The sequence below is a fragment of the Sinohyriopsis cumingii genome, chromosome 18 (genome assembly GCF_028554795.1).
Source record: "Sinohyriopsis cumingii isolate HCF-2022 chromosome 18, ASM2855479v2, whole genome shotgun sequence".
Classification (NCBI taxonomy): domain Eukaryota; kingdom Metazoa; phylum Mollusca; class Bivalvia; order Unionida; family Unionidae; genus Sinohyriopsis; species Sinohyriopsis cumingii.
The window spans coordinates 28,071,081-28,215,259 of NC_142978.1; the positions used below are offsets into that span (position 1 = coordinate 28,071,081).

General features: G+C 37.6%; 1 protein-coding gene across 6 annotated transcripts; it reads right to left on the reverse strand.

Annotated features, from left to right (window-relative positions):
- Nucleotides 1-16,606: 16,606 nt before the first annotated feature.
- LOC149776285 (uncharacterized) lies at nt 16,607-118,164 on the reverse strand. Of its 6 annotated transcripts, none has more exons than XM_089942735.1 (27): nt 117,976-118,164; nt 117,405-117,544; nt 115,369-115,399; nt 90,804-90,914; nt 84,207-84,311; nt 83,696-83,791; nt 78,371-78,436; nt 67,477-67,569; nt 60,876-60,974; nt 59,103-59,186; nt 58,391-58,489; nt 56,826-56,909; nt 56,082-56,180; nt 54,517-54,600; nt 53,761-53,859; nt 52,204-52,287; nt 43,435-43,488; nt 42,093-42,179; nt 41,636-41,713; nt 40,672-40,752; nt 39,962-40,027; nt 39,191-39,289; nt 34,772-35,073; nt 32,430-32,611; nt 31,651-31,811; nt 26,174-26,445; nt 16,607-17,681 (listed from the first exon to the last, which is right to left on the reverse strand). In XM_089942735.1, the coding sequence occupies exons 2-27, from the start codon at nt 117,430-117,432 to the stop codon at nt 17,443-17,445; spliced, it is 2,883 nt and encodes a 960-aa protein (XP_089798861.1). In that variant the 5' UTR covers nt 117,433-117,544; nt 117,976-118,164; the 3' UTR covers nt 16,607-17,442. The 6 variants fall into 6 exon arrangements, with proteins under 6 accessions (XP_089798861.1, XP_089798860.1, XP_089798862.1 ...); XM_089942734.1 differs by having other exon boundaries at nt 115,369-115,408; XM_089942736.1 differs by lacking the exon at nt 83,696-83,791 and having other exon boundaries at nt 115,369-115,408.
- Nucleotides 118,165-144,179: the final 26,015 nt, after the last annotated feature.

Sequence of the window (144,179 nt, forward strand, 5' to 3'; positions counted from 1 at the left end):
GACTCTACGTACGCCGTGTGGAAGTGTTACATAAAGTGGGAAACGACATCAGTCAGACGTTGAGCAGAACGACCGCTAAGTATCCGATCCGACGCGTGAAAGTGAAAACCTTCACCATTCCCAAGGGACAGCGATCCATGATCGAAGATCATCTGTTCCAAGGACAGCTACCCAAACGTTTGATCGTTGGTATCGTCGAAAATGAAGCCTTCAACGGAGCTATCGCTAAAAATCCTTTCTACTTTCGACACTTTGGTGTGTCGAAGATCGAAGTCAGTCGCGATGGCAAAACCTTGTGTACCCGACCCTTTGAGCCTGACTTTGAGAAGAAGAATTACTTGAGATCGTACTTGTCCCTGTACGAAGCCACCGGACAGTTAGGAACCAACACCAGTCATGGTATTACGTACGAGGATTATGCAGGAGGCTATGCTTTGTGGGCTTTTGATTTCACTCCAGACCAAGGCAGCGACGAGGGACATTTTCACCCTATAAAATCCGGCCAAATTCGTGTGGAAATTCAGTTTGCAAACCGAGACCCTGATGTAACGGTGAACGTCATCCTGTATGCAGAATTCGATAATACGATAGAAATCAACAGTTTGAGAGAAGTCATCCTAGATTACTAGAAACCATGGAAGACTGTTATCTCTCTTTACCTAGTGGAAAAACTTTAGACATGGAATGTGAGGAGACCGTGGAAAAAGAATCTCAAGACAAAGACCACGAAGTTGTCATGATGAAGTCGAGATGGCCAGAACAAGAAGCCCATTTAGTCTCCTGTTTTGCCAAACACTTGGTGGAACAAATGATGGAACTGATCAAAAAAGAGTGCTATGGATGTCAAAACGATCATCCCAGTCAAATTCAACACGATAAATGCCTGATGCTGAGTAAAGAAGAAAAATTGGACGAGTATCTGGACGAAGCTTGGAGTCTCATCTCGGACGAAGTCGTGTTGCACCAGTGGTATAAAGACTTGCGTGAACATTCTTGTCCACCATTAACCACTCAAGAGATCCATCGTATCAGAGTGAGGAGACGAAACGAAGAAACGGTTATTTGTCAGACATTTTCAAGCAAAAAGTCAGGATCGAATTGATGACTTATTATTACCTGTGAAGAAGAAGAAAAAAACCACACAAAAAATGGATACCTGGGAACTTTATTACCTTCTGAACCACAGTTCGTACACGGCTTCTTGGAATCCTGTCGTCTATGCTAAAGATGAACTCCCTCATCGCAAACCTCAAGACCATCTAGCTTACGTGATCAACACGGACGACAGTCATCTTCCAGGAACCCACTAGGTAGCCGTTTACTTTCCTCAAGAAGGATGTGTGGAATATTTCGATTCGTACGGATTGCCCCCTTTGGAAGACGATATCATTGACTTTATGAGAAGAAATGCTCAGACCACCCGATTCAATAATGTGAAATTACAAGGCACAGATTCCTTGGTGTGTGGACAGTACTGTGTGTATTTTCTGCATCATCGCAGCCTGGGCTATTCCTTAGAACATTTAGTGACTCATTTTGATCCTCGTTCTTCTTCTAGAAACGATGTAAAAGTAGATCGATGGTTCTGTGACCATTATGCTTATCTTTTGTCTCAAGCTAGGAAACGTAGTGTCCATCAATGGCCTAATGACTTCCAACAGTGGAAATCACAATTTCATTCACAACGTTGTCAGCCCTGTTTAAAGTAGAGTGTGAATTGAGAAAAATGTTTGTCATTTTTTTAAAAAATGTTTGATGTTATATGGTTGATTATTGTTAAAAAAATGTTAGAGTTGTTGTTTAGTGTTAAGTGATTTTTTGAATAAAAAATGTTGTGTTTTGAAAAAAATGCCTTTGTCTTTTGTTTGGCTATAAGAATGTTTGATTGATGCTCTTTGACTTCTCTATATCCCTCTCATGACACTCATTGAACGTTGCGACTCGAAAACCGTGTAGGGGATGTTTTCCTTCACGTCCGCGCTTTGACATTAAGAACCGGGTTGTTTCCAGTCTAACCATCCATTGTCGACTCATCCTCCTACGAAGATGTGCTCCAAACTAGCTAAGCTCAACGAAGCCTACGTGAATTTGCATAGGGTCAGACACAGTCTGATACCGAAGCCAGAAGAAATAGAGAATGTGAGAATGTTAAAAGTCACTGAAGACCTGATAGAAGAGCTCTTCAGAGAAGAAGTGAACAGGGAGAAAGAAGAATGGACAGAGAAGTACAGACTTCAGAGACAGCAGCAACAGCAGCAGCAGCAACAACAACAACAGCAGCAGCAGCAACCTGAACCTGACAGAGGCTTTGTCGATTGTCGTATCGACACCAAAGAGTTCTTCTTCTCTTTCCGAAGAAGCAGACCTATCGCCAGAAAGTCTATCCTCAGAGGACATCGCATTCTTAGAAACTAAAAAATATTGCCGTAGCAAACAAAAAAAACAACAAAAAACAGCCCTTTTCAGGGCTACCCCAGTACTCTAGAAAAGAAATAACTATTAATTTGCCAATGTGTGTAGGTAGAGTAGTGTGAATATAAACATTAACTCTTCTTTTCATAGTGTGAGTGTATGTGTTTGTGTTTGTAACCGCTCACGTACGTTTATGTGGATAGTAGATTAAGATGATTTTTTTGGTGTTTGAGGTGTGGGAGAGTAGATTTGGGGTTGGATTGGATTAATTTGCGTATGTGGATAGTATATTGAAGTGGTTAATGAAAAAAAATTTTTAGAATAGTGATGGGTAGTATAAAAAAAGTGGGTGAGTGTTTCTTTTAGGTCCGCGCGTTGTTTTTTTTTTAGGTCATGATCTAGGTAAGATCAATTTTATGTTTTTAGGGGGATGTTTTCCTTCACGTCCGCTCTTTCACTATAAATTGAAACTCGCTGGACAGTCTAGCTACCCTGTTCATTCGTTGACAAAACAATGAATACCAGAATTGTGAAACTGCTAGAACTCCAGATGCACCTGGAATATGCCAGGCGCATACTAAATGAACTGGCCGCGGAGGCCATTGTAGAAGAAGCAAGAATGAAAGAGGAGGAGGAGGAAAGAAGAAGAAAAGAAGAGGAGGAGAGAAGAAACAAAGAAGAGGAGAGAGGAAATTTCAGAATCCCTTAGACAGAAAATTGGGATTCTGAAGCCACATATCCCGCCTCTGCACTCCCAAGAAGAAAGGTGAAAGGAGACTGGGGAAGAAGATGCGTGTGTGGCGCCAGGCCAGGAAGGTGCCATCATTAGATAGGTGCATCTGGAGTTTAAAAAAAACCAACAGCCCTTTTCAGGGCTACCCAATACTCTAGAAAAGAAATAACTATCAATTTGCCAATGTGTGTGTAGGTAGAGTAGTGTGAATATAAACACTAACTCTTTTTTCATAGTGCGAGTGTATGTGTTTGTGTGTTTGTGTTTGTGTTTGTAACTGCTCACGTACGTTGGTGTGAATAGTAGATTATGGGTTTCTTGATTGTTTCTTAGCGTATGTGGAGAGTATAGTTTGGGTTTTGTAACGGCTCACGTACGATTGTGTGGATAGTAGATTATGGATTTAGTTTTAATGATTTGCGTGTGTAAATAGTAGATTTGGGGTTTGTTAAATGTTGCTTCACTTATGTAGATAGTATATTACATGAAATGAGAGAAGTAGGGGATGTTTTCTTTCACGTCCGCGCGTTGTTTGGTCATGATCTAGGTAAGATCAATTTTATGTTTTTAGGGGGATGTTTTCCTTCACGTCCGCTTTTTCACTATAAGAACTCACAAGGTTCGATGTTGGAACCATTCTACGGAATAAAGACAAGGAAGATGGTAGCTGTAACAGAATTGTTTAACCAGTTGAAGGACATTTGGTATTGGATGGTGGATGGAGCTTATGCAGTGGAAAGGATTGAACGAGAATGGAAGCATGAAGTTACCCGAGATTTTGTCAGAAGACAAGTGACCAACCTGAAATTAGCTATGGATCTGGTGAAAGAGATGATAGAAGAAGAAGTTAAAAGACTAAGAGGCTTTATAGATCCAGAGTATGTAAAGATTGGTCACTTAAAGGAAGCCATGGATAATGTGATAGAAGTAAGGTGCTTTTTGGAAGACGTAATGGAATGGACAGAGTGGTCCTTTGTCAAAAAAGGCCTAGACCAGCTTAAGAAATCGGAACAACTTATGAGAAAAGTAATGGAGGAAGAAGTAATGAAGATCAAAGACAAGTGGAATAAAGAACGAAAGGATAAGGAAAACTTAAAGAAAAAAGAGGCCTTTGACAAACTCAACGACAATTGGATCAAGATACAAGAGAAGTTCAGGGCTATGGGTCACCCAGACTGGTTACCTGAAAAGAAAAGAGGAAGAACAAAGGAATTTGGGGAAAGATTAGGGGCTGGATGAGGAAATGGAGGAAATAGAAGAAGAAGCAGAAGAAAGCCAAAGGCCCTTTTCAGGGCCACCCATATTTCTCGAAAAGAGAATGACTTTTCAATTGCCTACCCCTTTTTTAAAAAAAAATTTTTTAAAAAAAAATCCCATGTTCAATTCCCCTTGTCCCCAGACAAGCTCAAACTCTATTCCTCATGTTAATTTCCCTTGTCGCTAGACAGACCCACACTATAGTTCCATGTTAAATTCCCCTTGTCGCTAGAGTGACCCACGATTTATTCCCATGTTCAATTCCCCTTGTCGCTAAAGTGACCCACGATTTTTCTCCATGTTAAATTTCTCTTGTCGCTAAAGTGACCGGGGGGGGGGGGTCTGTAATGCTAATTCCCATTATCGCTAAAGTGACCCCATTCACTACTGACGTTGTAAAGTTTACGAGATCTTCAGAGATACATATTAAACATATGCCAATGCAAAATTGTCTATTTACTCATATCAAATTGGAAATTTATTCCTTCCTCCTACCGTACCTATCATGTATTTAGGGTTGATGATGCCTCTCTCGTTATTATCATTATTAAATGTAAAATGCAATCAATACATTGTCCAAAATGTTTCTTTTTGAAAAAACTATCAGCATGATTATCGTTGTGAGTGTTATTTATCTATATTGAAAATGTGATTCAGATCATAAGATTTCTAGAATACCATAGTTTTAATAGAGATTTTACATATATTTTCTGTCTGTTGCAATAGACACAGACAGGAAATATATGTAAAATTTCTCTGCACTGATGTAATTAGGTAATATATTATCTAGGTACAATTCAACCAAATCTGCAAGTTATGGTACAAGTCTAACACAGATTTAATTTGATAGATGATAATTTTTATTATATACCACTTATATCACACTTGTTTTAAATTTATAGAATTTCTAACTAAATCACCCATATATATATATATATATATATATATATATATATATATATATATATATATATATATATATATATATATATATATGCAGAGAGAGAGAGACTTATAAATATATAATTATATACTAGACAGAACGGAAAGTGCTATCGCTGGATTCTATAGAAGAATGCTTGATAACAGTAGGCAGAATTACTATTTTAATACAAATAATACTGTCATACAGGTTAGATAATTTTTAATTCGTACTCTACGGAGATTCGAGCCCAGGTATCAGACAGTATAAGTATCCAACAGTCGAGCATTTTTGGCGACAGAAAGCGAGACCTGTACCTGCATATAGTAATCATACTGGCTAAAATGAGAATTTAAACAATACATAATGTGATGCATGAAAGGAAGCTTGTGGTACAGATGAAATAGTAAAGATGGCTTCCAACACAGTATTCTCACATTTTTTCAGACATCGTCACTCCCGTACCTTAGCCATCCCCATCCCCACCCCTTCCCTACTCGCGGCTGCATTTAAATGTTTTAAACACGTGCTGTCTTCTACTCACTATAAAACATCATTCCAAACATGACAATCCTGTTTCAGTCGGTGTAGATGTAAAATGTGACCTTTTGTTTCAAGTCCCCGTCTCCTCTGGTGGCTGCATCCAGTATCCGAAACCTTCGTTATCACGTAAGTACCCCACATGCTATAGATGGATTTGAGGTTTTGATGGAAGAGCGTATATTACCATATGTTTAACAATCAAATATGTATGCAGCAGATTTTCAATGGTTATTCTTCTGAACAAATTATAACAATCGTTACGATAACTAAACAATCAAAAGTTGAGTTATTTTATAAGTTAACTGGCTGAACAGGTGGTCTTAAATAATAATATACTTAACAACATTTGTATTACAGTATATGTGTGTACGTGCGTGTATATGTGTGTGTTTGTGTGTAAATAATGAAATATGAATAGATGAGGTTATATACAGATGGTAAAACATGAAAAAGAAATAACACGGGTATGTTTAATATGAACTTAAAACACTTACAAATGTTCAGAATAGATAGTATCAGTAGACTAATTGGCTACAATGATGAAAACATAAATCAGTAACAAATTATCCTGACAAAAGTGCATGCTTGATTCACTCATGCTTGAGTAAACTTGGAATTATATGGCTATGGAAATGTTTGTCATGCAATCATGATATTTAGATATTTTGAGTACATTCAAAATAAATCAAGTATCATTTAAGTAATAGTCTATCATTATCTAATAAAATCCAAATTCAAGAAAATCACAAGCCATTAAATCACTGTAATCTTGCAAATTTAATTTATTCTATGTTCATTTTAGATAGATTGGAACCTGCATTTAGAACAAAATATTTACGACTGTAACTTTGTGATGTATCAGAAAAAGATCTATGTCATTTGTGACAATGTCACATTTAAACTGAGCTACGAAGCTTAAATTGATATAATGAATAATCAGCATTGATACTGAGCTGTTTTCTCGGATCTAGATTTGTAATTGGAGTTCAAATTGCTGGGCAAGTTATCATTCTGATTCGGATTAAATGTAGCAAATGCTGGCAAAAGTCTGTCAATCACATTTTAATCTATATAAGGCGCAATTCATGCTGAAGATTTGGAATATTCGTTGTCAAGAACCATTATGTATGTTCCAATTTCCGTTTTGAATTTTGTCAAGAGTCCAAAGCAACCGTTTTTTGAAAAACTGTATTACTGGTCTTGTGAGGACATTTATTTTTTCTGATAACTGGAGCAACACCAAATTTTTTCTTGATCGGCAGCCAGATCGGTTTCGACTGCCGTGACACCTGGCTTTTCCAATTCCAGTTTTATTTCCATTTTTCCTGCTTCACTAATTTCACATCTGTCTTTAGAAGGAGCTTCGTTCCTCAAAGCGTGTGACCCTTGTTAGCGTTTTTTGTTGGCGCGTATCCAATTTAGTGATAACTGGGTGTTTTCAGGAATTGCCTGTAATTGTTCACGTACAAATCCACACTGAGGAGCTGGTGAATCTAAACAGTATATTGGTGGCTGCACAGTCGATCTTACCACTCTGGAAATTGTATGTTGTGTACACTCCACACGGGATCAGTTGCTTTTGCTGCAACACTCTCAAGTTCACCAGGTTGATATAAATACCTCAGTGTTACTTTACTTCCCAACATCGGTTGTTGTAGCTGATCTGATGATTTTCGTCGTGGTATGTGTTTTTTTAGCAATTGCATTGGCAGGTTTCATGTTAATTCCACTCGTACCCTCATTGTTTAACGCGACCATCGCTTGAGGTAGTCTCTCAACCCATTCACGAGATCTATCCTGCAGAGTTCTGCTTAGTGATTCTTTGGCATATTAATGTCCAAAGAGTCGCCGTGGAAGTGTTTGATTAAATCGTTCCACATTTTCCTGATCGCGATGTATCGCTGTGTGTCCACGCCTGATTTTCCCTTTATGTTGTTGCATCAGAGTTGTTACTTTACCGAGAAATATTTTACCAGGAACAACCTGCAGCAATTATGGCCATCGCAGGCCACCATGTAGCCCGGGTCCTCACGAATAAATTCGTTCAAACGCTGCTGAGATTTCAGTTGTTGCCTTAGGCGATAATGGTTCAGTCTCTTTGTATTTATTTGCAATGTCTACGACAGTCAACGCGTATTTGTATGTGTTTGTTTATGTACGTCATGTGGTAAAAACAAGATATCTTCCTGGTGAACTTCGTTGGACGTGCTGACATCAAAACATCTATGGAGAATGGTTTTGGGACATGGAGTATAAATTTGCCATATAGCCTGTCCTGAAAACTAATCTGCAGCTGGAGCGCGTGTGAATCTTGCTGAATCGGTGTTTTTTAATTGATGATATACCTGTCCAATACCCTCTTGGACTATTATAAATTGAGTTCATTATGTAAATGTCGGCGTTTAATTACCCTGTCCCAAAACTATTTTACCTTTAATCGCCGATCTTATCAACCAATTTGCGAGTGATTCTCGTATGTTTTATTCTTTATCGAATTGAGCGTGTAAATCAACTTGACATCCGCGATATGTCGTATTTGCAGATCTGGATTTTTACGCGACTTCATGAACTTGGCACGCTTGAATCTATTGCACTTACTGGAAATTTAGCGGGTTTTTGTTGATTTTTCGTCAAGTCTAATATCAAGGCGAGTTCCATGACCACACTAATTATATCCTGGAAGATGCTTCTCACCAGGATACTTATCCGATGGCGTTCCAGGTGTTTTCCCGAGTGCCCTAGCAATATCGCCACCTTTTTATGGTAATACTCACAAACTTATATTTTTGTATGAGGCATTTTACGCATTTACCTGTAAGTGCCGGCGTGTTATTTTTCAATGTGACTGCTCTCAGAAATGTTGTACCAGTAATTTTTTTGCATCGAACACAATATAAACTCATGATTATAAATAATATTATATTTGTATAATATGAGTGTAATTGATTTTTCAGCAATACGTGAGCAAGCACCGGTCAAGCAACATCAGTGTTACCAAATTCCATTCGAGATATTATAATTGATCCTTCTGGGACGGGTAAAACTCAATTGTTGCTCAACCTGATAATGAGGTAGCTCAAATGAGGCACACTTTATTTAGTAGCACCATCCTAGGATGACCAACCTTGCTATAACGTACTTAAGGAATTTAATAAATCTACAGCGGCTGAAGCCGATGTTAATGACTTTATCACAGACAACGATAATGCACCGTCTGTCGAGGATCTTATTGGGGATATAAACAATCTAGTGGTTTACGATGGTATCGTGCTTGACAAACAAGTAACTTCAGCCATAATATTTTCACGGGTCAGACAGAAAAGCACAGATGTCATTTACGTCACTCAGCGGTATATTCAGATTCCCAAGGTAATTAGCGATAACTGTAATTTTTGAGTTGTTTTTAACGGTGTTGATACACATACTCTTCGAAGTATTCATCAGAAATGGTGTCCCGGTGACATGGATATAAATAAGTTTAAAGATTTCTTCGCACATGCTCAAAAAACAAACCCGCATGGATTCATCACGATAAGTTTACACGATGCTGCAACACGTTATCGAATCGGTCTAGATAAAATCTTTTATCAAAGAAATACATTTATTGTTATAATAAATCAGGAAAACATTAACGAGATTATCTATACGATCGTACAATTGCAGCAAGATGGTCTTCCGGCTCAACTCAATGTTGAAAAAATCAACGATGATTTTGAGATGATACAGCATCGACGTAAAGAGGGGAGATATACACTAGCGGCAGAGTACAGATGTATCAAATTACTCAATCGAAATGGAATTGTCGTTGGCGGATTTACATGAACAATATGATATAGATAAATTTGTTCCACTGAAAGGCGACATTGAGAAAATACGATTAGATTTGTCTCAATAATATGAAACTTGAGAGGCTTTAAGTGCTCGTGCGAGACAGCTAACTTGTATTGGAATCTATTTAGATTCACACATAATTAGAAGCATTCCCGAAGGAGGAATAGACCAAACAACAGCAAAAATTAACGACAAAAAAACGTTTTTTTGTGTGTCATTGACCACAAAAAGCCGTTGGGGATCTATCGCGCACATACAAACTAACAGTCAATGCTCCATCACGTATGTCCAATAAATTACTGTCTTGGTCGGTTAGGCAAAAACGTATTCGTGACAGCAGTTGATTATGACGTAAATAAACAGGAATAACGGGCACCGACACAATCAAAAGACCTGGCGGGACATCTGGAGAAAAGCTGTAAAGAACATATCCCTGCTGGGCCTGCCCTTGTAATGCTTGCCCAGACGCGGTATAGGTACAGTCGACTGTCACAGATTAGATTTACAGAAATCTGTTGGATCGCTGTCATGTCTGAGATATCTGGAAAGTATTTTATTTTCTCCCAGACTGCAACAATCTTTGGAAGATATTCGTCCGCTATATCATTGATAGTCTGCTTCATCTTATCAGAAGCAAGCCCGGGTAGTTTAAACGTACCCAATCGGTTTTTGTCACTGTTCTTAAAACGATCAAAAAATAATGTTTGTTGATCGGGATCCTTCTCATGTCTGGCTACCGCATAAATATGTAATGCTAAACGTGAAGCATCGCGACTCAGACATAATAGATGTCCCATTATATTATTGATATTTGATCTATTAAATTCATTATGATATTCAAGTATGAACTTTTCAAATCTCTCTCTTAGTTCTCTCTGTTCTTTTTAGTACAAGCTCGTGACGGCGCTGGCTATTTAGTCTACTTGAAGAAGTTTATTATCCAGATGTTGAAAATTATTGAGATGATCATCATACTCTGTAACTAACCGGCTACAAGGACGGTCTTTCGTTAAATAAAAATCAGGCTGCGTTGGACGCAGGGGTTTAACATGAGCTGATGCTGCCAAAGGCCATCCTTGCACGGTTCGGATCTACGTTTTGTATATGTCAAGTGTGTAATATGTCACCGATATTTCAATGATGGCACTCGGCGTTAGCTCGTGTACCTTGATAGCAATCTATGATTCTTTTCCTGTTATTGATTTAATGCTACGCTGAAGTTCATTTGTTCGATTTGATATGATCCTATTGGTACGCTGACGACTTCCAATATTGGGACTTGCTTGCCATTTGCATCAGCAGCGTTTATATATGAAAATAACAGCGAATTATTAGCGTCTAATCAAGCAAATAATTTTTCTCTGACATTTGGCCATCTATGGTGAAGTTGTGATTGTGAAAGTGCGATCTCAAGTGACCGACCATTAAGAGCTTTTATCAGAGTTGGAAAACCAATATCGAATTCTGGCAGTGCTGACGTCGCTGATATCATTGTGGTCGTCTGCGGCGTTGTCTTAATTCTGCGGTCATTATTATCTATACAGCGGATTCTAAATGTAGCTTTGGCAACGTTGGCAACGGTGTGCTCGTGTTCATATGATATTGATAATAACTATCCCTAATTGCAGCAAATTCATTGTCTGATATAGCACCGTCGGTTAACCTCGCTGACAGTATTGCTGATATATTTATGCATGCATATGTCGGAGCGTACGTTATTTTTGTGTGCTCTTGCAATTTTTTACCGGTAATGTAGATATTGTTTCGCGATAACATTGAGTATATCAGCAACACCGACGACAAGAGAGACACCGATTCCAACCACGGGCGGTATCACGCGTGTCGCTGATAATGTGCTGATTAACGTCGTTGTTTAAGCGACCATCGAGGAAACAGCGTATACATCAATGTCGATGACGATGATTCGTCTGCGATATTTTTTTTGTTTTGTCTTATGTTCGTCGATGATTTCTTCCAGCGATGCCTTCCACGCACATGCTTGATTTGTTGTATGCACCTCAAATTCGTGGGGCCAAACACGGAAAGCCAGTACAATCCTGTAACGTCAGCGGTATATATGATATAGTTCTTTTGTTTTGTCCATGTTGCCGATTTAGACGCTACAGTGTATACCATATTGATGATCGGAGTCGTGTGAATTACAACATCGGCAATCTTTTTCATTTTTTCGATTTCAGTGTTTATCGAATTGATTCTTGAGTTGACGCACGTGAGCTCATTGTTAATAATTTCGATTGTTGTTTTAACTTTGACTAGATCAACAAGATCTGTGTGAATTTCAGTGAGCTTAATCTTGATGACTGTTGAATTCCCAAAGAAAGTATACATACTCCTATTTATGTTTCTACGAAAATTTACATCCACGGCTACATGGTTAGTATATTCAGATCTAAACGTAGTCATTCCGTCATTGATTGTCATTAACTAGGTCATCATCGGGATGTTTCTGTTGTCCACGTATTTCGTCTCCGCAGCGTCGTCGTTTGATTCTGGTTATCTCAAATTAGCAATGCTATTTCCGCTCATGTTAAGATCGCCAGTTATTGCATCACCGGCTTTAGCAACATATTTACTGATCTCAGTTCTGATCGTGGCGCTGTTGTTGTCAACGCATTTTTTGTTGCCACGCCATCGTCTGATTTTGGTTCTCTCACATTGACAATTGTATTTCGGCTCAAGTTGAGATCGCCATACATTAAATCTCCAATTCTTCTAATATTTCCACTAATCTCTCTAAATATTGCTATAATTGAATATCTCGATTCTTTAATTGTACCGATTTTAGTAAACATCACTAAGTTATCTTCATTCGCGCCTGGAACTCGCAGAATAATATATGTCAACGGGATATTGCTATTCTTTAGCCGTCCTTGCTGAACCTGAAAAACAACAACTTCATTTGTGCCAACATCGGTGAGACGCAAAAGATGAGCAAGTTCATCTCGTGTTGTATATTTGGATAAATCAATGTCAGCCTGGGCCTTGCCGCTAGCAGACATTCTGTAAATGTCTACCATTATAAACTATTAACCTGTTAAAACGACATTTTACGGCTTTGGTGTCTTGTGGTATCCTCATGCACAACTTTATGAGGCGGTGCCGATGACCTGGATACATCATTAAGTACAGCAAGTGCTTCTGGACCGCATATTGGTGGATCCGTTGTTGTCTATTTTGGTACTTATTTGGTCATGTTGGATACCAAATTGATATGTAACAGGTTAATCCACCATACCGTAAACATTCTTGTGGTGGCGCCAATCCGTACGAATCAAAATAAACAACTCCACGTGGATCAACCGCGTATTAAAGCCAATGATTACCTGGACCAGAACATCCATCGAGACTAACGATACCAGTTTCATCACGAGTTTTTCCTGTAATTGATCACGCATGTAAGCACATCTAAAGTTTTGTATGTTTAATCGCCGAGCAGCATCAAGTAAATTAAAATTGAACACGGGAAACGGAAAGATACTGCCGGTTGTTGTTGTGTTACTTTTTGCATTCGCAGAAAGATCAAGTCGAACGCCAGTTCTTGATTTCTTGGCGTCATTGTAGTGTTTGAGCTGATGTTCATTCAACGATAATTTATTTGGGCCCTGCAACGCAGCTGATTCAGAGTTTTTTTTTCTTCCCCAGAATTCTTCTTCGATGCAGATTGACCAGGTGTCAGTTGTTGTTGTTGTAGTGGGTTTTAACGCCATATTTCAGCACACGATATGCTATGCATGGAGGACAGTATTAATGGTGGAGGAAGAACCCGGGAAAACCCCGGGAAGAACCACCGACCCACGAGAAGCTACTGGCGAGCTTTCTCAGATACCCACGTTAGCCGAATCCTAGACTCGAACCCAAGCAGACAGAGGTGCGATGGCAGTGATCCGTAACGGAGAGCGCTTTAGACCACTCGGCCACTCGGGGCCCCGACCAGCTGTCAGAGTAACATCGACGTGATGATATGACATTATAACATCATGAATGATCTAATTACAGATCGCATGCGATCCAACTGCATGTTCGGAAAACACTCACATGTTTTCTACGGGCACACCAATCACTCATTCGTCCGCAAAACAACTTCAAGGAATATTGTTTTGTCTAACAGTATAACAGCGATTGCTCTGTAACCACCAGCTGTTAATCGTGTTGCACGAGATCGGAAGTGTATGTCGACAGATTGTCTAAACAAATCAAAGTGTTCCAGTGAGAAATACTATATAGGATACAGCGTTGAGAAGCCACGCTGATATATCTGCAAACCAGAATCAACATTCTGATCACGTCCCATATATGACATCAACCGATGAATGGCACGTGCAACTTGATTATTATCAAAGTCCAATAACACTTCTTCGGATGGTTCTTGATGTCCATTTATTCTCAGAGAAACTTCACTAAACCCGAGATTATCAAACACCATCGGGTTTCGCTCTTATGAATCTACTCTGGCGTTTTCCTGAAGCATTGTAAATATATGTCTTGGCGCTGGCATTCCCTGCTGTGATGCTATCTGCCATATGAATAATCCAGCAACATTACTCTGGACACTGTCTGTGGTCATAGTCAACCATGAATTGCGTTCAGTTGCCTCCGGTTCCATGAAAGAGAGCAGCCGTTGTTCTTCTACGAGTGATTGCGTCATCGTTGGCATCCATGATGAAATTTTTGTCAGTCTCACTTTATCAGCATCAACTGCACTGAGTCGCCAGAGTGTGTCATTGTCAGTGGCTGTTCTGACAAGTACCACTGTGTGTTTGTGACCAAAGATAAATTTTCTAACGCGTCTGCAGATTCCAAAGATATATGAAAGCGGAATTACACAAGATAATTCTTCATCGCCTTTTAACATTGATCTACGTGCTGGGAATCCTAAGTTTTAATTTTCATTAATCGATGCAACTTCAGTTCAAGCGGCATTCGGTGTTGCGTTATTGTTCTCGGATTTATCAGTGGTATCTTTGGCAACGGACAAGAGAATCTCGAATAATGATCAGAATATCTTGCGAGGCAGATTAACGTGGTCGCAACGTCAAAGTTTTTGAGACATGATTCAACGTTTTTTCTCAATGATGTAGTTGACACTGTTAAACAACGCCATAGCACCAACATTGTTAACAAACCATCTCGATCTAAAATTCCGTATGCCGTTTCATCTGCTTTAAAAATTTGACCTTCGATCTCAATGAATGCCTCGGAAATAGTTACATGTACATTGCACTTGTAGCTCCATTCGTCCACGTGCATCAGGTACACGTGCATAATTAGAATAATACTGATAATCCCGCACTGATTCATCAGATGTTGGATCAGATACACGCTTGAACAATTTTATTTATATTCGTTGTTTTCTAAAACGACCGTCGAGCCAGGCCACTACCTATTATTATACTTGCTGCTATATGTGTTTTCTCTCTCTCCGGCTTATTTTTGTTTTGTCGGTGATGGAACACCAGCTAATTCTTTCAACCGCTCATTTGCAGCTTCATTTGTTATTTTGCTGACACTTGCTGGCATCACATCGGTGCTGAGCAGTTTTACTTGAATGCTTACTTCGGTGCTGGGCAGTTTTGCTTGAATGCTTATTTCGGTGATGGACAGTTTTACCTGAATGCTTATTTCGGTGCTGAGCAGTTTTACTTGAATGCTTTTTTCGGTGCTGGGCAGTTTTACTTGCTGTGGTTCTCGTCGTATTAATCGTGCGTATCTGTCTTTGACCACCGAGAATGCTTCACCGCAAGATTACTAACAGTGCCAATAGCCTTATCGTGAACAACTTTGATGGCTTACACCTCATTACTTTGCAATTGGAAGGGCTTTGTGGGCTATCCTTCCAAACAAACCTTGAACAACATCGCCTAGTCCATCTCCCTAGATCATTTTGTAAACTGGTAATCGTGAATTTATCACCCTGACGCTTTCATGTACATGCTGAGCATTATGTATAATCATGTTATTTTGTTATCGCCGATCTAATTGATCACTCACTGTAGTAAATGTCATTAATTTTATCGATCAGCGGCCGATAGACGCAACTAACCATAACGCCACCGGTAAATAAATGCCAACTAATAGCAACTGCTTCATTTTTTATTTCGTGGGAATGGTTGCAGGCTCCTCTTACACCAATCAGAATTTCTAGTCTATCAACATAACATCAGCGCGGACGTCATTTGGACAAAGTTTATCCTGAATCACCGTGGATTACCACTTTGTTTTTACGACGTCGATTCCTAGTGGCAATGCCACTTGTGATTGCTCCTTCAGGTGGTTCTACTTCTGGTTCAGGAGAGCGCTGCTGGAGTGCGTCTGATGCAGTTTTTCTCTATTTCTTCGTTGTTTTAGGCCCAGGTTTTATTTCTTCCTTATTTATTTCAAGTTTACTCATCAATTCTTTTTGTTTTCTTAACAGTTTCCAATTTTGATCTTGCAGAACATTCATCTACTGCTTTAGTTTTAGAGATTTCAAAATTGTTGTTGTCCTTGTAGACTTGCTGAGTATTAGTAGCAATCTGATCTACATTTTTGACCAAATTGGAAATTTTAGACAGTAAATATGTTCAGGTTTTATCTATCCATCTGTACCAACATATCCAAATGCAGCAATTTCAAATACGTGGTCAGGATCACTGATATAAATAATGCCTTCCTCAGTAAATTTATATGGTATGTTGGTTCTAACTCTTGGTGGTGGTTGAACTTCAGGTTATTGGCAGAACTGTTTGTGGTGTGGTTTGAAGACGGCCAGCAATATCAACAGGTAATGTTTCCTGCGTTTCTTGTGTTGCCTCAGTTGCAGCAACAATTTTTAAGGGTTGATTCGACAATGGGTTTGTCACGTGTCTATGCTCTTGAATAAGTAACAGAAAAGAGTGAAGACAACAAGCTTTGTAAATTTAACAAATAATTTATTTCCTTAGAATGCAAAGTGAAAAATGAGAAGAAAGAACTTACGGTATTGCAAATTAAATCCAAAAATAATCAAAAGAATTAAAGACACAAGTCCTAGCACAAAAAAGTCCTGAATAGAACTCAGTTCAAGTCCCGAAGAAATCCAAAATTGAAAGCTGTGTCTGTTATAGCCTACGGAGTACTGATGTGTCAACAATCTCTTGTTCAATTACATAAATATTATTCCAGGTATAAATTCCAATGAATGTCTTTATCCAAGAATTTTATCAGAAACTTTTGTATTTCCAGAGAAAATAGTCACTTGAATTCAACAATTTGAAGAAAACAAATTCAGCCCGAATTGGATACAATATAACACAGCCACAGCTTAAAGTGCTAGTTGAGCTTTGTTTACTTACAATTCAATAGCCTATAAAATTCACAAATATGACGATTTGAATGAAAAACAACAGTAAAAGAATGACATTTCTGCACGATATTACTATTGAAACAGAGCATTAATCTGCGTACTCGTATTCAAAAAGTAATTTTCTTCCACCAAAAATATCTGCTATAGATTTTACATTGACGTAATTATTTGAATATTCTTCATTTATTGATCCAGCCCATCTAGCAGGCGTAACATGAAGATCATTGCTGCATGCCTATAATTCCCCTTCTGTAATGAGGGCAATATTTTTGTAAATATTGGTGGTATAATTAACAAGTTACCATACTAAGAAACAACATACATCACATAATTCATTTGTATTTGTTTAAGAAAGACATTTCTACGAATGTAACACAATATTCATAAGCACTGTCACAAGAACTAGATATGACCAAATTGACTGCCATGTAGAATACCAAAGTCCATAGCTTCTTTGAATTTCTCGAAAGTTTCGTGCAACGGTAGATAAAGGTGGCAAGAGCACGTGCTGCTCGTTGGATATCTTGATTCAGGTCCACCCTCGTGATTAAAGGATATCGTAGGAGATTGCCCATATGGCTTTTCCTTCATTCCTGTGGCAAACATAAGGATATCCTCTAAAGTTATATCCGAGTCGCCGGCTGAAACAAAGAAGAGGAGAATGAATTGACAATTATCTCTATCCACTGGTAGGAATAAATGATCACTCGTGTAATTGACAAATTACCGACTCTGCCCAGCGTATCGAAAATATTTACTGGCCGCTGACTAATATTGCCGCTGGTTCAAAATCGCACCAAAATAATCTTATCAGATATATATAGCAAGATTAATTGACACCTGACTGAGTGTCGTTATATACCGGCCAACAGCTCAAATAGAACTTAACATTTCATTTTCATTAATTAATTTTCATTCTACATTTTAAATTTGCACCAATGAATTTAGCCTTGAGTGCCCAGTGGACAATTCAGTTTTTACATACATTTGTCTCATCGATCAAAATGTTCAATGCTTCTCTGACAAATGTGCATATCCACATCTTCAAATACGTTCCCCGATCACATTAACGTTAGGGATATAAGCCTGCTACCTCTCGAATCCAGCCCTACTAAAAGACGAAAATTCGTCTTTTCTGTCTATCTCATATAGACCAAAGGGCAATAACTCTTGCCCCTTACCTCCCCTTGCCACCGCCAGGTGTCACTAGTCTTTAAGCTTCGCTTGTACTGATAACACGTACATTATACCTCCAAACAATCCAAGCCATCTGAGCGTTAAAATGGGACCATCCGAAGTTAAATTTGGACTTATTGCGTTGGACAATCATTCTTCTACAGGTTGTATACATTATGTTAACAATTTTTTTTCAAAATTGAGTGACTTTGTCACCCTTACGGATTTCGTCTACTGAAGACTATGTTACATACGCTATCGCTGAACTCGTGTTGTCAATTAAGAGTTAACGCGACACTGACTAATTTCGCTTACTCCGTTAGTAACGGTTGTGATATTAGCGAATTAATAACATGCTGAATTGCTAATTTGTGCTTTGTTTTCTTTTCTTGTGTCGTTTCAGTAGAAATGTCAACCAAATGCATGAAATGCAAAAAGTTCAAAGCAAAAGAAGACAACCATGACTCTTGTATTGTTTGTACCAAGTGTACAAGGTCTATACCATTCAGCGTGTGTAATACTTGGACAGAGCAAATGTGGGCTGATGTAGTCCAGAAGGCGGGGGGGGGCCTTGGGGTCCCCCCTCCACCTAAAGTTCGTCGTTTGCAACCGTCAGCCACAGTAACATCAGCGGCAATGGAGGAAAATAATGTTGACAGGGTACAAAAGTACACCTTTGAACAGATGCGTCGTTTGGTCCAGGAAACGACGACGCAGCTATTGACATCAGGCCAGATATTACCCTTATTTCCCTCGTTCGCTTCCACAGCTTTTCTGACTCTTTGGGGGAATGTTCCCCCAATTTTAGGCTGCCTTGTGGGCGTAAGTCCCCCCGCACGTCCGAGCATGGTCTTCGGGCCTGTAAGTCAGGACGCATGGGGTTTTTACCTGATCCATCGGATCCATTTCATTATACAACCTCTACGGCACCGGCCATCCAGCTGTCGCAGCATGGGGACCCTATTGCTAAAACGGTACGACCAAATATGATTTACTGGGATCTAAGTGATAAATCCGTCCGTCAAGGTGTACCGCCGGCAACATACCAATACTACGACGAAGATTTTAGTGAGAAATCTGTCCGTCCAGCCAGGCCATTGGAGCAGCCGGTACCGGTGATAGCAGGACCGTCGCCAACATTCAGGCCGACCACAAGCCAGACAAACCAGCCGGCAGGGCCGGCAGTGCATATGTTCACGGCTTATCCACAAGGGAGAGTTAGTGACAGTGTCAAGGATGACGGAATCGCGTCATCTGTGCCACCTGGTATGCTCTATCCAGAGATGCAAGCTATTACAGAACACGACTCGGCACACAGTGAGGGTGACGAAACTCCCACAAATCAGCGGTACACAGATCCAACCATGGAACTGACTGAGTTTGGCTTCAAGGCGGAAGAAATTTATAGGGTGTTGGCAACTTCAGAATGCCCTTCACCTCCTACTGCCACTCAAGACTACAAAGTTAAGGCGTCTGTAGATCTTGACGGGGAGGAAGAGACGCCGTCCTTCCGGCTCCTTCCCCAGTCAGCAAAAATTAGGAGATCAGCGATCGTCTATCAGGACGAATAGGTGATCCGGGGAATGCTAAGGCGTTCTTTTCAGAAAGCCAAGTACCAGCGACGTTCTCGGGTCGCAGCTACAAAATTCATTCAGACGCCTTCAGTACGGATCTTCCGGCCCTGGACAAAAATAGGGCAGCAGTTCACATGTCCGCTCCACTGTTTTTCAAAGTGGACAAAAATGTGTTCCATGCCACGTCAAAGTTAGTCCGGAACGTAGTCGCTACGTCTTCAATGTTAGACTTGGCTTTATTAGCCATTTTCCGACTCGCAGAAAAATCCGACAATGACCACGCTTGGGAAGCGACAGCCCGGATTGCTAGAGTTATTAACAGGGCAGCTCACCATTCATTGGCTAATGCGTTGACTGCTTCTGCAAACTTAGACCTGATACGACGTGACGCATGTCTGCGGTCCACGTCGCTCAAGCCCCATCATAATCTGGCTTTACGGATGACTCCGTTTGGGTCGCCTTTACTCTTTGGAGGAAAAACTGAAGAAGTTCGGAAGCAGGCAGCACAGGAACTGCCCCTCCAACTCGCCGCCCAACCCTCGCAGGCGTTTAGAAAAAGAAATCAGCCCTTGCCACAGCGGAGGGATGATTGGCGGACCAGGGACAAGGGATCCTTACAATCAAATGTGCAGTATAGATCCCAACCCAATGCCAGGAGACAACAGTCTAATCAAGCTAGGAGGCAACCATACAGCAGCGGTAAGAAACAAAGTTTCTCCGTCTTCAAGCCTCCTTACTCTAAAAGTTGACATACCATCCCCACCACCCGCGAACAGCCTACCTGTGGGCGGCCACCTCCTGCAATTTCATGACCACTGGACCACCTTTTTCCTCAGAACGATTGGGTGATCCAGGTCATTTCGGAGGGGCTTCGGATTTCATTTATCCAACCCTCTCCCCTGTCCTCCTCTCCCCTCTTCACGGACGTACAGTTCGATCGGGAGAAGGATACCTTTCTACAACAGGAGATACGGTCGCTCATAGAAAAACGGGCGGTGGAGATTGTGAAAAAAAAAAAACGCAATCGGCGGGGTTTTATTCCAGGCTGTTTCTTATCCAGAAGGCAAACGGCAAGTTGAGGCCGATCATCGACCTGAGTCCCCTCAACCAATATATTTTACCACCGAAATTCAAGATGGAAACGGCGAGATCAATCCGTCTTTCCATCCGGCGGGACGAGTATGCCGTCAGTCTAGATATGACCGACGCATATTTTCACGTCCCTATCCACCCCGCGTCACGGAAATTTCTCCGATTCGCTTACCGCGACGCGGTTTATCAGTTCCAGGTGATACCCTTTGGCCTCAACATCAGCCCTTGGGTTTTTACCAAGGTTATGGATTGTGTCGTCACCCTGTTCCGCTCGACTTCATCAACAGGGACGGCAGTGTACTTGGACGACATCCTCCAGAAACATATGGTAAGTTCAATTCTGCTCAAAGGCAGAAACGATCTTTTAGCACTTTTAGATCATCTAGGCTTTCTCGTGAACTGGAAAAGGTTCGTTCTCCGTCCATCTCAGCGTTTTGTCCATCTGGGTATGGAGTTTCTCACCGATCTGAATCTGGTACGGCTTCCTTGCGCTCGCGTAATCCGGATCGTCGAACTCTTCGAGTCCGTTTCCAATCGGACGTGGATTACAGCGAGAGAATTCTTGCAACTCCTCGGATTATTCAATGCGGCGGCGGACTTGATCCCGCTTGGCCGTCTTTTTATGCGTCCCTTACAAATGACGTTACTGGCAGAAGTCCCCTTAATCAAACAATAATGATCACGCCCGAGATACGATCATTCCTGCGTCAGTGGCACAACCCCGGTTGCCTGTCCACGGGGATTCCTCTAGAGATGCCCCAAGCGGAGATAACGGTATGTACCGACGCCAGTACCTACGGTTGGGGTGCCCACCTGTTGCCGAACTTCGCTATAGTCAGCGGCACGTGGGAGCCAGGGGAGAGGCCTCTCCACAGAAATGAGGGCTGTCATCAATGCCTTTCATTTCTGGAAGGATCAACTCTCAGGAAAAACTGTCCTCATTATGTCAGACAACTCTGTGGTGGTGACTTACCTCCTCAAACAAGGGGGCACCAAATCACCAGACCTGTGCATTCTGATCTGACAGTTTCTACGTTGGTGCGACAACCTCCACATCAACGTACAAATCAGACACATTCCCGGCAGACTCAGTGTCTTGGCCGACACTCTATCCAGGAAAGGTCAAGGCATTCACACGGAATGATCACTCCATCAATCAGTCTTTCTTCGGATTTGCACACTTTGGGGGCGTCCGATGATCGATCTTTTTGCGACAAGGTGGAATCGCAAGTTGCCCACCTTCATCTCTCCGGTTCCAGGCCCAGAGGCTTGGGTCGTGGACGCTGTATCAATCAGCTGGGAGGGGTTGTGGGCATTCGCCTACCCTCCCACGGTTTTGGTACCGAAAATAATCCAGAGGTTAAGGGGTCAGAACTGTCGGATGATTCTGATTGCCCCTCTCGGATGGAACAAGTCCTGTGTCACCGATCTACTCGATCTAGCGATAGATCTACCCAGGAAGATTCCAACCAGCCCAAATCTTCTCAAACAACCGCGGTCACGGGTGTTCCACCCCTGTCCGGACCGTCTTCTTCTTCACCCTTGGCTCTTGTCCGGACAGCCTTGCGAGACAAACAATTTAAGCCTTCGATTGTGGAGAGAATCTCAAGAGCAAGAAGGCTCTCTACTCTGAAGGCTTACGAGGGAAAGTGGCGTGTTTTCAGGGACTGGTGCCATATCAATAACATCGTCCCTTTGAGTGTCTCAATCCCTCAACTGGCCGACTTTTTTTCTCTGGCTTTTCGAGGAGAAACAGTTGGCCCCAATTACTATCAAAGGCTACCGCTCCATGATATCAGACACATTCCGCCATCATGGTAGATGTGATATTGGGCATAACAAAGATCTATCAGATCTTTTAGCCAATTTTGATTTCAATCGACCAAAATTTCTTACCCTGTTTCCAAAATGGAATCTGTCCTGGGTTTTAACATGGCTCAATTCAGACAAATTTATCTGTCCTGGGTTTTAACATGGCTCAATTCAGACAAATTTGAACCTTTAGCCCACACTTCGTTAAAGCTACTATCATACAAAACATGTTTCTTGATAACCTTAGCTTAAGCATGCAGGGTGAGCCAGTTACATGCCCTTTCCAGTGACCCAAACTTTCTTCAGTCCAGATCAGATGGTTCGGTGGTCCTCCTGTCGCAACCAGGCTTTGTAGCCAAAAATAGGTTACCATCCATTGGCAATCAAAGAATCGTCATTTGCTCGCTCTCTTCCATAGATAAGTCAAGAGCAACAGCCATGCAAGATCCTGTTCGTGCACTCAAGTACTATTTAAAACGCACAGAGTCGTGTCGGGACACACGTAAGCGCCTCTTTCTTCCGCTCAAAGCTGGTAAACGGGATATCACCCTTCTAGCCCTTGCTTGATGGCTGAAGTGGGTTATACGCTCAGCGTAGTCTGAGGTCTCACAAGATCAGAGTCGCCTCATGAAGATTACAGCTCATGAGATTAGAGCAATCGCGGCGAGCCTTGCATTCGAACACAATGTTTCGATCCGAGATATAATAGAAGCTGTTGGCTGGCATGCAGAGTCAACCTTCTCCAGTTTTTATCTCAGAGATTTGGCTTCGCAAAGGCAAACCTTGAATCTGGTAGGTCCGGTGTCGGCAGCCCAGATGACCACCAGACCCATTTAAAACAATCAGCACAGCCTATCAGCTTCGCTGGATTCGCCAGTGAAATTTCGTTGGTAAGAAGATTTCAATAACTATCTTCTTAACCGTATATAGGGGTTACATATCACGTGACCCTAGGCTGTGTTGCTGATGAAATTAAGAGAACGGGTTATCGTTCAAATGGGGAATCCAGCCATCATTCCCTAGAACGTACCCAGGGTGGAGGTAGGATGCTCAGCATTCCCTCCTCCTATTACCTATACTCCTAACGTTAATGTGATCGGGGAACGTATTTGAAGGAGAAAGCAAATTTTTAGTAAATTATGTTTCTCCGAGAATACTTACCTGATCACATTACTTAAAAATCCTCCCAACCACCCCGCTATGCGAGCATCCTCAGCTTAAAAAACTAGAGACACCTGGCGGTGGCAAGGGGAGGTAAGGGGCAAGAGTTATTGCCCTTTGGTCTATGTGAGATAGACAGAAAAGACGAATTTTCGTCTTTTAGTAGGACTGGATTCGAGAGGTAGAAGGCTTATATCCTAACGTTAATGTGATCGGGTAAGTATTCTCGGAGAAACATAATTTACTAAAAAATTTACTTTCTTTTCGTTTTTCCGGTGATAGACAATGACTCTGATGCTTATGATAACGTCCAAGTTATAAAAAGTTCAATTGGTAATTTACATGGTAAATGCTTTATATTTGCCCTGTCAAATTTCATGTTTTATGGGGGGGGGGGGGGGGTTCCCCTCTGCCACACGATTATGCGAGGATACACAGCTAGCTGATACTGGAGTCTCAACTGTACAATAGTTGATTGTCAGATGTCACCTGGAATTTTTGGTAAGTCACTCAATAAGTCAGTTGCTCACTTAATCATTAACTCTGGACAGTTGTATTTATATATTGATTTTATTATAAATTGATTAACTCATTTAGCAATTAGGCAAGGATAAGTTCGTCGGACGGAGTTCATGTCAATTGCTAATAAAAATGTGAGTGGTATTTCAAACGTTCTGAATATTAGTGCGCTGTACGACAATTTTTTTATTAGCGGGAAGTACGTTGATGCATCCCATCAAAGTACTCTCCATTCACCTTTATACACCTTCCAAGTCTCATCCAATTAATTAAATGTCATTTTTCATTCACTTTCTATCCTGTTGTTTACAAACCGCACTTCCATCCGCATGGCGGCCTTCAAATCGTTTTCTTCTCAAAGAAACGTTGATCAAGAGGTTAGGCTAAGCCTGACATGGCGTTAAATCTAGCCCATACAGAGGATATGACAAAGCTTCGATGATAGGTCCTTTCAGAATGTCTGTCAGGGCGGCTGATTTTTGCGCGAGTGCGTTGGCAGGGAGTAGATCGATACCTCGGGTACCTGTACGTGGACTGGTGATTTCAGAGTGTTCCACATCTTTTTTCAACATTTTGGAGTATGAATTTTTTAATCATACTAGCAGACTCATGCACATATACCTGGACGACTTAAATATTGCATCGAATAATAATGCGTATAACATTGTATTGTCGAGGGAATTGCGGTTTTGGATAGTTTTCTCCCAATCCATCTTTTTGTAAAAAAAAATTCTGAGTCTGATTGATGAAAGCAATATTATGTTATATCACCTGTGGCAACCTCATTCAAATATATCTGTTCATTCTGTTCATATTTGGTGATTTCAACCCGAGTCTGTTTCTTTGTTTTGTTTGTTTTTATTTCAGCCGTCATCATTATTATCTATGATTGTATCATTTTTATAACGATATTTTAAAAGCTGAGGGAATTATAATAAGCCTGTTGTAATTGATCATTAGTATCCAACGAAAATAGTCTGTCAGTTTATTCAGTTTTTCTAAAACTAATCTGATTCTTACTGTATGTTTAACTTTTGTCTTTGATTGGGAATTGCATTGATCATTAATGAACAACATATTAAATAGCTATATTTTTTCCACGATTGTGGATTATATTTTAAGATAATTAAAACTATAAAAAGGTATAAATAGGTTATTTCTTGGATGTTAGTTCTAAACCCAACCTAGATAATTAACCTGTTTAAATTTGGAGTAATTTTCCACCGGTACGATTGAGTATTGCAACATAAAACAGGTGGATCTATATTGCGACAGAGATCAAGTGGGAATGTATTTCGACATAGATTCGTAATAGAGTCGTTGGATTTATATAAGAAAGAACAATTGTTCATTTTCTGTTCATATTACCGTTCTTATTCTATTTTTAGTCTGCAGAAGTATTTAATGTTGTGTTTATATTTATTTTGAGAGAAATCGTGTATTTAAATTATTTATTGGAATTACAAGGTACTCGTATATCTGTTTGGACTAGGCACTATTTTGGGATATTGTTAATTCATTCAAAGACATTCTGTACAATACCATTGGGATACATCAAGACTGTTAGCATTTTAGCATATTAAAGACTATTGGTAAATTCAATACATATAATTCATTCGGAACACTGTCCTTTAAACTTGTGATAGAACTTTTAGAATTATTTTGGATTTAATTCAGAATACTTCAATTTTATTTTGTTACTTAGTTTAAGACCATAGAATCGTAAGAGGACCAATAAACATATGCTAGACAAAATTTAATAATTATGGGGTTCAGTGGACAGAAAATACTACATATACCCTCGACAGTGCGTAAATAGGCTTCCCAGAATTCAGTTGTCTTCCGTTCCTCGTCAGCTACCATGTTGCGGTCATTGTTCCCTCTGTTATCTCCTTCTTCATCGTCATTATCATCCTCTTCTTGAGAATATATGTAGGACCTATTTCTGGTAAACATAGAGGATAATTTCTCCGCAGTCAAAGGTTCTTGCTTGGAAAACAGCTCTTGAAACTGATCTGGATATTTCCATATGTACTGGTAAACTCCAACAGAGTCCAGTCCTTGCTTAAATCTGTAACGATATGTATTCATCCGAATATTATGCACTGCACCTACATTAATCTCTCTCTCTCTTTCTCTCTCTCTCCCTCTCTCTCTCTCTCTCTCTCTCTCTCTCTCTCTCTCTCTCAGAGATTTGCAAAGAACAAGTCTTTAGCCCTTACAATGCTTGCGAAAGCACGGCTATAATATTTGCATATTTAAATCTGAATACATTGCCTAAATAATGCTATTTAAAAAAACAAAATTAAAATATTTTCACTTAAATTAATTAAGAGTATAATAGATAACACTTATCCGCATGAGCTTCTAACTGGGCAGATGTTTCAATGGCTATATTTACGCTCACTAATTTTCAACGACTGTAGTGCCCATTCCAGACCTAAAACAGGAGTTTCTTGCTTTATGTTGTATCAGCTATAACATATACAGAACAGGATGATTAATTATCAATGATCTTGACAACTTGTGAAGTCATATTAATATGAAGAAATCATAATCACTCTATCTGGAACTGCTGATCGTGAATCAGACTCCCGTGTTACAAGTTACGACTAATTTAATACTAAATTATACAGTGGAAAAAAATATGAAGGGAGATTTTAACATTTGTTCTTTGCAAAATGACACAAATAATGATACAAAATTCTTTGCGAATCTTTTGGATTCACAAACTTGATTAATACATTCGAGTTACATAAGACTCCAAGACATGTATAGACCATATAAAGACTTCACATCGGGATAAGATCATACACCTTAGTGTGCCACTATGTGTTAACTGCTATCATGTATTAATTATCAGAATGCGTGCCTACCAATGTGAAAGTAATTCCACTGCACATTAAGGTAAGTAACAGTAATCTTAAGAATAAATGATTTCTATCGATCCTATTTTATTTCAGTAATTTAATTTTAAACCAACCACTCGTGTGGAGATATTTCAACTAAACGCAAAAATTCGTATTAACAATTAGTAGTAATAATTTAGATCAACCTATTTGTGTAGGGGTACTACAGCACTATCATAAATACACATTTCTTGCGAACACTGAAGTAATTTGAACGTTTAATATCTTAAACCCATAAACTTTGAATATTTTGGTAAAAATCTGCCCTGAATTTAACGCAACATCTTAATTGGTGCGGTAATTATTTATTTTGAGCTGTGTAACAGAAATGTAGGTTAGGTAGTGTACGGAGGATAATCTGATTACATTATGTATTCCACAAATAGTCTAGACAGACATCCGTTTGGAATGTCAGCAGCTAAAGTTCAAATTAAAATGTTGTTATTGCTTTAATCATGGTAAAAGTATCTGAACTTTTGTTTAAAAAGTTATTTATACATAGGATCGTAACAATTTAGATTCGTACTTCGTTACATACACAGCATTATTATTATTATTATTATTATTATTATTGTTGTTGTTGTTGTTGGTAGTGATTTTAACTTTCGACTCGTACTCAAATTATCAATACTTTCTACGTTGTCAGCTTTTGCAAATATTCTTTCTTTGACTTTATTCGTATAAATAAGGGTTTGCAAGAATGCAAAGATTTCTATCCAGCCGGCCAACCTTTCATAACTTGATTAGCAGTGGAAGTTTATAAACGGCCACGTAAGTGACAACAAAACCGCAAAGTGAACGCTCACTCAAAAAGGTTTGAAACCCCTTGTGTGCATCTCAAAGTTGTAAAAACAATCAGGACTAGATGAGTCATTGTACAATTTTTTTGTTGTCTATATGGTAACCGATATTATTAATGAAGTCATCGAAAATACTTTCATACGCAACAAAAAAACTAGCCCCTGTAATAAAATGAATAGTTATGGATTTCTGTTGCCAACATAGTTTCTTTTTCTGGTTGTTTGTCTGACTGCGCTGCCCTGTCTATTTTAAAATGGCGTTCCATTTAACATGCTATGTTTAAAATCAACTCCTCGTGATTGGTTTAATTACTACTATTGGATACGAAATTTTCAATTCCTTTTAGCCTAATATTACGAGAAGTAGATGTCCAATAATATTTTTAATACTTTAGTGCGAATCAACCTTTCCTTCAGTTTTTGCGATGATACCTTCAATTTGCTATGCTAACACCATCGAGACCAAAACAATAATACTCCTTTACTTGTTTCCATCCTTTCCTCCACCCAATTCAAGACTTTGTATACAATTTTCTATTTCTTTTTAGTGACGTATTGTATTCACTATCTATACGCAAATCTTTTTAAATCTGGTTCATTATCTGAAACCTGAAACTGAACCCATTGTCAATTATACCGTATGAGATGCGAAATTTGTATAGTCTCTACCATTACCTGCCAATACCTTCATCTATCAAACTATCTTCCTAGAACGCATATCCAGCTTCTTTTATCACCTGCTGGCTTGTTGTAAAAGTAAAATGTTTTATCAGCTCTATTTCCCAAGTAATTCCACATATTATATTTTATCCTCAGTTCGGTATACCTAATTACTAGCTAACTCTGGCTCTAACTTAATCCTATAAGTACTAGCATCATTTAAACCTTGAGTTATTCTTTATCTGTTCCTTCCTTTGATGTATCACCAGTCACGATTAGAAAGAATGCTAAAACAGATGCAGATTATATGAAATTATTTCATATTTATGATATTGTTATTTGATTTAAATTATATCAGCCGAATTAAGGTATTTTAGATTCAAACAGCTGTTTTGTTATTTCGAAGGTTAACTATGAAACTTCTAAACAGATTTAACAAACTCAGAAACACTTTAAAGTCTTAAACGCGACTCGCTGTTGCAACATTCTGCACAACTCAAGCGATACTGTTCAATATGTTGTACTTAAAATCTGCTTCGGAAACTTATTATGGTCAACCCTAAATGCCAGATTTTACTGGGCAAAAGTGACATGTTCTAAGTAACCACAGCCAGCAGTACAAATATAGTTAATCATCAGTAAGTTGCTTAATTACTTACGACAGCCTAGCCTCGACATAACGATCATTCAGAATGCAATCCAATCATGTATTTCCTATATTTCTCACATGTAGAATAAACCGTTACCATGATGAGGAAAACCTATCATAATATACAGTTTATAGTCGTTAATGTGGAAAGATATCCATTCGATAAATATGTTCATTCCTAATTCAAACTGCACGAGTCAGAAATTGTATCCATAATACGCTAGGCTGTGTACAATATGAATGAATCTATTTGATCATAAACACGAATACTTCATTCAGGTTATCAAAACACTAAACAATCTTTTTTTTTACCGGAACAAAGAGACCAAGCAATTAATGAACTTTTCACAAAAAATTTCAAAACGTCACACAAACATCAATATATGTCACAGAAACCACTTTCTGCCATTAGCACGTAGAATTTATCAAGATGCATCGACTCGCCAAGTTGTATTTTTAAGTAGGTCAAAATACAAAAAAGATGAGAAAAACTCATCAAGTCTTTGGCTTATTTCAAACACTTAACCAAGCCAGTACAAGATGTAATACATGCCACGAGGACTCTGAATCCTTGAAAGATAATGCGTTCTTGTGAAAGATGCAAACAAAAACCGCATTAAAAAATGACAGAGAAAGCACGTTCGACATAACGAACACAAGGAAAAATAGCGAAAAGATAACAAACACAATATAAATAACTGCTAGCTTGTCGGCAAGAATTTAAACAAGAAAATAAAAGGTAGCGAAAATCAAGTAATTGATCAGTATTCGTGTAAACAATGCCTGTTGCAGCCATGCGTTGCTTTCTTTTTCTTTCATGGTTGTGCTTGTTTTCCTGGATTAACATTGGAGCTGACATTTAAAATCATCAACTAAACATTTTTATTCTTTTCAACACAATTAGTTTTGAGTATACTTTTGTCTGCTCTAAACTTGTATACAACTGGGCCTCATCTCTCTATTTTTATTTTGTAAGAAAGAAACAAACGAGGATCAAATTACTTTTGTGTTCGCAAGATGGTAGTATTTTTATTTTTCTATTTTTGTGTTTTTGTACCCCTAAACATTGCTACTAGAACTATCAGTCTGATTTTTCTTAATTGTAAACAATTACTCGAGTATTAGAGAATTTAATTTGACAAACGACACTATATCTTCCTATCAGGAAATATATAAAAAGCGTCTTATATGTGTATTACTTCTAGAACTTTGGAAAAGAATTAAGCCTGCTGAATCAGAAAATTGTTCTAATAAAATTGGATATGTATGGATGTTCAGATTTTCACAACCTCCTTTTTTAACTCGTATATAAAAAAAGCGCTCAAACTTGAATTCATATTGCTTAAAGTGATCCACCCCAGCGTGCTATAGCATTTCATCAAAATACAATATTATGGTCACTGTTTTTATTGTTTTTCAAATTACGTGTTTGTGCATGCAGATGACACATCTGCTCAAGGTGTACGGATTTGGATGAAATTTACAGGAAATGAAATTCTCAGCTGTCAAAGATTTCAAGTGGTTGGGCCAATTACAGTAGTTAAACTGGTACTACACAAACAATAAGGGATAATTCAAAGGGATATTGATGTTTGCAACGTGCATGACAGTTTTGAATGGATCACTCGTGATAAACCCAAAATATCAGTTTATTCCTTATAGGAACATACCCGAGTATTATTACCTCCAGATCAAACGCGTCTATGTGGCTCATGCATTTAATTACAAATAACGTGAAGACTTCACTGTAAAATTTAATAATTCACCATGTGTGAGATAAGACTTTATTATTATTATTATTATTAGCTAATTTAGTATACGTCATGATGTGTTTTCCAAGATCATAATTGTTTGAATTCACATACACGTATACAATCCGTGGGCATTCTGGACGCATTCCTCATCTATTCAGGATGACTAACTCAAAAGCTTCATGGATATTACGTAATCATCCCTAACGTCATAATTGCGTATAGTAGTAGTAGTAGCAGTAGTATTAATAGTTTGATAAAACAATAGCAACTAATATTCATTTTAACATTTTCAACGCAATAAAACGGAAAACTTATCAGTGTCACTTTACAGCGTAAATAAACTTTCGAGGTTTTGTTTTCTTCTTCAAATTTATAGGACAATGCTGATTGCATTTAGGGAATCAAACCGGTTCATTTGAGCGTAATACTAAAGTTATGACTTTTTCTGATGATCAAGTGCGAACTCAAACTTGGAAGTTGTACGATCTCTGGCCAGAATCTCACTTCTCAAAGGCAGGTCTTGTTCTCTCCACTAAGTAGTAATTGATCAGGTCCTGTATCAACTGGTCTCTGTTTTCCATCTTTTCGTTTCTAAGGCAACCAGCAATGTGCAAAGTCTTGTTATGATTCAAGACAAAATCACGAACGCAGTCTGTTGTCTGAACCTACAAGTATGAAGATCAAAACGTAGATTCTTACAAATGATCTTAGAAAGCATACATATTTTTTGAGTCTAAAAAGAAAAATTTGTCAGAGTATAACGGATGGCAATACTTTAATATTTACAACAAATATTGGAAATATTAACAAAGAAGATTCATAGTCGTGTGATGTTTGTGCATATAATTTTCCAGAGATAATATTTCACTACAATTTAAATTCTACACCTTTAATTCCTCTGATTCAAGATAGATACTTACGGAGACTAATATTTTCTTTTTAAATGTACGGTCACGGTATTTCAATAAATCACCTTTGAAATGCAGTGATAATTTTGCAGTACAAAAACCGAGATTGACCCCAATCGAAAATATCCCGGTCTACAGATTATCCGTTTCAAAGCTAATACAGCTGCCTAGGAAAAATATGGGGATATATAAATAACAAAGATTTTCGTAACTACCAGTGTGTTCTATTTATATTGATCTAACAAATGATACTGATTTGAAAATGTACCATACAGAAAACCACTTAATTCCATGTAAATTGTTACAGTAATTGATTGGGATTTGTACATGTACAATACATATAAATCTAAAAAGTCTAATGAAATCGGTGGTTGCCTCATCCAACAGCTGTAGCCAATCAGGATCATATATATCTCCGCGACTTCCAGTCACGTTTTCCGGTTCCAAAATCAGACATTCCAGCAATAGGGGCGACAAAAAGTGAGGGACTGGTCCTCCGTAAAGCAGGGATTGTCCTATCACCATACCGGCATAGAAGTATTCATTTCGTCTATTGGCTAAAAAAAAAGTTGTGAAAAAAAAATGCATTATATTGAGGCACGAAAAAAATGCCAGAACACCATACAAATATCGAAGACAGAGGCATGCTAAACATATATATTGTTTTAGTAAACATGTTTGGAGAACTAAAGTGGGCTACTTTTGTATAGTCTCTGTATCATTAATCTGAATTAGTAAAAAATGATGATAATCCACTACCTGCAATTTGATGTTACTATATTTTTGTTAAAGAGATTTGATACGTTGGTAAAATGACTTTTCGCTCGTTAAAGTCATCATCATCCCCTTGAACTATTCTCTTTAAAGATTTTCAAAATCTCAGAATTACTTACAGCGCTTAATAACTCATTAGTCTATTAAAATCATGCCAATTTTCTTTCTGAAAGGACATTCAATTTCACAACGCTACATGATATATTTCCAATACTGGAAGAAAAATGATACGTACAAGATGCATCTGTAGAACTAACAAGTTATAAAACGTCAAATAGTGGGGTTTCTTCTTGAACTGAACATTGAACCTTTTATATCTGAAAACCCAATATTCCTTGTTATTATAAAATTCAATTGTGTAATTTACGCACATCTGCGCTTAAAGCTGGAACAGGCATTACACCACCTTCAGCGCCAATAAATGTGAAATGACGCATCAAGGGAATAAAGAATTAGATAATTAGAGATTACAGTGACAGGGAAAAGCAAAACGCTCTGAACTTAGCAATGACTTTATGCAAATTTCAGAAATTGAAACGACTTCAGCTACACTTACGGTCAAATGAGTTATCACTACCTATTAGAAGTACAAGTACAAATAAAAATGTTGAATGTGTTTAATAGTCAGGAAGAATATGACAAAAAATGGAAATTCGAATACCAAGCTTTAGTAGATCACTACAACACTTTGTTTATAAAAAACTGCATTTGTTTTAAGATGTTACTACCTGATAGTTCCTGCTTCCACTTCTCTTTTGTTAATCGAAAAACAAAAGTAAAAATATCATGAAAAAAGAAGAATAAATTATATTTTATGCACCCTATGACTTAAAAATTGAGACATCTCTCTCCCCCCTCTCTCTCTCATGACATCTAAATCAACTTATAACTCGTTTCTCGACGTTTAGATGGATTTGTGACCAAGTTCAATGTTATATTTTATTCAAATTTTAGGAAGTAAAGTTTGTGATACAATCGCATTGAAAGTTTCTTAATAAACATATCCAACTGGTTATTTAGTGTATTAAATGTAAACAGTCGTTTCAATACGATCTTAGATGGTCATTGCATATTGAGGAAACAGTCAAAAATAAATGAGCTTCAGTAAATCTCATCGTGTCGTCATCCATACCTATCTTAATTCAGAAATGAACACTGCTTATCCCAGCTGAAAATAATGTCTTTTAATGTTAACTTACATGTAGGACATCAGATGTCAATAGCATTCTACATTTTTACATACATTCAACTATGGGCACTCTTTTCACCTTGTAGTTTGCTCACGTTTTCTTTTTTCTTTTTTTGTAGTGCATTCAGATATAATATCATATATTATCCGAATTTACTCATCTTAAATTAAATATAAATTGTTGTTTTAAATTATAATACTAATTTGTTAAACCAATATCTATTCAATCTTGATTCATTGAATACTCTGCACCTTAATTGTCATCAAGAAACTTCCAAATCAAAATTATCGATTGCTATGGACTTTTACAATGGTGTCATATACTAAACGTGGTTTATAGTGTGGTACGAATTTGTTTATCAATATGTGTAACTTTCCTTGTGATATCACAGCGCGATATTAAATCTGCGTTGTATTGGATCACACCTTAATTTGATCTCATAAAAAGTCTATCACATATTTTAACATTGATTTTACAGTATGTAGTTTTAGGGGCGTGAATATAATGATCTTCCAAAGGAATATGGATATACGAGGATCCAAATAAAGTAAATAATAGCCACTTAAAGGTGTGATGAATCAAAATCTAAACAATGACACCCATTGATGAAATAATCGGCGATAAACGCGTACAAGACTAGTATGACTTTTACTATAATAGGAAACTCGTTCGCGCAAGCACACGAAGGTAGTTGTATGCAATTTCCTGTAGAATGGCCATACATAGTAGCCGTGTACATCTAATTGTAAATACCTTGAACATCATATGAGAGTAGTTTTCGTCCAGACGGTCCCTCGAACAGAGAACAGTTTGCCAAGTGGTCCATCATAAGCTGGAAATATTCCCTCCTTGGACCTCCAGCATCTATTGCACCTTCCGCATTACCCTCGTCATCCACGAAGTTCACGTTAAATTCACGCATTGGGCTGAAGTATTCCTGGCTAAATTGCTCAAGAGCAGACTCCCATACACAGGATCGTTTGATGTTCAACGTAGTGTATTCGGAGTAGCAAACGTTGTTACGCATGTCGGACAGGATTTCGTCTATTGAACAGCTTGTAGAACATGAAGTACGTTAATTAGACAATGGAGTGCTGGTCAAGAAACATTAGGTTCACCATCTGGATGTTGTCGTTCCAGAAGGTTTAAATTCAAAGATTATATAAAAGTCTTCGTTAATTTAGACACTAATAATATATGGTCATTTCTACTACCCTACTGGTTTATATATTATGAACATTGTCTAACGCAACACGGGGAACTGAACTTGTGTAGCTTTATTTATTGTCTCCAGAAAAATGACAAAGATATCAATACAAACGTATTGTGAGACCATAAAATATATTTCCTTTTGTATGATCTTTCATTTGAACTATTTGTTCTTAAAGTTAATTTTAAAAAAGTTTCAATGATACTATTCCTTATTTTAAAATTTGATATTATACAGTATTACAATCTTAAACCTTTGTATACAATAATTGTACGTAGGCCGTAATTCAACATTTGTTCTGAAATGGAACGGTTGTTAACAGAAATATATTGGATTCACCGTTTGGATAGTCAGACATATCTCAAAGATTCTAGTTCTAACTTATAAGTTCCATTAATTTATAGATTCATAATAGTTAAGCAATTATACATATTCAAAGGAAATTAGTTATACTAATAGGACATTGTGTGGCAAGAGACAGTAAAAACCAAATCGCAATCTGATTCTCGTGCACCAAACCACCAGGCTCCATTTGTCTGTTATTTACAGTCACCGGCAACTGAACAAATGTTTCCTTTCTATTAGATGGGTAATTGTTATAAATTAGATGGGTGATTGTTATAGATGGGTGATTGTTATAAATTAGATGGGTGACTAGTTGGGTGATTGTTATAAATTAGATGGGTGATTGTTATAAATTATATGGGTGCTTGTTATAAATTAAATGGGTGATTGTTATAAATAAGATGGGTGATTAGATGGGTGATTGTTATAAATTAGATTGGTGATTGTTATAAATTAGATGGGTGATTGTTATAAATTAGGCTGCGTTACTTTGCTTAAACCTTCTCATTTTGCTGTTATTCCTTTTCCTCGAGAAAATGGGGATTAATTTTTTTTAAGTCTAACATTAATGTTGCACAGCATTGGTCAGAAAATGAAACGAAGATAATTAATTATTCTCACATAGAATATACTTGTAGTTTCCTCCTTGCTGAACGCAACAGAAATTTCATTGCCTATTACAATGAAACCTTTAAAATTGCGCCTCGATACAGTTTTGTTGCAGTTGACAAAAACTAATCATTACCTTTAAGTATTTACACGTTGTAAAGAAGCGGTGCGCTATAATATTAAAAATGCACTCGTAACGTAATCATTTTTCAATGTTGATATTTTTCCTGAAAGGTGTACAAATTCTATTTAGGTTTCTCTAAAAGAATAAGTACTTTTCCTGCTGTAATGACTGAAATGAAATTAACCTTAATTCCCATTCTGGAAACTAGTAATGAAAGAAAAATCAAGTTATTTTAACTGTTCTGTGTTGAATTTTCTACAAATAGAGACGAAGTATGAAACGCATATACACACAAGGACACGGACGGACAGTCATAGATACACAGAGACAGGGACATAGACGGACAGTCACAGACAGGCAGATAGAGAAAGTATCAGAAAGGTAGATAACACTGGACAACAAATTTTTACAAAAGTCATGTTACTGAAATAAAATTAGTCAATTCTTATCAATTTTTATGTGCTGAACACGAATATGACAGTCAAATTGCAAAATTGGCTCTAGTTTTTTTGTAATCTGCAAGAAATTAATGTTTACATAACGAAATGCATTCCAATAGTAAAAGGTCAACTGTAATAGCCTACCTATAAAAAATCAAGTCATTGACTACATCTTAGATTTCTTCGCCTGTCTCTTGTACAGCTGTTCGGGAGCATCTCTGAGGAGTGTCCAGCAGTAGTCAGCCAGCATTGTAGTGGACCATTTTCCCTGGTATCTTTGTTCCATTGTTGCGATATCTTGATGAAAACGTTCGCCGTGTTCATCACTAACAATACCACAGTTGCTAGGAAAGAAATCCAAATGGGAATGAAGGAAGTGAATCTTTAGAGACATATTGCAGCCAAGTTTCTTATACTTCATCAACATGTCTTCTACTAGTTCCTTATAGTTTTCTGCCCTAACATTTCCGAGGAAGTTTGTAGAAACTAGGCGAAAAGCATTCCATGCTTGTTTCGCGTCACCTTCCAGCAAGTTGTTGAACCGGTCATCTTTGAAAAGCTCTCGAATCTGAGGACCCACAAAAACTCCCTCTTTAATCTTTGCTTCGCTGAGTCGAGGGAATTTTTCATGCAGGTATCGGAATGCTGGCAAAGTCCGGTCAATGGCTTTCACGAAGTTCTTCATCAAACCTAGTTTGATGTGAAGGGGTGGTAGCAAGATTTTCTGAGCCTCAACCAGAGCTGGGTGTTGGATATTCTTCTCTCCAATGGCTACATTCTGCCTGTGAGTCCATTCCTTCCTCATGTAGTGCATTTCCCTTGCTCGGCTATCCCACTCGCATAAGAAACACATGTATTTTGTATATCCTTGCTGCAGTCCCATTAAAAGGGCAACTACCTTCAAATCACCACAGAGGTGCCAGCTGTACTTGTTATACTCAATGGAATTCAGTAGCTGCCTTAAGTTATCGTATGTCTCTTTCATGTGGACAGCATACGCTACTGGAATAGATGGAAGAATGTTTCCATTGTGCAAAAGCACAGCCTTGAGACTCAGTTTCGAAGAGTCCACAAATAGTCTCCATTCTTGTGGGTCATGAGTGATTTTTAAAGCATTCATGAGGCCCTCAATATCGGAACAGAATATCAGATTACTTTCCTTTCTGAAGAAAGGCTCCAATTGCTGGTGGCGCTTTCGATATGCAGTAATTGTGACATCTTCTTCTAGAAGATTCCATTGTTGGAGTCTTGATCCTAGCAATTCTGCCTTGTTCTTTGATAAGTCCAAATCACGAATCAGGTCATTTAGTTCTTCCTGTGTTATTCTGTGTGGGGTTGATGATGCACCACAGTGAAAATCTGGATCACTGCATGCTGATGGACCAGGAGAAGAACAGGTCGACTCACCTTTGTCTTCGTCAGATGAATCAAGAGAATATTCTGCTGGAGGTTCTGGAATAGGAAGTCCCTCACCATGTGGAACTGGTCTCAATGCAGACGGAATGTTTGGGTAGACTATTCTCGACTTCTTTCGCTTCGTTATTCCGCCGGAAAGAGGAGGAACCAAGCAGAAGTAACAGTCATTTAGGTGGTTGCTTGGCTCTCTCCACACCATTGGGACTGCAAACGGCATTGATGACCTTTTGCAATTCAACCACTGTGAAAGCTGTGTTGTACATGTAGCACAGCATATATGCGGAGCCCAAGGCTTGTCTTGGTCACCAACCTTGCATCCGAAGTAAAGATGATATGCCTTCTTCACTTGAGAATTGATACTTTTCTTCTGGTTGGCAAATGTCACTTCCCCACAAATATAGCAAAAAATTGTCCGCGGTATTAACACACTTTCGAGGCATTACTGTTCTTTATTGTACGTAAATGGATAAAATAATAAGTTTTATGTAACAGTAGCTTGAACTGTCTCGCACAACGTCTAAAATATTTTAAATGCTGAACCTATCTGATTGGGCTTTATATAGTACACTGCTTACGTGAGCTTCAGCAGCCGCCTGGCATTAGTATAATAGGCCTACACATGTATAGTACACTGCTGACGTCAACTTACTTCAGCAGCCGCATGGCATTAGTATTGCATTGCATCAGAAAATGATGCAATCAACTGTGGATGATGTGAGCATGATGGTATTATGCAATGTTACATCATTATTCCGGATGTTGCTGCAGTCCTACTGGAGAAATTTACACAGTGAAACATAGAAAATGAGGTATATGAATATCTTCAAAACGAGAGCCAATACAAATTTTTCACGGTTATATTCGTGTTCGGCACACCAAAATACTACAGATTAGGGCCTTTTCAAGTCAGTAATGATTTCACTGTTGACCAGTGTAATACAGCGAAGGAAATCGTATTAGCCTAATGCACATCTGACCAAATGGTTCATCGTGGATGATATGCAATATGCCAATTTGATGAGACCTGCCTAATATATGGATCACAATTCTCCATTCCTTCCTCCTCATTCTCATCGTCTGATTTCTCCTGTTCCTCCTCATCCTCGTTAGCTAACAGTTCCTCATCCCTATATATATATATATATATATATATATATATATATATATATATATATATATATATATATATATATATATATATATATATATATATATAATGATTCAGTTGCCAAATACGGTGTAGCATATATCATATATTCCTTTTTATTATTAATCATTTTACGTCATTTTCTTTAGGTCGTATAACATCAGAGATAAGCTTGAAGGTTTATTTTTGTGTAGAAATAACGTACACTTGTTGAAATGTGTCTCCTAGTGTTTATATAAAAGCTAGGTGTGTAATAAACGTAGGTGTGAAATATATGATTTTCAATCTATTATATAGAAGCATTTAATATGAAGATGCTGTTAATTTTCACGCATATTTCCTTTAAAGTCGTTAATATTCTGCATACTTTAGTGCGTTCTGTAGTGATCCTCTCACCTCACCAATCTCTACCGTATACTTGAAAAAAATAAACTATAAATATTTCTCATTTTTTGTTTGTGTTGGGCTTTGTTTTTAAAGCTCAATGATGTCTGGGAAGATGTTTTTAAAATTGATCGGCACAAATTTAGAATATATGTCTGCTTTCCATCCATCCGTCCGCCCATGCATGTATACATACATACATACAGACAGACAGACACACACACACATACAGATATTTCCCCCTAGTTTAGAGGTGCTTTATACTAACAGAAAATCTGAAGGATCCCTCTCCTGCTCCTCATTATTGATACTTCTTTCTTCCTCTTCCTTATCACTGAAATTTCATGAAAATAAAGCAAAAGGTAGAGCGTAATAAAAAAGTTAAATGTTGCTTGGTGTTTGTATTACAATAATTTCAAACCCATATATAAAAATGCAGTTTTTATTAATACAGAAAAATTGTGCAATCAATGGAGTGTTCATTTGTTTTCTATTACATATGTGGAAACATACTTATGGAAACATGATTGTGTGCATAGCAGGAACTGCCCAATCTGTATTAAAACTAAAATAATAATTTATATTTGCGAAACTTTGTTTTATTCTAAGCTCACCTCCTAACATGAAAATTAATAACATAAAAATGTTTAAAATGTATTTGATTTTATATCCATCAATGTCATTAAAATATCCGACGGAGGATAAATTACAGTTTTTATACTATAAAACATCATAATTAAGACCACATTTTAGACTGTGGTAATGCAGTCTTGATTGGTCTTTTTACTACACAATAAATAGAACCTACAAATAAGGTTACTATGAGAGATTTGTCTCTTTCTAAGGCTTGTCGCAGAGAGAGAGAGAGAGAGAGAGAGAGAGAGAGAGAGAGAGAGTATATATTTGTATAAGCTGCTGAAAGAATGTTTTGTGCCCAGTAAAACCTAAGTAGAATTGTACAAAACTTCCAATTCCAACCTCTTGCTTGACTCTCCACTTCCGTTTTCCTCGTCCAAACGGTTTTTATCTGCTGGGTCATCGTTACTTTGGTTGACTCCTCTGTTAATGCCATAAAATGATATCATAATTTACTCATACTCCTTTTAAAATGTGTCAGTTGATGTTATCCACGGTTGTTAAGAGCGAAATGAGGAAACAGTTTTAGTGGATCAGGTGTATGGCAAATAATGTGCAATTATACCTGTTTAATAATTTATCAAAGCTGGCCTACAGAAACTGACCTTTGTGATTAAGTTAAAATGATATAAATTGCAGTACAATGGGCCATTTTAAACTGGGGTGTATACACCGGTGTTTGTTTCATAGAGATACTGTTATAACAAGCTCATTAGAATATAATATTTTGTTGCATATAAATAATGTCAATATGCCAACTTTAGTACGGCTTGATTATAAGAATCCTGCACCACGTCGACAACTATTACGATGCGCAGTTAAAAGTTGTGATTTGATCGTACGATTTAGTATTATCTGTCACTTGAGCAAACATGTCAATGTAACTAAAATTACTAGCCCCGGTAATACTATCTTTGATCCCATAAGTCATCTCCTAGATACCGTTAGTAAACAGGCTTCGTAAGCAGAAAATGGCTCCAACATGTAAAGAAATTACATCTGCGTCAAGAAATGACATCTGACGTAAAGAACATTTTACTGTGCTGTAACAAGTAAGCCAATTATACTGGAAGTATTACAAACTTATGGCAAAACATTACAATAAAGTATTTAGATTTATGAAACAAAATAGTCAACAAATTCAGCAGAAAACTTCAGTTGAAGTGACTGGTCAAGAGGGTTTGGATTAACGGTGGCACCTTCGCCATATTGTTTGAAGTAGTATGTGAGCTTTGTGTCATTCTACAGTGTCAAATAAGAAATCACGGTTTTAAACGTGAAGAATTTAAACGTTTCTAAGACGCACATATCTGTTTCTATGGAGATGTATTCTGTCTTCATTGGATCATATCCAGATCTAATCCAGTTTCTTCCCTTCCCTTCCCTAAAAAATAAACTTAAGTTCAATGTGAAGAGAAAAATAAATCGCTTTCGAGAAATTAAACCAAAAGTTCAAAGATAAGGAAAGGCCATCAAACTAAGTTACATTAAACAAAATTTGTTATTCATGATAAGTCTTTTTAAAAAGTAACATATAAAATATGGTTGACTCATCGGTGTTCAGGAATGGCTAATTATGATGATGATCTGCTGAAAGATGTCGAAATTGCAAATTACTGAAGCAAAAATATCGGTTGTGTAGAGTCGAAAGCTGTTTAGTACAAGTTCGTTCTTTTATTATCATTGTGAAAAAACGTGAGCCTGCATCTCATTAAGATATGTGAGTTCCCTGAGAGGGTTGGTAGTATCTGCTTTATACTTACGAAGATGCTGCTAAACTTGTTTCAATTGCTCTTTTTAGCTCCTCTTCATCGTAACCGGATTTTGTAAACTTACATTTATCATCGTATCTTTGGAAAAGAGATCGGTAAAAATGCGTTACGTTCATATGCACAAAGAACTTATAATCAACATTAACAAACTAACATCAAAAAAAGAGAATATATCGAAAGACTTTAACAATTAGGAGCATAAAAATGAGGATTATCCTAAGCACGTATCTCTGAAATGGTTTAATGGTACATTAGCACAGTCTTGGTTATTTTTGTACAGAGTAAGTGTAGCTATAAAATAAACATAGAAAACATGGGTAAGGACACAAAAGTGTTCAAAAGTAAAAATGCATCACCTAAAATATTCAAGACCTACTAAGCACGAACATCGTCTTGGGGCGCCTACCAGCCAAAAAGGTTGCTTCCATTAGTTGTGTCATATTCACGAGCCACACGGGATAGGGGAAAAAGTCGTGATGACGACAATGATGACTTCTCAAACAAATGTACAAATGTAATATTTGCTCAGCTAATAACTATGATGAATGATGTTATTAGCTCTTTCCTCGCAGGTAACAGTTGCTTTGGTAGCAATTGAACTTGTTGAATATAGCCAGCTGGATGTAATATACCTCTCCTCATTTGAGGGAGTGAAAGTAACATAAAATTCTCGATTTGCTTTACTGAAACAATTTTTGTAAATCTTAGACCAAAACAAGCATATAAACCTGACTTATTTCTATGTTGAACGCTCTAAATTTAACGTCATCGATTCACTGGGGGTGGGTCCGGAGATGGCTGATCAGTCCGATCCGGGCCCGGAAGAGTCTGTTGCAGTGGGGACATGGATGTGTAGGTTGCTGACCGGGAGTTGCGGAACTGTTGTTCCTGGATTTGCGCAGATCACGTTTTACAGCTACGTCCACCAGTCTTTTCTGCTCAAAAGCTTCCGCACCAGCGTTGACTTGACTGCGCCAAGCAGATCGGTTAGCAGCGACACTCTCCCAGATCTCAGGATCAATGCCTAGGTTCTTCAGCGAAGCCTTGAGGGTGTCCTTGTACCTCTTTTTTTGACCACCGTGAGATCTTTTGCCTTGGTATAGCTCTCCATGGAAGACCTTCTTAGGTAGGCGTTCTAGCGGCATGCGGACAACATGGCCAGCCCATCGGTATTTTAGGTAAATGTTCACAAACTGTGCATATTATTTGAAAGATCTTGGAAAGATACCTGTCTAAAAACAACTAAAAACCTCCTTTAGGACTATTGAAAACGTATATAAGAAATTCTTTCCATAATCAACATCCATGGAAAAAATTAGGTCTAAAAACCAACCTCTCGCCTGAGTCTTCTTCTTCTACACCTTCGTCCCCTTGCTGCTGCCATTGTCTGGGGGAACAAAACACATCTGATAAATGCAAATGTTATTTTTCAAATGAAATTATAGTCTCATCATTATCAGTATGGAAAGAGATCCACGCTTTAAAATTTTAACCTGTTAAAGCACAAACAGTTGTTAATATTTCATTAATATTGTCAATGTAAATTTTACCTTTATTTGTTAAATCATTAAGGAAAAAAAACTGACGAAGGGTTATGTAGGTTTATCTCGACCTGACTTTTGCCATGATTATAAGTAGTAACCTTGTTTACGAGCTTTAACAGTTCTGCAAACGAACTTTTTTAGATATGAATCACATCTATGGACTTCCAGAGCATTCTATTGTGCCTTAGGGCAAGTGAAATTAGTATAGTACAGGATCTGGTAAACTATTGTTCATTCCCAATTTGTATCAGTCTTCTGAAATCTATGATAATTGTCTGCAGTTGTGTTCAGATATAATTCAATAAACATTATATATCTAAATTATGCACTGCAATCACAAAGTGCTCCTTTTCCTTTTGGACTAATACATTACCTTGAAATTATGGAGAACTCGTTGAAAGACATTCTAGATTATATCATGGTGGAACATTATGACATTCAAAATTATTGAAATTCATTGGGAACATGTACTTGTGATAGGACATTGAAAATAATTTGGGATTTAATTCACAATACTGTACTTTTCTCTTCACTTTTCACTTTATAACTTTGACGAATAAGTTATCTGTTGAAATTTACTTAAATTGTTGGTTTCACTTCCTTTCTGTTACATCTTTCAAGACCATAGAGTCGTAAAATTTGGCCAAAACAAATTGGTCGTTTATGGAACAGATTGTTGCTTAATCGAGCGAGTCACTGGTTCTTTAAATGATGGTTGAGATTTTAGTTTAACTAAACATTTTAGCTCATTTTAGCTCAGCTATTGATGAGTGTCTACAAATCTTTGACCTTGTTGTTTCATGTTCCGTGTAAATTAATCGCGTAACTAAGCCAATCACGTATAATACTTTTGCTCCATGTCATTTTTAAGCTAACCTTTGTAAAGTTGATCAATGTTGTTCTAGCTTGAGCTTATCGAATTCTAACATCAATAAACAAAATGTTAAAAACTGTCACTGAGGAGGTGAATGAATATCGCTCATCACTGTTTGATTAATACTCAGATTCATTGCTTCTCTAAAAATTATTTTTGTCGATCAAGTAACCCATTTGTAATCAAGTAACAATATTTAATCAAGTAACGCCTTTGTAATCAAGCAATACTTTTGTAATCATGTAACCCTTTTGTAATCAAGAGAAAGCTTTACTAAACAAGTAACGTTTTTTGTAATCAAGATTTGCCACCCAAATGTATCACATCAGTTTAAACACCCAACAAAAGACAGTTAGGTCCCTGGGAATCACAACACACATCCAAAATGTAGTAAAATTAAGTTTACAAACTTATTCACTGCGCACAAATATGCACTCTTGCGCCACCATTAAGACCGAGACCCAAAAATTTCAACTGATTGCCATCAATACGAATTATGTATAAAATGCAATAAACATATTTGTTAATAATACATATTTAACTAGATACTAAACAGTAAACAAAAATAAAGAATGCATTTGGCCATCTTTCCCTCTAACGATCTATGTCACCAATAGTATCAATTCCACTCCGCGACAAATTTACATCTGTCAATATTCCCAACAACATTGTCATCAACCCTTCTGTCCGAAAAAGCTAAAACGTAGTCCCATACTATTTTTCTTCCAGGGCGGATTTCTGCCAAGCACATGACTGACGGAATACACTATAGGATACTCGTTATTAAACTTTTCAATTAATGGGAACTAGTCTAGAAATGGCTTCACATAAAACAGAGAGTGATAGAGAGAAAGTAGACGCGTTTAGTGGGTCGTGACTGCTTGATAATAAAAAGAAATTTTTTATTCCTAGCCCAAAAAGTAGAGACAGTGTTTTATTGATGTAATTTCAGTCTTTGTACAGACTTCACTTTGGAACTCTCATTAATGGAATTATCACCTGATTCTTTATGTATGCAATTGAAAACATGTATTTATAACACATGTACATCAACAAAATGTCGCGGGGCGTAGAGTTTTCTCTACAGACACTTGCAGGGGGTGGGTGGGTCCTTATCGGTCTTGTCGTAAGAATTTCCAAAAGTAGGTACATCATTACCTTAATGTTGAAAGCACCGCGTATACAAGTTTAATGGACCATCTATAAGGTACACTTCACTAAGCATAATGAACTGACAATCACTGCACTTAATATTTTCTTCGCCAAAATAGAGTTATTAACAATAGAATTACACAACACATAGGTAACCAATTAACGTATAAAACAAGAAGCACCACTATCTATCTATCTATATATTGTTGGCATCCATTAATCTCGAGAGACAATTGAACTGCGCCCATGAGAGATGTCCCGGTTGGTGGTTGTGCAGCGTCTGCTGTGGCTAAGTAGTCCAATGCGGGAGTGGCAGTCCTTGCTGCACTTGCTGCACTTGAAGGTTGTGTCAGGTGTTGGTTGACGCTGCTTTTTCTTCCTCTGCGATCGTCTTTCATCAGCTAGCAAGCGTTGCTTGTCCTCTCCGGCTTTCAGACCAGTGATCAGAGCATGTCGCCAGCCTGATCTGTCTAGAGCGAGCTCTTCCCAGGTGTTGACATCAATATCAAGGGCTTTCATGTCATGCTTACAGACATCCTTGAAGCGGAGATGTGGCCGTCCGATCGACCTTTTGCCAGAGACGAGTTCCGAATAAAGAATGTCTTTGGGGATCCGTCCATCAACCATCCGACATACATGGCCCAGTCATCTGATGCGGCGTTGGCGGAGGAGTGTGATCATGCTGGGAATCTTGGCACGCTCGAGCACCTCGTTGTTTGTTATTCGATCACTCCAGGTGATCCCGAGTATGCGTCGGAGGCATCGCATGCGAAAGGCGCTCAGTCTTTTCTCTTGTGAGGCGTACAGAGTCCAGGTTTCACTGGCGTACATGAGAGTGCTTAGTACGCATGCACGGTACACAGTGATCTTAGTGTTCATGGTCAGCATACTGTTGTTCCACACTCTCTGCGACAACCTGGAGAGAGTTGTTGATGCCTTTCCGATCCGCTTGTTGAGCTCAGCATCGAGCGAGAGGTTGTTGGTGATGGTAGAGCCGAGATACATGAACTGACTCACCACCTCAAGTTCGTAGTTGTTGATGATGATGCTTGGGGGGTCCGCGTCCTGAACCATTACGTTTGTTTTCTTTAAGCTTATGGTTAACCCAAACTCATCACATGCTTTAGCAAAGCGGGCCATCAGGTGCTGAAGCTCAGCTTCTGTGTGGGTGGCTAGAGCAACATCGTCTGCGAAGAGCATGTCCCTGATGGTTACTTTACGCACTTTGCTCTTTGCCTTCAGTCGTGCCAGGTTGAACAGTCTGCCGTCTGATCGTGTGTGCAGGTAAATCCCTTCTGTGGACGTCCCAAAGGCGTGCTTGAGCAGGACTGCGAAGAAGATGCCGAAGAGCGTGGGGGAAAGGACACAGCCCTGTTTAACTCCACTGCGGATGTCAAAGGGGTCGGATGTTGAGCCATCGTACTGCACTGTGCCTTTCATGTCATCGTGGAAGGACTGGATCATGCTTAGCAGCTTTGGAGGGCAACCAATTTTCGCCAGGATTGTGAAGAGTCCGTCTCTGCTGACCAGATCGAATGCCTTGGTGAGGTCTATAAAGGCCAGGAAGAGGGGTCTGTGTTGTTCTCTGCATTTTTCCTGCAGTTGCCTGACAGAGAAGATCATGTCGATTGTGGACCTCTCTGCGCGGAACCCGCACTACGACTCTGGGTAAACTCTGTCAGCAAGCGTCTGCAGTCTGTTCAGGATGACGCGTGCGAAAACTTTACCCAAGATGCTGAGAAGTAATATGCCCCTGTAGTTGTTGCAGTCGCTTCTGTCGCCCTTGTTCTTGTACAGGGTTATGATGTTAGCATCTCTCATGTCCTGAGGCACTGCCCCCTCGTCCCAGCACTGGCAGGGGAGGTCGTGCAGGTGTGTGAGCAGCACGCTACATCCACACTTGATGAGTTCTGCTGTGATGCCATCCTTCCCTGGGGCTTTACCTAGGGACAGTTTCTCTAAAGCCTTCTTTAGTTCGCCTACAGTAGGTTTCTCGTCCAGTTCGGCCATGAGAGGGAGGTTTTTAATGGCGTTGAGGGCATCATTGTTCACGTGGTTCTCTTTGGAGTACAGTTCGGAGTAGTATTCCATCCAACGCTCCATCTGCTTGCCCTTGTTGTGGATGGTATCGCCTGTGGCAGACTTTAGTGGTGCTGTCAGTTTCTTCGTGGGACCAACTGCTTTCTTTATGCCTTCGTACATGCCTCTGATGTTTCTAATATCTGCTGCTGACTGGATACTCTGACAGACCTGAAGCCAGTATTCATTGGCACATTGCCGTGCTAATCTCTGCACTTTGCTTCTGGTAGACCTGTATGCCTGTAGTGTCTTCTGACAGGGGGATCGCTTGTATTGCAAGTGAGCACTGCGACGCTCTTCTATGGCTGGCATGAGCGTGGCAGAGTTAGCCTCAAACCAGTCGTTGTTCTTTGATTGCTTCTTACCAAACATCCGTGTGGCTGTGCTGTATACAGCCTCTCTGATGTGATCCCATCTTTCTTTGGCACTGCCGTTGGGGGGTTCTGAGTCAAACGTCTTGGAAAGAGCATAGGTGAATTCCTCAGTCTTGTCTGGATATGATGTCTTGCTCACATCAATGCGTGGTTGACCCTCTTGCCTAGAGCGGTGGATCTTCTTTGGCTGAAGCTTCATTTTGCAGCACACCAGCGAGTGGGCGGTGTCGCAGTCAGCACTGTGGAAGGTACGGGTAAGAAGCACACTCTTCATGGCTGACCGTCTTGTAATGATCAAGTTCAGCTGGTGCCAGTGTTTAGACCTGGGATGCCTCCAGGACACTTTGTGCTGTGGCTTTGTCTGAAAGAATGAATTGGTGATGCTGAGTTCGTGGTACGAGCACATCTCTAGAAGGTGCTGCCCATTCTCATTCATCTTCCCATTGCCAAACTTGCCAAGACAGGAGGGCCAAGAGTCATGATCGGCACCCACGCTAGCATTGAAGTCGCCCAGCAAAATCAAGTTCTCTTCCTTGGGAATTTTGTCGATGAGCGAGTTTAACTCATCATAAAACTCATCCTTGGTATCTTTGGAGGATCTTAGTGTGGGAGCGTAAACACTGATCAGGTTGACAGGCCCGTTTGTGGTGTGGAGGCGGAGGGATAGCAGTCTTCCATTTCCTTGTTGGCAGGGTTCTATCATTCCCAGCAGAGTGTTCCTGACAGCGAATCCAACACCAAACTCTCTGGCTTCATCTGCACTCTTTCCTTGCCAGAAGAATGTGTAGTTCTTTTCTCTGAGGGACCCATAATCTGGTAGTCGTGTCTCCTGTAGTGAGGCAATGTCGACATGGAGCCTTGCAAGTTCGTCGTTGATGACTGAAGTCTTACGAATATCACTGATTGTTTGAAGATCATCTGAAAGCCCAGTCAGCATGGTCCGGACATTCCAGGTACCTAGCTTGAGGATTGAAGTCTTCTTTTTTATTTTTATTTTGTTATTTCTTGGTGCAGTAGTTGCAGTCCGCTTGTCAGGTACTCGCGTACCTTAAGCCTTACGCACCCAGCAAGGCAGGCGAACTGTGGCGGGACGGCACCTTATTGGCTGGGGGCTGCCCAGTTTGAGGCGGGCGGTAGCTGTCCAGTGAAACATGTTGGTCTCTCCCACCGTCAGAAGCAACCCCTGGCGTCTGGCTCTACGCCAATCGAGCGGTGACTTATAACCGGTAAACTGCTGATTCCCGTGTTGTGTCGACGCTATGGAGCGAAGCTGGAGTGTCCTGTTCAGGGCGCAAGCATGGGCAGGGTGATATGGAGAATCAACTGTTGCCCATACAGCTGATCCCCCCTCTCCACGCAGCTGATGGATCCAAGGGAAAAGACAAGCCGATACGTCATGGCACCAGCTGCGTCGCAGGAGTTGCCGAGATGACACTTTTAATCAATGCCAAGTCGCCTTAGGGACTCCGACTCCGAATTTTCTGTTGGGGTGTACTCCCTTAGCCTTTCCCCTGAGAGGGTATAGTCGCAAGGCAGCGAAGGTTTGAAATTGGAGTTTACCTTCTCCTAGATGGGCGACCACCCAAGGTTAACGAGCCCCATCTGCCCGATATATATATATATATATATATATATATATATATATATATATATATATATATATATATATATATATATATATATATATATATATATTACATTCTTTACCACACATGAGAAAATGATCTCATACATATTTAAATAGACGCTATATAATAACACTTCTACCGCATGCATGATAAACTGCCCCAAGCATAATGTAAAAATTTAAAATTTACTACATGTATCAAAATATCAACTACATAAAATGAACCAAAACATAACTCATTTATTAGTTGAGACACAAGATGCACTTAAAATGTTACCGAATGCATTATAAACGGCACTGTTCATCGGCACACAGTAAACGTTTGACCAAGCAGGACGTGAAAGAGCGGTACGGCTCAAATGATGGAAGGTCTAATTGTGGATTCTACTTATGTTTGGAAATTCATGATCTACGCTGGAAAGTTTTTGGGCCAGCGCGCATTCTCGCACAAACACACACACGTTTGTATTAAACTGCCAACACGAGAACCCTACGTTCAAGTGAAATGTTGAAGTGACGATGATCGCATGATAATTATGACCATTTTACAATGACGATCATAAATACTGACGATGTTGAAAACAAGTATGTGTTAGTATTTACTATTATTGAGTAGCCTCTAAGCTAGCCATCATTGTCATGTCTTGGTCTAATTGGTTAAATGATGGCCGATTAAAATCAACTTTGTCTTCCTTCCTGAAGGGTAAAAATATATTTGTGATCAATATATAGTAGTGATGAAGGCATAATGAAAAAGTGCAAAATACAAAGGTTACATATATATTTAACTTTTCGAATATAATATCATACTTTAAATGTAAAGTTTTCTTTGCGATAATATAAAAATGTTTATGGAAATATTTTTGAGGCCGCGGTGGGGGTAGGGGATTGAGGTGTAATTGGGATGACAAATTTAGCGTTTTTCTTGTTGGATTACGTGCGATGAGCGCACAAGACATGAATGAATAATGTCGCATAGATGTGCTAACACTTTTTACTTTTACTGAAGGTCTAGACGCATAAACATAGATAAGAACTAACAGCAGGCAAAAAAGCTTAATTAATGACTTGAGTGGTCTTGACGATGTCATTTACTGTTGATTTATCTGTATGACTTGTACCAAAACAAAATGCAGTTTTGAAGATATATTTATTTGGATATAATATGTTACGAAACTGTTCCCATTTAACAAGAGACTGTATCATTTAATGCCAAAGAGACTGTATCATTAAATTCCCAAGGTCAGTCTTTTTAGTTCTGTTTTTCTTGGGAGTACGAGTATATCAGCGCTGAAAATGTTCACTTTAACTAAATGAAGGGACAAAGTTTCAGTGATATTTGTATGTTGTCCTTAAAAGTTTGAAATATACAGTGAAAGAAGACAATGCGTGTGTGCGTATGTGTGTGTGTGTGTGTTTATGAGAGAGAGGGAGAGAGAGAGAGAGAGAGCGAGATTCGGATTTTTAACGTAGCTATAACAATTTTTCTGTCATATCCCAACGATGTCTGCATGGGGGCAGTATATATTGATATCTAGCACTGGGACATCATGCCGCAGACATGTAGCATCATGTCCCACCCAGTCACATTATTCTGACAACAGTTGTACCAGTCCTAACACTAACATCTTAATGTTGGGCGTTTACCGAGGCGGCTGTTAGTACCCTTTTACAAGATTTTATATGACTCGGCCGAGGTTAGAACCCGCGGCCTCTCGCATACGAGGTGTATGCTCTAATCGCTATGCCGCCGTCGCGGTCAGACAATTCTCAATTCTGAAAGTTTATTGGAGATAACATCTGGGTATGCAATCTCGTTGAGTGAAACGTAAAAGCACTACCTCTGCAGCACTGCAAATGAAATGTTCATATATTTTGCATATCAGTTCAACGCTTTTATTAACTTGTCTGTTGGTAAAAGAAATTCTGCATAGTTTCCTTTAGGAACAGTGAACATGTATGCATGAGATTGTAACCTGAGGCAAATTCTTTCCAGACAAATGATTTTAAAAACAGATTTCTCAGCCTCAGCAATGTTTTCTTGTTCTAAAACTTTGTTTCTTTGTTGCTCATGTTGTCTGAAAGTAGCAATTGCTTCATAACGATTAACAGGACAGCTCAATTAACAATGCTTCAAAGGACAAGACTCTTATACATTCTGGTTTCTATTGCAACTCCACGACAATAAAGGTGATTTTGCTCAATACTAGTTGAAATTTCGGTTGTCAGTGGACGAAGTTATCCGATTACACCGTGACGCAACCAGAGCTGCAGATATCCTCACATGTTAATGATTTTTTTTTGTTGAGTTTAATTATAGTGGCGTGCGCACAATTGTGCATGTGCCACTTTATGTTAATGATAATTATGGTAACGCTTATGCAAATGATAATGATGACTATGATAATGATACCAGTAATATAAATTATTTATTTTTAGAACAAATACTCACAGTTCTCCTGAAATCGCGAGACTCATTTGAACTGCTACATCTAAGTCACGTTTATCGTATCCAGATTCCATTAAATCTTGATTTCTATTTCAAACAGAAAAAGAATATTTAATCGCCCTTTTACACGGAGCAGTAAGTACATCTTTCCTCATATTACAATAGTTAATTAAAGCTACATGTTGATAACTTTACTATACACTATACTACAAGCAATACAGTTTTAATGGCATGATATACTTTGTAAAAGAGTGCTTAATTTCATTATCAGATCAAATGCTTATAATTTTTAAACACGAAATTTCCATTATCCAGGATTTGGGCACTCGGAACATTTATCAAAAGTTGCTACATACTACACACTTACATATATTCATACATATATACTCTTTCCTCCAGGCCATTTTAGACCAGAGCTTCGCCATGACCAGATTTAGTGACATCGTGACACTATTTTCCCATTCTTTGCATTAAATGAGGCAAAGAAAAAATCAAGTTTGTGCTTGACAATCCTAAATATCATATAACTCTGACCTTAAGTTTTACATCTGAATCTAAATTCCTCAACGGGAGATGAAATAATTCACAAAGATGATCAGATTTTAAAGAAAGTTTGCTATTTAGTACATCTGGCCTAAAACTAAGCCGCATAGTCTCATGGTTGCAATCATTTTCGTTCAACTGTACTTCTTATCAGAATTGTTAAAGACTGTTAAATCTTTGTATCAGAATTCATGACGTTTACTGTGTGTGCAAAATTGCTTTAACTGCAGTCATATCTCCATTCGATTCATGTGGACCTTCCAATCCATACTTTTCTTGTTTTTCTCCTTCTTACAATTGTAGACGCTAAGCTATGCGTTTTCATTGCAAATTCACTTGGCAAAGGTAGAGTCAGATGCACACATGACCTGGGAAAGTGCGTTATAGGTGCCTTACTCACCTCTCTAACTGAGACTGTTGTGTCATTCTCACTTAGCAAATAGCGTGTTCAGGCGCGATTGTAAAATAGCAATGCCCTCTTCATGTGCCCCTCTGACCATGAAAAATGCGTCTTAGTTGCCCTTTTCTGTAGGTATTTATGACACCTTTTCAAAATCGACCTGAAACATACATACATACATACATACATACATACATACATACATACGTACTTACGTACTAAAACGGGTGACATTTTTATGGAATATCACAAAGCTACAACAATTTGATTCCTCCTGTCTCTGTTGAGCTGAAAACTGTTTTATACCGCATTCTATCATCGCCGTAGTCATCGAAATAAAAATATTCCAACCCAAATATCGAAAATGAGAGTAGAGAGAGAGGGAGAGAGAGATTTTCTAAAAAAATATGACACGCATATGCACACAAGGACACGAACGGACAGTCATAGACACACAGAGGTACACAGGTACACAGACGGACAGTCACAGACATGCAGATGGAGAAAGTATCAGAAAGGTAGATAATACAGCGAAGGAAATCGTATTAGCCTAATGCACATCTGACCAAATGGTTCATCGTGGATGATATGCAATATGCCAGTTTGACGAGACCTGCCTAATATCTGTGTCACAATTCTCCATTCCTTCCTCCTCATTCTCATCGTCTGATTTCTCCTGTACCTCTTCATCCTCGTTAGCCATCCATTTCTCATCCCTATATATATATATATATATATATATATATATATATATATATATATATATATATATATATATATATATATATATATATATATATAATGATTAAGTTGCCAAATATGGTGTAGCATATATTGCTTTTTATTATTAATCATTTTACGTTCTATTGTCCTTGGGAGTGCGAGTATATCAGCGCTGAAAATGTTCACTTTAGCTAAATGAAGGGACAAAGTTTCAATGGTATTTGTATGTTGTCCTTAAAAGTTTGAAATATACAGTGAAAGAAGACAATCCGTGTGCGCGTATGTGTGTGTGTGTGTGTGTTTATGTGTCTGTGTGTGTGTGAGAGAGAGAGAGAGAGAGAGAGAGAGAAAGAGAGAGAGTGATTTGGATTTTTAACGTAGCTATAAAACATTTTCTGTCATATCCCTACAATGTCTGCATGGGGGCAGTATATAGTGATATCTAGCACTGGGACATTATGCCTCAGACATGTAGCATCATGTCCCACCCAGTCACATTATTCTGACACCAGTTGTACCGTGACGCAACTAGAGCTGCAGATATACTCATATGCTAATGATAATAATGGTAACGCTTATGCAAATGATAATGATGACTATGATAATGATACCAATAATATAAATTATTTAGTTTTAGAACAAATACTCACAGTTCTCCTGAAATCGCGAGACTCATTTGAACTGCTACATCCAAGTCACGTTTATCGTATCCAGATTCCGTTAAATCTCCATTTCTATTTCAAACAGAAAAAGAATATTTAATCGCCCTTTTACACGGAGCAGTAAGTACATCTTTCCTCATATTACAATAGTTAATTAAAGCTACATGTTGATAACTTTACTATACACTATACTACAAGCAATACAGTTTTAATGGCATGATATACTTTGTAAAAGAGTGCTTAATTTCATTATCAGATCAAATGCTTATAATTTTTAAACACGAAATTTCCATTATCCAGGATTTGGGCACTCGGAACATTTATCAAAAGTTGCTACATACTACACACTTACATATATTCATACATATATACTCTTTCCTCCAGGCCATTTTAGACCAGAGCTTCGCCATGACCAGATTTAGTGACATCGTGACACTATTTTCCCATTCTTTGCATTAAATGAGGCAAAGAAAAAATCAAGTTTGTGCTTGACAATCCTAAATATCATATAACTCTGACCTTGAGTTTTACATCTGAATCTAAATTCCTCAACGGGAGATGAAATAATTCACAAAGATGATCAGATTTTAAAGAAAGTTTGCTATTTAGTACATCTGGCTTAAAACTAAGCCGCATAGTCTCATGGTTGCAATCATTTTCGTTCAACTGTACTTCTTATCAGAATTGTTAAAGACTGTTAAATCTTTGTATCAGAATTCATGACGTTTACTGTGTGTGCAAAATTGCTTTAACTGCAGTCATATCTCCATTCGATTCATGTGGACCTTCCAATCCATACTTTTCTTGTTTTTCTCCTTCTTACAATTGTAGACGCTAAGCTATGCGTTTTCATTGCAAATTCACTTGGCAAAGGTAGAGTCAGATGCACACATGACCTGGGAAAGTGCGTTATAGGTGCCTTACTCACCTCTCTAACTGAGACTGTTGTGTCATTCTCACTTAGCAAATAGCGTGTTCAGGCGCGATTGTAAAATAGCAATGCCCTCTTCATGTGCCCCTCTGACCATGAAAAATGCGTCTTAGTTGCCCTTTTCTGTAGGTATTTATGACACCTTTTCAAAATCGACCTGAAACATACATACATACATACATACATACATACATACATACATACATACATACGTACTTACGTACTAAAACGGGTGACATTTTTATGGAATATCACAAAGCTACAACAATTTGATTCCTCCTGTCTCTGTTGAGCTGAAAACTGTTTTATACCGCATTCTATCATCGCCGTAGTCATCGAAATAAAAATATTCCAACCCAAATATCGAAAATGAGAGTAGAGAGAGAGGGAGAGAGAGATTTTCTAAAAAAATATGACACGCATATGCACACAAGGACACGAACGGACAGTCATAGACACACAGAGGTACACAGGTACACAGACGGACAGTCACAGACATGCAGATGGAGAAAGTATCAGAAAGGTAGATAATACAGCGAAGGAAATCGTATTAGCCTAATGCACATCTGACCAAATGGTTCATCGTGGATGATATGCAATATGCCAGTTTGACGAGACCTGCCTAATATCTGTGTCACAATTCTCCATTCCTTCCTCCTCATTCTCATCGTCTGATTTCTCCTGTACCTCTTCATCCTCGTTAGCCATCCATTTCTCATCCCTATATATATATATATATATATATATATATATATATATATATATATATATATATATATATATATATATATAATGATTAAGTTGCCAAATATGGTGTAGCATATATTGCTTTTTATTATTAATCATTTTACGTTCTATTGTCCTTGGGAGTGCGAGTATATCAGCGCTGAAAATGTTCACTTTAGCTAAATGAAGGGACAAAGTTTCAATGGTATTTGTATGTTGTCCTTAAAAGTTTGAAATATACAGTGAAAGAAGACAATCCGTGTGCGCGTATGTGTGTGTGTGTGTGTGTTTATGTGTCTGTGTGTGTGTGAGAGAGAGAGAGAGAGAGAGAGAGAGAGAAAGAGAGAGAGTGATTTGGATTTTTAACGTAGCTATAAAACATTTTCTGTCATATCCCTACAATGTCTGCATGGGGGCAGTATATAGTGATATCTAGCACTGGGACATTATGCCTCAGACATGTAGCATCATGTCCCACCCAGTCACATTATTCTGACACCAGTTGTACCGTGACGCAACTAGAGCTGCAGATATACTCATATGCTAATGATAATAATGGTAACGCTTATGCAAATGATAATGATGACTATGATAATGATACCAATAATATAAATTATTTAGTTTTAGAACAAATACTCACAGTTCTCCTGAAATCGCGAGACTCATTTGAACTGCTACATCCAAGTCACGTTTATCGTATCCAGATTCCGTTAAATCTCCATTTCTATTTCAAACAGAAAAAGAATATTTAATCGCCCTTTTACACGGAGCAGTAAGTACATCTTTCCTCATATTACAATAGTTAATTAAAGCTACATGTTGATAACTTTACTATACACTATACTACAAGCAATACAGTTTTAATGGCATGATATACTTTGTAAAAGAGTGCTTAATTTCATTATCAGATCAAATGCTTATAATTTTTAAACACGAAATTTCCATTATCCAGGATTTGGGCACTCGGAACATTTATCAAAAGTTGCTACATACTACACACTTACATATATTCATACATATATACTCTTTCCTCCAGGCCATTTTAGACCAGAGCTTCGCCATGACCAGATTTAGTGACATCGTGACACTATTTTCCCATTCTTTGCATTAAATGAGGCAAAGAAAAAATCAAGTTTGTGCTTGACAATCCTAAATATCATATAACTCTGACCTTGAGTTTTACATCTGAATCTAAATTCCTCAACGGGAGATGAAATAATTCACAAAGATGATCAGATTTTAAAGAAAGTTTGCTATTTAGTACATCTGGCTTAAAACTAAGCCGCATAGTCTCATGGTTGCAATCATTTTCGTTCAACTGTACTTCTTATCAGAATTGTTAAAGACTGTTAAATCTTTGTATCAGAATTCATGACGTTTACTGTGTGTGCAAAATTGCTTTAACTGCAGTCATATCTCCATTCGATTCATGTGGACCTTCCAATCCATACTTTTCTTGTTTTTCTCCTTCTTACAATTGTAGACGCTAAGCTATGCGTTTTCATTGCAAATTCACTTGGCAAAGGTAGAGTCAGATGCACACATGACCTGGGAAAGTGCGTTATAGGTGCCTTACTCACCTCTCTAACTGAGACTGTTGTGTCATTCTCACTTAGCAAATAGCGTGTTCAGGCGCGATTGTAAAATAGCAATGCCCTCTTCATGTGCCCCTCTGACCATGAAAAATGCGTCTTAGTTGCCCTTTTCTGTAGGTATTTATGACACCTTTTCAAAATCGACCTGAAACATACATACATACATACATACATACATACATACATACATACATACATACGTACTTACGTACTAAAACGGGTGACATTTTTATGGAATATCACAAAGCTACAACAATTTGATTCCTCCTGTCTCTGTTGAGCTGAAAACTGTCTTATACCGCATTCTATCATCGCCGTAGTCATCGAAAAAAAAATATTCCAACCCAAATATCGAAAATGAGAGTAGAGAGAGAGGGAGAGAGAGATTTTCTAAAAAAATATGATACGCATATGCACACAAGGACACGAACGGACAGTCATAGACACACAGAGGTACACAGGTACACAGACGGACAGTCACAGACATGCAGATGGAGAAAGTATCAGAAAGGTAGATAATACAGCGAAGGAAATCGTATTAGCCTAATGCACATCTGACCAAATGGTTCATCGTGGATGATATGCAATATGCCAGTTTGACGAGACCTGCCTAATATCTGTGTCACAATTCTCCATTCCTTCCACCTCATTCTCATCGTCTGATTTCTCCTGTACCTCTTCATCCTCGTTAGCCATCCATTGCTCATCCCTATATATATATATATATATATATATATATATATATATATATAATGATTAAGTTGCCAAATATGGTGTAGCATATATTGCTTTTTATTATTAATCATTTTACGTTCTATTGTCCTTGGGAGTGCGAGTATATCAGCGCTGAAAATGTTCACTTTAGCTAAATGAAGGGACAAAGTTTCAATGGTATTTGTATGTTGTCCTTAAAAGTTTGAAATATACAGTGAAAGAAGACAATCCGTGTGCGCGTATGTGTGTGTGTGTGTGTGTTTATGTGTCTGTGTGTGTGAGAGAGAGAGAGAGAGAGAGAGAAAGAGAGAGAGAGAGTGATTTGGATTTTTAACGTAGCTATAAAAAATTTTCTGTCATATCCCTACAATGTCTGCATGGGAGCAGTATATAGTGATATCTAGCACTGGGACATTATGCCTCAGACATGTAGCATCATGTCCCACCCAGTCACATTATTCTGACACCAGTTGTACCGTGACGCAACTAGAGCTGCAGATATACTCATATGCTAATGATAATAATGGTAACGCTTATGCAAATGATAATGATGACTATGATAATGATACCAATAATATAAATTATTTAGTTTTAGAACAAATACTCACAGTTCTCCTGAAATCGCGAGACTCATTTGAACTGCTACATCCAAGTCACGTTTATCGTATCCAGATTCCGTTAAATCTCCATTTCTATTTCAAACAGAAAAAGAATATTTAATCGCCCTTTTACACGGAGCAGTAAGTACATCTTTCCTCATATTACAATAGTTAATTAAAGCTACATGTTGATAACTTTACTATACACTATACTACAAGCAATACAGTTTTAATGGCATGATATACTTTGTAAAAGAGTGCTTAATTTCATTATCAGATCAAATGCTTATAATTTTTAAACACGAAATTTCCATTATCCAGGATTTGGGCACTCGGAACATTTATCAAAAGTTGCTACATACTACACACTTACATATATTCATACATATATACTCTTTCCTCCAGGCCATTTTAGACCAGAGCTTCGCCATGACCAGATTTAGTGACATCGTGACACTATTTTCCCATTCTTTGCATTAAATGAGGCAAAGAAAAAATCAAGTTTGTGCTTGACAATCCTAAATATCATATAACTCTGACCTTGAGTTTTACATCTAGATCTAAATTCCTCAACGGGAGATGAAATAATTTACAAAGATGATCAGATTTTAAAGAAAGTTTGCTGTTTAGTACATCTGGCCTAAAACTAAGCTGCATAGTTTCATGGTTGCAGGGCCGGCGCTACCATATAGGCAAACTAGGCAGCCGCCTAGGGCGCAGATTTCAGGGGGCGCATATTTAACTTATTTAATTGTTTATAAATTTGGAAATTGATATTTTCGGGGGGGGGGGGGGGCAGAATCTAACCTTGCCTAGGGTGCCAGATAGTCTGGCCGGGTCTGGCGCCGGCCCTGCATGGTTGCAATCATTTTCGTTCAACTGTACTTCTTATCAGAATTGTTAAAGACTGTTAAATCTTTATATCAGAATTCATGACGTTTACTGTGTGTGCAAAATTGCTTTAACTGCAGTCATATCTTCATTCGATTCATGTGGACCTTCCAATCCATACTTTTCTTGTTTTTCTCCTTCTTAGAATTGTAGACGCTAAACTGTGCGTTTTCATTGCAAATGATAATATCACAGGCCAAATTACGCTTCGGGTGCCCAATTCACTTGACAAAGGTAGAGTCAGATGCACACATGACCTGGGAAAGTGCATTTTAGGTGCCCTACTCACTTCTCTAACAGAGACTGTTGTGTCATTCTCACCTAGCAAATAGAGTGTTCAGGCGCGATTGTAAAATAGCAATGCCCTCTTCATGTTCCCCCCTGACCATGAAAAATGCGTCTTAGTTGCCCTTTTCTGTAGGTATTTATCACACCTTTTCAAAATCGGCCTGAAACATACATACATACACACATACATACATACATACATACATACATACATACATACTAAATAGGGTGACATTTTTATGCAATATCACAAAGCTACAAAAATTTGTCGATTCCTCCAGTCTCTGATGAGCAGAAACATGCTATCATCGTCGTAGTCATCTAAACAAAAATATTCCACGCCAAATATCGAAAATGAGAGAGAGAGAAGGAGAGAGAGATTTTCTAAAAATATGACACGCATATGCACACATGGACACGGACGGACAGTCACAGACACACAGAGGTACACAGGGACACAGACAGACAGTCATAGACAGGCAGATGGAGAAAGTATCAGAAAGGTAGATAATACAGCCAAGGAAATCGTATTAGCCTAATGCACATCTGACCAAATGGTTTCATCGTGGATGATATGCAATATGCCAATTTGACGAGACTTGCCTAATATCTGTGTCACAATTCTCCATTCCTTCCTCCTCATTCTCATCGTCTGATTTCTCCTGTTCCTTCTCATCCTCGTTAGCCATCAATTCCTCATCCCTATATATATATATATATATATATATATATATATATATATATATATATATATATATATATATATATATAATGATTAAGTTACCAAATACGGTATAGCATATATTCCTTTTTATTATTAATCATTTTGCGTCATTTTTTCAAGGTCGTTTAATAATAATGATAATAATAATGAGGACTTTGTATAGCGCCTAATCTTTAGAAGCTCTAAGCGCTTTACAACTTTAGACAATACCTATAAGATAAGAAACATAATAATAATATTATTTCAAAACAAACAACATGAAATTAGAAAACAAATATATAAAAATATAAAATAAAAAACATTCTGAGAATATTTCAGGTAGGAAACATTATTAGGTCTTTAAGTTTGTTCTTGCTGTCGAAACAAATGAGTTTTGAGAGCGTTCTTGAATGTGATCACTGTGTCTTTGTGTCTAAGTTCATTGGGCAATTCATTCCACATTGCTGGGCCCTGGTATGCAAAAGAACGCTGTCCATATGACTTTGTTTTCATACTTGGAATAATGAGTATACGATTGTCAGAAGAGGAGTGTAAGTATCTTGCTGGTATCTACACATAGGTGAGGTCAGTTAGGTATGTTGGACTAGAGTCCGACAGTGAAATATAGCACAGAGAACAAATTTTGTGTTTGATTCTGGATCAAATGGATAGCCAGTGTATGGTACAGAGCAGCGGGGAGGTGTGCTCTGATCCTGATACTCTAAGTATGATCTGAGCAGCTGTCTTTTGAACTTTTTGAAGTTTCTGGAGTAGATATTGAGAAGAACCAGACAGAATTGAGTTACAATAGTCCATTCTTGAAAGTACTAATGAACACACAAGTTTTTAGTGGCATCAGCTGAAAGATAATTGCGAATTCAGCTGATGCGTCTTAGCTCAAGATATGCAGCCTTGTATATGTTCATGACATGTTGGTGCAATGTGAGAGTACTGGCCAGAGTAGCACCTAGGTTTTGTACTGAATGTGTGAAACTAATGTTGGTGTTGCCGCTATTTATTGTTGAGGTAAAGGATGGGAATGAGAAAGTCTTTGTGTTGTGATCAGAATGGCCTCAGTTTTATCATCATTCGTCTGCAGCTTGTTACAAGTCATCCATGATTTCACATCAGAAATGCACCTCTCTACACCTTGGATGGTAGCATCAACTTCAGTTCGGTGGCTAGATTTGTATATTTGCGTGTCATCAGCGTACAATTGATGAGACACTGGATGATGATCTATGACACTTGAGAGCGACTGAGTGTACAGAATGAAGGGAACAGGTCCAAGCACAGACCCCTGTGCAACACCACAACATAGATCAACTGGGTTGGAGTGTATTCCATTTGCAGATACAATTTGTGTCCTGTTGACCAAGTAGGACTTGAACCACAGTAAGGCTGTATCATGAATGCCAAATACATGCTGGAGACGGTGAAGTAATATATCATGGTCTATTGTGTCAAATGCTGCAGACAAATCAAGGAGGGTGAGGACTGTAATCTTTCCGCTATCCAATGCAGAGAGAATGTCATTAACTACTTTTAGAAGAGTAGTTTCAGTACTGTGGCAAGGGCGATATGCAGATTGTGCATTGCTAAAGAGACTGTTTGAATTTAGATGAGATACAAGCTGGGATAGAACAACCTTTTCTAAGATTTTTGAAATGAATGGGAGATTAGAAACTGGGCGGTAGTTCTTTAAATCGTTATGGTCTAGTGTTGGTTTCTTCAGCAGAGGCTTTACAATGGCAGTTTTGAAAAACGATGGGAATTCCCCAGATGAGAGAGAGGTATTAATAACATCAGTTAGTGAAGGCAATACTGGATCTAAGCACTCAAGCAGCAGTGATGTTGGAATTGGATCAAGTTCTTTTGACTTTGGTGCACTCTTCATCATGATTGTATGTACGAAATCCATAGAGACATGTTCAAATGCTGCTAATGGTTGTCGCTCAAATTCTGTATCCCGACTGTATGGTGACGACGAGTCAATTGAAATTATGGTGTCAAGCTTATCTCTAATGGTTTGTACAGTACTTTGTCACGGAAAAAAGTTGTAAACATGTCCGGAAGGTCGACTGGAGAGAAGGTAGTTGGAAGTGGTGTTGATTTGTTCCTTGACATTAGCTTGTTAGTAATCTCGAAGAGCTCTTTGCAGCTGGAACTTTCCATGATCTAAGTAGTATAGTGGGCTGATTTCGCTGCATGGACTATATTTGTGACATTCTTCTTTGCGACTTCATAGATTTTCTTATGAATAGTGAGTCTAGTGGAAAGCCAGAGCCTCTCAGCTTTACGGCGGTCTCTTTTAGCAGTGCGAAGCTGGTCCCTAACACTGCTATACCATGGAGAACACTTGTTAATTGATACTCTGCACTTGGTAGCTGGGGCATGTTTGTCAAGTAATGAACGCAGACAGTTATCGAGTTGTTCTGCGGTAGGAGGTAAGCAAGTTGTTAGGTTAGCTTGGATGTCGTGCATTAATTTGGTTCTATTTATCATACGGAGGTTTCTCTTAGTAGCAGATAAAGGTGGAGGGTTAGGGACTGATGCTTCAAGAGGGCATATAATGCAGAGGTGATCTGATGCAAGGTCATGGGATACCAGGGAGGACCGTAGAATGTTATCATCAGGTCTATGAAGAATCCAGTCTAAAATGTGACCATGTTTATGGATGGGTTGGTTAACTGACTGTTTGAGGTTGAAAACATTAATGGAATTTATGAGAGATAAGCTTGAAGGTTTATTTTTGTGTAGAAATAGTGTACAGTTATTGAAGTGTGTCTCCTAGTTTTTATATAAAAGCTAGGTGTGTAATAAACGTAGGTGTGAAATATATGATTTTCAATTTTTTATATAGAAGCATTTAATATAAAGGAGCTGTTAATTTTCACGCATATTTCCCTTAAAGTCGTTAATATTCTGCATACTTTAGTGCGTTATATAGTGATCTTCTCACCTCACCAATCTCTACCGTATACTTGAAGAAATTAAACTATAAATAGTTCTCATTTTTTGTTTGTGTGGGGCTTTGTTTTTAATGCTCACTGATGTCTGGGAAGATGTTTTTAAAATTGATCGGCACAAATTTAGAATATATGTCTGCTTTCCATCCATCTATCCGTCCGTCCGTACATGCATACATACATACATACATACATACATACAGACAGACATACAATACATACATACATCCATGCGTACATGCATGCATACATACATACATACATACATACATACATACATACATACATACTTCTGTAACTAAATCCACGACAAGTAGCACCATTTCTCAAACTATATGTTAACGACTCATTTCGTTGTAGGTTCACCAATGTTGCCCTAACTAGAACTGAAATATCTCATCGAATTTAAATCTATTGATGAATATAGAAAAATACGAAAAGTGAAATTTAGGTGAATGAAACTTGCGCATAACGTTTGATGCATTAATCATGTGAATCTCCCAATAGGTTTTCGTTCTGGAGCTGAAGTAAGCATTTTATCAAGATCTATCACTGTACCATTTTAAATACCTCAGAAACAATTACGTACTTGATAATCTCACCATGCCTAACTATACTGACAGCCTTGTCAATGAAGACGTGGTAAAGCGAGACATTTTAATCGGTTTAACTGCGCCTTCGTGTGTACTCATGCGTCGTCTTTTAAGACTGAGACTCGATTATAAACAGTAGAAGAATTCAAATTAAGTTCAAAGTGAGTGTACATGCCATCAAGGAGGAAATTGGTTTCTTACAGAAATATGATTGGCTTGCAGGACATAGAAGCCTTCTGGGATTGGCATGTGAATCATCAGCTCACTGAGCGATTTTTAGTCTCTATTACCTGTAGTGTACGATAATCTGCAGCAACCAACAGATGGTGTGATTTCCATTTATTGTTTGATCCAGATAGTCCAGTTTCACCTACTTCGCCAGCCTAAGTTCATCTTTTAAGTTAAGCTTTATTTTCGATATTTAACTGGCGACCTGCCGGCTACTCACTATATTTAAGCTATTCCGGTTTGATTTCTTTTTTGTTTTAATTATCGTTTTAAAAACTGAAATATATGAAGCAGATGAACGTAAATAAAAGAATAAGACCACTTATGGGTGAAGACCTTGGATTTTGACTAGGCAGCGCATAAAATAATGGAAACATTCTAACAGCAAAGGGTCTATTTGTGTATTCACTGTTTCTTTTGAAATTCATGACGTTTTGAACATTCAAGTCAATAACTACGACAAAATTATTGGATCACTAAATAGGTACCACACGCATTATTTTAATGTCAAGCAAGTGACCCATATTATAATATTCAGATTCTTACACTATGCTCCCTCTGTTATTGAAAATGATAATATTACTCCTTTAGGCAGTGGATGTTGGCATTAGTGATCGTAATGTTTTGCAATTATGATATAGCACAAATATCACAATGTAAAAGGAGAAAACAACTGAAAAACTGACTTAATTTATGGTATCTTCTCTAACACATGGAAAATATGTCTACTTATTTATGGCAAAACTATATCGTTTTTCAAAAAATATTGAAGGAATACCCTTTCAGTTCATATAACCGTTTCGACTCTGTGGCCTTAAAGCAACAGAAAAGAGTGTAAACCAACAAGTTTTATAAAGCTCAACAAACCGTTTATTTCCCTAAATACACAGTGAAAATGTAAAAGAAATAACTTACAGTACTGAGGATTAAATCCAAAATAATCCTATAATTTCTAGCAGAAGACCTAATGATTAAAGTTCTGAATAAATTTTAATGGTATTCCAAACTAAATCTAATGCTGAAACTCTTCATTTGCCTGTGATAACCTAAATAGTAATGGCGTGCCAACAGTGCTGTCTTGAATCACAACAATAATATTCAAGATTATATCCGTATTTGAATTTCAATATAAATCCAAGTCTCTATTTACAAGAATATTTTTTTCAGAGGAGCACTTTGTATTTCAAGTGAATTAATAAGCTGGACAAATAAATTCCTGCCGAAATGAAATACTGGACACAAAAAAGAATTAATTTCTGCTTCAGATGGTACTGCAGGAATAAATAATTTTCCAGTCACCAAAATTTTATACTATTCTACCTGACCTAGGTCAAAATCAGCATTTGCTAATCAAAAAACTATTACCTAATGTAAAATTTCATTCTAGAAAGCTCCAAATATTTACAATATAAAGTCTCAGTTATGATTATAAGGTTTGCTACCAAATATTAATACAATGATCATAGTAAGCACAATGTTCTTGACTCAGACCAAGATACTATTTATCCTTCAGTCAGAAAAAGGTCAAAAACCTTCTTTACAAAACTGTCGCTGATGTTGGACAAGGTCAGCTATGCAATTCTACATTATCCAAATTATAATGAAATTGACAAAATACGAAACACTAAGAAAGAATGAAAAATAGATAAACATAACATAAATCAAGCATCATCTTAATGTGATGGTATATAATCTTTCGTATCGTATACATGCTATTCATTGTCCATGTGCACATCTCTGGATATATTTAGGTCCGTGTAAATGTTTTACACAGAAGGGCTTCGGTGCGGATAAATATAAATAGAGTGAAATTTCCAAAGAGGAGGTAAGTGGAATACGTTTATAACAAAAATATAAATCATAACAAAACTGATGTATAATTTTTTCCTCGTTTATGAATTACAGTAACACAATCGTCATGTCACCGTATTCCACTTTCAGTAATATGTTCGGGCTTGCAAATTTCCAAACAAAAAAAACCCCAACCTCTGATCAAGGATAAACATATTCTGACAACTAACCTTTCTGATATTTCAGAAGTTCGGATTTACAATTCTTCGCCCCCCCCCCCCCCAACTTTGCTTTGAAAAAGAATAAGCTCATACAAATCGTGAAAACGCATATATTTTATTAATATCAAAACTCAAACATTACCATAAAGAAGGAAAGAAAACAGCCTCTGCGTAAAAAGATCTTTAAGTCAATTTGACTAATGGTTATACAAAGTCACATGTCATGAGACCATACATTAAGTGGTAGTATTTCAAATACTTACTAATTATTGATAACAATTAAGTGCAATATCATAACGTAATGTATGGGATTCTATACGACCCTATCAATTATGTAGGCTCGCGGCTCGCGTCGATTTTTTGGAGGATCACAACGTGGTGGACCACAGTGTGCTGTTTAAGCAGTAAACTTTGATGAGGTTTCATAATGATTGACAGGATAAGTTCAGTTAACAATGTTTCAAAAGAGAAGACCCTGATAACATTTTGGTTTACATTGCAACATCATGACCATAAAACCACCAGAACGATTTACTGGTCCAAATACTTGTTGACATTCCTGCACTTAGCGGGTGGAGGTATTAGATTACACAGTGACGCAAAAAAACGCTGAAGATATCATCATAATGTTAAATGATAACAATGATTATGTCGATGACACTAATATTATATACTACTTATTTTAGAACAAATACTCACCGTGTTTCTGAAATTGCTAGGCTCGCTTGAACTGCTATTTCCAAGTCACTTTTATTGTATCCCGACTGAGTCAAATCTTCTCCATTCCTATTTCTAACATAAGAATGATATTGTAAAATAAATATGTGTGAATCACTCTTTTTAAATGAATCAGTGGTACATCTTTTCACGTGTTATAATCGAAAATTAAAACTACCTTTTATTAAATCTACTGGACACTATACAGTTTTATTGGCATTACATTTGTTATGAAATCGAATGCTTATAATTTTTAAACATGGAGTGACATATCCAGTATTAGAGCAGTGGAAGATATATCAGACTATTATGTATTACATACATACATACATACATACATACATCTTCCCTGTAGGACAATTTAGTCTATATAGCCATGTCATGACCCAACTCAGTGACAACAGCCACCCCATTTTCCCATTTCTTGTTTTGAATGAAGCAAAGAACCGGTCATGTTCGTGCTTGGCATACCTAACTATTATAAAAACTCTAAGCTTGATTGTTTCTACTGAATCTGAATGCCTCAAAAGGACATGAAACAATAGTATAAGGAGCAGCAGAGAGAGCGAACAGACTTTCTGCTGAAACGTCATTTTTGAAAACTAAGACCTCATACTAAAAACAAAAAAAATAATAAAATAAGGTCACTAACGCTAAACCAAAGCCTCTAACTTACCGAGAGTGTCTCTAATTGGTTATTTTTTAAAAAATTATTTTATTATTGTCGAAATTTGTGTGTGTTTTTGTTTACCCAGCGGACGTCTCGTTGAGTTCGCGCCCTCTCTGGTACTATAATTTATCAACCAAATATTTTATCAAGTCCTACACGATATCTTGTTCTGGGATCGTGTAAATTTATTGTTATAAGTCCGTGTGGAGTAGATTGTGTTTTTGAAAAGAAATTTCTAAATATAATCATGTTGATATCCCCACTATACCAAGTCTGATGACTATTTCGCAGAGTATGTCTATCAACTCCATTACACACAACTAAAACATTACAGTTATCTCTAATTACTTTTGGTATTTGTGTATATCTCTGAGTAACATAAAACACATCAGTATTTTTATGCCTACCTCCAGAAAATATTCAAGCTGGATTTGATTGCTTGTCCATCATTACGTCGTCGTATACTACGAGATTATTAATAAATCCGTCTAATTCATCTATGGATGGTGCTTCATCAGTCTCAGTTATAAAATGAACAATGTCGTCACCATCTTCATTTAACAATCTTGCGTTTTCATTAAAATCTTTAAGTACATCGTAGCATCTCTGATCATCAAATGATGGTGCAAATAAATATAACTTGTCCCACTTGAGCCATCTCATTATAAGAGTAAGCAGTAATTCCGTTTTACCTGATCCTGATGGGTCTATTATAACCATTCTGATAGAATTCGGTATCGCTGGATGATGTTTTACTGGCTCTTGAATTTATATTACTTACGTTGTAGAATTAAAACTCCAACCACTGACTTAGCCACGGTTACGACAAAAAATGGAAAAATAGCATATGGTGGAAAATGTGCAATATGTAACAGATTTTCTTTTTCGTTTTTACCTAAAATGCAACATATGGATGGTAGTAATATTTCTACATTAATGTGAAAATTTCCAGGAAATCCATGGGCTAAATACCCAGGAGAAAAAACATCTTCCAGGATATAATTATTGTGGTCCTGGTACCCACTTGATATTCGACTTGATAAACAAGATCAACCAAGACCTGGAGAGTATCCTATAAATTATATTGATAAAGCGTGTCATATTCATGATGTTGTGTATAAAAGCAATGATTTACAAAAAATAAATATTGCAGATGTGGAATTAATTCGTGCATTAAATTCCATTAAAGATTTATCTTCTAATGAAAAATTACCTAGATTGGCAATAAAATCTGCGATGAAAGGTAAACTATTATTTGAAGCCGGTAATTAATCAACCGATTATTGAAATAATGGAATCGATTTATTATAGCCCAAGAGGAATTTAGAAAGGTAGAGCAGCAATTAGTAAACAAGCTGAAGCAGCAAATGTTACACGTTCTGCTGCTGCAAAATGGGTAGCACGACAGGCAATATGGCAAATTAATAAACCACTACCTAAACGAATTCAGCATGCACATTTTGATGTCAATATTCCTACTGCAGTTCATCAGGCTGATAGTTTGTTTTTGCCACATGATACTATCAAAATTGGTAGACGTCAATTGACATACAAATACGCGTTGACTGTCGTTGACGTTGCAAGTAGGTATAAAAAGCAGGGCCACTATCAACTAAACAGCTGCTGAAACTGTATATGGCTTTGAACGAATTTATCAACGAGGACCCTTGCGATGGCCAGAACTATTACAGGTTGATCCTGGCAAAGAATTTCTTGGTGCAGTATCATCTCTGATGGAAAAACAATGTCGAAATCAGACGAGGACATACTGCAATACATCGTGATCAGGCAATTGTTGAACAATTTAATCGAACACTTGCTGAGCGGTTATTTGGATATGAATGCGCAAAGGAAATATTTCAGGATACGAGACCTCGCGAATGGGTTACAAGACTACCAAATGTGAAAACTGCATTAAATAATGAAATTACTCGAACAACTGCCATGAAACCAATTAATGCGATTACAAGAAAACATCTACCAATACATCGACATGATTTTTCAAAACATCCAGTATTAGGTAATGTTGATGTCAGGTATTTATATGAACCCGGTGAACCTGAAGGCGGTAAAAAAGAGCGATTGATCCCATTTGGGGTGTAACGACAAATAAAATTTCTAGCGTGTTAAGATCCACTGGTAGACCTACAATCTACAGATTAGATTCAACTGCTCCTCAACGTGGAATTGTAATGGAACAATTCCAAGTAATTATTGAAGACACACACTTACCAACGCATTCACTTGTGTAAACTAGCGCCTCGACGTCGATTACACTCAAGACATGTCAGCTTCACATTTTCGCGTGTATGACCAAACTTACTCTTAATTCTGTCTACAGTAAATTGTCTTGGATTTTTAAGAATATATTTCCACAACAGTACTGTATTACAGCTCGCACAATGATTATGTTGCTGTTGTTTCAGTGTCATGGTAAATTCAGCATCGATATCAAAGTCGCGCTTATTTTTTTTTTAAATTGTTTTTTTTTTTAAATTGTTTATAACTAATTTTTTTCTTATTATATCATTGTCAATAACATCGCTATTACCAGCGGTTTCTGTAAAGTCTATGACAATTCTCCGTAGCTGAGATATTTTTCTCACTCGAGACACTGCAAGATAAACTAAATTTGACCATTCGATACGATCATCGACTATCCAAACTTGCGTACCATAAATGGTTAACCCCTGAGATGAATTAATTGTCACTGCGTACCCTAGAGTCCACGGAGTTTCGTCAATAGATAACGCGCTCTCAACAACATTGACAGGGACTAAAACAATATCATTTAATACAAGATTTTGTTTTTCTGACGATCCTGGTATATCAACGTCGATATTCTGCCGTCGTGTATCAACCGGTCGATAACATAATGGTACGGGTAGATTTTAATTTTTTTCTTTATGTATCATAAATAATTGTTGTTTAAGTGTATCACGAATTATCTTTCTACTTGCAACTGTCAAATCATTTGGTCTCCACAAATTTCAAAAATTGTTAATAGGAGTTTCTGAAATTATTTCACGCATTAGTACACATTGACCTTTATTCGGCTGTAGTCTGATTAATTCCTTAATCTCTCTTAATTATGGATCAAGCGCTCTATGATCATCATTTATTTCTTCATAATGATCAACAAAATTCTTTAGCCTATTATGTGGAGACAATCCAAGAAAAGGTGGTAGATGACCATGATCGCCACATATTATCACAGCAGTATTTTTTGTTAATAACCAATCAAGAAATATTTTTTAACGTTTCTAACGACACTGTACATATTTCATCCCAAACGATAATCTTTGGAATGTTTTTCTTCATCCATTCGATCAGGAGTCAATTTATCTCCCTTCCATCAAAAGAATTTATGATAAGTGCATGATTTAAGATGTCTTTCTCTCATTTCTCTTGCGAGTCTGTGAGTGGGGGTTAAAACGACCAAATCAATATTCCGAAAATATTTATTCACACGAGTTGTTTCACCAGAACCTCCAGCTCCATTAAGACGGTACAGGTGACAATTTTGATATTTGCTTATGTTTGTAATAAATATATTTGATTTCAACCTCAGTGGATTCAGAATAATCGAGTATATTTTCTTGTTTTATTCTCCATTCGCCCCATGGTACATAAGTGCCGATATTCAATTTTTTCAACAATCCTGAATAGTTTTTTATTGATATAAAGGAATCTGTAGCGACTCTGACATCAAACTCAGAAACTCTATTTATCGTTGATAATAGATTTATCGAAACTTACGCAAGCGTTAAAGATCTTAAATGAGTAAACTGCGGTGACTCATCATCAATATAACCAACAATTGTACATAATTTGGTTCCGTCATATAAGTTAATATTGCATCGACTTATAAACATATTTCTATTCGTTGTATCAGCAATTATAAAATCTAGTTCAGCATCATCTATAATCAGTCTTGTACAATGTCTTTTATGATCATATGTTCTTCTTTGGATGAATTTACCGATTATTTTTCTGCCAAGATCTTTTGCGATTTTGTTCTCAATATCAGTGATATCAGGATTTTCATCATCGGAATATCTCTTTTGTTGTGGTAACCAAACCTCTTTCTGCGGACGTTATGATATAATTGCTTCACTTACTGTCAGAAATATCAGTATTTTTGCATCGAGCATATATCGTAATAATACAGTAGATACCCACATTTTTTTTCTGAAAAATGTTTGCCAAGCCAAACATAACAAATTGGAAGAAGATTTTCGGTAAACTTAAATGATTTGATACAAGCGAATCCAGTCAGGTCAACATCCGCTAATGGTCCGTTTATCGATACTCTGGTCATCTCGTGTGTGGGATGACCAAAATGGCTTAAACTACTTAGAACACTCTCCCATACCAAGAAAACTTCCGGGATAACACGCAACCATATCAACCGAAATGCTATCTTTATGATCATATTTACTATTCCATAATCCATCGTGTCATTATTCGACACAACTCGATATTATATCATTGAGAAAATCAAACTGAGGTGGTTTCCACGAATTTTTCTCTCTTACAAAATGATCAGCAACTGATGGAATCGTCAAACAATTACTGAGTAATTGTTCAGCATCATCGGTATATTTTAACGCAAATTACTTTCATTTCTTCTTGGAGAGATTCTGTGTGATAAAAAGCGCCATTAGGTCGTACAAACTGATCATAGTTTTCATCATCATATTTTTGAAATAACCATATTGATACAGGATCGTTTTTACTTATTAAAATCAAATATATCTCCTTGGTAAAAGATAACAGTTCGATTTCGTGGAAATATTATTACTGATCTAGTTCACGCATGCGCATTATGATCAAAATTTTCAATCGAATCTCCTTTCAATTTACATTTGATTCATACAAAATCTCTTCGGTTATCGTTTTTATTGCTATTGTGAATTTGAGTGTGTTTCCTAGCGCAGCGACATCTTTGACAGACGCTCCGGTATCTTTATTTGAGTGTCTGATTCTACCGCCGTCAGTAAATAATTGAATATTATCCGTAGTAGCACCAAGAACTCTACGAACTGTATCATTCCATTTGATATTACTCGTCTTTAAAACACCCTATTTATCCTGAAAAAGAATAACTTCATTCTCGGTCAACTCCAGAAAGGTTCATACTATCTGTAAGTTCATCTTTAGTGGCGTAATATGACAAATTAATATCGTCTTTTTTCCTTGTCTTTGATAGAAGAAGATCTTCCGTAAATATCAATCATTATTCTTTAAGATCAGTTTAAAACAACGCGGTTACTTGTATAATCATGTACAACTTTATGAGGTGCGTTGGAAGATTTTGATATAGCGTCCAGTACATTAATTACTTCACGACCACATATCGGTGGATCCGTCATTTTTTGTGTAGGTAATGTTGAATACCAGACTGGATTTTTATTGTGTTTATATATTTTAAAAATTCAATTGGAGTGCCAACCCATAAGAATCAAAATAAACAGTTCCACATGGATCAATTGCGTATGCAACCCAGTGAGTTCCTGGACTAAAACTGTTATCTAGATTAATACTTCCTGTTTCAAAATTGTTGGTTGTTTTGGTAACTGATCACGCATAAAAACACCTAGCAGACTGTGGTGCAGTCAGAAAAAAGTGGCACATGCACAATTGTGCGCACGCCACTATAATTAAACTCAACAACAACCAACCTACCTTCCGGCAGTACCATTTAAAACACCAAGTGCAGCCGTTTTTGCAAGAACTTGGGCTTCATCGGCTAATATACCTGGTATAGCTGGAAGAAGTGGAAATATACCACCAACTTTAACTATATATTTAATAGCGCTCGGAGAAAGATGAAGTTGAACTCCGGTTTTTGATTCTAAGTCCTTATTAAAATGTTTAAGTTGAGTCTTGGTTAATGATAATTTGTTTGGACCGCCACTAAAAATTTTATCTTTTTTTAGTGATATTTTTGTTTCGCATTTATTTGTAAGTTTTGATTGTAATTTTTTCACCTGACCGGAAGTCAGGGTAACATTAACATGACTATACGAAATTTTTATATTATGATAAGTGATTTAATTATATGTTTTCTACTGGAGCGTCAAGAACTCTCATTCTTCCTGCAGAACCTTCAAGTAGCATTGCTTTATCTGAAAGAACTGCCTTAATTGCTCTATAATTACCACCAGCGGGTAATACGTTTACTCGATGGCGAAAGTGAATATCAACGACAGATTGTGTAGCTAAATCAAGATGTTCCAATGAAAAGTAATAGATCGGATACAGAGTTGCAAAATCTAGTTGTGATATGCATGTGCTACATGATTTCGGTCAAGAATTAACAATATATCTTCAGATGTTTCTTGATGTCCATTTATCCGTAAGGAAACGTCACTAACTGTAAGTGTCAAATATAATGTGGCTACGTTCTTGCGAGTTTAATCGATCAGCATTTTTTTAAAGCAATAACTATATGCCTCGGCACATAAACTCCTTGTTGTGATGCTATTTGATATGTGAATAACCCAGCTATATTAGTTTGAACGCTATCTGTGGTCATTGCCAACCATGATAACAATGATTTACCACCTCAATCCATAAAAGAAAGTAGCTTTTGTTCTTCAGCAATTGATATAGTCATTACTGGCATCCACAGTGAAAGTTTTGTTAATCTTACCATATACTTGTGAACAGTAGCAGGACGTCAGATTGCATTATTGGCGCTGAACTTTCTTACAAGTGCAACTGTATGTTTAGCTCCAAAAATAACTTTTCTAACATTTCTGCAAGATCCAAAAATATGTGACAGTGTAATTGCACATGAAAAAACTTCTTCATCATTTAACATTGTTCTGCGTGTAGCAAAGCCTAAGTTGTAATCTGCGTTGATTGATACAATTGCTGGTGTAGCTGCAGCTCCTGCAGGGTCTCTTATATTACGCTCAACTTCCTTGACATGTTCAGGATGATTAGGTGTATCTTTAGCAAACATCATTGATGGACCGGCTGATATTATATAATCATCTGAATATCTTGCAAGTCTAAGTATTGTTGTAGACACATCAACGTCTTTTTGAATTGTTTCATTATTTCTTCCATCAATTATAAATATGGAGCTTTCAAACAACGCCGTAATGCCATTGTTGACAAAACCAACTATATCACCAATTGCAACTACTGTACCATCATCTTGCAAAATTCTACCTTCTACTTTAATAAATGCTTCAGCGGGGAAGAAATATCTACTTGTATTATTGAACTTGTAATTTAATTATTCCACACTGATTTTTTCGTCTTGCTTCATAAGAATAAAACTGATAATCACGTATAGATTCATCCTTGAGAACTGGTCCGTCCATATCGATCGCTGGATCGGATATACGTTTAAACATTTTATTATAATTGTTATTGTCTAACACGAAGACCACTTCCTGCTAATAAACTTGCCATTCTATTTTTTCTTTTTCCTTTTCTAACAGGGGTACACCAGCCAACTCTGATAGTTTTTGATTTGCGAATTTATTTATCACTGTACTGACATTTACATGCATAACTTCGGTGCTAGGTAATTTTACTGGTTGTGGCTTTTTTGTACTAATCGAGATAAGTCTATCCTTAATTGTCGAGAACGCCTTACCGGCAAGATTACCAATATCATCAATACCTTTATCACAAACAGCCTCAATAGCCATTCATTCCTAATTGTTTTGCAATCGGTATTGCTTTTGGAGCAATCCCTCTGAATAAACCCATAACAACGTCACAGAGTCCATCTCCGTAAATCGCTTTGTAAGTTGGTAGTCGTTTAAAAGTTTACTACCCTGATCATTACACGTCCACGTTGTGCACTGTGTATAATCATTTTTTAAATTACATGATAATTAGTTCTCGTTTTCAGTCGCTGTTATAATCGTCAACAATTTCATAAATGAGAGAACAATACATGTTGCGATCCATAACACCGCCTGTAAATAATCTTCGACAAATATGAGATATTTCATTAATGATTTCCGGCGAATTATTTCCAGCGCGTTTTCCACTATCAGAATTCTAGTCGGTCAACATCTACCAGAACACTGTCAGTACAGATTCCTTGAGTAACAAAACCACTTCCAGTTGTTTCATCTTTCTTACTTGTTGTTTCTTCTGCTTCTTCTATACTTGGCGAAGAACGTAATTTCTTCCATTGTCTAATTCTATGTATTATATCTTCTTCTTTCTTTAGTTTCCCTTCTCGTTCAACCACCTTAGTTTCGACCTCATTTGTTTCTCTCTTTGCTTCCTTTCTCTTTTTGCTTTTTCAAGTTGCAATTTCATTTCTTCTTTTCGTCTCCTCTCCAGTATTAATTGTTTAACACGTTCATTTACTGTCTATTCAAAAATATTAAAATTGTTAGCATCTTCCATAGATCTGATTTGTGGAGTAATAGTAGCGATGCGAAATATATCCCTAACCCAATCGGCAGAACTCATAGTGCTCACATATTCGGGTTTTACATACTTATCTCTATCATGATATCCAAACGCGGCAATATCAATTACTTGGGTTACGTCTTTGATAGCGGCAATACCTTCGGGTGTGAATTTATCTGCAATATTAATTCTACCTCCTGACAGTGGTGGTGGTTGAGGAGGTTGGGGTGGTGGTGTTTGAGCAGCACTATTCCAGCTGGAAGATCACTTACAATCCTTTTTGTTTGTTTAGTTCTACTTGTTATCTTTTCAGTTTTCTCAGCAGTTTGTTTTACTACTGGAATAAGAGTTTCAGTTGCTTCTGCGACTCTTTCAGTGACCTTTGTGATAGGTTTAAATAACTTTTCTGTACCTTCTGAATATTCAACTTGTGCTTCTTGATGTTCTTGAAGTTTTTGTCTAAGAGAATGACGAACAGGCAAAAACTTTTTGATTGCTTCCAATCTCTCTCTAGCTAATCTAGCTGTATAAGATTCCGTACCTGGTGTCATTATTGATATATAAATAATGATCTAATTATAACAGCAGGGAGGACGCGACCATCAATGAGACGTCCGCTGGGTAAACAACAACACTCAAATTTCGACAAGGATAAAGTAACAAAAAGAAACTAACCAATTAGATAAACTCTCGGTTTAGTTAGAGGCTTTGGTTTAGCGTTAGTGACCATATTTTTTTTTATTTTTTTCGTCCGTAGTCTTAGTTTTCAAAAATGACGTTTCAGCAAAAGGTCTGTTCGCCTTCTTTGCTGCTTAAGGTCTTCATATTTGAAAGAGTTATTGTTTTAAGACATTTGTCTGAGCATAAACTGCATATAATGGTTTCATCAATTTTTGTTCAATTGAAGATGTTATCGGACCTATTAAAGACTGTATTATACTTTTATATGAATAATTCTAAACGTCTCCATTCGGAAAATTGCTTATTTTGAAGTTCTATCTTTTAATTTTTTTAGATGCTAAATTTCGTCTTTTATTACGTCATACACTGATATTCATTGTAATGGTCATCTAACAGGCCAAATTCCGCTCCAGGTGCACCATTGACCGGACAAAGAAACATTCCGATGCACCTCGTACCTGGAAAAAAGATATTCATGTGCCATTCTGACCTGGTATTGCGTTCTTGTATGCCCGTCTGATTTGGGAAAATGCATTTTAGTTGCTGTTTTATATAGATATTTACCCTACCTGTTCAACATCGGCATCGGCGAGAAACAGACATACATACATACATACATACACACACAAACACTCACACGTACATACATACATACATACATACATACATACACCCGTTGCATACTAAATGGGGAAACGCGTAATGGAACACTTCAAAACAAACAAGTTGCAAACAAGTTGCAAATTCCTCCAGTCTCAGTCGTACGTAGTCCAATAAGTGAAAAGATTTTCACGCAGAATATTTAAACACGAGAGTGTGAGTAAAAGTAACAAAGAAATGTATTACCGTATGCTTGTCGTCATCATTAGAACATGTGTCATTATGTTTTATTTTCTTCTTCAAGGCTTTAATTTCAAAACAAAAGGATATTTAAAATTTTAACAACGCTTAAAGAAATATTAATAACTTACCATTAAGGAATTTGCATTATGAACTGACTTTGTTGTGTGTCTCTGGTAAATGTTATGTCACAGTGTTTCGAACAAATATATTTATGACGCTAATAGTGGTCAGAAGTTATGTGATAGGGCTAAAAACAGCCGCATTTTATACATAGCTTTATTATCTCACCTCCGATGTCTCCTTAAACCATTCTCTCGCATCAGGTGAAGACTGTCTAAAGGTTGTAAGGATGGTCTGAAAAGCATTATGTTGGAAAATATTATACGTTCAAGCTCCATGATTAAAAGGCATGTTATATTGGCGATACTGGGGTATGAAAGGCAAATTCATTCACTGTGAATGCCAATTAAATTAGTAAAAATACCCAATTAAGGTTGAATAAAAGCAAGAAGGATAACGTATATACTGACGACTGGGCTTTTTGATAACGAAAAGAGAAAGGTGGTGAGGTTAAGAGTAGTATATCAAAAGCCAAGTAAGACGACGTCAACTCCCAAGGGTTGTCACTACCATTGAATTTCTCAACACTCATCCCATTACTTTTTTAAGATAAGACATCCACCCTTCTTCCATCACAATGTATACCATTAAACCTCCATTCACCCTCATCTCAGGATAAATAAGTCACCGTCCTTTTCCTTACCATATACTCAGGAACAAGACTGGAATAGGCTGGGATGGGCTACTATATTGGTATGCTTATTTATATTGTGTGTTTAACTTTTGTTCTTTATTATAGATTGTAAGGGTCGTTTTGCAAATAACATTATATAGCTGATTTTTGGTCTCTGTGTGTAGATTTTATTTCAAAATAATTATTACTTGTAGTTAAACCTGTTTACTATGATCTGAATTCAGACCATTGGTTTCCCCCCTTGGAAATTCCTGGTCTACCTGATATTTGTAATCTTCTTTACTAACATTTAAGTAAAATGCCAGACCTTAGTTTCAACTTAGAATGTTCTAGAAATGAACTTGGACCCTCGTCCTAGTTATCTTATTGTATTTTAGGTTCTTATATTAAGGGTTATTTGCATCAGAATTATTCATTCCTATCTTAACATTTTTATTTGTGCTCAGTTAGAGGGGATTAGTTTGTTTGAATTATTCACTGGAATTCAAATTGAATATTGACTTTAGGACTAAATCACTATTTTGGAATTATTGTAAATTCATTCAAGGACATTCTGAATTATATTATTGTGATACATCAGGATTGCTAGCACATCAGCACATTTACGATTACTGGCAGAATAGATTGGAATTCATTATTCGAAACACCACTGGAATTCAATCGGAATATTGTATAATTTTGGTGTTGTGATCGAACTTTTATGACAATTCGAGATTTCATTTATTATTCTGCAAGTTCCTTTACCATTTTCACTGTTTTTAATGAAATATGTTTTAATATTACTAAACTTGTCGTTTTCGCTCTTTTCTGTTATTCATTTTAAAACCATTGGGTTTGGACTAATGTATATTCCATCACATGACCCACTCCCCCTTTGCTCTCTCTCTCTCTCTCTCTCTCTCTCTCTCTCTCTCTCTCTCTCTCTCGTGAGCGTCAATTTAAAGTGTACAATGTACGCAGTTTTAAAGAAATTACGAGAGGAACGCTAAGAGTTCCGTCATTTTTGAGGAATTCAAGTTTCCTGGTACCGAGGCGATTGATGCTGCTTAAGTATAGTGGAATATATGACTTCTCTCTCTTCATCCTTTTTCTTTGTATGGACTTTAAAAAAAATCTTTATAATCTATTAAATCATTGAATAAATACATGTTTTCTTTTTATCTTTACAGTTTTGCATCTCCAACTTCATCAATAAAACCACACGTTTATGTCCTACATATTAGCCGAATTTCTTTATTGTTGTCTCAGTATGATACAGTATCATCGACTGCATCATCATCAATCTAGTTTTTATTTTTCTCGTTATCCAGTTTTTGGGGTGGACACATATTCTCTTCCAAGCAGATTTCTTGTCATCTATGATATCATTTCATTTTCTTTTCAACACACCGTGCTCCTTTACCGAACACGATTTTGTGACATGTCTCTGATAATCATCAATCTTGAGAAATTCCACAGTCATCACAGAATGGAATGATTACATTACGGCTGGCCAAAACGCACACCTGCTCACGTTGTTAAAAAGAATTAAGAGAATAGAAAATGGTACCTTCTTTTATAACTTTTTCCAAGATGACTTCGTTACTACCTCCTGGATTGAGTACGTATTTGCAATGGTTTAATGGTTCAGGGAGTATCGCTTTCAAATCAAGTAGGAGATAACCATGTAGTTTTGTCTTTGGTTCATGGAAGTTACGAAAGTTTTTATTTTTCGGACACACATGTTTAGCACAAGTCACAATTTTCTCACTATCGATCTGCTTATTTAACAGTGTCAAGTAATGATAGTTCCTCATTACTGTGGATTCCTTGCCAAAGTATCGATTTTAATTGATTGAGATAACAGAGTTTTCTATGGTGACTCGCTTAGGTGAAAATTCTGACCATGACAGTGACTGACATATATTATTCAATGCGAGGATATTTGTTACAATGGGGTCTAAGTCAAAACGGCATACCATGCATGAACTCTACAACTCTACTCGTTGTTTAACTATAGTCTTGATGGTATCATATAGATCCGGCCTGGGTTCAGAAATTCATGTGATACTTTGAAATCGAGGAGTGATCAATTTTTTACTTCAATTTAATAATGTTTTAATAAAACATATCTTTCAAAAGCAGTTCAGTTATATTTTAATTGGAATTCTTTTTTCTACTGCTCTCCTTTTGCTTTCTCGTCTACATTTCTAAAGCAGATTTCACTTCTGGTTGTTATGTGAACATCTGAGAACAGTCCGGCACATGAACATATTGATTCGTCAATGACCAATGGAAATTTCATAGCGGAGGACATTCTATTTTTAGACTTTTCCGTATTAAAGACGTGTCATGCGTCTCAATGGGAATTTTTCATTGCAACCCTCTCCTACCTTTTCTACACTTATCTTCCTTAGTTCACGTTCATAAAGCAGATATCTGTCATTGTTGATGCGTGTTAATGCCGACTTCAATTTGAATTTGGTTGAAGTAAAAGGGTTTGACGGGAAGGTGCTGTGCGAAAGTGAATGAGTGCACATATCTTCGATTGCTCCTTGTAAAAACCCCAATTTTTCCTAGTAAAATATGTTTCTTCGAACATACCCAATCATAATACCTTGGGAGAACTACATACTACCTCTCAAGTCCAGCCCTTCCAGATACTTCTTTTAGATAAAGGGAGCTAAAAGTCGTCTGGCGACCTATTTGGCGGTCAGACTGAGTGATCTCCCTTTACATATCAGACTTGGTGGCACAGTAAAAGTATACCCCGGTTATTTTTGGAGCAGAATGCACACTCCCTGTGGATGCAACTGGGGGAAAGCTGGGAGGGTGTAGGTGTATTACGATAGGGTAAGTATTTTCGAAGAAACATATTTTACTTGGAAAAATTGGTTTCTTCGAATACGTTACTCAGTCATAATGCCTTAGGAAAATAGGTAAGAGGTGGAGGGGATACATCCCTTTAGCCCGGAGATACCATCTACGGTCCCTTAAGGTACTGAGACAGCTTCTAGGTAACCTGACTGGAAGAGACCCATCTGTCGGGGCGCACCTTCAAAAGGGAAAACGTTTTCCCTCGCAAATCCAGCGGAAGTCGTGGGAAGGCTCTGTTCGTATTAACGATTCACCCGAAATCCCAGACTTTGTTTTGTAGGTGCACTGTACTTGATACTTCCAAAGAAGACAGAGGGTTCGTGACAAAATTTTAGCAACCCGTGGAAGAGAAACGGTCCTCGGCGATGAAAGAGGATGCCGTCATGAATAAGACGGAACCTCCATGTAAATCGGGTCTGCTGATAGGGCACGTATTTCGAGAATTCTGTCTGCAGTTGCTAATGCTATGACAAAGCAGATCTTGTAGAAAAAAGTGCGCCAGATAAGCCATTGAAAATGGTTTAGAAGGTATCTTATCGAGCCAGGTTAATACACAAGACAGGCTCCGCTTTGAAAATATGGTTAACATTTCGGGCTTTATACACAAAGTTGGTGAGAATGTCAGAAAAGCCGTGGTTATGCCCAATATCCTCTCAGATGATTATGAACGGTGTTCCAAGGCTAAAATTGCCGTGGTAAAATAACTCACCTTTATATACAAGAAAGGACGGAATTATACATATATAAGGAGTTCGTCAGAGCATAAAGACATGTACATAATGTAGCTCGAACATAACTTATGACGTCGCATTGGCTATACGTGCGAGCGACAAAATGTTCGATAAATATGATTTAAAATGTATGCATATAAACCTGACTCAAGGGTCGCCTATACAAACATGCATGCACAGGAGGTGACTGAATAAACCGCGTGTAGAGCGCTGACCTGTACTTGTCCGACCAGAATAAAAGATATCCACAAATGTACCAGACTGTCTACATTGCACACGAAAATCCGTCGCGTAAAAGGGAACTGAGGCACCGTTATGAAGACGTACACAAAAGGTGCGACAGAATCCACTAAGAGGCAATACTTGAAGGGAAAAAGGCCCAAATACCGCCCTTACAAGTAAATACATTAAAGTTGGCGCCGACGTAAGCCTTGGATAGAAACTTGTCAATATGTACCCATTTGTAGAGGAATTACACATACGTAGGAGTTATATGAGCATTAGAGACTTGCACGAATAAAATACGCATAGCACTAACTGACTGTGAAGTCGTTTAGGCTCCACGTGCAAATACCTAAATGTGTGAAAAAGACAAAGTGTGGCAACTTTTAAAGGCAGAACTTTATCGTGATAGAAAGAGAGAAAAAGTTAGAAGTATAGATAGAGTATACTTTCCTTAGAAGTGGAAAACTCCAACTTGTAGTGATATATCTTCCACGTAGCTTCTGGCTTTTCTGACGTCTCGTGACGAGAGCGTGCTTCTTGGCACGAACGGAAGTACTAACTGGGATAGTCTTATGTGTATGGGTAGGTCATTCTTCCGACCGCCAAATAGGTTCGTAGGCTACTTTTAGCTCCCTTTAGCTAAACGTAGTATCTGGGAGGACTGGGTTTGTGAGGTAGCTATAGTTTTCCTAAGGTATTATGATGGGGTAACGTATTCGAAGAAAAAAGAAAGCGTAGCTTACCGTCACAGGGAGACGAAGAGGACGAGGAGATGGAAAAGAAATAGGAAAATAGAAAGAAAGTAGGCGACTACCTTTCATCAAGATAACCTGAAACTTGAACTTCATTTTAAGACATATCTTTATAACATATGGGGTCACATATACTCAGCACTAAGGAAAATACGTATGGCTTATTTATAATATGAAACTAAAAGAAAAGAGCACGTATGTCTCACATTATCCAGAGTTGTCTTGTTCATTGCTCATAAGATTCTCAAACTCATAAGCTGTCAGGAACGGAACTAGATTGGTTGAAGATACTCGCCTTCCATGATTGTTTGACCTGTGAAGTGTTGTCTTCATCCTGTCACTTGATCCTGCTTTTGACATAATGGAATTTCTGATATCAGGTAGTGGGATTCTGTGCAAAATAAATGTAAGACCATTATTTGATACTGGATGAAATAAAAGTCGAACAGTCAAAATGTTTATCCATTATTCATCGACGCAAATAACAATAGCTAGAACTATATTTAAGAAATTGTAAATCTCGAAAAAACACTAACGATCTTAGTTCATTAAGCATGTCTATTTTCAGTGCTAAGCTACAAATCTAATCAATATGCTTTCAACAAACTACTTCATAAAATGAATAAGTCTGTTAAGGTTGTGGATGATTATGGGCTGCGTATACAAGACTCTATGATCCAGTAAACAAACGAAATAGAAAGATAACCTGGTGTCGGAACATCTATAACGCGGTTTCACCTACAACGGCTTCATAATTTTAACCACTGACACAAAAATGCCATCCAACAAATTGTAATATAACATACCTTGTATCGGGAAGATACACACTTCCTTCCTCATGAATTTGTGTATGTCTAGATGTCTTCCTTCTTTTTGACCCTGATGCTGGTATTCCAACAGTGGCTTCATCTCTGGTGAAAACATGAAGCGACCAAAAATCAAGTTTTTCCATTCTCGACTAGCTCACTACGGCAATAAATGGTCCCTACTCGATCGCCTTGATATTCATGTATCCTCTCAAGAGTGAAACACTTTACCGCAAGAAGGCTTGCACATAATGGAAAAGACTACTCAAACAAAGATTTATATATAGACAAAGTCCGAAGCTGTCATGCAATCTCTGCAGATTTTAATACAATTACTTTCTGTAATTATACTTTTGTTCAGGTTTGCGTTTTGTTTCTCAGATCTTCATTCCGAAATTTTATTAACTCCAACTCGTCCTTTAGTTTGAAGATAATTTGTCATTTCAGTAGCATAAACTATATATTTCTAGCCCACCTCACCAATATCCATTTTAAATTATTTCAAAAACCAATACAGACACAAACACACATACATATATACATAAAATTAAATTGGATGTTATCGTTTAATAACCATCATGAAGGCAAATCAAAAAAAGGTTCCTTTTCATGAGATTCAAGTTTTTTATCAGTACAAGGTGGAATACTAATGCAGAAAACAGTCATCAAACGTGTGTTTATGTTCATCTACTAAATAGCTCTTCCAATTCATCTGATAAAATTTTATGTATTTCTGTCTCAATTGTGGAGGACATTCTGTAGGGATTTCGATGATGACTTTAGCATCAATGAGATTTACATTTCCTCAGTTGAAACATATCAGATGATATATGTCTGGGTTTTATATCCTGATACCTTCTAGAAGGAGTAGACATTGATTTAGGAAATTAACAATATAACCCTATTTGAAGTGAACTATTCGGTGTAAAATTTACTTGACTATTGAGCCACCTTTGGGAAGTTGTTCCACATTCGAAAGTTATTCATTTCTGGTTGTATTATCTGACTATCTTTTCTTCTGCTATAATCCCAGTTCGACTGACCCATATGTGTAAAATGTTTACAACCTTTGTAGTGTTATAGTATATGTTGCAATGTTCCATTTGGTTAATAGACTTATTTTCACCACAACACTACATGTAATGTTCTCTTCTATTTATACTATTTGAATTTTACATATGAATTTCTCTCTGTTACTGATCTGTGAAATCATTGTTTAATATTCACCATTTTCCGTTTGTAGATCATCAATTAATTTATTTAATTTTACTTGTTCAAACTCACACAAAAATACGGTAAAATACTAAATCTAGTTTCCTCGACGCTTTCTACAATGCTTGCGAATTTTTGAGCAAACGTATCCTTCATCATAGGTGACTTTGTTGGACATTTATTGTCCAAACATTTGCAACAGTACAAAGAGGCATGTTGAGATTATTTTGTCGGAATAATGGCATTATGCTAAATATTGCAATTTCTAACTCCATAATAATTTGTTGCTTTTTTCTTTCTGATTTGCTTCCTTCTCTCTTCGAGGAAACAGTTTTGATATGTTTCATGTATTTTAACAATATTATAGCTTCATTGGGGCACCATATATTAAATTAATCATCCAAACCATTCCATTTTACTTAAACTTATTTGACCATTTATTTTCGTTTTCTTTGGGCATTGAAACTGCTTAAAACCTTAAACAGTTTGTGCTGTTGCTCGTATGGAGATAACTCCTCGTAAAATAACCCTTTAATATTCTCTCCATTTAAGCTTTCAATTTAAGGTAGGAGCTCCTAAAATTGTCTGATTTTAAAATTTGCTTAAATGAAATAAGGAAGTTAACCTTTTTTACAATTTGATTTATATTTTGAGAGCCTAGTCACCCAAATGAAGTTGATGCTACCATCCAAGGTGTAGAGAGGTGCATTTCTGATGTGAAATCATGGATGACTTGTAACAAGCTGCAGATGAATGATGATAAAACTGAGGCCATTCTGATCACAACACAAAGACTTTCTCATTCACATCCTTTACCTTAAACAATATATATCAGCAACGCCAACATTAAATTCACACAATCAGTATGAAACCTAGGTGCTACTCTGGACAGTACTCTCCCATTGCACCAACATGTCATGAACATATGCAAGGCTGCATATTTTGAGCTGAGACGCATCAGCTCAATTCGCAAATATCTTTCAGTTGATGCCACTAAAACACTTGTGTGTTCATTAGTACTTTCAAGACTGGACTATTGTAACTCAATTCTGTCTGGTTCTTCTCAATATCTACTCCAGAAACTTCAAAAAGTTCAAAACACAGCTGCTCGAATCATACTTAGAGTACCACGATCAGAGCACACCTCCCCGCTGCTCTGTACCCTACACTGGCTATCCATTTGATCCAGAATCAAACACAAAATTTGTTCTCTGTGCTACATTTCACCGTCGGACTCTAGTCCAACATACCTATCTGACCTCACTCATGTGTATACACCAGCAAGATACTTACGCTGCTCTTCTGACAATCGTATACTCATTATTCCCACTATGAAAACAAAGTCATATGGACAGCGTTCTTTTGCATACCAAGGCCCAGCAATGTGGAATGAATTGCCCATTGAACTTAGACACAAAGACACAGTGATCACCTTCAAGAGGGCTCTCAAAACTCGCTTATTTCGACTGCAAGAACAAACTCAAAGACCTAATAATGGTTCCTACCTGAAAGATTCTCAGCATGTTTTTTTATTTTTTTAATGTTTTTCTAATTTCCTGTTGTTTGTTTTTGTAATAATATTATTATGTTTCTTATTTATAGGTGTTGTCTAATGTTGTAAAGCGCTTAGAGCTTCTAAAGATTAGGCGCTATACAAAGTCCTCATTATTATTATTATTATTATTATTATTATTATGTTTTTCATTTGAGTTATGTGTTTCAATAGTATGGTCTTCTTAAATCTCTTAAATATTTTTTAAGCAGAATTTTAGTCTGAGGATGTGGAAATGTATTCTATTTTTTTTTCAACTTGACATTTATGTTATAAAATATTTATCTTCTGTACCTTTTATTGTTTTAATGCCTGGAACATTTCTCTAAACGCATCGTGATAGCTGTTTTCCTTGATTGTTTTTGCCATTTCTAGCCAAGTTTATTTTGTGAAGACATCAATAAATTCAATACATTTTCAGATGTATCCGCAGTTGCATATTTAATATACATGCATGTCAGCAACGTCTGCCTACCACTGATGAGCCACGTGACTTGTATTGACCCTTCTGTACGGAAAACGTTATGTATCTTACTTGTATCTAGTTCGTTTAACCAGTATTTCCATTTAGAATGCTGAATATTGTTATCACGTCTAATTGCTAACAAAATGTATTGAATATGTGTCAGAATGGATGGTAGTATAGATGTCTTAAATACTCTTCTTCGTTCATATAAGTAGGCTTTTCGGTTGTTTAGTTTAAATTATTGTTACATTTTAAATTAAATTGAATTAAAATCAAGTCGTAGGTATTTTATTCATTAGCATACACATTTTTACCTGGTAGCAAGGAAGCGATGTTGCCTCTACCTGAAAGTAAAGTTTGCTTATATGCTAGTTGGATGGTGTAAAACTATGGTCTTCACTGGTTATCTTGAATAATAAAATAACGGAGAATACAAAATATTTATCGATAAGTTTCTCAAATATTCGGAAGTATTTTCAAATACATAAGAATTCCATGTTATGAGCATGATAATGAAATTAATAACTATATAGAGCAAATGAAACATTTTGAAAATTGTTAATATACAACAGTTTTGTTATTATTTTGGATACAGATGACTTATTAGATTCGTTTGCAACTGTATTCATGAAACAACTTCAAGGCAGCGACGCTTTTGTCAGATCTATGCATAATGACTCAACAAAAACAAAATCATTATTTTGGTAAAAAAATTAAATATTCAATGGGAAATTTTAATCTCTTTTATCAAAGTAAAATAGCGGACGTTTTAATATGCACGACGCATTTTACACGATTACATGGACAAAATACTTTCAAAATTTTTAAATATTGTTGTAATGATCGTTTATTTTGTTGGTTTGCTTTTATTACCTCAAAAAGAATAGCCGGTTAAGCATTCATGTCATACATTCATCGAATCTGATTAATGCTAATGAATAGTTTCCGCCGTTTTCATAAACTTTAGCATTATAACCTTTGTCTCTAAAGCCATGTAAATTATTCTAACATGCCATCATTCCTTATAATCATGTTGTAGTGTCTCTGATTATATTATTCTGATTATATTATTATCTTATGCATCAATGACTATGTAATAGTATATTTTAACATCTGACATTTAACCTTTATAGGCCATTTTTTCCATTAGTCGTGAAAAGTCATACGTGTGACACCCATTGTTATGGCAATAACATAATTATGCTTGTATACCTATTGCAGATTTATAAGGTACAATTTGGTCACGTTGAATTTCGATATTGGAGACACTACCACTAGACTTTCAAGTCTTAATCAATAGACTGTATAAAAAATAACTTTTAATAAGTTAAATAATTCTGGTAAAACAAAAAGGTTATTTTTATGATTGTGACATAAAATTAACTCAGTTACAAAATTTAATAAATTAAGTCTTGAACATTTTAACATTAAACGTTGTTGACTGAATTACCGATATCGTATATAGACACTGAAATACATGAATGATATATTGTAATGTGTAACGTGATACATTTATCGAAGCTATTAACTCCATAGTTAATCGCATAAATCAACAAAATTTTATTCTTTATAACAATAAACAGGCCAAATGTTTTATGTTTAATACCCTTACAAATACGTGTATACGACATTCTTAGAATTTGTTCATATTTATACTTCCTTGTTACTTATACCTATATAATGTATTAATCACTAATTTATTTAGCAAGCTTTATCTATACTTCTTACATATATAAAACTGTCTACATGCATGTGCGATTTCAATGTCGTTTTATTTTGCACAGTGTAGACTATTCAAGATATAAAGTAATGGGTTACATTTCTGAGATTGCTCGATTCGTAAGCAGATACTGTAAACACTATGCTTTAAAACATTTTTTTAAATGTTTATTGTCTATTTATGTATATTACCTGATGTGACTAATGAATGAATCCTTCTATATGATCTAATCAACTAAAAGCCTAATTTCAAAAGTTTATTGTCTATTTCATGTATGCTATGAGTTGATTTAGCAAATAAGTCATGATCAGTTATTAAAAAAAACACAATTCATGCTTATACATGAATTAATACATTAAACCTAAATAATGTAGTGTAATACCCAGCGGACAAAAATGACAGTATGCTATATAGACAATTTGAAAACATATTGAAATTTCCCTACACACACACACACACACACACACACACCCTACCCCCCCCCCCCCCACAGAGTCAAATTCAATGATTTTATGAGAGACGTTATGTTGCCATTGGTTTTGCTGTTTTTGTGTATTTATTTATGTTCACAATACTTTTGCTAACGATTTATTGCACTGCTCCCACGAAGCTTGTCATTTAAAAATTTCTTATCGGCATAAATTCCGAACCTGTTTACAACAAACTGTCAGTACCTGCTACATGACATATTTATTTTCAGAAAATTAATTGATAGAGGAAAACATTAGATGATTCCACATGTGATATATATATATATATATATATATATATATATATATATATATATATATATATATATATATATATATATATATCTGTCTCTTTGACCTATTCATTTTAATATTTTAATAGGTAGCTGAGGACAAACATTGTAAGTTACCATCGAAAAATATACACACATAAAAGAAAGCGTCAATACATCAGCGAACTTAAGTACATTCAATTCACTGGCAAAATAAATGTGATTGACGTCGGGTGTTTTCCAGGTGGCAGTTGACTAATCAATACTGGACTTGGCTTTCGTTAAAATCAAAACAACGTCTGGTAAAAAAAGAAATTCTATGACTCATTACATGTTTTGTATTTGCTTTTGAAAGCTAATTTTAAAAATGATATTGACTTTGTGGTGGTTATTTAACATAATCATCGTGTGAGGGGTAGAGAGTATTGGCTTTTGAAAAACAATGAAGGTGGGCAGGACGTATATGTCCTAAACAAAGCCAAACGAGATTAGTGCTTTCGACTAAATAACTGCTGTTACAGGGACAATTTGGGAACAAAGCTTTAAAGAAAAGGTAAACTCCATAGTGAACTGTGCATCCAATACTTCAAGCAGCTTAAATGTATATTATTATTTTTCCATGAAATAAAGTGGGGCTTTTAGGATTCAATAAATTAATTTATGATGCAGAACTATGTCAGAAAAAATCAGAACGCGCTTCATTCGGAAAACAACCTTTTATCATATTATTTTTTCTCTCAGAATATTGGTAAAAGTATATGTAATTTCATGTGCATAAAATTGATGAGATGTTATTTTGCTTTACTCGTTTTGCTCTTCACTCAGTATAAAAGCAATGTCGAACTTTTTGACTCTAAGTGATTTTGTTTAATGATCGCTCCTGCCATATACGTTTTTAAATTTACCTGCTGGTCACAGGTGGTAGGACGCTAAAGGGACTGAATGACGCCCTGCTGGAGATCGATAAACTGCTGGATGGACGTTGAAGCGGCGACTTGCATCTTACTTGTGACATGCTGCATATGCAATGAATAAAAGATGCAAAGTAAGATAAACTAGGATATGGATTATATGCATATATTGTGTGTCGTATGTTACATTAATCGTTAGCACAAATAATAATACAAAAAGTAGCACTCCAAGAAACTTTACCGTAGCAAGAAACCCTGTACGTTTTAAAGACCAACCACACACCCGATCAAAACAATTGGCGTAATTATATTTATAGCTTCGCATTGACTTCTCATTAATTTAATTTAAATATGTATATATAGTATATGTATATCTTTGAATATTGAATATAAAAACATCGCATGTGTCCATGTTGAATTATGATGAGTAAGTGTCAAGTGTCCATATTTGATCGTGATGACTAAATTTCAAGTGTCCTTATTGGATTATGATAACTGTATGCGCCGTCTTCATCAGTGGTCTGTCTTTCCTTCAGGATCCTTCGAACAAAAGAACTGAGACACATAGATCTGCATTCTTAACAGATTAAGTTAATCTTTTAATCAATCATAATTCCTCAATTTGAACGTGGTAATTCAAGAATAGATGATTTTATATTGCTCCTTACTAAAAGGGCAAAACACAATCACCAATTATCAATATGATTGTAACGGTAATGTGTGTGTGTGTGTGTGTAAATATATTCATAATTACGTACATGTTATCATTCAAAATCGTAATATTAATGTGATATGTACATTGTTACGAGTTTATGCTCTTAAAATAAGTAACAGTAAAGAGTCAGGACAACAATGTTTGTAAAATGTACGGTATTGCGAATTAAATCCAAAAATAATCCAAGAATCAAAAAGTCTTTGTAATGAAAAGTCCTGAATAAAACTCAGTTCAATTCCCGAAGAAATCCAAAATTCAAGGAGATGATGTGTCTGTTAAAGCCTACAAAGTACTAATGTGTCAAACGTCTCTTGTTGAATCACAGAAATATTATTCCAGGTTTGAATTCATTATAAATTCCAACGAATGTCTTTATCCAAGAATTTTGTCCGAGCACTTTATATTTCCAGGGGGAAAAAATCACATGAATTTAATAATTTGAAGAAAATAAAACTCAGCCCAAACTGGTCACAACATAATACAACTTGAAGGTGCAAGATGTTAAAGCAATATTGACCAAAATTCTCACAATCACAAGATTATATAGTAATCTGTTTGACCTCAGGTCACATTAGCATTTTCTAAAAGCAATACCTAATGGAAAATAACCTTCTGGAATGATCTTGTTTACTTACAATACAATAACCTATAAAATTCACATGGGAATCTCCAAAAGCCCTGACCCTAATAAACATATTTACAACTTCTTGTTGACCTGAATAATAATTCAGTTAATGAGCTCGTATACATAGAGTATAATGAAGCTATTTTAGATGCTAAAATAAATGAAATTTAATAAATAAATAAAAAATTAAATCAGGTCAGGCAGAAACGAACTCAGTTTTGGACAAGGTCAAGTCCAGTAAACAGTGTTACATTACAATAGCATGCAATGAAAAAAAGAAAATTAAAACTAACAGACAGACAATTAAATTAAATATACATAACAACATGTAGAAAACAAGGCAAAGCTTTTGGTAGATTAGATTGTTACCATGTCTTTATTCGTCAATCGTATTTCACATCAGCTATATCATGACTTAATATACACTATTTATAAAAAAAAATATAGTATCATAGCTTTGTGAACAACGATTTCTGCCGATATATCTTGTATTTGACTCCCTGGCACCTATCAAATAATCTGACAAACAATTCTGTTGCATCAATAGTGCCATGATTTCTGTTCTTTCGTCTGCAAAAGGGTATGAGCTTTATATCGGTATGAACATGTTTAGTGATATCCCTTTTCTAAAAACAATACGAATTTTATATCAGTGTATGAATACGTTTAGTGATATCTCTTTTTCTAAAATGAATCCGAATTTTATATCAGTAAGGATACATTAATGATATTTGTAGTTATCTAAAAAATAATTAGCATTTTCTAAAAACAATCATTACCTAATGGAAAATAACCTTCCAGAATTATGAAATGTTTTATCAGTAGCGGTGTATGTTCATTTTCTACAAAAGAGTATATATATATATATATATATATATATATATATATATATATATATATATATATATATATATATATATATATATATATAGTCACAACTCCTCTACAGTATTTGGATTTGGGCTAGTACGGCGGAAAGGTTGACAGTAGTGAATGGGGTCACTTTAGCGACAATGGGAATTAGCATTAAAAACCACCCTGGGTCACTTTGGCGACAATGGGAAATTTAACATTACGAAAACCCCTGGGTCACTTTAGCGACAATGGGAAATTAACATGGGAATATATTTTGGGTGTGTTGAGCAACAAGGGAAATTTAACATGGGAGAAAAAAAGCAATTCTAGGGACAAGGGGAATTTAACATGGGATTTTTTTTTTGTTTTTTTTAAAAAATAAAAAAACAAAGAAAGGGGTAGGCAATTGAAAGTCTATCTCTTTTCGAGAGATGTGGGTGGCCCTGAAAAGGGCCTTTGGGTTTATGTTAATGTGCCCTTAACATAAAAGGCATCTGCAACATCTTCTTCGTCTTAGGCTTCGTCTAATGGTAGGTCCATAGACTAAAACTCTTTTGAGGCATCCTTGCCTCTCCACGTAAATCTTACGTATCCATAGGCTTCTGGCGGTCCTATGGACAACTGTCCGCTCGGATCGGACATACATCGGTATGTCCGTCCTGAACATCATCGTTGACACCAGCGTAGAAGATTGCACATCGGTCCACATGTTGAGGCGCCGAGAACAAGTGAAGGAATGCAGTGAACTGCACTTATTTATAGGGAGAGAAAGGATAGAAACGGATTGAGGTTGTTGACCAATCCAAACACGCGTTACAAAATTCAGTCAGCCCGCATCCAATCCGAAGAGAGCAGTCTGTGACGTCACGTGGTCTATATAGATTCGCTACCGCCTGTGCGCAGTCAATTCATGCGACAGTTATTCAACATGACGGAAACTCAGAAAACGATAAATTGGGGTGCACCAGCAGTGGAAACCACCCAAGGGAACCCGGACTTACTTTCAGAAGAGGTGAATTGAGATTTTGTGGATTTTCTTACCTCGCAAGAATTTGTTCCAGTACCATATCCTTCATTACCACACGTGGAGAATTTTAGACAGAGACAGAAAGAAGAATTGGAGGAATTTATACAACAGCAAAAGGAAGCGGAACAAGCTTTTCTTCTACAGTAACAACAGCAAGAAGAAGAGGTAAGAAAAAAACAATAACAAGAAGAAGCAAAGAAACAAGGGTGTGAAAATCAAACGGTCACGGTACTGTTAGACATTTTAGCGGAGTTAAGAAGTCTGAAACAAATGTATCAGACTTCTTTATTACGACCGAAGAGAATACGACCTTCCCGAGCTAAACACTCCAACCCTGTGACTAAGCCTACCGTGCCACCCTTAGTGATTTCAACCAAATGATCATCATCATCATCAACAGTACGCAGTCCAGAAGTAGGCCTTGGCCGTGGCAAAGGCTTAAGACAGTTAAAGTTGATTGCTTAAACTCACCCCTACACCAAAAAAGGCCCTTTTCAGGGCCACCCACTTCTCTCAAAAAGAGATAGACTTTCAATTGCCAACATCCAAACTCAAGAAAAAGACAACCCATTTTACCCATATAGTACGTGTGTATGAATGTGTGAGTGTACGTTCTTCTTTTAAAATCAAAACCCAAAGACACTTACCTTTAATACCTAATTTATTCTTTTATAAATATTTACAATCCAATTCACAATTCAGAACAGAGCACTTTAAAAAGTTCACAGACTTCTTCTGTCTCATTGTTTAGTCTCTCTGTTTTTGAATTTCTTCACCGTCACAGTCTTTTCCTCCTCTTCCTCCTCACTTTCTTCCCTTCTTCTTTTCTTCTCCTGTTTCTTTTTCTTCACCTGTCTGCTTTCTTCCTTCTCTTCTTCTTCCTCTGAAGAATCCCTCTCCTCTTCTGACTCATCTTGTTTCTTTTTTGGGCAATCTGGAGACCAATGTCCTTTTTCTTGACAATAATAACAGGTATCTTGACTTTTGTCTTTTCTAATCCGTTTTTTTTCTTTTTTGACGGTCTGGACACTCTGAAGACCAATGCCCTTTCTTCTGACAAATACAGCAAGTATCTTGACTTTTATCTCGCAAGGAAGGAGAGTAGTCTGTCGGCTGGTCTGAAGAGAATTTTCTAATGACCCCTCGCAAAGCTCTGATGAAAGGTTCGATTTGTGTAGCCTCTTCCATCGTTGTGCTCGGTTTGAGAGTGAAATGAATAGTGAAAGGACAAGACACACACCCTTTTATATACGCTGGTCTGCCATGACTATAAATTAATCCATGGTGTTTAAACTTGAGTCATTTGACGTTTTGCTATCAAGATGAAACGATCCAATTCATTTGAGAAGAAAGAAGAAGAAAGTAAGAGGCAGAAACGTGATCTATCGCCTCGCACCAGGGCTGAAGTCTTGGCACAAATTCATGCCAGTGATTTTGAAGAGGACATGAGTGAACCAGAATCCGAACCCTCTAAACAAAGTTCACCACCCTTAGTCAACCCTGAAAAGTACTATTCTATTCAAGAGACGGAAAAGCGTCCCTCTAGAAAATTTAGAACCACGGCTTACAAATACACGGTGAAGTTTAAAGATTTCAAGTCCGAAGTACAGTTAGAGAAAGCAGAAGGGTTCATCACCGAGATGTGGGATTCTTTGCTCACCACACTCAAGCGACAATGCCAACCCAAAGAAGACGATCGCTTGAGACTTTCCATACAACACGACGGCTTGAAATCCCCTGTTTGGATCGAGTTTAGTAGCCCTGCAGAATTGACCGCTTCCAAAGTCATGGACAAGATTCAACACGTGCAACAATCCAATGACCAGTTTGACATCACCGATGGAAAAGCCACACTGGACATGACCCACGTCTCTCCTCCTCAAGGGACTGGCCGCAAAAAGGTCTTATTGGTGAACGACCTTCGCAGCACCAAAAAAAGTCTCGTCCGAATTAACAACCCTCAAGACCAGATGTGTTTAGCCAGGACTATCGTGGTGGGACGAACCTATGCTAACAAGAACGACACGGAAGAATGGAAAAGAGTCTGGAAAACAATTCAAAAATCGGACCGAGCCAAACAACGAAGTGAAGCAGAACTCTTGTTACAACAAGCCGGCCTGTCCAAAGACACATCCTTTGGTATTCCTGAAATGAAAACATTGCAAGATGTCCTAGCTATACGCTACACCTTGAAAGTGCACCCTCAAGAAATGCGTGGGCCTCTGTTGTTTCGAGGCCAAGACTTTAAGGATGGAAAATACGTTTATGTCTAACATCACGATGAACATTTCGATACCATTACCAGTATCACCGGATTCCTGAGATATGTTTATTATTGTGAGAAATGTGACCATGGCTATAACATTCGAGAACAACACAAGCATTGTGGATCGAAATGCTCAGGATGTTTAGCCTCCCAACCCTGTCTGAACGAAGGGCAAGAACCAGTGCATTGTCCAGCTTGTCTGCGCACGTTTGTCAGTCCTGCCTGTTACCAACAACATTTGAAGATGCAAGGTTCACAGAAGAAATGTGCTTGTCAACTGCTGAGATTGTGCCCTACGTGTGGACAAGGTCTACGTACCAATAGTACCAAGGCACACGTATGTTCAGGAAAGAAAAAATGTCACATTTGTCACCACGACGTCGACTTGGAACACCAATGCTACGTGCAAAAATACCAACCCCAACCAGAGAAAGAAGACGGTCACAAGAAGAAAGGCATTTTCATCTTTTTCGATTTCGAATGCATGCAAGAGACCGGCATTCACATTCCTAATTTTTGCGTGGCTCATCAAGCGTGCGAGAAGTGCATTCAAGAACCAATCGTGAGTCATTGCCCTCACTGCAGCAAAATTCCTGGAGGACGTGAAAAAATCTTTCGGGGACCGAACACGCTAGCCGATTTCGCACAATGGGTCGTAGACCCCATCGACAAGACGTGGAGCCAAGAGGACATCGAACGTTACGGAGATTGTCATCATCATGCCACGGTGATGGCTCACAATTTCTCCGGATATGATGGACAGTTTCTTTTGAGATACTATACGGAACATGGTACCGAGCGTCCTAAAGTGACTTTGAACGGAGCCAAAATCATTTTCATGCAAATGGGACAAGTGCAGTTTAAAGATTCAATGAGCTACTTAGCCATGTCTTTGAGTAGAATGCCTAAAACGTTTGGAATGACAGAAATGGCTAAAGGGTACTTTCCACACTTTTTCAATACGGAAGCCAATCAACACACCTTTCTACCCCATTTGCCCGAGGCTCACTATTACGACCCTGACAACATGCGTACCGAACAACGAGAAGCTTTCTACGCTTGGTACCAGGCTCACGCCTCGGACCCTTTCGACCTTCAGGAAGAAATGCCAAAGTATTGTCGTTCCGACGTGGACATTTTACGTCGATGCTGTGGAAAATTTCGAGAACTGTTCATGGAACACGGAGGGGTCGATCCTTTGAAAGAAGCTTGCACCATTGCCAAAGCGTGTTCCTTAGTGTACCGGCAACGATTCATGGCTGAAAACACCGTGGCTTTCATCAGTCCTCAAACGACCCACTATGTCAAACGTCAATACTCAGTCAAAGCCCTACGCTAGTTACCTTACTTGTGCGACAAGGAAGACAAATGGATTCAGCATGCCCGCAAAGGAGGAGGCGAAAAGACCATTGGAACGCATTCGGTCGATGGCTGGGACTTAGAAAACTCCAAGATCGTGTACGAGTTTAACGGTTGCTTATTTCACGGATGTCCCGTCTGTTACCCTGACCGTGGCACTAAAAATCAGTTTTTACAACGGATCATGGAAGACTTGTATCAGGCCACTTGTCAGCGACGCCTAAAGTTAGAACAGGAAGGATACCAAGTGGTGGAAATGTGGGAACACGAGTACGATCACCGTTTGAAAACCGATCCCGAGTTTAAACGCCTCGTGGAAAGTTACCAGTTCATGGACCCCCTGAACCCGAGGGATAGTTTGTACGGAGGAAGGACCAATGCCACCTGTTTGTTGTACCAAGCCGACGAAGAGAAAGGAGAAGAAATCAAATACTTGGACGTGTGTTCGCTGTATCCCTACGTGTGCAAATATTGTCGCTTTCCTGCAGGGCACCCACAATTGTTGACAGAACACATCGACCTGAAAAACATTCGACAATACGAAGGCTTGATCAAGTGTAAAGTTTTGCCTTCCACGAACCTATACCATCCCGTCTTACCTCACCATTGCCAAGGCAAACTGATGTTTCCTTTGTGCCGTACTTGTGCCGAAACGTGCAACCAAGATCAGCCTTGTAATCATACCCAGGAAGAACGGGCATTGACGGGGACGTGGATCAGCGTAGAATTGTTCAAAGCTCTGGACATGGGATACCAACTGTTAGAAGTGTACGAAATTTGCCACTTTCCCAAGACACAACAATACCACAAGGGTGACCCCACTCAGAAAGGCATTTTCGCAGACAACGTGGATGCCTTTTTGAAACTGAAGCAAGAAGCCAGTGGCTATCCTTCCTGGTGTCACACTCCCGAAGACCAAATAAAATTCAAACAGAAATACCTGGAACAAGAAGGCATCACTTTAGATCACATCGAGAAAAACGAAGGCAGGCGATCGTTTGCCAAAGTGATGTTAAATTGCTTGTGGGGAAAAATGACACAACGACCGTGTTTACCCAAGACGGAGTATTTGACCGAACCTTCCCGCTAGTTCCAGATGATTCACGACAAAACCAAATTCATCAAACACGTGGACGTCGTTCGCGAGAATTTGATCTTGGTCAATTACGAAGAAGATCTGGACTTTGTACAAGACGACCCTTTTGGAAATGTCATCAGCTCATGCTCGCTTAAAATTGTACGAAGCTTTAGAACTGTTACGGGAACGTGTCCTGTACTTTGACACGGACAGTTGCATTTACATCCATCACCCGAGTCAACAGCACCCTGACATCGAAGGAGACCGTTTAGGAGCCTGGACAGACGAGCACCCCGACGACAAGATTCTAAGTTTAGTCAGTGGTGGTCCTAAAAATTACGGCTACGAATACCGGGACAAACAAGGAGAAGTGCACACGACGTGTAAAGTGAAAGGATTGCCTCTGAATTATCATACCAGTCGAGTGGTCAACTTTGGCGTATTGAAAGAAGCTTTACAGTCTAGAGAAGATGAATAATTTAAAGTGACCACCTATCAACCCAACAAGATTGTACGTTTACCCACTCACCACATCGTCAGTCGACCCTTGGAAAAAGTCTATCAAATCGTGTACCAGAAGCGAGTCCGACTTCCCAATCATTTCACCTTACCGTATGGACACGTCGGTATTGGTCTGTATATAAAAAGGAACCCGAGGCAAGATCGATAGTTCATTGTGACTACCAAGACCAAGCGAACAAGATGAATACTTTCAGAGAAACACAAAAGAAGTTCAGAAAGGCACAATTCAAGTTTGGGGCTTCTGAAGTGGAATGTGATTGTGAGCCTTGCGATGGGAACGATGCTGTGCGCTGTGACCTTAGCGATGCCGTAAAGCATCATGGGAACTTTGTTCTCACTACCCCTATCATAGAAAGTGATGCTGTGCGTGTCAAACCTGAGGGATGCGAAAGCGATGCCGCTCGTAGTCTTGGACACTTTACTGGGTTTCGTTTTAAAGGTGGATGTCCACCTTCACGTCTACCCCTCTACGGATGTCATCCAGCCCTGAGCAAACTCCTGTCCATGTCACCCAACCCTTATCGAAACGAACCCGTGAAAGACGAATATTCGTTTCCTGTGCGTTTGTCGGATTACTGCGACTTTGAAAATCGTCTTCAATCGTTCAAAGGAAAATGGCCTAAGTATCTGGGAGGACCGACCCCTGAAGAATTAGCCAGAGCCGGATTTTTCTACTTGGGCGAAGGGGATAAAGTCAAGTGCTTCAGTTGCGGTGTGTCACTTCACCACTGGGAACCACAAGATTCGGCCTACCTAGAACATGCTCGTTGGTCACCGAACTGTCATTACTTACCCTTAGTGGGACCGAGACATTGAAGTAACTTACCATGTCGTTGAAGAAGAAACCAGATTGGTTAGGAGTCAAATGTTGGACATCACCGAGACCAGTATTTAAACTTCATTTCAAAAACGATATTGAATCATTACCTAAAGAACTGCAAGAGAAGATTTACAAGGAAGTTTGGCAGGGGTTTGCCAGAGTGAAATCTCAATGGGTGACTGTAGAACTTTTGTGCAGAGAAATTCACAAGAGGAAAGTGAAAAAAGTGAATCAAAGTGTTAGATTTCTCTGGGTCAAGTGTGCATTCGTCCTATTATATTACTCTAGACCGTTTACATCAAAATAGTTCAGTGACATTCTTGGACGTTACCCTGAATGGCAGTGGTCAGAAATGACTCACTATGTGGATTACTTTTGCTCTAGGAGAAGATTGTGAATTGTACGGACTGACCTATTCATGGATACTTTACAAGAGAACATTCGTGCTTTGCCTGTGGAGTTGAGAGAACGCATTTACCGAGAACTGGTCAAAATACAAGTGAAACGTAAAGAACAGTTGCATCCGTTACGTCACCGGTGTTTGAACCACTGGTGCCTGAATGATATACAAGGACTGATTGAGTTGAAAGTGTTCCATTGGACAGACATTGATCAACGATCCCCTGGTTTTAAAAAGAATTGGTTTGGTATTGATAATTCTATCTACTACATTGTAAACTTACTGGATCCAATTCCAGAGGAAGAGTTAACGAATTACCAACATCTTTTACGCAATGTCGACTTAGTGAAAGAGGAAACTTCTGAACGAATTTTAATGTGTAGATTAGTGATTAAACGATTTAGATTCAACAATGAATTAAAACCATGTCTGTGCAAACGGTACATTTCTTGTGTCAGAAAGAGAATTTAGTATGACCTATTCATGGATACTTTACAAGAGAACATTCGTGCTTTGCCTGTGGAGTTGAGAGAACGCATTTACCGAGAGCTGGTCAAAATACAAGTCAAACGTAAAGAACACTTGCATCCGTTACGTCACCAGATGTTTAACCACTGGTACCTGAATGGTATAAAAGAACTGATTCGTCAGAAATTGTTTCAGTGGTCAGACCTTGTTCAACACTTTGAGTTAGTGAATGACCGAAATGTTCATCATTTTGGTTACTTCGAGATTCACCTAGTGCAACGCATTGAGGAAGACAAGTTAAAGGATTACCAACATATTTTACGTGAAATCTACTTAGAGGAAGAGGAAACTTCTAATCGAACTCTGAAGTTTAGGTTACAGTTTGGAGCATTTAAATTTCCCACTGGAGAACGAAGATCTCTGGCTAGAAAGTACGTGTATTGATTCCGAAACAAAGAGAGTATAAAAACAGGCTGCCATGCCACGACTTTTATCACATGTGATTGAACAGATTCCGTGGAAGGAACTCAATGACCATATTCAAACCGTGGATCATTACCATCAATTATTACAAGAACTGTATCCATTCAATTTGGGACGACGCATAGTTTATGTCTTAGTGACTTGTTTTCTGGGATTTCGTTTACCAGCCGATTCCTTGTGGACTCTTTACGAACAGTACTTACCACCCATATGTCCTTAAATAATCACGAAAGACTCCTTTTCCTCAAAGCCTTGCGTTTTCATCTGGATACTTCTCGACCTCGACGGGAAAAAAAGATTCGTCAACTTTTAGCTACCGAAGACGTGTATGACGATATGTGTGTAGCTTGTGACTTACGCCCTCATTGGACAGATGTCCGTGACTGGAAAAATGGGGGTTTTGAGGCTTGGACCCAAGAAGTGGCCCAGTATGCACGAGAGTTATTCAAGGAAAAAAGTTACTTTTCAACCTGTGTTAGTGACAGTGCCAGAAGAAGAACCCGTCACCCAGGTCAGGACTGTCGTGGACATGCCTGAAAGACCCTTTCGGGAGGACACGTGTGTGACCTTACCCCCTATAGAACTGGTCAGAACATTACCCAAAACATGTTGTACAGACACTTGTTTTTATTCCACGTTGATGGTTATCATGTGTCTTTTATCGTTGTACTTAAGCCTTTGGCTTTTATGCATTTTTGTCTTTCGTGTTCATGTTTAAAACATTCAATAAACGTGTCCTGAAAAAGTATATAAACTCTTGTCTTGTCTGTTTTCATGTCACAAGTGACATTCCTAACACTATGGCTACCTCTGCTGTCTCTGCTCCCTCTTCCTCCACTGTCAAAGTCATGGACGAACACTTAGATCGTGCCAGTTGGGAGGCTTTGTATCTTCGCCATCCCTTTAACATGCTCATTGCTGAACCTAGCGGTTCAGGCAAAACCGAATTCGTCAAACGTTTGATCGAACATAAACATCATTTGATCGATCGACCACCTCAACGCATCGTGTGGTGTTACAAAGAGTGGCAATCGGCGTACAGCCTCTTGCGAGAAAATCAAGGTGATTCCATCGTGTTTGTGGAAGGCATTCCTAAAGAAGACGACGGCATCGTCTCTGACTCCCGTCAAACCCATTTGGTCATTTTCGACGACATGTTAGGAGAAGACGAAGAAGAAATTAAACTTTGGTTCACGCGCAAAGGGCATCACCATAATGCCAGTGTCGTTTACATCACTCAAAATTTGTTTCAACAAAGTAAAGCCCATCGCAACATCAGTCTCAATGCGCATTACGTGGTCTTGTTTAAAGCCCTTGAGATAAATCGCAAGTGCAAGTCTTAGACAAACAGTTAGGAACGCCTTGGCTGACTCAGGCGTACGACGATGCCATTCAAACTCCACACGCTTATTTACTCGTCGATTTGAAACCTACGACCCCCGATGATTTGCGATTTCGTACCCACTTGTTTCATCACTGGTGCCAAGACGAAGGGCCTGTCCTGTACACGTCTCCGTCCTCGACTTAATTTCATTCAACGAAAACAAAATCTATAAAAACCTCAGACACTTTTCGTCTGTCTCACAGTTTGAACCTGACGTCCCTTCAGTCGCATCTTCCCGTCAAATTGATTCGTGCCTTGTATGGCATCAGTCGAAAAAAAAATCCACAAATACGGGCTCGTGTCTTAGAAGCTCGTCTAAAAGAAGTCTTACGATGGTTCACGGTGACAGCACGTCAATTACTACAAGGGATCATTCAGATTCCTCATCAAACCAAACGCTTTTTTGATAGAAACAAAGTCGCTTTGACCCAACTGGCCGATCCCCGCATCGACACTCAAACCAAAAATCAAATCATTTTGAAACCTGGAGGGAGCGGTACTCTAGGAGGGGTCATCATTCGCTCTCTCTTAAGATGGGATCCTAATGCTCCCAAACTTCTCCCCAAGAAAAAAGTCAAACGAAGCTCCAAGAAGAAGAAAAAGATCCATGGTGTCAAGACCAAGTCCCCAAGGGGACCCGTATCTCCAAGAACTTCTTCAGTGGCGGGACCCTCCTCTTACCAGTCACCACCCCGGAAAAAGGAAAGCCCCCAGAAAAAGAAACAGAGAAAAAGTCCCCAGCAAAAGAAAAGTCCACAGAAGAAAACTAGTCGCAAGAGAGGCACTTCGGCCAGGACGCAACCTTACACTCGCAAACCACGACCTGCAACGGCGGTGACCGCGTCTCCGGTAGCCTCAGGTTCATTCACTTCTCCGTTGATGACACCAAGAACTGAAAAGTACTTGGAGACGTTGATTACACCAAGAACTTCTCCGTTGATGACCCCAAGAACTTCCCCGGTGGCAGGACGCTCCAATTTAGCGGTAGTGGCCGATGCTCACAAAGTACCTTCTCCCAAAATCAAAGTCCAAGAAAGATCGGGCATGTTACAAAGTTTATTGGATTTGTCCAAGCAAGAACTGGCTCGATTTAGTCCGTTGCGTACACCTGCACGACGTGTCATGCCTGTCCTCAGCTGATACGACGCAAAGACAATCAGTGGCGACGTGTTCCAGTATAAAAAGGCCTGTGACCAAGTAGGGGTATCAGTGTTTTTGGTGCTGAAGACTCAAAGATGTCACCCTCCAGAAAACATCCCTCTTCTAAACAACCCCGAAGAAAGAAAAGGAAAGGACTGCCTCCTCGTTTAGTCAAACATGGGGACATGTTATCTGTCCTGTCCAAAGCTTCTCCACCCCTACGAAAAAAACTCATTCAATCAGCTTCCAAAGAGGTCATCGATACCGTGTGCGAATATTGTTTGAACGTGTTGAAAGGCACGATCCCTTTGTCCAAACACCAGAAACAATGCTTAGGCAAACATCGTCACGTTCTTCGCCAAATGGTTCAAAAGAAAATTCCCATTCGTCAAAAGAAGAAGATGTTTGTCCAACGTGGAGGAATTTTACCCCTCTTGCTAGGCCCATTGCTGAAAGGAGTCTTGGGAACCATGTTGGGAGGACTGGCGGGTGCAAGATAAAAAGGCCCTCTGGAATCCCATGATCTCAGAATCAACCCCTGCCATCCCATGGAAGGACGAAAACTAGCTTTAGTACCTTACAAACGATGGATGGAATACCATCGTTGGCAAGAACAACGCACCCCGCATTTACCTCCCAATCCCAATTTGAGCGAGATGTCCCAGTTACAACACGAATTGCAGTCCTTGATGGATCGCCAAGATTTGTCCGAAACAGAAAAATCGCAAAAGTACGGTCAACTCTTGCAACGACTGCAACTCTTTCACCAGAAAGCTTTAGACGAAACAGCTCTACCCACTCTGAAAGATTTTAAGACCTTAATGAAAAGTCCAGCACCATCATCACTACCACCACCACCACTACTACCATCCCCAGGGGTCATCAGAGATGCTTCCCCGCGAAGACCTGAAGAAGAAGTGTTTCAAACATCGTAAGCAGCTCCCATGTCTAGTAAGATTGCAGCATCCTTGTTGACCCCGTCCCCCACACCGCAACGAGAAGAAATGAAAGCTTGGGTTAAAAAGATGATGTCCACTCCTCCTTCGACAGAAGTGAAAAAGAAAGAAGGGAAACCAGAAGTGAAAAAAGAAAAGAAGACCAAAGCCATTCCATTGCCACCTCCACCACCACTACCTTCGACTTCTACTCCCGTAGCCCATCGGACACGTAAATCCGTTTCTAAACCACCCTTTCGTCCCACCCAAAGTAGCATCCTCGAAGAGTGGGTGCCTTATTAAGAAACAACAAAATGGAGAAGGTGTTAGCCAGCATTTACTACGATCCGTCCCATCCTGCAGGTTACGCAGGAGTTCAAAAATTGTATCGTGCTGCCAAAACTCGACTGAAAAGTCTCCGTTTACCTCAAGTGCAACGATGGTTACAAGAACAAGCTACTTACACTTTACACAAACCCATTCGACGCAAGTTTTCCAGAAGTCACACCCGAGTGGAAGGCATCGATCATCAATGGTAAGCCGATTTAGCCGATGTCTCTCATTTAGCCAGCTACAATCGTGGCTACAAATATTTGTTTTGTGTTATCGACGTCTTTTCCAAATTTGCCTGGGTCGTACCCTTGACTTCCAAATCGAGCAGCGAGTTAGTGAGAGCCCTGCAACGAGTGTTGAAACAAAATGGTCGTCACCCTCTTCGATGGCAAACGGACAAAGGCACCGAATTTCTGAACCAAGCTTTCCAAAAAGAATTAAAGAAACGTGACATTCATTTTTTTACCACCGAGAATCCCGAAACCAAAGCCAGCATCGTGGAGCGTTTTCAACGCACTTTTGAAAGAACTTATGTGGAAATATTTTACTCATCATCACACTCTGAAGTACATCGACATCTTACCGCACCTGGTGCAAGCGTACGACCAATCTTACCATCGAAGCATCGGACGTGCCCCGCAAGAGGTGACTCCCGAGAACGAAGTGCTGGTGTTTGAGCACCTGTTTGGTACATCCCCGACGAGGGCTGTCCCCAAGAAAAGTGGAGTGTTGGCCGTAGGAGATTGGGTACGCACTGGCAAAACCAAACGCACTTTCGACAAAGGCTACTTACCTAACTGGACTACCGAATTGTTTCGTGTCACTGGACGAGCGCATGGCCGTCATCCTGCCGTCTATAAATTGGAAGACATGAACGGAGAAGTGCTCAAAGGAACGTTTTATTTGCCCGAGTTACAACGTGTCACCAAAAAAGAAGACGACGTGTACGACATGGAAAGCATTCTCGAACGCAGAACCCCTAAAGTAGGCAAACGACGTGTCAAAGAAGTCAAAGTACGTTGGAAAGGATATCCACCCAGTTTTGATTCTTGGATCGACGCTTCGCAAGTCATCGACTATAAAAAGAAGTGACCATCATGCCCTTTCACACAGACGCAGCTACTACTGCTACCACTCCTTCACCCAGTTCTTCTCTGCAAGATTTACAAAAACAACCTTTGTGGGTGTGGTGTGGAGAACGTGTGCCTAAAACGCAAATCGTCTTTTTCTGTCAAATCTTCGTGGTGTATTGTGTCATCGGGGCAGCCATTGCCAATTTGAGTTTGCAACAAGGAGACAAACAATTGTGGACCATTTTATTAAGCAGTTGCATCGGTTACCTGCTTCCCAATCCCTCCCTGAAATTCTCCTCGAACGGGAACAACGGGAACCTTGTGTCCAGTGCCAGTGTCAATCTTCACTCCAATAACAACCACAACAACAACCCCATTTTAGGCGGAGACACGCCTCTGACGTCCAGTAACCCCTCGGACAGCCACAGAACTCTGGAATTATGAGTCACCAAAACCAATTTTACTTAACCTTACCCAGTGACAGTTCTATGGAGGTGTTTCCCAACAACACGTTGTGCTGTTACTTCCCAATCAAAATTATTTTACGGTGGAAGTTCATGACGAATCATTGCAAAAGTACTTGAATACCCATGTCAAATATGAACACAAAAGCTATGATGACAAAACTCAAAAGTGGTCCTACCACTTGTTCGTTCCCCGAGGCTATTATTTTAGTGGTCAACATTTGGTCAGCACCGTTACCTCCAGATTTAATATCGTGTTTCTTAAAGCTTTGGAAAGTGTCAAAAAAAGTGTCACCATGGAATACCACAAAGCAGCTCGTCGCTTCTTGATGAAATTTGACGGTGGTAAAATCATGTCCATTTTATTTTGTCCTGAATTGTTTGACATGTTGGGCGGAGATATGGACATGAGAATGGTCATGATCAAGAAAAACGAATTACCAATCATTTACGACAACGAATCTTTTAGCAAGTTATTTCGTTCCCCGGTAGAAATGAACCAAGGACTGAATTTGATCTTTGTGTACTCCGATGTGGTGGAGTATAACGTGGTGGGACACACCTCCGTACCGTTACTGCGTGTCATTCCTTTCAAAGTGGATTCTGCCACGGCCGCAGACGAGGAAAGTGGAAACACTTATCACGTCCACCGCGAATTTGTACATCCTCACTATTTTCCTGTCAGGAAGTCGTATTTGGACACGGTCATCATTGCTATAAAAGGAGATCTGGGACAAAATATTCCATTCACCAAAGGAAAAGTGACGGTGAAACTCCATTTTCGAAAACGGTTCTCTCACGAGTCGTAAGTCATGTATCCAGTGTACCGAGGGGTTGCTCGACAGCGAGGACACGGTTTAGGAGATATGCTAAAATCAGCCTTTCGTTCGGTGGTCCCACTCTTGAAACCGATGGTGACACGCGGATTGCACGCCTTGAAAGATGCGGCACTGACACAAGGCAAAGAATTTCTCCAAAATGTCATCATCGACAAACAAAACCCCAAAGAAGCCTTCTTGAGGGCAGGCAAAAATGTCTTGCTGCAAACGGGTAAAGACCTTTTGGGCCGACGAGAAACACCTATAAATGCCCTGCACGCTACCGAGTAAGGCATTCCTACTTCCTTGAAGCCACAGCAAGGACAAGGCAGAAAGAGACGAAGAAGAAAACACCCTTTCACCAGACTTCACACGTCTAAAGCTAGAAAGACAAAGAAAAGAAGAACCGTCCGAGACTTAGACGTTTTCGATTATTGAGAAAGAGAAGAAAAAAAATGATGCACCGAGAGTCTTGCGTTTGTTCCAAGTCGGAATTGGATCTGTTTGCCATGCCACCCACCATGATGACGATGCAAGAACCCCAATGGGTGGAATTTCATCCCGTCTCCTCTTTGACGGATTCAGCTCCCATCGAGTTTGATATCAAAGGTCAGCCCGAAGTTTACATTGATCTGAATAGCAGTTACCTGTACTTGAAAGTCAAAGTGATCAAAGCGGCGGACAACACCAATCCTAGAGCCAATGATAGAGTAGCTTCCGTCAACAATTTCATGCATTCCTTGTTCAGTGAAGTGGACTTGTACTTGAATAACAAACTGGTCAGCAGGAGCATGGATACTTACCCTTATCGTGCCTACCTGGAAAATCTCTTGACGTACGGAAAAGAAGCCAAGAATACTGGATGCTTGCGTGGTATGGAAACCTGACACAGTGGGTGATACCACGTTTAACGACACAGCCCTGACAGAAGGTGACAATGCTCACAATGTGGGGTTTAACACACGTAGAAATAAAATTCTGCAAGGGCGAAGTTTAGAACTGATGGATCGTTTGCATTTGGACATGTGGTTGCAAGAAAAGTATTTGCTCAACGGCGTGGATATCCGCCTGAGACTGAATCGTAGCACTGCTGCTTTCCATTTGATGGCCCATAACAACGAATACAAAACTGTCATCCAAGAAGCCAGGCTCTACGTACGACGTGTGGAAGTGTTACCTAAAGTGGGAAACGACGTCAGTCACACGTTGAGCAGAACGACCGCCAAGTATCCGATTCGACGCGTGGAAGTGAAAACGTTCACCATTCCTGCTGCACTGCGATCCATGATCGAAGATCATCTGTTCCAAGGACAGTTACCCAAACGTTTGATCGTTGGTATCGTCAGGAATTCAGCTTTCAATGGACTTCACAACAAAAATCCTTTTGAGTTTCGACACTTTGGCGTGTCCAAGATTGAAGTCAGTCGCGACGGCAAGGCCTTGTGTACCCGACCCTTTGAGCCTAACTTTGGTGCCGCGAAGAATTATTTGAGATCGTACTTGTCCCTGTACGAAGCCACGGGACAGTTAGGAACCAACACCAGTCATGGCATTACATACGAAGATTATGCAGGGGGCTATGCTTTGTGGGCTTTTTATTTCACTCCAGACCAAGGCAGCGACGAGGGACATTTCCACCCTATAAAATCGGGTCAGATCCGTGTGGAACTTCAGTTTACAAACCGAGACCCTGATGTAACGGTGAACGTCATCCTGTATGCAGAATTCGATAATACGATAGAAATCAACAGTTTGAGAGAAGTCATTCTAGATTATTAGAAGCCATGGAAGACTGTTATCCCTCTTTACCTAGTGGAGAAACTTTAGACATGGAATGTAAGGAGACCGTGGAAGAAGAAGAAGTTATCATGATGAAGTCGAGATGGCCAGAACAAGAAGCCCATTTAGTCTCCTGTTTTGCCAAACACTTGGTCGAAAAAATGACGGAATTGATCAAGAAAGATTACTATGGATGTCAAAACGATCATCCCAGTCAAATTCAACATGATAAATGCCTGATGCTGAGTCAAGAAGAAAAGTTGGACGAATATCTGGACGAAGCTTGGAGTCTCATCTCGGACGAAGTTGTGTGGCATATGTGGTATAAAGACTTGCGTGAACATTCTTGTCCACCATTAACTACTCAAGAGATCCATCATATCGAAGCTCTCCTGAATCAAAGTGGGGAGACGAAGCGAAGAAACGGTTATTTGTCAGACATTTTCAAGCAACAAGTCAGGATCGAATTGATCGCTTATTATTACCTGTGAAGAAGAAAAAACATGGATACCTGGGAACTTTATTACCTTTTGAACCACAGCTCGTACACGGCTTCTTGGAATCCTGTCGTCTGTGCTAAAGATGAACTCCCTCATCGCAAACCTCAAGACCATCAAGCTTATGTGATCAACACGGACGACAGTCATCGCCCAGGAACCCACTGGGTAGCCGTCTACTTTCCTCAAGAAGGATGTGTGGAATATTTCGATTCGTATGGATTGCCCCCTTTGGAAGACGATATCATTGACTTTATGAGAAGAAATGCGCAGACAACCCGATTCAATAATGTGAAATTACAAGGCACAGATTCCTTGGTGTGTGGACAATATTGTGTGTATTTTCTGCATCATCGCAGCCTGGGCTATTCCTTAGAACATTTAGTGACTCATTTTGATCCTCGTTCTTCTTCTAGAAACGATGTGAAAGTAGATCGATGGTTTTGTGACCATTATGCTTATCTTTTGTCTCAAGCTAGGAAACGTAGTGTCCATCAATGGCCTAATGACTTCCAACAGTGGAAATCACGATTTCATTCACAACGTTGTCAGCCTTGTCCAAAATAATGTGTTAGTTGAGAAAAAATATTTGTAATTTGAAAAAAAAAATGTTTGATGTTATATTGTTGGATTATTGTTAAAAATGTTAGAGTTGTTTGTTAGTGTTAAGTGATTTTTGAATTAAAAAATGTTGTGTTTTGAAAAAAAAATGCCTTTTTGGTTTGTTTGGCTATAGGAATCTTGATTCATGCTCTTTGACTTCTTACTATCCCTCTCATGACACTTATTGAACGTTGCGGCTCGAAAACCGTGGAGGGATGTTTTCCTTCACCTCCGCGCTTTGACTTTAAAGCCGGGGCAGCCTCCAGTCTAACCATCCATTGTCGACTCATCCTCCTATGAAGATGTGCTCCAAACTAGCTAAGCTAAACGAAGCCTACGTGAATTTGCATAGGGTCAGACACAGTCTGATACCGAAGCCAGAAGATATAGAGAATGTGAGAATGTTAAAAGTCACTGAAGACCTGATAGAAGAGCTCTTTAGAGAAGAAGTGAACAGAGAGAAAGAAGAATGGACAGAGAAGTACAGACTTCAGAAACAGCAGAGAGAGCAGAAACAGCAACAACAACAACAGCAGCAGCAGCAGCAACCTGAACCTGACAGAGGCTTTGTCGATTGTCGTATCGACACCATAGAGTTCTTCTTCTCTTTCCGAAGAAGCAGACCTATCGTCAGAAAGTCTATCGTCAGAGGACGTCGCATTCTTAGAATATAAAAGATCGCCCTAGCTTCAACTTTGCACAAAAAAAAAAAAAAAAAAAAAAAACAGCCCTTTTCAGGGCTACCCCAATCTCTAGAAAAGAAATAACAATCGATTTGCCAATATGTGTATGTAGAATAGTGTGAATATAAACACTGACTCATTTCTGGTGTGATTGTATGTGTTTGTGTTTGTAAGCACTCAAGTACGTTTGTGCGGATAGTAGATAATGTTTTTTATGTTTGAGGTGTGGGAATAGTAGATTTGGGGTTTGTTTATTGCTGCTCCGCGTATGTGGATAGTATATTATCTTTGATAAAATATTTTAAAATAGTAATGGGTAGTAAAAAAAGTGAGTGTTTCTTTTAGGTCCGCGCGTTGTTTGGTTATGATCTAGATAAAATAAATTTTGTTTTAGGGGATGTTTTCCTTCACGTCCGCGCTTTTAGCATAAATTGAAAATCACTCGGCAGTCTAGCTACCCTTGTTGATTGATCAACACTAGAGAATGAACAGAAGGCTAGCGAAACTGTTGAAACTTCATGTGCACCTGGAATATGCCAGACTCATACTAAATGAACTGGACGCGGAGGCCATCGTCGAAGAGGGAAGGATGAAAGAGGAGGAGAGAAGAAAAAAAGAAGAGGAGGAGAGAAGAAAAAAAGAAGAGGAGGAAAAGGAGAGAGGAATGGCTGCACCACAGCCACAAGAAGGAAATTTCAGAATCCCAGAGACAGAAGATTGGGATTCTGAAGCCACTCATTCCGCCTCTGCTCTCCCCCAAAAAAGAGTGAAAGGAGATTGGAGTAGGAGATGTGTGTGTGGTGCCAGGCCTGGAAGGTGCGATCATTAACCAGGTGCCATGGAGTTAAAAAAAACAGCCCTTTTTAGGGCTACCCAAACCTTTAGAAAAGAAATAGTAATCCATTTGACAATGTGTGTATGTAGAGTAGTGTGAATATAAACACTGACTCTTTTTTTCCTAGTGTGAGTGTATGTGTTTGTGTTTGTAAGCGCTAACGTACGTTTGTGTGGATAGTAGATTATTGGGTTTTGTAAGAGCTTAAGTTGGTTTGTGTGGATAGTAGATTTGGGTTTGATTTTAATGCTTTGCGTGTGTGAATGGTAGATTTTGGGTTAATTTATTGCTGGTTGGCGTATGTGGATAGTAGATAATATGAAATGAGAAAAGTAGGGGATGTTTTCCTTCACGTCCGCGCGTTTTAAGTGATAATCTAGGTAATATAAGTTTTGGGTCTTAGGGGATGTTTTCCTTCACGTCCGCGCTTTAACTAGAAGAACCCACAAAGTTCGTCATTCACACCATTCTGCAAAGAATAAAAATGAAGATGGCTTCGAACCACCTTGATAAAATGAAAAAATTGCAAGACGTCCTGGACAATTTGGGCATGATGGAGCAAATGTTAGTTAGGCTAAATGAGGATCACTATTCTTATAGTCCCCATCGAGTGAAGATGGAGATTAACAACTTACGAAAACTAAAGGAAATCATCAGTGATCTGTTGAAAGAAATAAAGGAGGAGAAGGAGGATGAAGAGGAAAGGATAAGGATGAGAAAATGGAATGAAAAAAATGAAAAAGAAGAAAATGAGAAGAGGAAGAAAGAAGAGGAGGAGAAGCAGAAAGAAGAGAAAAAGAAGAAAAAGGAGGAAGAAAAGAAAGAAAAGAATAGAAAAAGTGTAGGACAGAAAATAAGAAGCTGGTGGAGAAATAGAAGAAATTAGAAGAAGAAGAAGAAACCCAAAGGCCCTTTTCAGGGCCACCCACATCTCTCGAAAAGAGATAGACTTTCAAGTGCCTACCCCTTTTTTCATTTTTTTATTTTTAAAAAAAAAACAAAAAAAATCCCATGTTAAATTCCCCTTGTCCCTAGAATTGCTTTTTTTTCTCCCATGTTAAATTTCCCTTGTCGCTCAACAGACCCACGATTTATTCCCCATGTTAATTTCCCTTGTCGCTCAACAGACCCAAAATATATTCCCATGTTAATTTCCCATTGTCGCTAAAGTGACCCAGGGATTTTCGTAATGTTAAATTTCCCATTGTCGCCAAAGTGACCCAGGGTGGTTTTTAATGCTAATTCCCACTGTCGCTAAAGTGACCCCATTCACTACTGTTGACATTTAAATTTTGACTCACGAGCCCCCAGTCAGCAATGACGACAACCTAAATACATGAACAACTCAAGGTAAAATATATAATAATTTAATCAATATTAACAATAACTAAAACTGTTCAAGCAGTTTCTGGATATAAATCTTCCAATTACTGTTCATTAATAAACTGATAGATGAATTTGGCTGTTAACAAAACCCTTTCTTTATTTCATCATGCGAGTTAACGTTCTAATGTGACATAGTCCACATTCAGTGAATAATCCCTTGTTCTCATCTGTATTCGTCTTTCTCTGCTTCTATTGTCACTTCATCCTCCATGCACTCTTCCTGTGCCACTCCCTGTACTATTGCTGCTTCTCCTGCACCCTTCCTGTGCTACTCTTTGTACTCCCCCCTTCCACACCCCTTCTGTACTAATTATTGTACTTCCTTCTTCCCTCTCTCGATAAGTTTAAAGCCCTCAAGTACGTGCACACAACCTTTTCACATTTAACTGTTAGCGCAGAAACCAAGCCTTCTTAGCGACACAATGGATTTAAATCTCAACCAACTAATTACTGACTAAACACAGACGGTCATCTGCTGTTGGCATCACAATCTTAGGCAAACTGTCATAAACCTTATGTAACCCTTTAGCCAGCAAGGGTATATATATATATATATATATATATATATATATATATATATATATATATATATATACGTTTATGATATTTGCCTGTTCGACAAAAGAGTACGAATATTGTTGTTGTTGTTGTTGTTGTTGTGGGCTTTAAAGCCATTTTTCAGCACCCGATAGGCTATACATGGCGGCCAGTATTAATGGTGGTGGAAGAACCCGGGAAAACCCCAGAAAGAACCACTGACCCACGAGAAGCTACTGGCAAGCTTTCTCACATATCACATTGGCTGAATCAGACTCGAACTGCCGCAGAGGTGAGATGGCAGTGATCCGTAACGAAGAGCGCTTTAGCCCATTCCGTCACTCGGGGCCCCCGGTACGAATGTTATATCAGTATTAATACAATTAGTGATACCTGTTTGTTTGTTTTTTTTATAATAAAAAAGAGAGATTTATATCAGCATGAATACGTGTATGAAGAATCTCGTACAATACCAAAATAACCTCCATAGCGTTGATGAGATATAGGACAGAATCAAACGCAATATGAATCTAAACCTCTATAGTCTGAATATAGACAATTTACCACCACAATGGCTCGTTTGTTATATAAACATATCATAACATGAAAAATGGCTAAAACGCCAAGACAAGAACAACAATAAGTAAATCTAAGGGTATTGCTCAGTTGAAAAAGGATGTGTGGGGTGGGCCTGAAGGGGGAGGGCGGTATACCTGTAGCATGGAATCCACCCTATATGCAAACGTAGTTTAAATGTTAACTTACAGAAGTAAATAAACTCACCCCTGTTCACGGAAGGATGTGGACATAAACCGGTCTCCAAATTGACAGAAGTTTATCCAAACACTGCATATTTACTCCGTAAATATGCGACTCAAAATGAAATTCGTTAACATATTCTGTAGTCTACTATTCCAAATCAGGTACTGTAAATATCCTTCTTTCAAATGAATATCGCAACAATGTAATGTTTAGTTGTGAAAGTGACACTGTAGGTTACATAAACATGAGGATTGTCAACTGTTTTCTAACAGGTACTGCATCAAACATTGCAGCATCATGTGCATTTGCCATTCTGTGTTGAAAAATGATAATGTCTCTAAAATGTTCTCTTTATTCAGAAGGATGCTTGTCCTTTGTTTTGTAGTTTGTAAGACAAGTACAATCCACTTTTAAATGTTAATACTAGCTCAAGTTTGTTTCGGACTATTTTTTAAACAACTGAAAGGTGAGCATCTGTCAGAATGAACAAAATTATTTGTTCTTCTTTCTATCTAAATAATTTCCACTGAAAGAAAAACTATGTGATTAAAAGAATCTCAAGTGGGTAATGATATAATATTAAATTTATTAAACTCATTGAATAATGTCCAGCTTTTTCTTACCAAGACTCGCAAAATCTGGATATCATTCAACTCGTTTCATAAATTCAGTATTAAACCATTACCCATTTGAGATCCTGTATATATCTTACCGAGTGGGTCTATTATTTACTTCGTCAGGACCTGTATTGTCTACAAAAACAAGAAAAATGAAATCAATGTAACGTCATCTTTAGGTTTTTGCAGTACACGTAACGTTCAAAATTCGGTTGTTTAAATGTTGAATAAAAATACATACATGGCACAAACGTCAATGACATAAAAAGTAGGCTCTATATTTATCGAGCTAACCTAACTGCACAGAAAAATACCATATTTACGGGAATTTTGATAAGGCAGACTAATTATTTTGAGTTATTTACCGCAAAACAATCCTTGACTTAGACGTTCAGACAACCATATCGCACTTTTTCTAGAACTTAAAATTTATTGAGCAAAATAAAATCCGGATTATGTTAGTATGCCATTAAACACAAAACACACAAACTCACACACACACATATACATACATACATACATACATACATACATACATACATACATACATACATACATGTATTTTTGCTTTTTTCCCATCATTATGTGGTATGTTTAATTGTATTAAGTACTTGACCTTGTCTAATATCAAGTTCCCTGAGTTACTGACTAGAGACACTGAAGTTGATTATATTTTGTAAACCAAAAATGCATAGCTAATAGTTTTCCTAGGAGTGTGGGTTACAAATTAAGATCATTATCAACAGGGGTAAATATTTATTTGGGTTTGGGTCTAGGTTAATGGAATTCTCCCACAAAATACCTACCCTACCTGATGTTTACCACATTCTATGTTATAATTTTAGTAACGGATTTTATATTGTAAACAACTTGAAATGTTTAAGATTGGAAAATTCCATTAAGTCATAGTATTTCTAGAAAATACTAATTGTGAGCTAGGTCAAGAAGAGGGCTGTGTAATCTTGCTTATCTAAAAGTTATTCATTCTTGCTGTAAGATCTCAATGCAGCATCATTTGTATTGTGTCCAGTATCTGATTTGGATTTATTTATTTATTTATTCAAGTATTTATTCACTGGAAATACAAAGTGCTCTTTAACAATATTCTTGGAGAGAAACTTTAAATTAAAGTGAATTCATACAAGGATATCTTGGATTATATTATTGTGATTAATTGGGAGACTGTTAGCACATCTTCACACAACGTTATTTGTACATTAGTGCATTCGAGACTACAAGCACATCAACACCTTCAGCGCTGGATCTTATATCGAACACAACTAGAATTAAAATACAATTTTCTTTTCATTAGGACTGGTGATGGAAGTTTTTGGACTATTTGGGATTTAATTCGCGATACTCCAAGTTCTTTTCAAATTTTCACATTGTATTCGAGGAAAATAAATTATTTGTTGAATTTTGCAAAACTTTATTATTTTCGCTCTTTTCTATTACTTGGTTTAAGACCATAGAGTCGTAAAAACATACACACATACATGCATGCATGCATGCATGCATCCATCCATGCATGCATTCATGCATCCATCCATCCATCCATACATACATACATACATACATGAAGATATCCTAATTTAATGGGGGGAGGGGGGTAAAATTTCCAGCCATTATCTACGCCACATATTGTACATTGGTTGAAGCTAATAACGCCGCAGTGCATCGAATAATAAAAAGACGAAACGAGGATAGAAAGTGTCGCTTAACGGACACAATAAACAACATTAAAAAATACGCATGTTTTTGCTTTTTTAAATACGTGCAAAGGTGTTCCTACGTAGAAAAATTTGTTGCTTGCACCCATGGTAGAAAATAAATCAAAACGAGGCTTCACAAAATGGAATATCCCATTATATATTCCATACATATCTAACAAGCACGATAATTAAACTTCACGAAAGAGAGAGGAGGAGCGGCTGAGTTTCGCTACATTTTTGATAGAGGACACGCATGGAGTAAATGAGAAGGAAATATCCATCATGTTAAAATATACAGAGCAGGTATTTTCCTATTCATGGTCCTCACGGCACCATGTTCTTATTTCAAAAGGGATCTTTTGACGTATATACCTCGTGTTTACACAAACACACTAAATTATATATAATTCGCGACTAACCATTGGTCTTAGAAGGCGACGAACCCATGTCTTAGGTGCAATCCTGATTCAAATCGAGGTCGTAAAAGGATCTTATGGGCACAGATGAGGTCATGTTCTGTAGATCTTGTGATCCATCAATAAAATGACAGCTTTCAAATCTGAAAGTGAGAAACGTCAATCAAAACAGAGCATTACTGCGGATAACTCTCCCTAACACGAAATACGACGCTCTATTCGATTAGCTATTTAAAAAATGTGGACCAGGAAGGAAATTCCAACCCATTCTGAGGTCAATGCCAGCAACAATCTGGTTAAAATCTAGGTTTCCAGGCAGCATATTGGAGATCTGATGAAACCAGGATTTTGTAAGTAACCGATAGTTGAAAATAAATGAGTGAATAATATTACAAGAGTATCAAGTACATTGATAATTATAAACTCATCAATCTTTGACTCAAAATTCCTAACGATGAGTGTAGTTCTCAGACAGAGAGTTTATAAAGCATTGTATCGATCATAAAACTAAATTAAATTTACGATACTTGTCACTTGAAACACCAAAGTAAATTTTTTTTACTAAAACACTTACTTGATATCAGCCACTACTACATGTTTCAAATCACGAATAAAGATCCGTGCAAATGATATTGCACATACTGTGTTGACAGCTGCACAGTAATACAATCAATGGCAATGCTACAGTAGACGTATCAACCTGCTCACTAATCTAACAACTGCACAGTATGTACGGCATATACCGTCTAAGGATTTGGTCCCCACTATGGGTTTTGATTCAGCGCTTCAGTGTCAGACCTTTAAGTCCGCCTTAAATAGTTATCTATTGAAAACTGTAGCGAACAAACGGCATAAGATTATTGCTCTCAGGTTACCTGTTAAAAGTTTGAACAGCAAGGCTATTGGATTGTACAATATAAATATAGGATATTTTAGAGAAGGCTTACGTAAATTTGACAATATCAGTCTAAGCTTAAATACAACAAGCCTAAACGTTGAGTACGAAACTCGGCACAGATGTATTGCCTTTATAATCCTAAATGTACAATGGATAATTTTGTTTCTGTTTCAAAACCAGACCGGAATTACCTCAACTAGTCCTTACATATCATTTTGAACAATTTTTAAAAAATGGAATTCATTTTTTAGCCGACTATTCATAAAAACACAATGCTAATGTAAAAACACACGGGAACTGTTAAAAAGATCAGTTGAAAATAGGGGTAATAGAGAGGAAGGAAAGAAGATATGTTTCACAAAATAAAAGAAAATCAAATCGATATTATCAAGAGCGTCATAACTGATAGATATAACTTTAATTGACTTAATTTAAGCATGAGTGCGTTCTATTTCTGTACAAATTGGATCTAGTTTGATCTTTAACGTTTGCATCAGTATATATGTTCATATCTCGTCTAAACTTAGTGCTTGTTGCAGCCACGTTATCTCGCTTTGAGACTGCAATTTACTTGATGGTTAATGGATACCCATTCTAGATACAGTGATGGTAGTAGTAGGCATAATTGCGTGTTGTTATTAGAGGTTGTAGTAGTAGAACCTGTGATGGTGGAATGGTTGTAGTAATAGTAGTATTAAACGTGTAGGAGGAGAGGAATTAAAAACATCAAACTTCACAATCCCGGTGTTTTTCAAAACAATTGCTTCTATTTAGGCATCATGGGACAGCGAACAACATGTAAAACTACAGAGCCGCTGAAGTGTGGAAATGTGGTAACGCCAGGTAGTATCGGTAATTGAAGGAGGAGTGGGATACACGATTTATACCAGGTGCTCGTTATAGTAGTAGTCGTAATAGTATTTGATACTGGTTTTAGTAGGTTGACGATGATAACATATAGTATGTATTTCAGTTATTATGCATGATACTAGATTGATATTAATTCATAATAGCCAAGAAATTCTTTGCAATAAACTCACAGTAACAAGTTATAAGGCCCATTAATGCTCCCTTGTGATGGACGTCATTATTGTCTCGTATATTTCCTCCATTACGTATCATTTTATTCATGACCATTAGACCTAAGCACAATAGTCTGCGATTATATTCCGTTATTCGTTTCTTCTTTGGTTACATTGATTGCAGGTGTTGTTTGTTCTATACTGTCAATATTGTCGCACTCAAACACAAATGTTTCAAACCACGCTGTATATCTCTGTTCTATGCGTAAATGGCCGGTATAAATCTATATCAGCGTGGACTAGTTATGTAAATTTCTATGGTAGTATTATGTTTTATCTTTTATCAGGAGGTGGCTGTATTTTAATATCTTCATGTTGAGTCGGACTTTCCAAATAGCAACATTAATAAGAAAAAGAACATTTATCCTCGCGGTTTTTAATTACCACCTTCGTGTAGTACAGACTATGCCAATGAACATGTGTTAAAATGTTAAAAATGGCGTATTTGTTTGGAGGTTTGTTTTGTCATACAAGGCCATCCATCATAGTCCCTAACATAAACATTTTATTTTTCTTTTGATAAAAAGTTTCCATTTGTATATCTGTTATGTGTGTGCTTGTGTGTTTGTGTGCATGTATGTGTGTGTGTGTGTGTATGTCTTCGTGTGTATGTGTTTGTATGTGTGTGTTTGTATATGCGTTTGTATGTGCATGTGTTTGTGTGTATGTGTTTGTGTGTGTATGTGTTTGTGTGTGCATATGTTTGTGTGTGCAGGTGTTTATGTGTATGTGTTTGTGTGCATGCGTTTGTATGTGTATTTGTTTGTGTGCATGTGTTTATGTGTATGTGTTTATGCGCATATGTGTTTGTGTGATTATGTGTGTGTTTATCTGCTTGTTTGATTATGTGTTTGTGTGATTATTTGTATGTGTGATTATGCGTTTGTGTGCATGTGTTTGTGTGTGTATGTGTTTGTATGTGTTTGTGTGATTATGTATTTGTGTGATTGTGTTTGTGTGGGTATGTGTTGGTGTGTGTATGTGTTTGTGTGTGTATGTGTTTGTGTGATCATGTGTTTGTGTGATTATGTATTTGTGTGTGTATCTCTTTGTGTGAGTGTATGTGTTTGTGTGTATGTGTTTGTGTGTGAATGTGTTTGTGTTATTATGTGTTTGTGTGTGTATGTGTGATTATGTGTTTGTGTTTGTGTGTGTGTGTTTATGTGTATGTGTTTGTGATTATGTATTTTAGTATGTGTGTGTGTTTGTCTGGTCATGTGTTTGTGTGTGTATGGGAAGTTTTGCATATATATTTATATATTTTACTACTTCAATCCATTTTCTTAAAATCATATTGTTCTTAAGACGGGGATGGTGGTAGCATATGAAAATGTAGAAACGGGATAAAACTCTTACATAATGAACTTATTGAATAGGTATGTAAACCTCTGAAGGTACTTTAATAACCATTTTACAGAGAAACTAACTGCGAGTGTTTAAAGACGGGTAACTTGTAATTAAAACTGCGGACAGAAGTAACGTCTAATTTATATTCATGTAGATGATGAAGCCATTCTAAAATGATATAAATATTCTTTAACAGTAATTAAGGACCATGATGAAAATGGAAGTTTGCTTATTTTTCTTTCCCTAAAAACAAAACACACTATGAACGACCGCACAAATAAATGTTTCTTAAAGTATTTGTTTACGTATTTAATGAAATTTGACATAAAATTAGGGAGGAAACTACCGTTCGTTCCATACATCATACGAAGTTACGACTTTGTATTAATTAAACACTTGTAAAGTGCACTCTAGCGAGATTCTTGTGCATACATATTCCAAATGTAACCTGCCGTTTGTCCTGACGTATGCATAATGAAACTATTAGTGCGCGTGTGTTTGTACCGGGCACAGACTCAAAGAAATAAACAACACCAGAGCGAGAGTAAGGTTTTACTTGTAGTCAACGGTATAGGAGCTGATTTTACTATATGAAAGATTAATATCGATTAATAATGAAAAACGTGTACAAATAAATAGATGAAATGTTCACTGTGTGCAAACATTTGCCCAGTCACGAAAGAGGTTGAGCCCGAGGTTTACGATAGATACTTACAGCCTGAGAGATACAATTATTTCCCGGGTACTGCAGAAAACGTTCACACACAGCCAAGCCTATGACCTTGTCCTCGGTGATGCAAGGCATGGCTAGGCCATATTCCTCAGTCGAGAAATAATGTCCGAAATAACTGTAGGAATGCACACGAATTTGATGTGTTTAGCTATTCTTCTCTGGCGGATTGCACTGCATATTTTACATCAGCAACGACCGATGAAATATTCTCTGTAGTGTGGCATGTCAACAAAGGTAGTCCAGAATACAATTTTCAATGGCTGTGAATTACATCAGAGGTTTCATTCTCTACATCACGATGTTCCAAGTGATAAGAGGTCATGTTCTACTGAAGTTTCAGTTCACCATTCAAATTACAGCATTCACATTTATGAAAGTGAAAGAAAAAAAAAAGTCATTTTGAACCAAAAATGGATTTCTACACCGTTAAGTCCTCTTTCATTTTCATTAGATAGGAAGTTAACTATTCCGAATCCTCGGCCACCAACCTTAAGTAGAATAGCTGGTAATATGAGCAAAAGTCTTATTTAATGATATGAGTTAAGAATAACAACGAGCGGCAAGACTTAAAGTCTTGTTTTGTGACGTCAAAACTGGTTCTTGCATAACGATATAACTTGAAGTAGACTTTTATAAGACCAAGTCGATTGTTTAGCTGGCGCCAATACCTTAAGTATATTTTTATGACTGGATGTAACCTTTTTAGACTTTTTAAAGTTTACAACTCGATCTTTTATGACGGAAAATTCAGTATGATTTAAATCATCATCAGTCTTTATTTCCTCTTTTCAGAGTTACAGGAAAAGGGAAAGTAACAAAAAAAATAATAATACAATAGCTATGTACTATTAACAGATGTGTATTGAGAGGGACCTGTTAGAAACACAGCTTCCTTTTGAGGAGTCTCACATGAGAAAATCATACGTTTTTTTTTAAATTAGAAGCACGTCTGCTCAGTACAAATAGCAAAGCAAAAGCAAACGACTATGAAGATTTATACTGCGTCATGTCATCCAAACTAATATAATTTGAAAATCAGTCTTATTACTCAGAAATGAGTCGATGCATTACAGATGCAAAGAACCCGAGAAGTAGACATTATACATGCCTGTGTATTTCGGACGTATCTAAGACAAGACCGTTGAGAAATTCCCCTCACATAATACGACGAATAAATTCCTCATCTGATTTATTGTAAAGGAAGACATCATGACGAACTCAAAACGTTTTATAGCAAGTGTCCAAAATACTTCTCTGTCGCACAGTGCTTTGACGGCAAATAAGCGCATGAATTATTAAGAATAACTGCAGAGTTTGTAAACTTGAACACTATTATTTAGTACCTTGTGCATGACATTTGTAATGGGACAATTACCTGTAACTCTTTTGTTATTTTTGAAGAAGAAAAAAAGAATTTTGTTTATATTAAGAATTAAAGGAAGAAGAGGTTATCTCCCCTGTCATCTAACGGATTCAAGGCGCACGATTTACTTCCCCAAAATTTGTATAATTTTTTTTATATGTTGAACAACTATGTACTTCTGAGAAAGTGACATATGTAAGGTGAAGTTGTTTGCATTTGCAACGAGCGAAGTGGAGGGAATATTGGCATACCTTTATATTGCTTTCATGTACTGTGGCTGAGATTTCTCTGAATATTGTACTTGTGGAATTGTACATGATGTAAGCACACAGCAAACAGAACGGCAACACACACACCCACGTGCTCGAAAAATCAGCCTGAATTAGCCTAAATTACGCTTCAGAAACCATTTGAATAAGGAAAATGAATTTTGCTAGACCAGTCAATACCAGACTCTGAAAATGCGATGAATGAACTGCGAACTGCATAAAATGCAAAAAAGTTATCGGCTCTTTTGTTTTACAATTTACCTCTGAAGTCCAAGAAAGAAATATGATCAAGCGGAGCTATGTTTTTAGATATACATCTGAACTAAGGCCAAGCGGTATATAACCAAAATTATATCCATCAGTCACCCACCAAAACAGGGAATTTAAAGTTATTTCAACGATGCCTAAAATATACAAGGTTATTTTTTATATAGCAGTGAGGAAAACCTTGGAAATTCTTTTCTTTAATTATAAAAATCTAACTGAAGAAAATGAAATACATAACATTTTTATTCGAAACATTTTAGGAAAGATGATTGTCGAAACAATTGGAAATTCTCTGAGATTACATTTTGTTTTTAAAAACACCGAATTAAATTTTTTAACCATGATATTGATTTTTTCATATGGTAACACATGTATAAATTCAATCTTTATAACTAATAAGGAAATCATAAAAATTACATTGTAATAAATCATTTTCTTTTAGATAATAACCTGACCAGATATGATCAAAGAGATGATTTAAAAACACAATGTAAAGAAAGTCATCGAAAGAAACAACTTTTAAAAAAATGTAAATGGGCACAGACGTAACTAATAGTAGGATATAAAATAAAACTTCCTTCGTATGTAACAAAGAAATCAATAAAAAAATCAATTGTTACGAAACAATGAGCTTGACAGTTTCAACGTACCATTGTAAAATTATATTTCATCTGTAAGTTTTATAATAATAAAAGGGTAAATTATTAAGCCAGTATAAATGAACATGATATTGTTACCACAATATATAATGTAAAATTTACTAACTTTTTTTTAGTGCAGATATACAATAATATTATAAGACTGATAGAATCCAGCCATTGTGTAGCCTAGTACAAGACTGATAGAATCCAGTCATTGTGTAGCCTAGTACAAGACTGATAGAATCCAGCCATTGTGTAGCCTAGTACAAGACTGATAGAATTCAGCCATTGTGTAGTCTAGTACAAGACTGATATAATCCAGTCATTGGTTAGTCTAGTACAAGACTGATAGAATCCAGCCATTGTGTAGCCTAGTACAAGACTGATAGAATCCAGCCATTATGTAGCCTAGTACAAGACTGATAGAATCCAGTCATTGTGTAGCCTAGTACAAGACTGATAGAATCCAGTCATTGTGTAGTCTAGTATAAGACTGATAGAATCCAACCATTGTGTAGCCTAGTAAAAGACTGATAGAATCCAGCCATTGTGTTGTCTAGTACAAGACTGATAGAATCCAGCCTTTGTGTAGCCTAGTACAAGACTGATAGAATCCAGCCATTGTGTAGCCGAGTACAAGACTGATAGAATCCAGTCATTGTGTAGTCTAGTACAAGATTGATAGAATCCAGTCATTGTGTAGCCTAGTGGCTTTGGTTAAAAATATTTTGGGCAATGTCAGTCAAGTTTCTTCTATTTTGCAATAGAGCAGCTGAACAGACCTGGTTTGCGAATCAAGCCAACTTCTGCGCTGGAGTCCTGTACCTTTACCGTTCTCATATCTGACGTCAACCATGGAGTTACTGCTGCACATCTTTATAAATTCAATATCAAACACGGTTTGATTGGGCCAAGCCCGTGTAAACTTCTGAATTAAATTACAATTTAAATGTTTTTTATAATGGTGTTTAATTGGCCTACCACATCAAATCTTAGATATTCTCTGATAATTTATGTATTCATAATAATGCAATAACACCGCTAACTAAATATAATTGTTTATCAACAACCTGCTGAAGTCATAAGTTTAATTGTGTTTTTCTTGTAATCAGCGTCATTTGTTCTTGTTGTTGTTTGATTTGAATCATAGGGTAGGTGATACAGCGCTTCTGACGTTAGATATACCTAATAAATGGAATGTTTAAATAATGTCCTTACTTTACATCCTAAACAATTTGAAAAATACGATAAAGCCAACAGAAATTATTTCTATGAGATTCAAACAATATGTTGTCATTTTAAATTCGATTGCTCTATAAAATTACAAGTGAGTTCATCATTACGCAAACTGGGACGTTAATCAAACTGCAGGATAAACTTAAGAAAATCTGAAACTTATGACGAAGTCATTGCTGACACCTGCCGGACAAGCATAACACAATAATAACGACAAACAGAAGTTCCAACTGGCTGCAGCTGGTTAGACAAATAATTTTGTTTTAGTATTTTTTTAAAAATATGTTGTTTGATAATGTCACTTGGCCGAAGTCCAAATGAATCAAAATAAGTATTATCGTAAGCAGCAACCCAATGAGTGCCGGATCCATCGGCGAAATTCTGTATATTGACGACACATGAACCTGATGTTGGTGCCGTATCAAGTTCGTCGTTAGAATATACTCCATGAAAATGTTTCACCGATTTTAATTTGTCTAATATTTCAAAGTTACTCAACGCAGGCGATTTCATCACCTTGTCCCGGCAACATCAGACCGTGACCGTTGACTCCACGGCCGATCCCTAACATGTTCAAAAAAGACTACCTGCCATTCCTGCCAAAAGTGGTCGTATAAATCCTCATTCAACCGCTCTGCGGTTGCTGCGAGACCGTGTTGTCCTACGCAATTCGAAAAATGCAAAGAAGTCGAAGGAAATTATTTATATAAGATTGAATCTAAGAATAAATTATGTGAGGGGCAGTGGTGTTTGCGTGAGGTGTTCAAACACCAGTTAGGCAGTAGCTTTAATACGGTGTTCAAAGCTGTGAGTGGCACCTGAAAGCTCGTAGAAGGACACTTCTTTAAAAATAATAGATCTTGAGCATTTTGTACACTATACAGGACTACTGAAAACGTGTATGATATATTCCTACCAGTGTCAACATCGATATAAAATATAGGTTTGACAACCAGCCTTCCGTCATAGGCCTCTTGATCTAGACCTTCGCTTCCTGGTTGCTCGTGTTGCCTGAAAAAAAAGAAGATAAATACAATCGATAATTTCCAGGTTGAATTATGCTCTGGTCATTATTTAGTATGCAAGGATAAAAAGCAAAGAAAATAATTCATGATAAACCAATTGCCAGTAAAACCTTTACAAAGACAGTGATAATGAGGCTGATGTTTTCTTCGTGGATATGGATCCGATATAGAACATATCATGAAATAAAATACCTAGATAATTAGAGAAACTCAAGCTGTTGTTATTGTTGTTTCTTTTTTAAAATAAGTTTGTAGACATGCCGCGCATGCACAACCCCATCTCTCCATATCTCTCTACAATAAACAGTGTTTATCCTGACCAACCATGTTTTTCTTCGTTATAGAGAAAATAATAATATTGAAGTTTGTCTCCAAGTATTTATCTTTATATTTATAATGCATGTTTGGGGAGGTAGTCAAGAAATTTAACAAGACCATAAAAAAGTAACACATATTATTTTCCATGGATATATCAATATATTGTATATACACTGCATTTAACCTTTTTAAGAAAATAGCTTCAGAGCTAGGATGATTCGCCAACAATGTTATGAATGCAACGAATGCGTCGTACGTTATACGTAAGTTGTTGGATATGGGTGATTAAGTTTCGCAAGCTTGCCCAATCCCAGATCACGTGACATTTGTCTCATTTTTCCTTTTGCACCCAATATGTTGGTTTAAATCTCTGTGTGTAACTACTATGCACGATAAAAGCAATGCAATTATGTTTAACTTATCGAATATAATAATATAAAAAATGTTTGCTGCAGAATTTAAGGGGGCAGGGGTCAAGATGAAAAATTAACTTCTTGCTTATTGACTTACATGCGCTGCAGGCATAAGTTAAGAATGAATAATTGCGCATGAATATGCTCACCCTTGAAATTGTTACTGAAGGACTGGGGGCGCAATAACGGTTATCAATTAACAGCGAATAAAAAGGCAATTAAATAATTGTAATGTTATTCATGATGCTGTTTACTTTGTCTGCCAATTTATCTGTATGGGTTGGAACCAAATGATGAAGATTTTACGATGTATGAAAATTAATTCAAATATTTATAAAATATATAATCAAACTGCTCCAAATGTATTTCTTTAACAATAGACAGTATTTGTTTAAAATCCCAGATAAGTTTAATTTCTACATTTGTCATTGTCATTCCTTTCTTGTTCTATTTTCCTGGAAAATCTGAGTGAATCAGCACTGATTACGTTCAATTTAAGAAATGAATTTGCAAAGTTTCAATAATTTGTAGCATTTGTCTTTGACCATTTCGAGAATGCATTGCAAGCAAGGAAGGCAGGTTCTGCAAGATTGTTACAAAGAATACAGTCTGTGCACATAGTTTAACTGAGTGAAAAGTAAAAGCACCTTTTCTCTAGTAATTGTAAGGAAAGGTTCGTAAATTTCGCATACATGTTAAACTCTTTAATAAGATTACTTCTTGATAAAAGTATCGTATACTTTACAGAGCTCCTTGCATAAGACCTTATCAACAATTAACAAGTGTCTAAGATATTCTTGCCCGAGTCAAAATCTTTCGAGAAAACGAAGCTTATAAACCGACCTCTCATTAATGTTTTCTTGTTCTAAATCTTAGCCTCCTTGTTGCTCGTGTTGTCTGAAGCTAGCAATATAATAAATATCCACGTTAATGTTCAGCTACAATTATAGATTCAGCCTCTTTAAAGCAAAAGGTTTTTAAATGAACATGATGTAATGAAGACAGTTTTAATAGCTTTGTTCTTGTCTTCTTAAGTGAGCCGTAAAATCCGTCGAATACACAAATATCGAACTCATCAGTGAACGTGTCACATGATGGTTTTTAAAATTAGCAAATATTGGTCAATTGGGCAACACAAGCAACCTTTTATTTGTGGTATTAAATGCTCTTGCACAAGGGTAACCCCTGTGAGAAAACAAACTACTTATGGGACAAATGTTACTTCCATCAAATGAAAGTATCTTTAGTCAATTAATCGAATCACCTGTATCGTTTTAATTCATCTGTTTAATTTTTACTTTAGAGTTCAGGCTCTTTAAAAGACTTCCTTGTATTTACACATTTTCGGGCTATGCACTTCGTCTTCACGGTAGAATTTATCGAGTAGTTAAATCCAGGGCAAGCAGCATATTTGCCCTTGATCTATGTTGTCACACAGACCTGTCAAATTGACATTTCTAGCGTAGCATGTTACCATTACTGGGCAAAGAATGAGCTCACTGAGTAATACCGACGGTAGTAGTTTAAGGAACAGCGTGTGTTCCTACAAGTTACCTCTGCTTTACGGAAAAGCCAGTTTTTATGCATTAATTGGTGTATTTTTGGAAAATAAAGCAGTCAGAGATAGCGGGCCAGTCAGAGATAGAAGGTCAGCGAATCTTAAATACAGACCTCACCGAGCGTTCGGGCAAAATGCTTAAACTTGAGCACGGAATGCAATTATATCATGTTGAGTTACTGAAAAAGAAAGCAATGAATTGCGGCCATGTATAGACGATAATTCGTGTATATATATATATATGTAACAGCATTATGGATGATAAACTGCAAAAATACAAGACGCAAATTTGTTACGTGATATACGGATCATGATACAGGCAGGAAGACTGGATATTGATGAGTACCAGTTACAGCGTAAAAACAGAAATGAACAAAATATAAGAAAGGTTAATACTAGGACTGAAATTAGTTGTATCAACCTTATTATTCATTACTCGCTTCATTGTCATCATGATAGGTAGTGCTAGAGAGAATGTGGGAGTGTATGCAATATTTATGTTATATGTCAGTCTATGCTATGTTATTATTTGAGCAGCAGAGAGGGCGAACAACCTCTAATTGGTTCGCAATGATTGAAGCGAAGGATTTACCAATTCGAGTGCCAAGAGAGGGCGAACAGCTTCTAATCGACTCACTCTCTATTTGCAAAAATAAGCCTTTCTCGATTTGGTAAAAAGGTTCGCAATGATTGAAGCAAAGGATTTTACCAATTCGAGTGCCCTCTCTGCTGCTATTAATTAACTTCCAACCGAAATAGCTCCAACCCAACCTCCATCTGTCGATGAAGAAATACTTGAAGGTATTGGCAAAATTGATACTGAAGTCGCCGACGTGAAAATAAAACTTGCAATTAAAACAATAAAAGAAAATATTGAATTAATTGAAAAATTTTACGAAGAGGTTATCGAGGATATTAAAAATACTGAAGAACATGATTTGCCTGAAACAATACTATTTGGTGCATATAATAAATCTAAAATGTTAAAAATCGGTTATGAAACCCCAAATGGGTATATCGTATACATTACAACAAAAAACAAGTCAGACGTAATGAATTTAAATTCAATGCACTTGTTAAGGAAATAAGAAGACTTGATAGAAAGCTTAATAAACAACTACAATCTACACCGCAGCAACAGATAGAACAACAACAATCTTCTTCGCTGCAGCAAAAGTTGATGTCGGAACTTAAAAGGTCTGAAGAGCTACTTAAGAAAACAAAAGTAGAAAGATCACCTTTAAGACTCTTTGAGAAAAAGGCGGAAACAACAAGTGAGGTAGAAGGAACAACCGGAAGTAGGTTTGGAAGTGGTCTTGTTACTCCATGCCCTAACACTATTCTTTCTGACGTAGGACGACTAGAAGTTCTCACAGGAGGAAAACGAGCTGGTAATAATTCTCCGGAAATAATTAATGAAGCAGCTGATATTTGTCAGCGATTATTTACAGGTGGTATCATGGATATTAGCGTTTACCGAGAACTTATTGATGAACTTGTTGATGACTAACAGTGATTCGATAAATGGCAAGCAAAATAAGATGATCATACACAATAGTCAACGTGGACCTGTAATGGTGGGGGAGGGGCGAGTGGCCGAGTGGTCTAAAGCGCTATCCGTTACAGATCACTGCCATCTCACCTCTGTCTGCGTGGGTTCGAGTCTCGGACTCGGCCAATGTGGGTATGTGAGAAAGCTTGCCAGTAGCTTCTCGAGGGTCGGTGGTTCTTTCCGAGGATTTCCCGGGTTCTTTCTCTACCAATAATACTGGCCACCATGTATAGCCTATCGTGTGCTGAAAAATGGCGTTAAACCATACAACAACAACAACAACAACGACATGTAATGGTCAGAACAATAAACTCACGATTACCAACCTACAGAGCGATTTACGGAGATAGACTTGGTGATTTTGTTCAGGGATTATTGAGAAGGTTAGCTCCAAAAGTAGCACCTGTTGCAGAACAATTATCAATGAAAGCTAGTGATGTTGTTTGTGAAAAATCTCCCATTGCAATTGTCAACGTTGCTGGTAAGTCGTTCTCGGCAATCAAAGAAAAACGAGCATGATTAATACGACGAAAATCACAGCCAATAAAAATACCAAGTACTGAACTTATGCCTGCAAATGTCAGCAAAATAATAAATGAATCTGCAAATCAGAAACTGGCATCGCTAGCAGATCAAGGAATGGGTAAAGCAGGGAATAATATTTCTGGTTTAATATCAGTAAGCGGAGTTTTCCGAAGGCGGTAATCCTCGTGTTAGACGAAAATAATTGTAATAAAAATGTTTAAGCACATATCGGACACAGCATTTGACATGGAAGCACCTGTTCTTAAAGATGAAAGTGTACGTGATTATCAATTTTATTCTTATGATCCACGACTACCAAATCAACAAGGAGAATTGAACTGCAAGTTCATGATACAAGCACAAACTTTTTACCCGCTGAGGCTTTTATTGAGGTAGAAGGTGAAAACAGATGATACTCCATATGCAGCTGGGGCTGAAATTGGTTTTATCAACAACGGCATCAGGGCACTGTTTGATAGCGCTACTTATTTGATTGATGGATAAAAACATCGAGACAATTTAGAAAGATGTTGACGTTACTGCAACAATAATCAGACTAGCAAGATCCTCTGATGATTACACAAGGTCAGCCTGTCCAACGATGATGTTTGCAAAAGATAATTATGATGATCCTGAAAGCGATCAGTATACTAAACGACGACCAAAACAAAACAAAAAGCACTGCCGGTGCCGATGACGCAGTTGAGTCGATAATTATTGAAACTAAAGCAAATCACAACTTAGGATTTGCAACACGGCGAGCAATGTTGAAGGGGGATCGCAGAAATTTCTCATGCGCAATTCCACTATCACATATCTTTGGGTTTTTCAGAAATGTCAGAAAAGTTATCTTTGGAGCTACACACACAGTTGCACTTGTGAGAAAGGGTTCCGACATTGAAACGCTCTGGAGACCTGCTGGAACCGATCCTGGTAAAGCAATACTAACAAAACATTCGTTGTGGATGACGGTAATGACTCCAACGATCGCAGAAGAACAGCGACTATTATCTTTTATTAATGCAGGCCTTAAGTCTCTGTTGTCGTGTTGACAACAACTACAGACAGTATATAATCTAACATTAACGGGCAAGTTACATGGCATATAGCATCACAGCAAAGTGTTTCTGCACCACGACATATATATATATATATATATATATATATATATATATATATATATATATATATATATATATATATATATATATATATATATATATATATATATATATTGCGTTTCAGGATACTGCGCGACTGGGCTCACAAGAACGTAGCCATATGATATTTGACCGACTTGGTGCTACCGAGGTCTTTTTGCGAATAAATGGACTACAAGAACCAACAGAAAACATACTACTGAATTATGAACACAATCATGTAGCATGTGTGTATCATCGGTTAATGACTTTTACGAGACGTGATCAAAATGTAGATACTGGATTGCAAATCTCACAACATGATTTTATAAATCGATAGCCAATCTATTACTTCTCGCTGGAGCATCATGATTTATCCAAACAATCTGTCGTTGATATACACTCTAGAGCCAGTGTGAATAAAGGTGCTGTTGCTAATTACAGAGCAATCGCGGTTATAGTCAGTGACAAAGCAATGTTACTTGAAGGTGGAAGTGGTCGAATGAGAGTCGTTGATGCACCAGCAGAAAATCTTTAATTCACCTTATTAAAAACAGGAGTATTTTATAAAAATGTCATATCATCATGCTAGTGTCAGTCTGACTCCTGGACAGATCAAAAAGCTACAATCCGTATCAGCAAAAAAATGTGGGACCACAGTACCGCTAAAGCACAATCATATCACAGGCGGTGAAAATAAACTGTCACTGACAGCGCGTCATCTTAAACATCTCCATGACTCTAAACAATCCAAGACTGGAATACAATTTAAACCTTCTGCTGGTGCTATCAACGACATGGTTTAAACCGGAGGAATATTTCTACGTCTCGCAGTAATACCAGCGCTGACAGCTGCTACTGATCCAGCTGTTGCAAAAGCTGCTGCGTTAGGTGCTGTTGGAACCGCTGATGAAATGACATTTAAAAAAACAAAACTGCGGGAAAGGGATTAAGACTTCCAGGAACGTATCAAGGAAAAGGTCCGAGATTTCAGGGAACTTACCTGGGGTAAGGTCAAAGACTTCAGGGAACTTATCTAGGACGATCCGTTCAAGGAAAAGGTCTGATACGTCCGGAACTTATCTACGTTGAATTCACAATGGGGTTTTACACCAATGTCAAATTTTGATTTAATCGATGCGGCTTAACAACTCAAAATCAAAAACTTCAGAGGTGTATTTATGCGAGATCAATTACCACAACAACCAAACAACGCTGAAACTGGTATTATTAATCTCGATTCACTTGTTGGACCTGGAACTCACTGGGTAGAATACGCGATTGACCCTCGTGGGATTGTTTATTTAGACTCGTATGGGTTAGCTCCACCGCATGAATTTATCAGATATGTCACGCCTTACAACGTGCCAATCTGGTATTCGACGTTACCAACACAACAATTAACCGATCCGCCAATATGCGGCCGTGAAGTAATTGCGGTGCTCGAGTCTATATCAAAATCATCATTACAACCTCACAAAGTTTTGTACAATTATACAAGTCAACAGTTTGAGAAATCATTGATTTAGATCTCCATTTGGAAAAACGAAGAAAAGAATAATGGTTGATATTTATGGAAGATCCCGAGATGTGAGTAAAAAGAAACTGACATAGATTTATCAAAATACATGACAAAAGATGATCTTAATGATCTCATGAACCTGGCTGGAGTTGACCGAGATGAAGTTGTTGTTTTTCAGGACCAATATGGCATGCTAAAAACCAGCAACATCAAATGGAATGATATAGTTCGACGAGTACTCGGTGCGGTCACGGATAACATCCCTGTATTTACTGACGGCGGTATAATCAAAGATTCAAGTATATCGTTTACAACCATCAGAGACGAAATTGTAAGAAGCGCAGCTAATTGTTTGAAGAATACCGACGACACAAGGACAGGTGAACGCAGCATGAACGGAAATAAAATAGTAGTTGCTCGGAGACCCAACATCCGACGAAGAAGCGGAAACAAAAAAAATATGTGGACGTTCACTACAGCACCGTAGATAATAAATTATCCACGTTACGGGCCGAGGAAGACGTTCATGTGAGTATGTTAACGAATTTTCGTAGAAATTTAATTTTTTTTTTTGATGAAATCGTAGATGTTTTCTTTGGTACTAAATTGACCGCTGACATGAAACTCTCTGATATCAAGACAAACATTAATGATACATTTAAGAAAACACTCGAAGAAATCGTAAGTGGAATTCCTGATATCGTTAACAAAATTAGTCTGATTAAAATTCCTCCCGGAGTAACTCCGGAAAAGATCATCAATAACGTATACACAGTGTCATCGGGATTCTAAACATGGCCACAGCAGAATAAAACTCTCAAACATACCTCAACACTTACTGGTGTGTATAGACTGTCTGTGTTCAGTGCTGCAAAATTTAAGATATTTACAACGTATCCCTGGCGGCATTCAACCGATAAGTTTTCCGGGGTTGTGTCTGTTGTCTTAAATAGCGGAACCGAAGAAATATATATTCATGAAACAACTGATAAAAAATTAACCGCAACATCCTACTGGTGGTGTCTGGAATTTGTTGCTGAAACGCATCACTTGGTTACTGCGTAAAATAATAATGGCGTTGACAGAGTCAAGTGTTCAGAAATATAGATATGATCAAGTACGTGAATGGTAATCAGCTTTAAAAGCCATCAATGACAAATATACCGTGAAAGTAAGAAAATACAAGCGGCGTGCAGTTGCCATTGATGTTGTAGTTTATTCAGTGTCCAAGTTAGTTGCGTCCACCGGTATAGTATAATCAGCGCTGACTCCGATAACAGTAGCAAAAGCAACAATATGTGTTTCATCATCAGCAGCAATAATAGGTGTTTTTAATATTATCGCGAAAAAGATATCCACGTGGACGAGTACAGAATTGCACGATTATGTTACGTGGTTACACACGCAACAGCCGCGTACTCGAAATTATCGTTGCTGATATCATCCATCCTGGACGACACAACAATATCAGATTCCGAATTTACCAACATGTTGAAGATATACAATGAAGTAATCGACGCAGAAAACCGCCATTTGAAAAATGAAAATTTAAATAATGATCGAACTACTTCAGCAGATAGCTGCGAACACAGCGCTGATAAAAACAACAATGATATCGACAAGCTCAACAAACCCTGAATTCAGTACTAATTTTCCAACTGCGATTTCAGTCAAAGAAATCGCTCTTGTACAGTTGCGAGTATACCATATAATTCGTTGGTGTTTGCAGATAAAAATAAACCCGATGCAACCCGCGACTGGACCATCTTTGGAATACCAATCGGTAGTTATCAAATCGAACAGATCAATGATGAATTTGCACGCAGAATAAAAAATATCATAGCCAGGAATCCAAAATAAAAATAACAGTTCATGAACCAACATTACCATCTGCAATCGAAATAAATTCTCCTGATTACGCCGTTGATATATATCAATCATCGATCAGATCAGTGTTAGGCTGGCCTGATGCACCCCCGATACCACCGCCACTACCTGAACCAACGCGGGCTGATTTCACGACGGATAAACAATCATAGCACGAAATTACCCCATCATATAAGCAACATTTATTTGGTATAAGAAATGCAACTTTGGATGGTCATGTTATCTGTACTCGGATGGTAAAGTATAGCCTCCTTCTTCCTTTTCTTTCTTGCATTGTCTCAAAATCAGAAATAATTTTTTCAGGATTTAGTTCATCAGATATATTTATGCCGTCGCTTTCTAATTTTTTAATAGCAGAAATTACGCCGTTGATATTTTCGTAATTCATTATACAGTATATATATATATATATATATATATATATATATATATATATATATATATAAGAAAAATATTGTACCTCTCATGTCAATGTCTAAGGTGCCCATATAACATCCTAGCAAGTCCAGAGGGGTGTTTTCTTTTACACCAAAGACGACACATTCCCCTATGAACCAGGCTCAGGGGCACACGAAACACAACCCCCTATGTGAGATCCTAACCTGTCAAACAGTCTAGCAGACTCAAGAGGGCGTGTTTCCCAAGGACAACACAACATATAAATCTTAATTCTAAGGAGGACGACACAACCTCCTATGTGAGCCTCTAACCTGTCAAACAATAGTCTAGCAGACTCAAGAGGGTGTGTTTTCCAAGGAGAGCACAACACATAAATCTTAATTAACTTAATTCTAAGGAGGACGGCATAATATCCCATGTGAACGAATAGGGCGCCATCGCATCTTAGCGAGTCCACAAGGATACAGGAAACCTTAATTAAGGACGGCACAGCACATAAATCTTAATTAACTTAATTCTAAGGAGGACGGCACAATGCATATAGCAGTATTTACGGTAAGGTAATTACACTAATTATAGTCAGGACGGCACAATACATATAGGACGGTACAGACGGACACGGGGTCATTTTCTACGCTCAACAGATTTTGTACACCCTCCCCAAAATCAACCCCTGGAGAGAGCAAAAGGTGCCCGCCACGTGTTGACATGGCGGGAAGATGTGTTTATCTGTTGAGTTTCGAAAACCCAAATAAAGAAAACGTGTCCTATAGTATGTAAGCTGAACTGATACTTGGAAATTCAAAGATAAGCGTGACATATTCGTAATTTTTCTTAATTATAATCGCAGAAAAAATGTAGATGAACCAGAATACCAGACGGATTCAGTAAAACATATATCGTCTGTGAAAAAAAAAATATTATTTATCCCAATAATCAATTACACCTGCCTGTGCTGACAGTCCTTGATAAAAATCTACGGGAAGTAATCGGAGATAACTGTTAGATAGACCGCCGTTATTTTACATCCGTGTTAACCGTTACCACAAAAAATATTTCTTACAGGTATTCTGAAATCAAGGACAGAGAAAAAGATTAAACAAGGAAAGAATGACAATTTACCTTTGAGTCTATTGTACATTGAGAAACTGTAATAGCACAATTGATTTGGTGTAATGTGTATACAACTATGCGATAGTGAAACTAGGATGCGGTTAATCAGTACAGGAAACGAGGATAACTCGGTCAACCTCGTTTCATATCCTCGGTAGAGTTATCTCCTTTCATTGCCTGTATCTCTAACCATAATGGAAAACGATTTTTTGTTTATATTCTTTTGAAAGAACAGATTTGGTTATATTTTCTGCGACTTTTCGTACTGAAGGCATGCAGATATCAAAATACTTTGCAGCTGCGTTCATTGATTGAAAAATTCTCTCTTCACCCGTTTCAATATTAAAAGATTTAATCGCCTTAGGCTTTCTGTTTCCCTCCTTCCTTCCAAGTGTAATATTCTCGCTCTGTGTAATAGCCCAAAGATTTTGTAAAGAATTATTGACTTTGTCACTGTTGATATGATCGACCACAAGACCATCTTTGATCTCCCCGTGAAAAACCTCAAATATAAACCTGTGATTGTTATAATTTTTCTTCCCAGCGGTGAATCTAAGATAATCAAAATTATCACCTACACCGACTGGTTTCTTTCGCTGACAGAGTCTTACTACACCATCACGAGATTCTTCATAATTTTTAATGGTGGGATGTTGAACAAATTCTTTTTGCTCCATTTATACATACTATTATTTGTCTAATTTATAACTTATCTCAAATCTGGCTATATAGTCTTCAGGTGATCTTATAACCTTATCAATGACAGGTTTTTTTATTATCGTAATATCGTTTTAACTCTCTATATTTTTTACCACCACAACACGCACACAGCTGTGTTTTCTCTCTAACTCCAACACCACATCTTAAGCAAGGCTGTGGACCAAGGCTCCCCTCCTTACACTTTGCAAATGTCGACCGCAGAATTCCTTCAAGCAGGATTTATTACAAGTAGTTGAAGACCCTACCATCAACCACCTACACTGATTTCTTATTTGAGTCATCGTATATATAATAATTTTTATTTAAATACTTGTCTGAAATATAATATGGAAGAGTTTGAGATATTATCTACAATCCAGCCTTGGAAAACTTCCAGATTCGATCTTGACAGAAAAACCCCTGACTTGCGGATGCGAAATCTGACTGATCCGACGATTAATCTGATTAATATTATCAGGGATGCTAAAAAAGAATTTCGTGATGATGGGGCATCTCACACGTGGTCGACACTCAAAATTGTACGCGATGACTTTGTCATCGACAAAGGTGTCGCCGAAGTCAATGATGCTGCAATGAACGATACGCGAGCGGAAAAGATAATCGATTATCTCAACGATGAGAAATATTTTTTCAGAATAAAGTTATTGTGCTAGCAGAAACAGATTCCGCTGAGTGGATTATCCGTGACAAACGTGACCCTGTCCTTGCTAACGGAAAAACCGCTCTGTTAAGTAAAAATTCCAAGCCAGGATTACTGACTGGTATTGACAGACCATATTACGAACGAGCGTATCCTATAACAGCGATTGTTTATGGAATTTATCAGCTAAATGATAAACCCAACATTAATGTTCTTGCACCAATGAGATTTTCATCCTTGACAGAGTCAAGGCTGAGTTGTGTAGCCGAGCGAGTAATCGAACATTTTACAAATGCAGTGCGTGGGTTAACTGATTTAAATAAATGAGTGGAATGAATCGGTTAAGGATATCGGAGCTACAAAAAATGATGCTGAGTTATTAAGTAAATTAAAATTTCCAATAGTAGTAAAAACATTAACTGCAGAGGTTTTATATGAATCAAAGAATAAAGGAAAGGGGGCACCAATTGAAATTATTGATCATAATGCGCACGCGTGGACCAGCGCAGTTACAATATTTCCACGAGATCGAACTGTAAGATTTTACCCCCCAGAGAACTCTGGAAGAAATATGTTCGATATTATTTGCCAAATAAGTAAAAACTCTCCTGTGTCACTATGGTTATTTAAAAGTTCAGATGATGAAAATATGATCAATTTGTACGACCTAACGGCGAAATATTTCGTAAAGAATCTCTTCACGAAGAAATTATAAAGCTCGCAGAAAGATTTCCAACAGAAAATACTGGTCAATTATTAAAAAATTGTTTTACAATTCCATCTTTTGCAGGTCATTTTGCAAGGGAGAGAAATTCATGGAAGCCAACTCGATTTGAATTTCTTAAGGATGTTCAGTTAACTTGTTGTGAATATGGCCATGGCGGTTTGTGGAATACCAAGTACAACCGCAATGATGTTATTTCATTTTACATGGCCGCGTGTTATCCTGGATGTATTCTTGCGAGTGTGTTGAATATTTTGCGCGGTTTGTACATCCCTGTCATGAAATGGCAAGAGTAGCAGTTAATGGACCATTGCCTGATTTTGATCTGGCAGGGTTTGCTTGTGTTGTATCATTCGAAATAGCTAAAGGTCTTCATCCGGTTTGTTATATTTGGTTTGGCAGACATTTTTCAGAAAAATGCAGGGTACCAATAGTATGATTATGATACATGCTTGATTGTGCAATATTAAACTCATTAACGGTCAGTGAAGCAATTATATCATATCGGAAACAAGCCGATGTTTGGTTACCATCACCGAAACTGTTCCCTTATCCTGCTGACCCTGATGACGCCGGTGCACGATTTGACATTTCGCGAAAAATACCACCGAAGAAAGTATCGCAAAAAATCTCGGCAGAAGAATAATCGGTAAATTTACTTAAGGTGGATTATACGATCATAAGCGGTATTATGCACGATTAATTCTGGATCACCCCACCCCCACCCCCCGAGTATGATTTTATAATCGCCGATGCAACATCGAAAAATATATATTTTAATCGAGAAGATGCTCACATGCCCAACGGAAAAAAGTTAGGCACAAATGTTAGTTACACTGATGGTGAATCGCCGCAATATACACATCTAAGATCTTCGATGCTCGCTTATGTGTCTATAAATTTATTATCAATGATAAATAGATTTCCTGACACCGCAGTTAGAGTTGCAACGGATTCATTTTACATCGATAAAAAATATGAATCATTGGTAACTCGCTTTACAGATATTAATGAGTCATGGGGTAAATAAACGGCAGACGATTGCTAATCTCTGTAAAATCATGGCTAAGTGCTTGTAAGGTAGAATAGAACAAGTGTTCCAAAGATGGCTTGCAGTAGATTTGATAGAAAAAGAGATCCCGCTTGAATTAAACTTCTCAATGTTGAACTTGACTTTATTATTCATTATAGATTTGATTGTAGAAGGCACCGCTCAAACAAAACATATCAATGTTGAATATGTTGAACGTCTTGACCTCATTATTCGAAATGTATAGCAGGTATTTGGATTGCGAACTTTTTAACAACAGACCACATTACGAGTTAAACATCGAGAATAAGTGTCAGGGAAGAAGATCTGTTGTGAAAAAGAGAAGTAAATGAAGTATGCAATGTCAAGTATATTGTAACCTATATATGCTCCTTTTAAAAGACATATGCTGCGTGGGTTCGAGTCCAAGGCTCGGCTAGCGTGGGTACGTGGGAAAGCCTGCCAGTAGCTTCTCGTGGGTCGGTGGTTCTTCCCTGGGTTTTCCAGGGTTCTTCCTCCACCAGTTATACTGGCCGCCATGTATAGCCTATCTTGTGCTGAAAAATGGCGTTAAACCCTAGAACAACAAAAAAGACATATGGTTCAGTTTCTGTAGAAATTAAATCACGTTTGAAGGTTAAACTAATTTGCATTGTCGACCAATATACAGCTGTACATCATTTATTATATGCTCATTTTTGTCTCCGTTAACTTTACATTGTCCGAATGGTGTAGTATTTTACTGAACACCTTCGTATTGCACTCACGTGTACGACACATGTGCCTTAAGATAGTATAGTGTATTAGGAACTACTTTGTAAATAAACCATGTACACTCCTGTAGTAGACGCTTTAGGTTTTAGTTGATTTAATTTGTTTGTGAATGAACTAAAACAGCAAATTCGTCCATTTGAATGTATAGATAATAAAGTTAACGATGCTGACAAGTTCACTGAATCAGAAACCAAATTTTCAAAGAAGGAAACGAATGAACGTGATATTCGCAATGTCAAAAAACAAACGCGAGAGATGCAGTAACTGAAAATATCGAACTGATCACTTCAACAGTTTTTTAGGAGAATATTCATATCTTTTTCGCAAATAGAATGGTTAAGAAAATGACGAGTGCTCTCTAAGGTCTAAAAATATATAACAGAAAAACATATTGAGGCCAAGGGCTATCGCATATCTATCAGAGACGTACCATTTTACAAGTCTGTGAAAATAATAGATTCGAGAAGGTTTTGGTAGGAAACTAAGAGCCTCAGGGCCAATAAGCCATAACGACGAAGAGTTATAATTTATACTCGATAAATCTAGTGTCACACAACAGCTGCTTTTTAATATTCCCCGTGTAACTATTTTGATACAATGATAGGCTAGCGATAGAAGATACACAGTATGTTACTGGTCATAGCTGGGGTCCCTCCAACAGCGAGATGCAATTGACAGGGCATAAGCGTGTTTTTTTTTAGCTGGTATTAAGAATGGTAATAAATATACTTACGTTTATGCATCTTGAATTTCCTCAAATTGTTCTTTCTTAGTTAGGGCTCGGCCAGTGTGGGTATGTGAGAAAGCCTGCTGGTATCTTCTGGTGGGTCGGGGTATCTTCTGGTGGGTCGGTTTTTGTTGTCGTTTTTTCTTCTTCTCCCAGGTTCTTCCTCCACCATTTATACTGACCGCCATGTATAACCTATCTTGTGCTGAAAAATGGCGTTAAACCCTATAACAACAACAACAAAAGTAACTTTCTTAGTTCTTCGAATCCGACCATCATGTCCTGCAAAACCTGATACATACCAAAACTTACAGGCATTTCGAGTAGCCTACATTTCCAGCTGAAATCCATTCTCCTTACTGCACTGAACTGACCCAATAATCCAGTCCCTCATAATCAGAAAAATAGAACTGAAGTGGATCAACATATAAACAAATTTCAATATGACTCTAAATTTCAATTTTAAGTAGACCAAAAATGACAATTCTTTTATAAACTGATATTGAGCGCACGACTAGGTTAAAATGGAATAAAGCATACATTCAAATACATTCTTTATTGTAATGTCTTTTATTATTAAGCGTTAAGTAGTTCAACAAAATGAGCATATAATAAAAAGGTTATTGCATTTGTATGGGAAAATATGAATTTTTATTTTTTTTATTATAGCAAAATCGTGCAGTATTATTCAGAAAAACTCGTTCATATTTTCACATACAAATGCAGTAACCTATAATTATATGTGTTCATACTGTGTCTAAACACATCGTCTCGCTTTTGACTGCATTTGTAATAAACATTTGCTATGGGACAGTCAGCCTAGAAAAGTGAGGTGGTAGTAGTAGTTGTTGTTGAATAAATGTAGTAGGCCTTAATGCCTTTCATGGTGGATTGGTTTTAGTTATAGCAATAATAAAATTAAACAAAGGAGGAGAAACTTCAAACTTCATCAGTTCTGGTGTTTTTCAAACCAGTCACATCCGTTGTATATATTATGGGATTGCGGACTAATGCATGTCCTACTAACTCCAAATCTGGGAAGAAAAGTGACTATACCATATGGTGGTGCAAATTATAGTTGTATTACTAGTGTTGGCAAAAGAGTAGTAGTACATGTAGTAGCAGTAGTAGTAGTGGTAGTAGTAGTAGTAGCACATGTAGAAGTGGTAATAGTAGTAGTAACTGAAAGAGGAACAGGGGAAATTATGGCAACACCAGGTGGTTGTCTTGGTAGTAGTAGTAGTAGTAGCAGTAGTTCACGATGGTGCAATAGTTGGTATTTCAGTTATTATGCACGACACTTAATTAGAATTATAATTTATTTTTTATTATAGCTCTTACGCTACTTGTTTAGGCTCGAATAAACAGTAACATAAGAAAGAGTGAAAATGACAAGCTTTGATAAATACAATAATTTATTTCCCTGGAAAAATTCTGTAAAAATAAAAAATAAAAACTTACGGTTTCAAGAATCAAATCCAAAAATAATCCAAGAATAATCCACGAATTAAATTGCAAAAGTCCTAATAATAAAATGTTCTACTGAATTCAAGTTCGAGTCCCGACGAAGAATCAAAGATGGAAGGGCGATGACGTAAACCGTATCCTATACAATGTTGTCGTTTACAGTTCCTTGTAAATAACAGTCCGGTGTTGGAAATCAGGATAAAATTTGTAAGCAATGTCTTTCCAAAAATGCTATATAAGCACTCTTCAAATATTTCCAGAGAATAAAGAATCAATCCCTTTTGAAATCCAAATGATCTGAAGAAAATTAACTTAAAAATCTGGCTACAACAAAGAAAACAACTTGATACCAAGTGTAAAAACCCAAAACTGACAAATCTCTCTCTACACATCTCTATTAAAACTAACAAATGTGTAGTTAGGGAAAAACCAGAATTGCGAAATCAAAGGGGGTCATGTGATAGTGTTTATGTCACGTACACCAAAAATGACCATGATGAAAACCAATCATTTTCTCTAAGAAATAAAAAAAGTTGTTTACATATTAAACCCAACGCCCCATCATGACCTTAACAACAACCAATCATTTTAAAATAAAAATAGAACTTTGTTTACTAATTTTGAATCAAGGTCAGCATCCAGGCCAACACCTGGTGTTTATGAAAAGAATGATTCAGGTCAACCAATTTTCTTGATAAATATCATCTCTAGTGAATAAATTTACATTATAATAGCATATAATAAAATACAAAATTTAAAACTGACAAACAATTAAATTAAAATAAATATGAATTAAAGCAGATATACGTAACATAGCCAACACATTCAGTGCGATAGTAACGTGACCCATTTGTATTCCATCTTACCCTTATGATCGAATTCATTATTTCCTCCATTACACAACATTTATTAATGACTATAAGTCCTTGAAATTGTACGTATTGTAATCTACATTGTTTCTCAATCGATGTTTTACTATATGGTTACAGTCGTTACGTGCGAAGTGAGAATGCCATTGATTACAGGCCGTTCGTGTCATAATCAAACACGGTACATATTTGTGCTTTATATGTAAGTGAGAGGTATAAATCTTTATCAAGGCTTTCGGCGTGGAAGAAACATATAAAATGCTATGTTAATAATACGCGCTATGTTGTAACAGGAGGTAGTTTTAAATTTCGAGTAGACAGAAAACTGAATAGAAACAACGTTTGTCCTCGCCATTTGTAATTACTACCTGCGCCCCGTGCAAACGTTGTTGTGCATGCCTTGTAAAAGTTGTAAGTGGACTTATGATTGTCCTCTTGTCCTACAAGGCTAACCCTCATTCCTTTTGATATGCATATTATGAAATTTATTTAATGAAAATGTGTGTGTGTGTGTGTGTGTGTGTGAAGATAAATTCAATG

Excerpts from the sequence above, each read along its gene's own strand:
- LOC149776285 (XM_089942734.1), bottom strand. The coding sequence starts at position 117,432 with ATGGGTTCGTCGCCTTCTAAGACCAATG. Across the intron at positions 78,437-83,695 it reads AGGTCAAACAATCATGGAAG|ACCATCCTTACAACCTTTAG; the intron begins GCGAGTATCTTC and ends AATGCTTTTCAG. Across the intron at positions 40,028-40,671 it reads AGTGGAGAGTCAAGCAAGAG|TGATAAGGAAGAGGAAGAAA; the intron begins GTTGGAATTGGA and ends ATGAAATTTCAG.